General features: G+C 45.9%; 1 protein-coding gene and 1 long non-coding RNA gene across 6 annotated transcripts; one reads left to right on the plus strand and one right to left on the minus strand.

Annotated features, from left to right (window-relative positions):
• Positions 1 to 289: 289 nt before the first annotated feature.
• CYRIA (CYFIP related Rac1 interactor A) lies at positions 290 to 107,939 on the plus strand. Of its 5 annotated transcripts, none has more exons than XM_047853030.1 (14): positions 305 to 362; positions 42,770 to 42,811; positions 44,452 to 44,599; positions 55,472 to 55,568; positions 75,848 to 75,927; positions 91,720 to 91,841; positions 93,093 to 93,198; positions 95,035 to 95,171; positions 95,855 to 95,932; positions 96,114 to 96,230; positions 96,322 to 96,401; positions 97,853 to 97,979; positions 102,276 to 102,346; positions 104,622 to 107,939. In XM_047853030.1, exons 5-14 carry the CDS (start codon positions 75,858 to 75,860, stop codon positions 104,683 to 104,685), a joined length of 972 nt encoding a protein of 323 aa, XP_047708986.1. In that variant the 5' UTR covers positions 305 to 362; positions 42,770 to 42,811; positions 44,452 to 44,599; positions 55,472 to 55,568; positions 75,848 to 75,857; the 3' UTR covers positions 104,686 to 107,939. The 5 variants fall into 5 exon arrangements, with proteins under 5 accessions (XP_047708987.1, XP_047708986.1, XP_047708984.1 ...); XM_047853028.1 differs by having other exon boundaries at positions 310 to 362; positions 44,449 to 44,599; XM_047853031.1 differs by lacking the exon at positions 42,770 to 42,811 and having other exon boundaries at positions 290 to 362; positions 44,449 to 44,599.
• Positions 107,940 to 118,501: 10,562 nt separating this feature from the next.
• LOC125161561 (uncharacterized) lies at positions 118,502 to 135,611 on the minus strand. The gene is made up of 6 exons (XR_007150670.1): positions 135,444 to 135,611; positions 134,883 to 134,938; positions 126,930 to 127,162; positions 125,970 to 126,370; positions 123,077 to 123,304; positions 118,502 to 122,202 (listed from the first exon to the last, which is right to left on the minus strand). It is a non-coding gene; the product is annotated as an uncharacterized LOC125161561 (long non-coding RNA).
• Positions 135,612 to 144,179: the final 8,568 nt, after the last annotated feature.

The following is a 144,179-nucleotide window of genomic DNA, read 5'->3' on the forward strand; positions in this document are numbered from 1 at the left end:
ACGGAGGAATTCAGTGTGTGGAAGCAATAAGGGCTGGTCCGGGCTTCCTCCTGCGGGGCAAAGCCAAACGGCCAAGGCCGAAAGAAGGGCAGGGGCTACCTTGTGTGGAAATGGCCGGCACCGGCCCCAGGACGTGGAAGGGGTGGCCGCGCTAGCGTGGGGCGAGGCGGGTGCCGGCGGGGGTGGGGAGCCCCGGGGGCCGGGGCGGGGCGGGGCGGCCGCGGCGGGCCGGGCTGGGGGCGGGCCGGGGCGGGGCTCCGGGGCCGTCTCGCAGGCTGCGGCGGCCGCGGGAGAGGCGTCCACAGCGGCGGCGGCTGGGGCAGCGGCGGACGCGCGGCCAAGCAGGGCGGCGGCGAGCCCGGGTGAGCGCGGCGGGGACGCGGCGGGGATCACGGGTGGGGGTCGGCGGGGAAGGGGGTTCGGGAGGCGCCGGGAGAACCCTGCCATCCTTCCCCGGCCCCCGATGCCCCTGCAGCCTTCAGGGGAGGGAGGGAGGGAGGGAGAGCCGAGAACCCAGTCCTTCAGCCCTTCTCCTGCGATCGCCGTCCAAATGTCCGTCTGTGCGCCCGTTGCCCTGCTCTCCGGGACTGCCTCCTGCTTGTGTTCTAGATCACCCCCCTCACCCCTCAACCGCTCAATCCCCGGCCCCCAGCCAGGTATCATCAGCTCCAGAGCCATTCTTCCAGGAGACCCCATCCTTCTGCTTCCCTCTTCCCACCACCAGAGGCCCGGGATCCCCATCTTTCTCTACAGCCTGAGAGGCAAGGATGACCGCTTCCCCAGTGCCTGCATACCTGGACCTTTCTGCTGCCACCTGCCCCAGATGTTCTTAGCCAGCCAGCACACTGCTGTGCCTAGGACCCAGGCCTCCTCTCTAGATCACTTCCTTCTCCTCAGAATCCCAGGCTGGCAAGAGGGACTTTACAGATCCTGAGCTTTGAGAACAATTTGACCCACTTCCCAAAAGGCTGGTCCCAGGCCAGCCATGCTGTTCGGTGGAGACACCTGTCTTGCCTGCCAGCTGAAGGACCAAGAAGCCTCTGTCAAAATGGGCCAGTGGGTTCCTAGGTCCTTCTCCAAGCTGTTCTGACTTGCTGGCCAGTGTCCCCAGAGACCAGAACCAAGACCTTTGTCATTTAAGACCTCTAGAGGTATTTGCTGACCCCACCCCCAGATCCTCCAAATTCCCCCAGCCGCTGACAGGCCACTGCTCCGGGCTTGGCCTCTTCACCCATGTGCTGGCTTCCCTGCTTGCTCCCCAAGGACTTGGGGCAGAGTAATGGGGCAAGTGTTTGGGGCCTTAGTAGCCCCCACAGCTCTGTGGGCCTCCTGCCTTACTCTGTTGGAAACTTTTCCTCCGGTCTTTCCCCATCACCGTCCCTCTGGATAGGGCCTGTGCCATCTGCATATCATTGAGTCCCCAGGGCACAGCAAGCTGGGCTGGGACTGTGAAGGGCTGGGACCCCGTGCTGCACGAGGGCCAGCAGGAGGAGGGTGGCAGCCAGCCAGGTCAGGCCGGGCATCTGGGCCTGGGGGCTCAGGCTTTAGGGTGGGTCCTTGGCTTTCCCTTGAGCTCCGAATGGGGTCCCAGGCTGGCTTTGCTGTGAAGAGAGGAGGCAGAACAGGGGCTGTTTTCCCTGCGTGCTTCTGACTGTCTTGTGTTGCTATGGTGACAGTTTTGCCTCTCTTCCTCCTTCTGACTCTTCTGGGAGCTGGTTTTTATTGGTCTGTTGTCCTGTCTTTTATGGCTCTAATTTCTCCTTTCTACTTGGTCTGAAATAAACAGTCATAAACATGGGCACTGGGCCCAGGCTGGGGGCTGGCAGAACTTCACCTCCTTCTGGCCCTGGGCTCCGGTGAGGGGAGAGAGGTGAGGACCCACCCATCCACACCCCCTCCCATCTGCATCTCTGGGAAGCGGGCAGCACACAGGGGGTGGCAGACTGCCTCGGTGCTAATACTGGACTCCGTGTATGGTAAGGGGCTCACTGCTGCTGTTCACGACAGCCCCGTGCCGTAGGGGCTGTCCCCACTTTGCAGATGACGAAACTGAGCTCCAGTGACTATTGCCCTCAGGTCACACTGGTTTTAGCACTCAGGGATGGAGCTGGCATCGTGAAGCCCATCTCCCTGCCTTCCCACCCTGTGGGCTTCCTGGTCCTGCTCCCCAACTGCCAACTCCCCGGGGCAGCAGAGCAACCCAACCCCCACGTTCTAGAGGTGCTGCGGACTCCCACAGAGGCGAGCTGCCAGGGAGCTCCCTGTCAGGTCCTTTGGTGCACCCTTGACCCCAACTGTTGGAGACCCAAGTTGAGAGGCGAGAGAAGCCACTTGTGACTTCCTGTTTTTGACTCAGACCAAGAAGCATTCAGTTTGCTTTTGCTCTCAGGGCCTAGCTGCAACTGGGTAAGTCAGGGGCACGGAGAGCCAAGTAAACCCACGCTCCCCACCCCAGCCAGCCCTGGGTGAGGAGTTCAGAGTTCTCCAGGGCCATAGGGTCACCGACTGCCAGTTGTCGGTGACACTCTCCAGAGAAGCTGCCCTGTCTCTTCCTCTCTTCCCTTTTATTTTCCCTTCCTTTCTCACCCTCTCCCCTTTCTCCCTTCACTTTGCCTATGCTCCAGGCTTATTAATAATACTCTGAAGAAGCAAATGGTAACATGAGAAGACTAGGGAATCAGCAGCCTCATTGTCGAATGTTGGCCCTGGGGGCGTCCGTCACTCCTATGGGCCTCAGTTTCAAGTCTTTAAAATGGGGTTTACGCGTCTATCCATGTTAGCTTGCTCTTGAAGGATGGCGTGGAGTAGCCTATAGGGGGTGCTTTGAACAGTCGATAGCTTGAAGCACCTGAATGTCCTCATCCCGTTGGGAAATCTCAGTGTTGGAGACCCCGAACTACTGCCCAGAGATTAGAACTGATCTAGAAAGAATTAAGCCGTGAAATGTCAGGGTTAGAGGCATTCCTTAAAGCCATCTTGTCTGCCCTTGACGTTGCATTCACTTAGTTCACCTACTTGACATTCACTGAGCATCTACTCGGCACCAAACATAATTGTGGGAACTGGGGATTTCAAAAAACATGCGCATTATTCCTTTTTTCAAAGAATGTAGTCAGACATGGAAAGAGATCCTTAGGATACAGTCAGAGAGGTGGTGTGACAAAGTCACGGTGATGCAGGGCCCGGAGATGACAATTTGACTAGGTCACGGTTAAGGCTGAATCGGGCATCGTGTGCTTGGCTCCTATTTCATCCTGGTTAAAATCCTTTCTCAGAGGCTGCGTGAATTCCCTCACAGGGCAGCGTGGTGATTGGAAAGAAGTGGATTTTGGAGTCAGCTATGACTCCAAACTCTGTAGCTGTAGGATCCTGGACTAGATAACCACACCGAGCCTCAGTTCTTGTATCTGTAAAATGGCAATAACGCTACTTGCCTTCTGAGATGTAAACGATCTTAATGTCTTTATGGGGTCTGGCATGGTGCCCACCTCGTAGTGCATTTGCCAGTATTTAGTCTGATTGATTAGGAAAGAGTTCTCCGGTACTAGGCCTCTGGGTCCTCTTAGCAGAGGTGGGGAGCTCTTTGGACTAATTCTGGCCTTTGGAGATCCACTCATTATCTGGGAAGGTTGCAAATTGCCCATGCTCGGGACCCTCAACTGCTGGTTAAGCGTTGAGTTATCTCTCACCAGAGAAATGATCCTTTACCACACGGGGACTCTATGCAAATCCCCAACACTTTTGTTTTCTCAAGGGGGAACCTATTTGAAATGGCAAAGAACACTCTGAGTTTCAAGGATAAGCTACTATCTGTGAGAGTACTTTGATTTGATGAAGTCCCACGTGTTGATTTTTTCTTTGTTGCCTTTGATTTTGGTGTCAAATCCAAAAATTCATTGCCACGACCAGTGTCAGAGAGCTTATGGCCTGTATTTTCTAGTTTTATGGATTCAGGTTTTACTTTCAAGGTTTTAATCCATTTTGCACTTATATGTGTGTATGGTGTAAGAAAGGGGTCCAGTTTTCCCAGCACCTTTTATTGAAAAGACCATTTTTCCCTCTTGTGTTTCTTGGCTGCTTTGTCAAAGGATACTTGCAAATGAATGCTTCGTGCTTTTTATTCTGGGCATGTGTAGCTTCCTTTTGTTTTTTTTTTTTGTTTTTTTTTTTTTTAAGTTACCACATACACATTTTCTCAAATCCTCCCCAGAATTCTGTGACATTAGTATTATCGGCCCCTTTTCACAGTTAAGGAAACCGGGAGGGGCAAGGTAACAACACAGAGCCCATCAGCCGGAATTTAAAACTGGGTCCTGCTTGCTCGCTGTTTGTGCGTTGGTATACAGTCTTGTCATTTCGTTGGCTGGTGTGTCAGTGACCTAAAGTAATTGTGTTTGGAGAACAAGGGCAGATTTTAACAGGGAGGACCTGGTCAGTAACTTAGACTCATAGTAAATATTTAGAGACTTTATTAGAGTTTTGCTCTCAGCGTAGCATTAATGGAGCTCTCTGCAGCTGGCCGAGGCTTCATTCTGGGAGGTGATGAATGGAAGAGGAATCTGACATGTCCAAGTTAAGAGGAAGCGTTTGATGATGCTGAAAGGAGCGTCCTCTGCACACGAATGGATTACCGGTTTGTCACTGAAATAAATGGGACTGATTTTATAACTGTCATTAGAACCCACCTCTAGGAATAGGAAAGTATTGAGAAGCAATTGTGGAATTACTCACCGCTAGCCTTTCTCAGGAATTCAGAAGCCCGATTTCCCTGGTCTGAGAACCCGTTGTCCCAGCGAATCAGGTGTGAAAATGGTGCCGTGTTCCCCAGCAATGTGTTTACCTGGTCCAGCTTAGCGCTGCGGACAGATGTGCTCTTATTGGCAATTATCTCAGGGCCAGAGTCTGGTGTCTGCTTATTTAATGACTTCACTCTCCAATAAAAATTCTGTATGGTGTAGATAATTAGATCTCTAAAATGAAACCGGGGAAATGGTGTGCCCCCAAAGCATTTAATTGCAGTTTTATGATGGATCAAGCGTAAAGATGAGATCACTCATTCACTTATTTAACAGATACGTACAGGGCAGGCCCTTGCCCTCTGCTGCCAGAGATGGCACGTAGTGATCAGTGTGGCATCATCCCTGCCCGCAGCTGGCTCTCACTCCGTGGGGAAGCAGAGCAGGAGACACATTGCTAAACGCAGCTTGGCATTCGTGTGCCGGAGAAAGAGGGAAATATAATTGTTTTGACTCTTGCTGCAAGGCGGTCCATTTCTGTCCACATGGTATTGTTTGCGGAGCATCTGAAATACACCTGACATGTTGCAGGTTGAGAGGCTTGGGATAGGGAAGCACGTGGCGTAGACAGCTGATGACCCGGGCGTGGCTCTCAGCTCTGCTCCTCGATGCCCTGGTCGGTTTCTCTCTTGGTGACACGGGAAGGTTGGATTTGATGACTTAAAAGGACCCTTCCACATCTAGCTTAATGATCATAATAAGCCCCTGGGCTCCTTTTCCTGAGTGATGGGGAAGGAAGCAAGGCTGGCAGCCTTAGTCAGCAAGGCTGCCGAGGCAGAGCTGGTGTGTTTTCAAATAATCCTCTCAAGGAGCAAAGAAACCTTGCTCTCCCTCACAGAAAGGGAACCACGTTCTGATCGAGCATCAGGGAAATAAGTCAAAGCCAGTGATGACAGGGAGAGACAAAAGGGTTGCAAATACTCAGCAGAGGTGGGGAGCAGAGTCACCAGCTTCCTCCCACATTCCAGGGTCTCTGCTGACATGGGTATGGAGGGCTTGGCTTCACAGATGCCTTGGTTACTGCAATTGTCTTAAGTTAATGTTTTTCAAAAAATAATTTGGTTCGATGATTCTCAGGCCTTAGAACAAATGAAAATGCACAATCATTTTAGGATGGTGAGGAACAGAGGGAAACACACAACTTCGTCAACGCTCCATCAAGTTCTGTCCTTCCCACTGACCAAACATAGGCCCTTCCAGGGGCAACCATGGGGCTGGGTCCCAGTAGCCTAGAATAAGGTGGCAGCATGTTGTGGCCAAGGGGCGAACTAACAGGGAGTCAGAGAAGACCCGGGGTCTTCCACCCACACTGCCCATTCCCTAGCAGCCTAAATTCTCATCTTCTGAGTCTTGTGGTCCCTTCGGTAACACGTGGGCCGTGGCAGCTTCTGAACCATGTAAATATTGTCAGCAGGAATCATGAGCACTTATTGTCACTTCTAGTCATCTTTTGATGAGCTTTGGAAACAGATAGCCCCATTCTGGGTGGAGAAATTGAAATGGAGAGGTGCTAAGGAACTTGCAGAATGCCATTTCATTAGGAAGGTTGTGGGCTGGCACCTAAAGCCACATCTGTGTGCCTGCAAAGCCTGGGCTCTCTCCACCACCCGTAGGAGAAATGAGAACCGTGCATATGTGAGGAGTGTGGAATTAAAAAGATGTGTCTTGGGGAAAATCCTCATCTCAAAGAGCTAGATGGGCCTCCCTCCACACCTTGAAATTGGCAAAAAAAAAAAAAAAAAAAAGAAGAAGAAAGGAAAGAAAATATAGCTGTGTTTTCAGTGCTTCCCTGTGACCGGCATCTCGGCATTGGACTGACATCCTTGGAGGGTGTCCTTTGCTTAGCCCACTTCATCAGAGAATGCCATCCAGCAGTAATGAGCTGAGCCTCTGGTGTGTGCAGCATATGGCCTTGCTGAGCTGTGGAGCCCACCCAATTGAGGCAGGTTGTGTATAACTTATTTTTCAGACTTCTCCCTGAGACAGCTGGAGGTCATGGGAGCACAAGAAAACCGTGGACTGAGCTTGCAGAATGACAGATTCACATGTCGTCAAAACAAGAATGACACCTTTGGTCTACTTCCTCTATTTTACAAACACTGAGGTCAAGAGAAAGACATAGATAAATAGATAGATAGATAAGGAACCCATATCAGAGACTTTTCCAAGGCTGGGACCAGAATTCAGCCTTGTGAAAGCTACAAGCAGACTATAACTCTCTGAGATGTCTAGGGGTGAAATGTACACATGGAAGTTCTGTGTGAATATCCCTGGGGCTACAGGGCAAGTGTGCACCTGGAAACAAACAAACCTGGGTTGAAATCCTGGCTCTTCCTCTAGGCAGATTCCTTAGACTTGCTAAATTTTGTAATTTACGAACTGAAGTTAATGATATTTGTGTCTCAGGAATACTGGAAAGAAGAAATTAATTAGCCAGGTGTCAGCCTCCTTTTTTTGCCTGGTCTTTGAAGAAAATTTGAAAAATTTTTCGCTCCTGCTTTTAGGCTCCTCTTTATTTGTTGTGTGAGGTAGAAAGTGACACGGGGCTTCTCTTTTCTCTGATGGACACATTGCTGAATTGCCCCTGGACAAAGCCCCCAGATCCACTCCTCTGAGCTTATATTTCTAGCTGTGAGTCTTCCTATTATACTTGAATCGAACCTGGCTGTATTGTTTGCTGGAACATTACAAGTGTTGCACTTAATCTATAATCTGTCTTCCCACCCTTAGTCTTTTCCTTATCTTGTAAGTGTGCATAGGTGTGTTTTCTTTCTGAAGTGTTGAGGTTTCAAATCTGGGCCCTTGGGTACCTTCAGATGTAATGAATAAGGTTGCAAGATTGACATTCCCTTATTTGCAAGTCCAAAATCCAAAATGCTCTGAAAAGTTAAAGTGTTGTTTTTCATAACTCATTTGAAGTCAAAAGGTGGCCTGATTGTACATGAGACTCTTCATGGGTTTCATTTATACCACTCTAGGTGAATAAGTTTTTCATCAGAAGGATGAGTGTCCGGGAGCCTGCCAGGGTATACATGACATAGTACATGCACTGTATTATTGTTCTAAAATCTGAAAGGTTCTGAATTTAGAAGTACATCTAAGGAAAGAATATCAAAGAAGGGTTTGTGGACCTCTTATTCATAAACCCAAAAGAACACGTAGCTTCCCTGAAGAGAGAGAGAGAGAGAGAGAGAGAACGAGCGAGGGACGGGGAGGGACAGAGGACAGAGGATGAGAGAGAATCCCAAGCAGGCTCTTCACTGTCCCTGCAGAGCCCGATGTGGGGCTCCATCTCGTGAACCATGAGATCATGACCCGAAGCGAAATCAAGTTGGACACTTAACTGACTGAGCCACCCAGGCGCCCCTCAAGTGTCCTGCCTTTGATACTAGATGCTTTGGTGACACGGCTCATCTGGTGCTCATCAAAAGCCTTAATGCGTATTTTGTATGTGACATGTATTATATACTGTATTCCTATATAATACAGGAAGGAATACAGAAAGGAAAATGTTAAGAAAAATCATAAGGAAGAGAAAATAGATTTACGCTACTGTCCTGCATTTATTGAAAAAATCTGTGGGTCAGTGGACCATGTTTTTCAAGGGTCAACTGTAATAGGAAATAAATGACCATTCTTGGCACAAACACAAAACAACAGCAGCAGCAATAACAACAAAAATTTTGAAGAATAGGTTCCAGCGTTTCAATGGGACGAAGTAAGTTTTTAAAAAAATTCCGTAGGACTAAAAATAAACTGGGAATTTTTGGACTAGTGTGGCTTCTAGGCAAGTTTCATCATTGGCCGTTGGAGGAAGGTAGAAGGGAGTTTTTAAATCTTACTCATCATTTTAGCCATATGAGAGGGAACCGGGGCCTGGCCAGGGAGCATGGGGAAGTGAAAGCGGTAACCAGAGCGTGAGAAGGTCTCGCTTCTTATCTTGGGTCTGCTTTTGACTTGTTGAGTCAGCTTGGGCATGTTGCTTCCCTTCTCTGGGCACCAGGAACTCTGTTTCTAAGTAAATTAAGTCTTTCTTCCCCCGCTGTGAGTGGCTAGGGTGGAGGTGGGGGCCCTCATCAGAGTGAAAAGTGCTGAGCGGCTTGCTGGCTGTGTTCTTGAAGCTTCAGTCCTCCGTAGGGCCTCCGTGCAGGCCGGGGAATGGCAAGAGGCTTCCCTGCCCCGTGCGTCGGTTTCCTCCGGCTGTTCCTTTACTTCTCACAACTCTGATCCTCCGGTTCGGGGGTGGGGGGCTGGTTTGTGTGGGATCCACCTGCACTGATGCCCAGGGAGGGCTCACTCAATGCTTGAGCATGCACGGCAGGTGACCGATGCCCTGCTGGAGGTGGCCGTCCCAGCAGCTGCTCTCGTGACTGGGGTTGTAGTGAAGGTCATTGCTAGGCATTCTTGAAGCGGTGTCGGGAAGGAGAGTGAAAATTCCCTGTTGTAGAGCATGGAACCAGGGGAGGTCTACCCAGGGAACTGAAATACTGTGCACCTTTGTGGGCTAAATATGGATTATAGAATATGGAGGTACAGGGCTTTGGGGACCAACCTTATTCTCTCTCTCCTTCTCTATTTCTTTGCCCTTTAAGTTTACAGTTGATGTATCATGCCTCTGGCTTTTGCCAGGTTGAAAGTTTCGCATGTCCTCCTGGATCTCACGACGTATAAGAAATCGGTCGCTCTGCTCCTATCTGAGCACCCACCCTGATCATCCAGGGGATTCTCACTTGGCAGTATTTCATGATAGGAACCAGGGGCCTGACTGAAGACGGGGGGTTTCCACAACGGAGAAGTGACCTTGAGTTTTAGGATCCTGAGGCCCTTCAGTTTGCAGACTGTGGGAGCCACTGGGGAGTGGTGAACATGGTCAACACCGGGGCACCCTGGTCCTGAAGTTCCCCAGGGTGCTTCCTGGGGTTGGCTGGTCCTCGTAAATTCGAGAGGCCTGGACTCCTGTGTGTGTGTGTGTGTGTGTGTGTGTGTGTGTGTGTGTGCATGTGCAAGATGGGGAGTCCCTTCAACTTCAGGGAGGTGTTACCAAGGCCAGAGCCTTGCCAGGTGCTCTCTGAGCAAGGCTCCCCCTCAACTTGAACCCTGGTTTTTGTGTAGCTCACTAAGGAACTGACCGCTGAGGGGCTCCCACGGGGCTAGGGGGCCTTTTGTGTTTCAAGGACCGGGGACCACCACTGAGATAGGCAATTCTGAGGTTCCCTGGCAGGAAGCAACCAGATCACATTTTTTTTAGGGAGAAATGTCTAACTCTTTTGCTTTGGAAACACAGGACCCTGTCAAATCTTACTCTGGACATATTTGAAAACACTCAAATCATTTGAGCATACTACTTAAAAAATAAAAATAAATGGAAGAAGAGCCTAATATAGGTTTGAAAAAAAATTAAGGACTAGGAAAATATTCAGTTTTATTTACTCACTGGTTGGGGGGACGTAGGAAAAGGTTATGAAAGAGAAAGAGAAGAGAAGGAGAAAGAGAAACCCCGAAGAGACACTGTGGCAGCTGCCTCTGCCCAGGAAACATGGTTTTCTGGTCCCCTCGTTGAAGGAAAGCAGCGTCGGGAGCCTGGAGGTGAGGGCAGAGAAAGAGCTAGGAGCTAGGAAGGGAGCTAGGAATCCTTGCTCAGTTTTGCTTCCTACGCTTCCAAGGAGCAGGGAGACCTAGCGGGATGTGGAGGGAGCACTGCCTGGGGAGTCTCTGGGGAACTGAGTTTCCCCCTGGATTACAGTCCCTCTTTAAAGAGTGAGTTTCACTGGATGAAGTGTAAAGCGAATCCTGGGTCTGGGTCGATGAGGGAAGCCTGGCTCTGGATTCCCGGGCTCAAGGCTGCCTCTGGGAGGGAGAGGGAGAGGGCTGTGTAAGCCCGTGCCCGACGAATGGAGTGCTATGTGCACGTCTCTTATTTTTTCCTCCTTTGAAACACTGTGTCAAGACTCCACCCCCTGGTTCCCTTTTACGCTGTTCACTGGGTAACCTGCTAGTAAGGTTGTGGCTTGTATAAATTTATCTCTTCAGCCTCAACCTCAGGAAATACTTTGAGTAGCTCATATAAACAAAAATAGCTATGGTATGTTTGATATTTCATGGGCTATGCAACATGAATTATTTTTTCTGCCTAGTGATTTACAGGTTACCCAGGACCGACATGGCCCCTCATTGTTCAAAGTACACTCAAATTTTCATTTATATTAGTAGAAATTAATTATGCTTTTCAGCATGCATTTTGCACCTATTAATTCTATTTTGTTCATCTGTTTATATACATTTTTCACCTTATAGACAACCTTGCAAAGTAGATATATTTATTTCTCTCTCTCTCTCTTTTTACGTTTATGTGTTTATTTGGGGAGGGGGGCAGAGAGAGAGAGAGAGAGAGGGAGAGAGAGAATCCTAGGCAAAGCAGGCTCTGTGCTGTTTCCATGGGGCTTGAACTCATAAACTTCAGAGATCGTGACCTGAACCAAAATCAAGAGTCAGACGCTTAACCAACTGAGCCACAGAGGTGCCCCTATTTCTCTTTTGAAAATAAAGACAATCAAGTCAAGAGAGGGTTTTTTTTTCCTTTAACGTTTATTCATTTTTGAGAGACAGAGAGACAGAGCACAAGTGGGAGGGGGCAGAGAGAGAGGGAGACACAGGATCTGAAGCAGGCGCTAGACTCTCAGCACAGAGCCTGAAGCGGGGCTCAAACCCATAAACCATAAACCGTGAGGTCATGACCTGAGCTGAAGCTGGACTTTTAACCAACTGAGCCACCCAGGCGCCCCAACAAAAGAGTTTTAAAAACTCGCTTTAAGACACAGGATTGAAAATGGGGCACCAGGATTTTGGCTCAAATCTGCCTGGCTCTCAAAGTCCTACACTTTTCCCACACCACATAGTTTTCACACTGCTTCCAGGCCACAATCTTATTTTTTTAAGAAAATACAATTTTTTCCCCTGCCATGACTCTACTTAAGCCCCAGAAAATACACTCATTTGGAGTTCTTTGCCTTTTTCCAGAAAGGAGTCCCATGGCTCTCCCTACTTTAATGTAAACTGCATGCAAATACTGTATTTCCATACAGAAAACTTTTACCGTGCACTTTCAAAGTGGCAGACACTGTTCTAGAAACTTTTACATGTCGCTTAGTGGGAGAAGATGTGGGCTTCATTTTATGGCGGAACGAAGGCTCAGAGAGATGCAATTATTTGCATAAAGGCAAGTAGCATATGAAAAGTGATTTGCTTTTTGAATTAACAATTTAGAATATAGTTCTATGGCGTGCTGGGGGCTTTGCTTTTGGCCTAGGACCAAAGTACCCCTTGTTGAACCACAGGATCAAGTTCAGCCGACCCACCTAGCTCTCACCCTCATTGTGCCTGGCTTCTTCAGTCTCTGTCTGCTGTGGTTAGAACTTGATCTGGTGGTTGTGGAGAAAGGCATGGTTCCTCTTGTCTCTTCCCATGTTGCATTAGCCTGTGCCATCCTCAGCTCATTTTAGTTAGTCTGAACTGTTTTAGTTTCATTGCTCATCATAGACTTGCCAATATAATGCATTAGCTTCATGTTACAGAGGAGAAAGTGGTAATATGATTTACCCAAGATCACGCGTGGGCTAGGCATTCTCTTTTCTTAATGCTTTGTATTAACCTAAAAGGTCCTTTAAGATTTAGTACCCTGGATACATCCCCCAACTCCCCACCAAGTCCATCCATCCATCATCCATCATCCATCCATCATCCATCATCCATCCATCTATCCATCATCCATCCATCCATCATCCACCCATCCATCCATCCATCATCTGTCCATCTATCCATCCATCATCAATCCATCCATCCATCATCCATCCATCCATCATCCATCATCCATCCACCCATCCATCTATCCATCCATCTATCCATCATCCATCCATCCATTATCCATCCATCCATCCATCATCCATCATCCATCCACCCATCCATCTATCCATCCATCCATCATCCATACACCTATCCATCATCCATCCATCCATTATCCATCCATCCATCCATCATCCATCCATCCATCCATCAATCCATCCATCATCCATCCATCCATCCATCATCCATACATCTATCCATCATCCATCCATCCATCATCCACCCATCCATGCATCCATCATCCGTCCATCATCCATCCATCCATCCATCCATCCATCCACTTATTCAATGAACAATTATTGGGCACTCACAGGGAGTTGGTGACCTCTCCTCTGTGTCAATTTCTGGAGATTCACAGTGAAGCAGTCAAAATTTGCCCCATGAAGCTTTATTCTATTGGGGAAAGGTGGGCCATAAGCATGTCAACAAGTAAAATGATTATGTTAGATGTCATATATTCCATGAAGAGAAACGGAGTAGAGATGGTATACAGAGTGAGGAGAGAGTGGGGGAATTTAGGGGAAGAGTTGCTGCTTGGACTTGGGGGGGGGGTCAGGGAAATCCTCACGAAGGGTGAGATAAGGGAGGGTCTGTAGGAAGTGAGAGAATGAACCACGTAGCTTTCTAGAGAAAGCATGCTCCAGGAAGAGAGTGAGCAGGGTAGTCGTGCCCAGCCCGTTGAAGGAGCCACAAGAAGACCGGGGTCTATAGCAGAGTGACAGGCGGGTAGTGGCCGGAAGAAAGGTTGGGGAGACAGCCTGGAGCTGGCCTGTGATTTCAGTGCTCGCCTGGTGTTCCCTCTGACCGCGAGCCTTCACGGTATTTTTATGAACACCTTTTCCCCTGACCTGTCCCCACACTGGCCTGTGCACCCTGGAGGGAAGGCCGCTTATCCACAGTTTTCACGTCCCGAGCCCTCAGCACAGGCCCAGGGGAGAGGAAGAGGGCAGCGTTTATAACACTGCTCCTTTTCTTCTTTTTTTAAGGCCAAGTGTTCTAATTAAAGATTATTTGTGATCCTTTTGATTAAAAAAAAAAAAAAGGCTATTTTGAAGGAATGCCGCTTCTAAACTCCAATTAGGCAGTTCCTTTTTGGACAGCCATCAAACGGATGGGCTTGCTAGGGAGACAGTAAGGTGCCAGGAAAAAGCTGGAAGTGAAAGTTGCAGGGAGGAGGGGGTTCACTGGAGTCAGGAGGAAGAGGGCCTCACCAGAAATCCCCAGGGATTAGCAGGATGGCCCAGTTCCCTGCTAGGGACTGATGTTTACAAAAAGTGACCACCGGCTAGAACAGGAGCCTTGAGAAACCCTCAAAGCGTGTCAGTAGACCTGCCAGGACTTTCCACTCACCACTTTGCTCTCTTAGAGGATTGCTGGGGCGGGGACCGGGCAAGCCTCAACTCTGGAGACCTTTCTGGAGAGAAAAGAGCATTTTCCCCGGTAGGGAGTTTCCCCTCACAGAGTGGAACACCGGTCTCTGAGAGGCTTGGGCTGCTTCTGAGGTGGGGAAAGAGCGTGTGAGGTGCATATGGGCTAAGGGAAGAGGGCCAGGCAGAAGCACGGGGCCTCCAGTGACTGCCAGCATGAGGGGCTGCCCACGGCTGTCTGCTCCTGCCTTCAGAAACTGCTCCCGGTTGCAACCCTGCATCTTCAGGGCAAAGGAGACTTACAGCGACTTGGCCCAATCATAGCACGTGGTAAAAGTGGCCCAGTAGGGTCAGAGTAAGGGGGTCTGGGGCAGTGGGATTGAAACCGGACGTCCTAAACTCCGTGGGTAGCCATTGGGGGATGTCAACAAGGCAGTGATGAAATTGGGTTTTCAACCACATGTATGTGTGTGCCAGCGTGTGTATGCCATTGACATAGCTGTGAGCTGCAGAGCGTTCATCAATGAGAGTTGGGAAGGACAGTAATTCCTTCGTAGCCGGCCTGTCAGGTGGCAGGTTTGCTTAAAAACAAGAAAAGTTGGAGGAAGACTAGTTTGTCTTGCAATTGTTCGACAATGTTTTTTTGTTTGGTTTGGTTTTGGTTTTGGTTTGTTTTTGTTTTGTTTTGTTTTTGTTTTTGTTTTGAGAATGGACTGTGGACAAACACTGTGCTGGGTGCTTGTGTACATAGATCAGCCTGGCCCTCATAGAGCCTGCATTCTACGGGGACTTCTAGAAGAGCTTTATTCAGGGCGTTTGAGATGAGATCACTTGAATGTCCTGGCTTCAGATGCATGTTGCAAATGTTTAAAAGTGGGGAATGGGGCCCCCGGGTGGCCCAGCTGGTTGAGCGTTTGCATTTGGCTCAGGTCACAATCTCACAGTTCGTGGGTTCGAGCCCCACATCGGGCTTGCCTCTGTCAGCGTGGAGCCCACTTCATTCGGATCCTCTGTCCTCCTCTCTCTCTTCCCCTCCCCTGCTTGTTCTCTCTCTCTCTCTCTCTCTCTCTCTCTAAAATAAACATTTTTTAAAAACTTAAAAAAAATAAAAGTAGGGGAATAAAAATTCACAGTACGTGACATTGGAAGAATGGGGACTTAGTTCTGTACACACCAATGACCTGTTTAAAACAAGTCACAACCTTGCCAGGCTCTCGTCGGTGGAGTTGACCTTCTGTCCTGGTAATGCTCCCTCTTGGGGTTATTATGAACATAACACACTTTGAAAAGAAGTTAAAAAGCTCTCTACAAATTTCAAAGTGTTACTGACATGCCTGGTAAGCGACCTCCATTAGCAAGGTGGTACCCGGTGAGAGGTTTGGATGAAATCTAAAGTTTGCTCACAACTCAATCGTTAGAAGCTTTGCTTCTCTTGGTATGTCTCCGGCTGCCCGTGTGGGCTTTCTCCCGGCGTCCGGAATGGCTTTTCCTGACATTATATCAGCGTCTGGTTTCTGCAACTCAACGCAAAACTTTTTTTTTAAAAAACAGGCACACGTATATGTGCACCTAAATGCTATGGGGCTGGTTGGATTTTTGGTGCATATTACACTAAAGAAAAAAAAGGCCAGAATGTCGCTCAGGATATGAAAAGCCTTGGGTGCTGTATGAAAATAGCATCTGTGGGCAGAGAGCGGGGAGGGACGTGTCAGAAGTCAGCCTCGCTTGGGTCAAGGGTAGGAAACCAACAGTGTGAATGAAAAGCGACATGCAGGGTGCCAACCCTCTCAGACCCCCAAATATAGCTGTTGGAAACTGAGCTTTCTGGTGAAGAGATTAGCTGTTAAAGAATACTTTCCATATATGTCAGTACGCCGGGATGGCGCGTGTAAAGCTGGCCCGAAATGTGTCTAAATCAATAATTAGGGTGACTCACTCACTCCCGTTGAAAGGAGCTTTTTTAAAAAGTGAAAATAAGAGGGAAAGGAGAGAATAAAGCGAAGACAAAGAACAATAGGTTTGGGTTTAAAACAATAGGAACAAGAAAATTGAATTAGTCACTCCAAACAGATCCTGTGAGCCTCTGTCCTGAGTTACTACCTCCCTGACCAGGTGTTAAGGTCAGGGTGTGTTTCTGGCCCGATTTCCTGGTGAAATGACACACTGTTCCCAGTGCTGGCTTCACGCACGTGATGGGCATCCTGGGGCTGCGAGGCCACTCTGGAAGCTCATGAAGCCTTGCCATGGCCGGAGAAGAATAGCTATTGTCCCCGAAAAGTTTCTGTGGTGCCCCTCAGCCATGGAGCAGAAGAGCTGAGGCTAGCCCCCGCTCAGTTCAAGCAGATGAGAGCTCCGCCCTCGGGTTCCATATTTCTCGCACTGCCTGTCTCTTGCTCTTTGGCTAGATCATCCCCGATGCCAGGAAATGGCCCGGAGACCAGGGAAACCTGCGTGGTTTGTTGGTCTTTTAATCAACGTGTAGTTTGTGAAAGAGATTTTTACCCTAATGATGTGTCAGCCTTGTTTTTAATCACACTGGGCTAGAATAATGCCTCTGGCTTTGTGTCCATTATTTTCCTCTCTCGGCTCTTTGATTCTCCCCCATCACTTAACCACGCTTAGGTCTTGGGGCCCTCATCCACAAAATGGGCATAATTCCTTTTGCTGTCCTCAACCTAATACTGGTGAATGTGACATGATTTTATATGCCATAATGTGGTGTATCAGCCAGGTTTGTGGCGGTAAGAAACAGTCCTAAAATTTCAGTGGTTGGTAGCAACAAGCGTCTCTCTTGTGCCACACGTCAGGGGCTGCAGGCTGGTTCCTGGCATTGCTCGACATTTCTCTGTCTGCCACCTGGACCGACAGGGCAGGCACTCCTGGGGATGCGTCATGGTCATCACAGGGAAGACAGTGAGCAAAAGGTGGCAGAAGCTTGACATGCTTCTTGAAGCTTCTGCTTTATTCCGCTTACATTCCCTTTGCTAAACAGGGTGAGTGGCCAAGTTCTCTGTCAACTGTGCCTCCCTCCCGTGGGAGGGGACTAGTACACGCAAGTCACACGGCAACCAGAAAGGCAATATAATCTTTTTACAGTTGAGAAAATCATGCCGCCTAACCCATGCCTCGTAAACCTATTAAACAACATGGGAATGTCAGATTCTTAGGAAAATAGGATTGAGCTTCTATTTCCTGTTGATATTTTAGTGAGCTGAAATACCACGACCTAGCCAACATTCAGTTGCACCAGGAGATAGCAGCTCCAGGGTGGAAGAAATTTTGTATCGTTTACCCCCATGTGCTCGGGGTAAAACCTCACACCTTGCCCAGAAAATAATAGGTAACCAGTACAGACCGGGTGTTCTGGATAACTGCGTGAGGTCACAGCTGCTCTCATTCTCTGGGAACTCAAAAGCCAAATATAATTAAAGTTTCCACAGTCTGTTTAAGATGAGAAAATCTGGCAAAGCACGGATTGTAACTGTGCACTAGATAAACAGGTTTATCAGTGTATTTCTTAAATGCAAGCATAATCACATCTCTGAACCCTTTTACTCCTTTAGGTTGGAACTCATGCCGTTACATCGGAGAACTCTCGGGCACACGTAACTCAGGGTCCCCAGCACTGTTGACCTACTGTCCTTGTCAGGGACAGTAATAATAGTGCTGTTGACCACTGTGGTGTCTTTGGGGCTTTCCAAAGCACATGTGATTATTCCTATCTTTTATTGTTGTCCTTACCCTATCTTGCTGGTAGTCTCCTAAATATAGAGAAGAAAATGAAGACCCCGAGATGTGAGGGCAGGGCAAGAGGCTGTGCAGAGGGCACGGACCACTTGCTTTATTCACCAGCTATGTGAGCTTGGGCTGGTTACTCAACCTCTCTGTGTCTTATTGTTCACATCTGCAAAGTAAGGATAATAATAGCATCTTCCTCCTGGGGTGCTGGGCGGAGCTAATGGGGTGATATATGTGAAGGGTTTGCTTGTCAATAGTGAGTACAGGACATTCATGATCCATTTTAATGAGTAGCTCTGTCCAGTCTCGGCCCCAAAGGGAGAGCAAAAGCAGAAACGAGGTCTTGGATTGAGGCTGGGATGTGGGACCCCATGGACAGAGGGACTGAGATGGGCGGTGAGGAAGGGAGGGTCTTGCCTCAGATGTGGCCACGCTCCTGTCTTGAACAATCTCATGATACGGTGCAGAGACTGGAAAACTCTTCAGGTCTGGGGCCTTCACCACTGTTGTACCTGAGCCTGGGCAGTCAGGGAGACCCTCTAGGCTTCCTGTTTGGGCAGGACTTCTGGTCAGTTCGGGCTGTGGGCCTCAAATTGCTGTGAAGGTGACTCGGGCCAAGAGCTTTCCGAAACAATGTTCATTTGAGGCACAAGGAACATCCACAGGGACACTGTTCATCTTTGTCTCGGGTCTGGGTCAAGCAGTGCCTGCTTGTCGGTGGAAGGCGTGGGGCCTCTAGGTGTGAAATGCAGCTGGAGAAACGCTCAGAGCCCGTTTCAGGTGAGGGGGCTCCATATAAATGCAGGCGGGTGCTCCTTATCCCATTGCCCCACACAGTAGGAGCCACATCCCACACACAGGAGATTGCAAACCGTCATCATCTTTCCCCCTAAGACCTTGAGTAGACAATGTTCTTGAAATTTATTTATTTTTGATAGAGAGCGAGAGAGAGAGAGCACAAGTGGGGGAGGGACAGAGAGAGAAGGAGACAAAGAATCCGAAGCGGGCTCCAGGCTCCGAGCTGTCAGCACAGAGCCAGACACGGGCTCGAACTCACAAACCGTGAGATCATGACCCCAGCCGAAGTCGGCCGCTTAACCGACTGAGCCACCCAGGCACCCCTTGAGTAGACAATGTTCTAAGAGGCCAGCGTGAACTGTATTACGAAACTTGAAAAAAATGCAGTGTCATCCTGCTTTTTATTCTGTAATTGAGATCCACCTGTCTCTAACATGTTGAATTTAAACGATTTCATCCTGAGGGTCCAGAAATTTCAGAATCCGTTTCAATATGTAACCCTTTGGTCACCAGGATTCACAGGTATTAGCCAGAGAAAACAGCTCGTTTAGAAGGCTGTGTTTTAGGAGTAACGGGAAAATAGAGGCCTTAGTTACAATGCGATCATGTTTCCCTTCCGTGAGCATGAGTCGGGTAGGACATTTCTGCATGCAGCTCCGATGTGTGTCGTGCAAGGGTCACGGCCCTCATTTTCAGGTTGGTTCCCCCCTACGCTGTCTCCCTTACTCTTCACAGCAGCTGTGGAAATTATACCTTATTATTTATGCCCGTTTTATGGAAGAGGGAACTGAAGTCCAGGGTCTCGGGTGAGCAGTTGGGCTCCGGTTACAATAGCTGATGAATGGAGGGGCCACGACTTCCGGCCGGATCCCGGAAGCCTATCTGATCTGGAGTGTGTGCCCTCGGCCCCGCGGGGGGTAGCCGTCGGCTGCGTGAGGATCACCTCGAGCTTTCTGCGGGCACTTCGGCCCTGGCTGCTTGGGCCAAAGTGAGCGAGGATTTGTGTTTATAAAAACCTTTACGGTGTGGCTTAAATCGTGTATGTGAGGGTGGTTTTGGCCATTAGGAGAGGCGGTCACTTGTGCAGAGGGCCTTCTCTGCAATGCTGCGGTGGTGGGGGAGGGAGAAGAACTCGGGGTGGTCGAGCCTGGGCTCCCTGGTGGGTGAGCTCTTCCCATGAGCACCCTGTCCTCAGCCTCTCCCCGAGACTGGATGTTTTCTCTTTGTACTTCTGCTCTCGTGCATTGGCAACAGGACCGTGCTGACCGAGCCAGGTTCGTTCATTCATTTATTCCCTAATTCTGTCGGAAAATATTTACCGAGCACCTATTATCTCCCTGCCGCTGAAGACAATGAAACCCCAAGTTTTGTCTATTACGCACGCACACACCCACACCCCGACACATGCGCACTATGGTAGGCTGTGGTGAGCGCTAAGGGAAGAAATGGAGCTGGGTGGTCGGTGGGTGGTCGGGGGGGAGTGGGGGGAGAGTGAACGAGGTTGCCTTCTATATGGGTGATTCGGAGAAGGCGGTCTGATGAGCCGGCTCCCGAAAGGAGGGGGAGATGAGCCTTGTCAGCATTTGCAGGGAGAGGTGGACTGGACCAGGCAGAAGGAAAAGACAGTGAGAGGACATTTTACCGATTCAGAGACAGGAGGAGAAGGCGGGCAGGATGTGGGGGGACTAAATGAAGCAGGAGTGGTCGAAGGGGGAGGTGGAAGTCGAGCAGGACCTGTAGGGCCTTGTGGAATGGGTTTGTAACCGGGAGAACGGAAACCAACATTTACTGAGCACCCATTGTGCACTCAGCTCTGAGCCGGGTCTAATTTTATTAAAAAGATTATTGTAATAACTCTGCAAGAGAAGCTGGAACAGCTGAGAAAGCTGAGGTGCTGGTCTGCAGTCAGGTCGCTCATAAGTCCTTTGGATTTCAAAATTTATTTAAAAAATAAATTAAAAATATATTTTTTAAATGTTTTGTTCATTTTGGAGAGACAGCATGAGCAGGAGAAGGGCAGAGAGAGAGGGGGACAGAGGACTCGAAGCGGGCTCTGAGCTGTCAGCAGCGAGCCGGATGCAAGGCTCAAACTCACAAACCATGAGAGATCCTGAGCTGAGCTGAAGTCTGACGCTCAACCCACTGAGCCACCCAGGCGCCCCCGGCTCGCTTCAAAGTTAGACATCTCTTAATTAAAATTGACCCTTAAACAAAGTGGGAGTTAGAAGCCCCCACCCCGAGGAGTTTGTGTCCCTGTATAACGTTAGACTCCCCCAAAACTTAACTACAGATAGCTTACCATTGACTGGAAGCCCTACCAATAACACAAGCAGTCAACGCATATTTTGTATGTTATGCTTTATATATCATATTCTTCCAACAGGGTGAGCTAGAGAAAAGAAGATGCTATTGAGAAAATACACTTACAGTACGGTGCTGTAACAAAATCCACATAATCCACAAAATCCACAAAATCCACTGGGTTTGCCCAGTTCAGACCCATGTTGTTCCATTGACTGTATTTAAGCGTTTCTGCTTCATATCAACCCTGATGATACAGGAAGGCTCAATTTCTCCTCTCTAACTTGCATGAACTAACTTAATGGCTGTAATGCATCTTTTGGAAGGGAGATTATATCAGATGTGGTTTCATAGCTTGAGCAAATTCACACCTCCCCTGTCACCTGGTATGGATTAGTGCGTTTCCAGAGAACAGGCCCAACAGAAGGTACACATGCATACCCAAGAAGTCCAGGGTCTGCACTGGGCAAGCTGGAAACCCCGCAGAGCTGATGGTGTGGTTCTAGTCCAAGTACAAAGACCTGAGAACCAGGAGAGATGATGGAGCTTCTGGAAAGCAGGAGACCCATGTGCTAGCTCAAAGACCGTTGGAGAATACAAGTTCTGTCTTACCCTGCCCTGTGTTCTATTCAGGCCTTTAAGGGATTGGATGAGGCCCACCCACATTTGCTTTGCTCAGCTGACCGATTCAAATGTTCGTCTCATGCAGAGATGTCCTCAAAGATATACTCAGAATAACGCTTAACCAGGTATTTGGGCACCCCATGTCCCGCCAAGTTGACACATGGTACCAGCCATCACAGAGGCCATTTTGATAAATATAAATACAAATAAAGAAACTTGAAAGCTGCAGTGAGGAGGCTTCAGTAGTGGATGTGCCTTCTTTGGTCTTGCAGGGAGGCCTGGCCTCACTTGCCAGGGCCGGGCCCCCCTTGCAAGGATCAGTTTCTCTCGATTCCTAAGACTGCTTTTAGCCACTTCCGGGGTCCTGCATTTTCGGGAAAATATTCAAGCTCTGCTTGCTAGGTTGATCAGACAGTCAAGATTCTCTGAGATCATCTGGAATAAGGATTTTCTAAAATGGTCCATGTCATGGTCACACGGAACATGGTACCATTTGTAGAGCACACAGAGGAAATGGATGAAGCTGCTTGTGGCCACAGGAGAGTGGCCTGGGGTGGGGGGCGCTGGCCACCTGGAGCTCACCAGCTGTCTCCCATGGCTGTAGGCATACTTTAGCCCATCTTTGCCACATGGTGGAGAAAAGTCTGATTTAGACCAAGCCCGTCTATTTTACAGATGGGGATACTGATGCCCAGAGAGGGGAAAAGCCAGAGTTAGCTGGCTACTCCTTGAGACCTCCCTACACACTGCTGCTTGCACTGCATGGCTCCAAACTTCTGAACTGTTCCTAATCATTTGTCACAAATTGTCAGAGACAAAGGACTTGTGTATGTGTGTGCACATGTGTATACACACATGACCTCTTCCCGACTAGGTTATAAACGACCTAGGGACAAGGTCTTTGTCATGTTCTCTTTCTTCTCCTATCCCCTCCAAATTAGCAAGCATAATGGCTTGGACTTTTCTGTGTCTTAAAGTATAAATGAATAATCATCCATAACCTTTAAAGTAAACCGTGGCATGCGGCTACATCAAGTGTCCGTTCTTCCAGGAAGCGTTCTCTGATGTCCCTGGCTGTAAACAACATCTGCTTTGTTTGACCTTCCAGAGCATTCTTTCTGTGACATCTTAGAGCTCTAACTAGTCTCTACCTTATATTGGAGTCAGAGGTGAATGGATTCCATCTTCCTTTCCAATCATACAGACACTTTGAGAGGAGAGGATTCATGTAACAGCGTGGCATTCGATTCAGAGTCAGCATATTTTGAGGAGGGCCTATTACCTATCAGACACTGCACAGAGTCTCATCACAGGTGCTCATTTCGACTTCGGCAAGCCTGTGGGGTGGACGCGGCAATTTTTTATGCTTCATTGTATGAGACAAGGAAACTGACGCTTAAAGAGCAGACGTGCCCATTCAAGACGGTTTTAGTTGAGGTCAAAACCTCCGACCCAAGTCCCACACCCTTTGCACCGGCCCAGGATACACCCTTCAGACCTTAGCTTTTTGTCAAATAAATATACAAGCCAAGAAGAAGTGAGCTAATGAACTTGGAGGCTGATAGATGCCGGACATAAGTCGTGTGATTTTTGCTACTGGTCATAAAGGTGCCCTCGTGCTGGCGACAAATGAAAAGAATGTTTGTTCTCATGGATGTGTTCTCCTTATTTCCCCGTGTCCCTGGGGAACGTCTGCAAGTTCTATTGAAATGTGACTTTCGGATGCAAGAATGCCTTGCCCCCCTGATTTCTACCACAGTGAAAACTGGAATTTATACCATTTCATTTTGATGTTAATTCATTTCCTTGATAAGTCCTGCATCTATGAGAGAAATCCAATCGGCTGCTGGTCTCTGGGAGGCCTGGTGGCTGCAGCTTGCGTGTGTGTGTGTGTGCACGTGTGTGTGCAGGTGGCAGGGCAGTGAACGTCCTGCTTTGGGTTTCTGCTCTACTTTCTTATTTTCCATAGAACTAATCGCCCCCTTCCATGGTAAAGACTCCCCACAAGTAGAAGAGAGCATGTGCAGCAAAGTGGGATCCATCTTATGTGTGATTATCTAAGTGTGGCCTCCAAGGAACTTGCTTCTCCAGCCCAATTCATTCCTGACTCTAATCAGACCCCAAAGCCCCTAATCATGCTTCTGAGTTTGGAAATGGCAAGTCTCTTCACAAACGTCTGCTTGGGGAAGAAAACATGCTTATAGGAAGCTTTTCACAGAGAGCAGTGGTTAAGCCACAGCACCCGCTTGACAGATGCCTCTCGAATAGCGTGATAAGCTACATCTCACTGGGGGATGTGGCAGGCAGCTCCCATAGAAGAAATGGTCATCCGAGGTCAAATCAGTGAGATCAACCTTCAAAGGGTCTTGCAAATCCTCACCACAGCCTGTGAAGATGTCCTTTCTCTAGATGCAAACACTGAGACCTCTGTGACTCACCCCGTCCACTATAGCGGCTGGTCCTAGCGCAGGGCCTTTCCGGTTCCCATCATCACCGCTCTGTGGAGCAGGTGCACAGGCAGCCAAGTCCAGTGTTCCACTTTGCCCTGTGCCCGCTCGCTACCCTGGGTCAGATCACAGCAGTGGAGCAGAGAGCGCTGAGGTGCTGGCACACAGACTCAGCAAGAGGGATGTATGACAGTGCCCTTCACCACTTCCCGTCCTGCAGGCAGGTGAACTTGACTTTTAGGCATCACGTCCGTCAAATGTCTACTGGGAGCTGGCCACGGTGTTAGGCGCTGGGGGCAAGTGAGGGCTAATGCATTTTCTGCCTTGAGGCCAAGTCCAGTGGAGAGTTGTTTCTCAGAATATATTCTTATATTGTGGAACTGGTCCGGGCAGGAGACATTCAGAAGGCATTTATTCATGTCTTCGTTAATCGAACAAATACGTTGAAAACACTATTCCTGGTGGGCACTGAGGGAATGACAGGGAGCAAGACTGACGTGGGCCTGGTCCTGAAAACATATTTATAGGACATCGAATTGTGAGCAAATACAGAAGAGCCAAGGACACTATCTTTGTCATATCTTGGGGGGGGGGGATATATGAAAAATGTATAATCTAAGTAAAATTGCAGAGGGATGTGTATGCACAATTATTTACCAACTTCGGTGTGTTTCATTTCAGTTTGACTATATATATATATTTAAGTTTATTTGTTTATTTTGAGAGAGAGAGAGAGAGAGAGAGCAGAATGAGAGGAAAAGAGAGAGAATCCCAAGCAGGCCCTGCACCATTAACGCAGAGCCTAATACGGGTTCAGACTTACAAACTGTGAGATCATGACCTGAGCTGGAATCAAAAGTCAGATGCTTAACCAACTGAGCCACCCAGGTGCCCCAACTGTATATATATTTTACAAAAAAGCATAATTATCCATTGAAGTCCCTTGAGCCTTTCCTTGGCTGGCCTGGACTATTCAGGTCTGCTCCTTCTGTGGTTTTGTATCATTCAGGCAGGCTTTAGGGACACTGCTGCATCTTAAAACATTGAAGAAAGTTGTATCTGTCGGCCCTTGCTGCTTGCATTTCCCCACCTACAGATGACTTTCTCTGTGGCTAAGTGCTGTTTATTTTTTAAGCTACAGTTCAGAGACCATCGGCTAAAGTCATTCATTCAAGCACTGGACAAACATTTGTTGAATGGCTACTTTGTGCCAGGCGTAGTTCTAAACTCTGAGGATATGCTACATCCGTGAGGGAAAAGGTAGCTAAGTGGGGCGCCTGGGTGGCTCAATAGGTTGGGCATCCGTCTTCAGCTCAGGTCGTGATCTCGCGGTCTGTGAGTTGGAGCCCCATGTTGGGCTCTGTGCTGACAGCTCAGAACCGGGAGCCTGCTTTGGATTCCGTGTCTCCCTCTCTCTGCCCCTCCCCTGCTCATGCCTCTGTCCCTGTCTCTGTCTGTCTCTCTCAAAAGTAAATAAACATTAAAATATTTTTAAGAAAAGGTAGATAATAAAGTAATAATCATAATAAATCAGGGAAAGGTAATCAAGTGGTATTTATTACCTTCTAGTACATTAGAAGGTCAAAAAAGTGATGGGAAAAAAGGAGCAGAGTAAAGGGAATACATTCTGATCTATGCCAGATAGATTTTAAAGGTAAGGCCAGAAGGATTTTCGGAAGGATTGCATGTGGGGCATGAAATAAGAGAGGAGGCTAGAATGACTCAATATTTTGTCCTCAGAGACTGGACTGATGGAATTGTCATTAGCTGAGATGGGAAAGACTGGGAGAGGGGGCGGCATTGGGGGAGGAGACAGGGAGTTCAGTTTGGGGCCTCGAGAAGTTCGAGGTTGGTGTCCAAGTGTAGATTTTGAGTAGGCTGTGGTTATTGCAAGTAAGGGAGAGGTCAGGCTGGAAATACGGATTTGAGGTTTATCAAAATACAGCTGACATTTAAAGCCATGATGCTGGGGAAGGTCACCGAAGGTGTGAATCCTGATAGAGAAGAGAGAGACTGAAGACCTGAGTCCCAAAGAATGCCATCATAAAGAGTTTTCGAAGAAAGACAGGGACTGAGCCAAAGAGACTAAGGAGGAGCGGCATTAGCAAGGAGGGGCAATAAGAGACTGCGATCTAGGGGTCACTAGGGGTCAAGGAAACAAGACTTTCCGGAACGGACGATGACTCGGTGGTGTCACAGTTAGTTGATGATGGGCTAGTAAACATGAAGGCTGCGAACTGACCATTGGATTTAGCATCCTGGAGGTCATGGGCCTGGTCCACTCGACCCCGCCCACCCAGCGTGCCTCCTCTGCATGCCGTGTGCTCCTTTAATGATGCTGTACGTGGCCCCCATGTGATCTGTTCAAAGCCGTGTTCCCACAAAGTAGCTTACGACGGCAATCTTGGAGCCATCCTCGCTAATTTACTTAGGTGATATTGGTGAACACCAATCATGCATCAGGACGCATCTAGATAGAACAGATGTGTTAAAGTCACCTGGGCCCTCCTCTGCCCTCAGATATCTTACAGTCTGGGGAGAAAAACAAGGTGTCTGGGTCCTGTTACAGCAAAAGGGAGTGATTGAGGTATGATAAAATTATGGAAGTTGAGAGGACAGAGAAATTTTCCCTGGGGGGGGTCAAGGTTGAGTTCACAGCGGAAGTGGCCTTTGAATGTGGTCTCGAAGGATGAGCGGGATTTGGAAATAAGGTAAAGTGAAGAGGAAAACTCTATCGGACACAGGGAATTAGAGGAGAAGGGTGTGCAGGGAGGCAGCGGGAGTGGGGGCACGGAGCTGCAGGGCAGGGTGTGGGAAGGAGAGAGAGAAGTGGGAGATGAGGGCTAGCATTCTGGCCAGGACCTGTGAAGAGAGTCTTAGAAATTAGAGGCTAGGCTGTATCTCTTTGTCAGTGGGGAAATCATTAAAGGCTTTTGAGCCATGGAATGACGCAATAGCCATGCTGCTTCAGGAAGAGTCATCTGGCTGCGTGTGCAAAACTGTCCAGGAGAAAGATAAGAAGGATCTAAATTAGGGCACTGGCGGTGGGAGGTGGGGGTAGGGGTGCTGTGAGCCTTAGCAGAGGAAGAACCCGCAGGACATAGCACTGAAGAGTGCAGGGTGCACGGCATGTAGCTGCGGCTCTGGGCCTTCCCTAAAAACCACGTGGGCCTTTGGGGGAGCGTGGGTGGCTCCGTCGGTTAAGCCTCCGACTCCTGACTTCGTCTCAGGTCATGATCTCATGGTTTGTGAGTTCAAGTCCCACGGAGACAACGCATAGCCTGCTTGGGATTCTCCCTTCCCCTCTCTCTGCCCCTCCCCTGCTCTCTAGGTCTCTCTCAAAATAAATAAATAAACTTAGAAAGAAAATACACATGAGCCTTCTGAAGGGCAGTGGCCTAGGCAGTCCCTGGTCGCTTGTGCTTGTCACCTCCACCCCCATCCTCGTCTGAACCGTGAGTGCTTGAGCTTCACCTCATTAATGGCATGGAGCTTGGAACTCTGTGATTAACGCCGGTCCTGCGGTCCTGCCCTGCGTTTAAGAAACAAAGGAACTCTGCATTCCAGGACTCTGGAATGGGAGGAGAAGAATGGATTGGGAGGAGGTGATTTTGGAGCTGAGACATGAGTGCTGGCAAGCGCCCATCCAGGCCACCTCCGGCCTTCGGTCTCTGATCTTCTGCCGCGTCTGGTCTGATCAGTGGCACACGGCGTTTCCCACATTGTCGGGCAAAGCAGTTCTCAGAGCCCAGAGAGGGCAATACACGGTGTCACCCCGACCTGCAGTGTCGTAGGAAATGCCAAGTGACCCAGATGGGGCCCAGGCAGCCTGCCTGCTCATTTTCCCTACTACCGGAGGACAGAAAGTCTCCCGCTGTTCTGCGATTCTCCCAGCATCAGCTCGAGTGGGCTCAGACGGGGCAGGTAATGGCACCCGGGGGGATCATCGCTGATTTGGGGGAGGTTGGAACCCCAGGCTGTGGGGGAAGGGGCTGGCCCGCAGCCAGCCCCAGCATCCCGATTCATGTGGCAGCGTAGGGGGAAGAGCCTTTGTGGCAAGCCTGGCTTCCTCCTGAATCTGCCCATAAAAGGATAAAAGTGCTGCTATCTGGTCGGCATTGGGTAGGATTGCTGATGATAAATTTTTTAAAAGTGTGGATTTTTTCCCCCTTTCTGCAAGCGGTGGGGAGAGAGAGAAAGAGAGAGGGAGAGGGAGAGAGAGAGAGAGAGAAAGCGAGCTTTCACACAGTTTCCAGCCTGTATGTGCTAACAGATGGATTCAGACTCATCTTTTATCTAGTGTTACAGAATGTTACAGATGATATGCTGCTTCTTCAATTTACAAGAGGAAAAAAAAAATTAAAGCTTTAAAGGGAAGCCCTTATGGTAGAAAAGAATGGTCCAAAATATTGTCTGGCTTTACTCAAAAGGCAAAGTATAGCAGAACCATTTAAAAGTGATTTTCTTCCTCCCCCTCCCTGACTTCTCCAAAATATATGATCTCGGTGTCAGAAGTAGGCCAAGCTTTAAGGCTATCATGAATTATATATCAAGAGACATCATTACCCAGGAGTCTTGAACAAATGCCCCATGGTTTAAATTTTACAGACGTTTTTTTTTTCCCCCCCTCGGTGGTAGCAATTTCTGTCTCTGCCTTCTTCCTGAGACGGAAAAGGAAAGTATTTTACGAAATGCATGAGGAGACGTTATGCTAATAAAGGTAATTGTGCAATGATTGGAAACTGCTCTGTTTCCCCTTGGAAGGAAGCTTTTGTCCCCCCAACACCGATCCCGCACTCCAGGTGCTTAAGCGGGCAGCTTGCTCTGGCTTTGTCCTGCCTGATTTCGGCAGGACTCAGACACCCACAGAGCCAGGGCTGCGTGAGCGAGGACGTGAACTGGGCATTTCTGCATCCGCCCTTTATGACAAAGACCTTGCCGACGTCTGCCTATCTGATATGCTTTACCCATCTGTGTATCTTCTAATATTCAAGGAGGGCTTTATGAACATAACTCTATCTGAAATTGGAGACAGTAACTGGGTAAATAGGAAAGGCGGGTGCTTGGTGTTTGCTCTCTCGCCTCTTTACAGCCCTTAAAGGGAGGAGAACGTTAGCCCGGAATATAGTCACCGAGAACACGATGCACCCCCAGGCACAGTACTGGCTGAGGTGTCCAGATAAGAACTCCTGTGGCTGCAGAAATGGTCTTCTCTGCCCTGGAGCCCATAATCTCCCTCCCAATCCATTCTTCTGGGTGGACATTTTACCGTGCTGAGCTCTCCTGTAGTGAGAGAAGCCAGGTACAATTGTTTACACAGGCTTCTCGTTTTTTAATCTTTAATAATCCTTTTATTAACTATCTCCCTTTGTCCTTATTATGCTTTGGGGTATGGTGGGCATACCATGTTTTTAGCATCTTGGAAGGTGAAATAATCGAAAGCTAGAGTGGAGATGTAATTGAGTAGAGTCCGTGTCACTGGAGCCATGAAATATACATGCATCTCAACACACATGTATATGATATAAAATACAAACCCGATGGTTATTACTCTGCCTCTGCCGAATAATAAAAAGTGAACCCTGTCATCGGCTCCCATTTGGAGGGTAGATTCCTTTATGAGGCTTCACGGGCCCTCTGTCCTCCAGCTCAGCCCCTGCCTCAAGTTTCCGTCCGGGCTTCCTTCCCGCTGCACTACGTCGTGTTCTTACATCCCAACCATACGTAACCACATGACGTTCCTTACTTCACAAGCTCCATCATCTCTGTCCATATGTATTGCCTCATCGTGAACGTGTGCCGAAGCACCCTCCCCACTGTCCTTCTCACGCTCCTCATTTCCGTGACTAAGACCTGCATGGATCCAGGCTCCGTTCAGGCCCTTCTATGAAGCCTTAATTTATCCCCCAGATTCCCACCGTGTGGGTTAGGCACCCATTACTGGCACTCCCATATCAGCCCACGCTCCCCGTTGTGGCAGTTGCCATACTGTATTTTTAAATTTTTTTAAATGTTTATTTATTTTTAAGCGAGGGAGAGAGAGAGAGCGTGCCAATCGGGGCAGAGAGAGAGGGAGACAGAGAATCCCAAGCAGACTTTGAACTGTCAGCGCAAAGCCCGATGCGAGGCTCAAACTCACAAACCATGAGAGACCATGACCTGACCCCAAATCGAGAGTCGGACGCTTAACCGACTGAGCCCAGGTGCCCCTGCCACACTATATTCTTAATTGTTCTTTCATGTATTTATCTTTTCTGGTAGCTCGGGAGCTCCTGGAAAATGTGAGTGAGGCACCACACTTTTGTTCTCAGAAGCTTCACCCCCAGAGTGGAAGAGATACGGGAAGGCCCCAGTAGGCTGCAGGGCGGGCCTTGGTGGGATCCTTCCTCCCTATTACGGTCCCTCTGGATGAACCCTAAACAGGGAGTCAGCCTCCCAGGCAGGGTTTGGTGACTGTCCTGTGTACCATTCAGGTGTGTGGCTGCTTTCAGACCCCAAGATGAGGTCACCACTGCTGCCTCATTTATTACCTCCACCGACCCAGGCCTTTGGTGCTATGCCCAGCTAACACACTTTACAAGGTTGGTCTCCAGCATTTCTGGTGTCTGACTTAGCACTGAGTCAACAAAGTCACTAGGGTAGAAGCAGGCCGTTAGGATACAAGGAACACAGGGTTCAGGCAGACCTGCATGAGAATCCCATTTCTGCCACTAACGGGTGATCCGCGTGATCTCAGGAAGTTGACCTAAATGCTCTGAGCCTTTGTGTCTGTCTCAGTAAAATGAGGGAGAGATGTTGTTTGAGGCTATCTTTTAATAACCAAGATTGTTTTGTAAAGTACTTGGTACCTAAAGGATATTCATCAAATTGAGCATCAGTAATATGAAAAAAGTCCGGCTTCCAATCCAATAAATAAGATTATTAAAAATATAGCAAAATGGAGGGTGCCTGGGTGGCTCAGAGCTTGAGCATCTGACTCTGGTTTCAGCTCAGGTCATAATCCTAGGGTTGTGGGATCGAGTCCTGCATCGGGCTCTGTGCTAAGCATGGATCCTCCTTAAGATTCTCTCTCTGCCTCTCTCTCTCTCTCTCGTCTCTGTCTCTCTCCCCCTCTTCCCCACTTGCACAAATGCTCTCTCTCTCTCTCTCAAAAAAAAAAAAAATACATATATCAAAATGATTTTACCATTACGGAAGAAGTAAGTCGTCATATTTTTGCTTTAGATATTACGACTTTAAATTAAAAAAAAAGGAGATAATTTGTTCAAGGCACAAACATCAGAATAAAAAAAAAAAATCACTAGCTCTTTGGCCTTTGGTGCATTTCCTTATTTCTCTTAGCCTGGGTTCCCTTATCTCCATTATGGGCATAATGAGACCCATGGTGCCAGGGTGTGGATGTGAGAAATGAATGAGAGGCGAGGAGTGGAAAAGGCCATGCTCAGCCAAGGGCAGAGTTGGTTCTCAGTAAGTGGTTTTGAAATTTCTTTCCCTGAAGCTGCTCTACTCCCATCCTATGAATTCTGCCTGGATTGTAACCAGCTTGTTCCTGAGCTCCAAGTAGCCTTGGAGTCTAGCATAGAGACCTGAACAAAAGCGTTTTCTGGGCGCTCGAAAAGCTGCATTTGACTGAGAGTCAGTAAGAAACTCAACAGCAGGCCTGGGGCAGCCACCCCCCTGGGCCACCAGCTCCTCGTGCAGGGGGTGCAGGGGGTGCAGGGGGAGGGCAGACAGTTGCCCAGGTGGCTTCCAGCTCTGGCATTCTGGGAGTCTAATTTATGGTTGAGTGAGTTGTCATTCACGGACCAGGAAGGGCCAAATTACCCTCATTATTCTGCTCACAGCTCTGGTGCCTGAGAAGCCACTGGGTCCTGCCACATCTAGAATTATCTCCGAACCCTTGGGCTTTTAATTAAAGGGCTTTGTGAGTCAGATGGTTTATGGTCAGATTCAGATCTTCAGGGAGACACGGAGGGAGGTCCTCTGTCCTGTCATCTACTCCTTGAGAAATCCGCCGTCTCTCCCAGTGCGGGGACAGCAAGTTGGGAGTCTTGAGGGGGACTTCCAAGAGAGGCTGTGGCTAATCCTTACCCCACAGCCCCGCTGACTCCAGGCCCCAGAGGCCTTTGGACCGTTGACACCACACATCATCGCTTTTTTCCCTGTGAGTGTCTGAGCTGTGCCCGCCTGCTCTGATTCGCTTTTGGCTCCCCACGGTTGCCGCAACGCCTGGATTATTTCTTACCCAACACGGTTTCCGCTTCGGGCGGCTTGTGCTAAATGCATTTTCAGTCCCATGTGGTACAAGGGATAAAAGGATTGTCTTAAAAAAGTGGTTTCTGAATGTGTCGAAAGCAAGGCTGCCTGCTGTGTGTTTTTAACAATGGCTTCCCCGGAGGAGGGTTGAAAACCTCACCTTTCAAGATGTTTCAACTCCTATTAGAAAGTGGCTTAAATAAAGTTGCTCTTCTGACCACTGCTGCTCTGATCGCCAGACTGGTGATGATTTGTCTAACCTGAGTCTCCAGGGCTGGCACTCGACACCATTTCCCTCCCAGAGGAGATGAAATTGTGCTGGTCACTTTCTTCCTTCTGGTGTCCACCTTGGGAGGGGTGTGTTTCTGAGAGCACTGGAGGGTGGGCTTTCTCGAGAGAGCACCCCATGGTTTCAGACCCATTTCTTCTTCCTACAAGCCATTAATGGGCACGTACGTTGTGTCCAGCAGTGTGTCCTCTTCCTGTCTTCTCTCCCTGTCTCCTACATCTCAATGCTCTGCACCCATCCGCCATCTAAGGTTCCTGTGATCTGACCCAAGTCCCCTTAATTTTTCTCCTGGATGCTGTTGTGTTTATGGAACTTGAATGGGCCACTGTGTTTGCATATCTTTAGTTTGGGTTTTTCAACCTGGGCGCCCCTGACAGTTTGGGCAAAGGAGACAGTTTGGTGTGGGAGGCTCTCAGGTTCTCTGGAGCATCCCTGGCCTCTACCCTGGATGCCAGTGGCACCCCACACACTCCAGCTGTGACAGCCACAAATGTCTACCGACATCGCCAAATACGTCCTCAGACTTTTGCATTTACCGAAACACCCTGTGTCTGTTGTCTTAGTTGATATAGTTACGCATAAGGATTTTTGCTCCCCTTTTATGACTAAAGGAATTGAGGGTCAGGAACGGAAGAAACTTGCCCATCCAACAGTAGGTCAGGGAAAGAGCCGAAGTTAACAATCTAAATCTCCCGTCTTCCCAACCCAGTGTCTTTCTTACGGATCCATTTAATGGTGTGCCTGCAAGTGTTTAGTAACTGATTCTCTGGGAAAAACAAAAACAGAACAAACCTGATTAGGAGAGGTTGCCAATCTCATGGCGCAAGTACTCCCACCGTGGCTGGTTCCTTCTCAAAAGGCGTCATTGAACGTGAAGTTGGGAAGAGACACGTGTGATTGGTTCTGGTCAGCAGGTGCCGGCTGGCTCCAGGACACCACTGGGCCCACGTGTACTTCTGTTTCGGTAGCCTCGCTCTCTTCCGGACCTTGTTCTTCCACTCCTCTTCCTCTTCCCCCATAAACAGATATACTGGAGGGTGCCACGGGGAGGCATTCATCTGGTGAGGGCATTGATCGCCTCTTTGGATAAGTACACGGCAGTTAGAGTGGAATTTTCTCCCTCTTATGTTAAATCAGCATTTTGTTTCCCAGTCGTTCCACCTGAGGAGTTGCAGGAGTAGGACGCTCTGATCTGAGAGCAGAGACCTTACGGAGGTCGGCAATAGGGTCTTCTGGACACAGTCCGCTCCTGAGCAGGAACTAAGTGCTGTGGGTCAACATCAGACATAGTGAGTGATCACAAGGTGGTGACGGCTACAGGGCTATTGGAGATACCATTCTGGAGAGTAAGGAGTAGGATCTTGGCTAGCGTTTTAATCCAGGTGTGAACTTTGACATCCGTAAGGCTCAGTTTCCACACCTGTGAAAGGAGAGCCAGCTTATGTCTGAGCTTCAGGCGTGTACTCACCTACTCGGTTACTTGAAGGATTGGCTGGTCGCCATAATTAGTATCAGCTCCTCAGGCTTAAGGACTCAGCTGGTCTTGGCTTTTTCATCTTGGCCATGGTTCAGTGCCAAATGCTTTTCTCTGGTCCAGCCTTAGACCTGAACTTGAGCTGGGACCGTGGGAAGAACCGTTAGCTGGTTATCAGAAGACCTGGGTTCTCGTCCCAACTTTGGTACTGCCCCGTTACATAACCCTGGGAAGTACTTCATGGTGACAGGAATGTGGGTATCCCCATGGGAGGGGTGGGAGCATGATGTGGCATTTGGATTTTATCCTGAAGGCGGTGGAAAGTGCTTGAAGAGAAGACACATCATCAAGTGTGTGCTTTAGAAAGTTCTTTCTGCAGAGCACAGGGCCAGAGTCCAGGCAGGATGAAACCAGTTAGGGAGTGGTTCAGCCAAGTCAAAAAGTGATGAGGCGTCCCATGCGCACTAGCTGAGTGGCACAGACAGAAAATGCTGTGAGAGTTCGGAGATGGGAGAGGTCAGAAGAGTGTCCGAGAAGACTTCACGGAGGAGGCGAGGCCGCTGCTGACTTGGAAGGATGGAGGCGTATGGAGGTGTAAGTCTAGGCTGCAGAACTGGGCAAAAACCCGCAACACTGCAGTAAATCACATTGGGCTTAAACTGAGAATTTCTGTAAAGGGTGGTTATGTAAATGGCCCTTTGATGGAGCGACTTGGACCCTAGGATTAAGAAAGTGGCTTCTGTTAGAAGGTGGTGGTCCTCACAGGGAACACACATTTTCATGTAGTCAGTTTCTGCGCAGCTCTTATCCTGGGCCTTTTCCTGTCTGCAGCTGCCACTTGCTTTATTCCCTTGGTGAGGTGTGGGGTGCCTGGGGCCCTGAATAGCCGGTGCACACGCTCACCCCCTGCAGCCCCCTGCTGTTGAGGAAGCACAGTGCCTCTGACTCTTGAGGATGAATACAGCACTGAATGCTGATGTGTGGCTTCTGACTTGCCTCACAGCAGGGGGCCCAGGAAGGGAGCAGCTGTGCTATTGTCTGAGCGTGTCCCCAGTATTTGTCTGCCTAGGCCAGGGTGACCGTTGTCCCTCGCGATAAGCCGTCTCGCAGCTGCCGCAGGTACGATCTCAATCATTCCTCCCCCTGTTGGCTCTGACTGTCTCCCCTTACTGAGAATGAAGGAAATGCCCCATTTTCTCGCATGCCAGTTTCGTGAACGTGTGTCCGTCCCTGTCCACAAGGCGAAGGATGGCCAGTCTCACAGCGTCCCAGTTAAATGCGCTCTGGGTTTCCCCGTGACATGTTAGGAAAATGGATTTGGCTGGGAAATGATACGAGCTAGATAGCATCACCTCTGAGGCTCACGTGAGTTAACAGGCTCAGAAGGGGAAACGACTCACCCAGCGTTGCACCATCGGGAGCTGGTAGGGTGAGGACAGAAAGCAGACACCCTCTGGACTTCAGCGTACCCCTGTTGGATTTAGAGTCCCCATTAGTACGGCAATTTTAGCAGAGGTCGGCCTTGTAAGAAAGTTGCGTTCTCAAACGGCAGTATGTGTCCTAGGTTAGGTTTTTTACGGAAATGCTCCCTTGATGGGCTGTTGTAGACATCAGGAGTCCCAAGTCCCAAGCACCTCTTCATTATACAGAAGGCAGCGAGTGGCTTGCCCGATGTCTTAGAGATTCAGGGTCAAAGCAGAGACTGCCTCCCAGGACACCAGCTTCTCTACCCACAGTGCTTTGCCTCCCTCCGGCCTCACGGCAATGGTGCTCTCGCTAGAAAACACCCAGCATAAGCCACCTGAAAAGTGCCTTTTGTTGTTGTAGGCCAGGGGCTGGTGGGGAGTTCACAGCTGGCATTGGCCGTGTGACATTCTTGTGTCTTGGGGAGGACGAGTGCCGCGGATGTTGGCACAGTATGCTGGAGCCCGCCGCAGTCGTCAGGAATTTGGACGGCCAATGACTCCAGCCAGATTGGCTTTCGGATCGTGCTCAGTGCAGTCTGGCCGTGGCACCATTTCTTAGTTTCCTACTCCTGGGCAGCCCGGGCGTTGAACTTCCATAGCAATCGTTTACTCTCCTAGTCCAGGTCAGCTTTGCCCCCTCATTCAGGAGCGGTCGTATTTGCTAAAGCTGACGTAGGGGCCGAGTACCGCACTGGTCACGTTTAACGTTGGGTAGCCCTAACAGCCCTGAGATGGACAGACAGGGGGGCCAAGATGCAAAGAAGTTACGGCTCACAGCTGTTGGACTCAAGACCCCAGGCTCTTTCCGTGGCCCCATCTCCCTGCTGACACAACAATATCTGACGTGCTGATTCACTGCTGGCATCACGGGAAGCGCCAATGTAGGTAAAGCCCATTACAGCCTGATGCCAGCCTCTTTTCCTACTGTCTCTGCTACCTCCTTCCTTCTTCCCCAGCCACTCTGAGCCATCCACGGACTTCAAGGAAGCCACAATTTACAGATTCGACCATCAGCCTTTGGCATTTGTGCAGGACGCTGGGCTGGTTGCAGTAGGTGTGACTACCCTGTAAAGATAAGAAAGACGTGCCCCCCCTCTTAGGGGCTCCCCATCCCGTGGCAGAAAGAAAACGTGAACACAAGTAGCTTTCATACTTCAGAAGAGAAAGCTCATTTGATCTTCAAAGTGGCCCAGAGAGGCTGCTGGTGTACGTTGCTGAAAGATCTGTGTTTAATAGACTTTCTACCTCAAGATCAGACCAAGTTAAGGTCACACAGCCCAGCCAAGGCCAGGTTGGGAGCAGACCGGGTTTTCCTTGCGCCCCTATGTAGCATTCCTGCCGCATCAAGGCATCCTCCCGCCTTGCGTCACCAGGGTTGGTTAAGGACAGCCTCTGTAGTCTGGACTGTTTGTGTCTGTCTTACTGCTGCCTGCCTGATGGAGACAAGTCAGCTGTCAGCTGCTGACGCCTCAAACCTGTTAAGTTGTGCCCCTTTTCTTCTGGAAAGGTGACATTCCTATAGGTGCAGCCTGGAAAGGGAGGAGAAAACATGAAGATGCCCCTGTTGTCTAGGACACTCAGGGGTGTCAGGGAGAGGGGCCTGGTCACATTCAGTTTTTTTTTTTAAGTTTATTTATTGTGAGGGGGGCGGAGGGGCAGAGAGAGGGAGAGAGAGAATCCCAAGCAGGCTGCACACTGTGTGCGCAGAGCCCGACATGGGGCTCGATCCCGTGAACCCTGAGATCATGATCTGAGCTGAGATCAAGAGTCAGATGCTTAACCGACTGAGCCACCCAGGCGCCGCTGGTCGCATTCAGTTTCAAAAGTGTCTCCTGCCCCCCCACCCCCACCCCCACTCCAGAGGAGGACCTCTGGTTGGCGTGACCAACCCTGTGAAATACCTTCTCGGAGAGCAGCAATCCATGGTGGCAGTTGTGTTCAGAGAGTGAGATTTGAACTTCTGGAAAGACTGGGCAGAGTTTTCCGACAGGTTCCGGCCAGTGAAGGTGGTCTCCTTCTGCCATCCTCGTGGGGGAGTGACCTTTTCGCTGTCTGGGTGTGACCAAGAGGACAGATGGGGAAGCCACGACCCTGGGAAATGGAACAGGTGTGAGCTCGGGAGTAGAGACCTGGGCTCTTGTCCAGGTTCTGTTACCGCCTGCCACTGGCAATGGCCCTCGCGCACAGTGTCAGATCTGGCAGCTGTGGACGTTAGAGATTGAACTTGGGTTCAGAGGTGTGTTCCACCCCCCTGTCCACCATCAACCTTGGCTGCTCACTTGGCCTCTCTCGGAGCTGCTGTCCCAGTCCTTACGTGCATGATGAGGTTAAGGGGGGGCACAGCCGTGTGCAGTAAGATTGATACGAGGGCCACGTGATGTGCAGCACATCACCCGGCACATAGTGCACAGTGCAAAAGAGTGACTTGCGTTTATCCCACCACCATCACCCACTGGTTGACCTCTGATGGTCGGTCTAGGGTTGCCCGAATCCTGGCACCCTGGACAGTCACCATCTGGCCTCTGGGCTGCTCTCGGGTTGGGTTCCCAGCATAAGAAGCTACATGCCAAGACGGAAGAAACCAGAATCAGTTGGGAGAGCTGCGTCTAGTCATGGCTTTTCTGCCTACCAGCAGGGTGGCATTGGGTAAGTCCATCCCGTTCTCTAGAACTCAGGGACCCCCTGAATCACATGAATAATCATATTAAGAGTAGTAATGATAATACCAATAGCAGTAGTGGGTTTATTGGTGGCCCCCCAAAAAGTCCATGCCCTCACCCCTACCACCTATAAATATGACCTAATTTATTTTTTTTTAATTTTTTTTCAATGTTTATTTATTTTTGGGACAGAGAGAGACAGAGCATGAACAGGGGAGGGGCAGAGAGAGAGGGACACACAGAATCGGAAACAGGTTCGAGGCTCTGAGCCATCAGCCCAGAGCCTGACGCGGGGCTCGAACTCCCAGACCGCGAGATCGTGACCTGGCTGAAGTCGGACGCTTAACCGACTGCGCCACCCAGGCGCCCCAAATATGACCTAATTTAGAAAGAAGGGTCTTGGGGCGCCTGGGTGGCTCAGTTGGTTAGGCGACAAACTTCGGCTCAGGTCGTGATCTGGCGGTGTGCCAGTTCAAGCCCCGTGCTCTGTGCTGACAGCTCAGAGCCTGGAGCCTGCTTTGGATTCTGTGTCTCCCTCTCTCTCTGCCCCTCCCCACTCATGCTCTGTCTCTCTCTGTCTCTGTCTCTGTCTCTCTCTCAAAAATAAAGAACCATTAAAAAAATTTTTTTTTATAACGGAAAGAAGGGTCTCACCTATTTATCAAATCTCATCACTCGCAGAAGCTCCTTCCAAAGCAGATGGCAGGCGTTGCCCTTTGTGTTCCAGCGGGATGAGGCCAGTGCCTCCCCGAGCCTCTTCGGGCATCGCTAAGCCTCTTCAGGCCAGCAAGCTTCTCTAGAGCTGTCAGAAGTCGCTGGCCTACCGGTGCTGTGATGTTCCTTGATTAAACGAATGCCACAACATCTCTTCAGAGAACCAACTGAGGCTCATTGCCCTTCATTAACATTTCACTTTACCTGTGTTGATGTATGAGTCTGATTCAAGACTGATTTCCTGGTTTCAAAACAATGGCAGATTCTTTTTCCTCTTGGCCTGGTTCTTAAGCAGGCAGAGTCTTGGGGGAAGGAATAAAATAGAAGCAGGCTATGAGTGCTGCGTCCTTCTCCCCTCCACCAGACCGGACTCCCCACCCCCCAGATCCCAGCTCTGCCCTCTCCAGGCCGGGTCCATGCTTGCTGACCCTGAGGAAGCGGGTCTTGTGGCTGTCGGTGCACTTGATTTCTCCTGTGGGGCTGGACAGCTGCTCACATGCCAGTCGCCTGTCCGGCTGCCGTAGGCTGCCGCAAAGAGCCACTGAGCCCTCACGTTTGGGGGACTGGCTGGTTATCTGAATAGCTTCACGTTCAGGTTCTGGATGTGAGGGCACAAGGAACCCAGCAGTCCTTTTAAAAGATACTGCTGAAACTAGTCCCTCCTTGCTTCTTGAATCATAGCACGACGGCTTCCTAATCAAGTTACGTCAGCCTGTTTTATATGTAAGGTCCACGAGCCCAGTAGACTTAGAAGGCCTTCTGCTGAGCAAAGGAGAGTGAATGGTCACAGAGGGGCATTTGCATGGCTTGGAAAGCAGGGGGTCATCCAGGAGCATCCAACACAACTAAGCGTAAGAATAACCAGCCCCATGGGGCTGTGGATTATATTAGGGTTGGCCATATGTCTTGTGTGCCTGGGACAATTCCGCTTTATGCCTGTCGTCCCCTGGGCATTATTAATATGCCCCCTTTCGCTCTTAGAAGTATCCAGGTTTGGCTGATAAATCGCATGGTCACCCTAATCGTGTGTCACTTTGTATGTGCACGTAGTATAGTTGCAGAGTAGATAATGTGTTTAGGCAAAAGCCTATACCTGTGTGCTTCAACCTCTCAGAAGTTGGCTGTAGGGGTAGCATTGTTCGACAGCTGTGGCTAAGTCCCATCACCGTCTCATAGCACGTGCTGCTGAGAGGTGAGATCGTGGGCCAAAATGTCAAGTAGATAGAAGCTTAGATCCTTCTTCGTAGCTTACTAGTTTTTTGACCTTGAGGAAATTACTTAGCTTATCTCGACTGTAAATTGGGAATAATCATACAGACCTCAGCAGTTGGTGCTGTTATGAAATCACCCATGTCAAGCATCTCGCTTATTTCTTGACACGTGATAAGCTGCCAACAAATGGCATTGCCGCTATTATTTTTATTATGATGATGATGATTTTATGATTTTATGACTAGTATTATTTTGGCCTTAGTCTTTCCATCTGTGACATGGTAAAGAATGATCCCTGTCCTGCCCTGCTCCCCAGGTCGTTGTGAGGCTGAAAGCAGGTAGTATCCTCAACACCTAGGGTTGCTGGGAGCGTGTGCACCGTTTAAGGTGAGGACTTTCGGCAGAGTCTCGCTTGCCCACCTGCCCAATGGATCCGTCCCTTTGGGTGACATGGAAAATAGGTTCCCAAGACATCATCCCTCTACCCGCCCTGAGGACTCTCCCGTCGCTGGCCCTCCTCGGCCCAGCCTACTTCCTCCTCCCATGAGCAGTACTGTGTAAACACCAAGGCCAGAATGTCATTTACTGGTGCCAGCTGACTCGGGGGCTGCCACCCGAGTGTGGGAAGGGTCCAGATTTCTGGCTGGGCCGGCGAGGCGCCTCTCAATGTTCCCTGGCTGGGGAGTTTCTTCCGTTCCTCTGCCTTTTGAATGTAAGTGTCATCTGTTCCCGGTGTCCTTGCTTTATTCCCCGTCTCTTTCCACTAAATTGCCTTCCTGTAAGCCTCCCTTTTCTTTCCTTGTTTTTTTTTCTTTTTTGTTTTTTTTTCCTTTTTCTTTTGACGTGACTGCCCTATGAGGGAGGATCACGGTAGTGGTTGAAAGCGGAAATTCCATCCGGATTGCCTGAATGGAAATCTTGGCTCTACCTACCGCTCAAAAGCTGAGTCCCTTGGATGACCACGTCAGTGTCCTTATCTATGAAAAAGGGGCAAGAATAATGCCTACCTAGTGTGGTTGCTGGGAGGTTTCAGGAGTTACCAGAGGTACCGTGCTTAACAACGCCTGATGTACGTACAGTAGGTACTTGCAGAAGGGGAACGATTTTCATTATCTAAAAACCTGCCCGTTCATATTTCTTCATGTTGGCTGATGCTCTTGGTAGGAAGGAGGCTGCAGCAAGGTCTGTTGACTCCGAGTCTAGGCTGGGACTCTGATGGACCATGCTCGCACCGGGGGCTTTAGAGTGAGTCCTTACCTGCTCAGACTGGATGGTGGGAACAGGTCCTCCATGCTTGGTCTTCTCCCTGTCCATCTGCCTTTTGGTTGTCCCTGCCCTGTCCTTCTAATTCCAGAGACATTCTAAAGTGGAAGACATGCAGCTGTTGTAAGCTCTGAGTCCCTCCACTGAATGGGGCAGGGGCACATGATACAGTGACAATGTGACAGGTCACTGGACTGGAGGGCAAGAGATCCCTGTTGTAGTCCTGCTTCTGCTGTATGACCCTGGATAAGCCATTTCATGTCTCTGGATTGCAGCTTCTCCCTTTTCAAAATGGCGGTCATTATCCCCTCTGCTCTGTACCTCTCTGAAAATGACCAAACATGAGATTTTGAGAAGTGTTCTCCTGGCTGCCACGTGCTACAGAAGCGAGGACTCCCACTGGTCTCGGATGGAGCAGAGGGTTTGTGGCAACAGCTGTGGCCACAGTCCATGCTGCTGACAAGAGGAGCAAATCGGTGTTGGTGTTTGCTGTGTGAGGCTGTGCTCGTGGGGACCTGAGATGGGAGTTGTCAGTGTCCTTCCCTGCTTGACCTCTGTTCTCTCTGATGGACATCTGGCCCATGGGTGACTCAGTCAGGAAACTACCAGCCATCGCTTCAAAAAGCTTGGACTCCTCTCAAGGATATGCTTACTTTGTGTTGTCCTGTGTTTGTTTGGATGGTGGGGGGAATCATTTACAGAATCAAGGGCAGATCCTGGGGGAATAATTTACAGAATCAAGGGCAGATCCTCAGAGTGAGCCCCTCCTCCCTGGTAGGGCCTCTGTGACCAAATCAATAAGATGGAAGGAGTTGGGGCATGCTGAGGGCTGGATTAGGATCACAAGTTACCCAAATGCTGGTCCATGGACAGAGCCAGGTTGGTGACATCAAAACTCTCCAGAAGCTTTGGCTGCTACGCCAGGCCAGAATTGTACTTTTTGTTAGCTTCTCCAGTGCACAGTGAGTTTGGGAACTGCTAGAGTGGGTGGGACTGGACTTGCCTGTCAGGAAGCTCCGCATTCCCTGCCCCCTCCTTGTCCCCATCAAAAGACTGGAAAGAGTTAATAGTATTAGCTTTGATGTATGATTAGGTTATGATTAGGGTTATTTGTGTTCTTGTGCAACTTAACCAGGTGACTGTATCCTTAAAGATGCACGTTGGGTGTTGGGGTACTCTTGTGAGCATCTGTAAATGAGTAGAGAGGTCAACATGGGTGGGAGAACATTCCGGAAGTACCTGAGAGTCATAGTCTGCGAGAGGCTCAGCATTCTACTGGCCTGACCCTCTTAGTTTTCTGGTGGAAGAAAGTGGGATTCTTGCTGGGCCCCAGTGGGAGAATGAAGTCTCTATCATATACACTGAAAACGTATTATAATTCTGAGGGTGTTTGACAAAGAAAGTGGTGGGGAGGGATGGCTCCTCCAATACTGAATCACTTCAACACCTTCCCTCTTGTTTCCAGGTCCTTTCGTGGCACATCTGGCCTCTCAGCCACAGCCAAGAGGTGAGAGACACGGTCTTACCCCAGGATCCTTCTTCAGAAATTCACATTCTTCATCGTCTACACCCAAGCACATAGAAAACAGCCCCTGTGTCAGGGCACCCTTTTCCTCAGGCTGTGCTCTGTGGTGGGAATTGACGAACACAACCCCAAATCCAGAGGAAACAAACCTCCTTCCTCCTCTACCTCCGTGACCTGCTTTCCCAAAATGCAGGGCCATCCCCACATGAAATCACTTTCTCATCAGGCCAAGGACTTTTCAAAGTTGCTGTGTTTTCCCTATCGTTTCCTTCCTTCCTCCTCCCCCCCCCTTCACTTCCTGTTTTTTTCTTCCTCTTTCTCCACCCCCCTAGCCCGGCTCTCCAGCCTTGTCCCTTGTTGTCTGAGAACAGGAACAAAGCACCAAGCGTAGATAATCATGATTTCCTGATGGGCCCTCTCAGTGCCAGGGCCCAGGCGCAGCTTCTCTGGGACACAGGAGCCTCTGCTGGGAGCACAGCAGGAAGCAGGGCCTTGGAGCCTCCCGGCTGAAAGAGAATCTAACAAGAATAATCTTTCATGTCCTTACAACAATTTATAGTTTCCAAAGAACTTTCTCCCGCATTCAAGCTAAAACACTGGAAAAATAAGGAAGACAAGTCCTAGTGTTTTGGCCTAATAACTGAAGTCTACAGTAGATGGGCAAAACATAGATGTGGGAGTTAGACATGCATTTATTTCTGGTTCTGTGCCTTTTTCCCATTATGACTCTACGGATCATCGTAGTTCTCTGAAGCTCGGTTCTCTCACCTCTTGAGAAAATGGACTTCAGGGTACCTTGTGGGGAATTTTTGAGGACAAATCAGGAAAATGTACTGTAAGATTCACTTGGTATGTCTGGTAGATATTATTTACTTAATAAACGTGAGATCGCTTGTTGGGTTTTGGTTTTCTGCAAACAGGAGGGGCGGTTCAAATCCAAAGTAGCCAGAAAAGCCACATAATAAATGACACCCATGGGAGGAGGGACTGTATCTGTTACTGTGTTTTCCTGAAACATGGAGAGAGAGAGAAAGACAGAGAGACAGAGAGACCTACTGACTGGGCACAAATCACTGAAAAACAAAGCCCACCCACTACCGTGATCCTGACGCTTCTGTTCCATAACAATATTTTTCTAATGGGAAACAGAACAATCCCAACCACATGCCTGAGGTAGACTGTTTCACTAATTTAGCTCCCAGGGGCAAAACTACAAAAACAGCGATCTGGAAAAAGTCCCACCTCCCTTTTTTAATATCTGTTTAAAAAATTAAATAAAAAAACAAAACAAAAAAAAAAAAACCCCTTCCCATTCAGGGTCAATGGAGAAGTCAGCCGGACCATGAAGCTGCTCTTTAAAAAAAATTCTGAGAGAGTTAGAGACATGTTCTAATCTGAATTCTCCAAGTTGCTGAATCCTTGAATGACACTGTTTTCTCTGAGCCTCAGTTTCCCCAGCTACAAAATGAAAGTGTTAGAGAAGGCTATTGCATTGATTTCTTCCAGCCCTGGTAATCTGTGATTCTGGTATTCTCTCTGGTCTCCTTAAAAAATGTCTTATTTCTAGAGGAGAACAGGAAATGGCCTCTCAAAATAACATGACTCGCCTTCCCTCTTAGCAGATTATCACTCACGTAAGGACAGAGAAGCCACGGGACTCCAGCGGGCACGGCCCTGACTTGGGAGCCAGACTTGCCGCGGCCATCTTGTTCAGTGGGTTTGTCCCATCAGCCTGGATCGGTGAGCCTGAATCACAAGACACAGTGCTGGGTAAGAAACAAGTGACTTTGGCTATGGCAGACAGCACAACGGTAACTTTCCTGTTTAGGGGAAAGGATGCATGCTATCTGTGCTTATAGAATACTGGAAAGTATTAAGGGTGGTCATTTCACCAGATTTGTCATCTTTGATTAGAAGTCATGCCTCCTGACACCATATACACATAAAAGGAAAAAAAAAAAAAAAAACACCCCAAGGTTATAGTTTTGAAATGGTTAAAGGGAGGGTGCCTGGGAGTCTCAATCAGTGGAGTGTCCGACTCTGGATTTCGGCTCGGGTCATGACCTCACAGTCTGTGGGATCGAGTCTTGCGTCGGGCTCTGTGCTAACAGTGCGGATCCTGCTTGGGATTCCCTTGCTGCTTCCCTCTTTGCTTCTCCCCTGCTTGTGTGCTCTCTCTCTGTCTCTCAAAAGAAAGAAATAAACATACATGCATACATACATACATACAAAAAGTGGTTAAAGGTCCCTGGGTTCTACCAGTACATTCTGAGTGGGAGCTGTAGCTGTCCTGAGCTGTGAGTGTTTAGGCATGAGGTAGAGTAGCTTAGAACTGCATACAGGAGAGAGCAGGTGAGAACTGTACCTCCAGGTGACTTGTCCTTGCAGAATTCATTTCCTCCGAAGGACAATCTGGGTTCCTGTCTTGCCCATTCTTGCCGTGCAGACTCAGGTGAGCAGGAAGGTCCTTAAGTAGCAAACCCAGGATGGAATTCGGGTCTCGTGCCAGAGGTCTGGTTTGCCTCGCACTGGCTGTAACATTTTTTGAGACATTTTTAGTTTGCGAAGTTCTCATCCAGGAGCAGTGCCACGCACCAGCTGCAGGTTGCCAGGCACATGGGTTCTTTGTTGTTACTGCTTTCCTCCTCTGTCACCTCCTCCTGATCCATTATGGATCTGCAAGGACTGGGCCACATCTGCTTGAACTTCTTCGTTGAACTCAGACGTGACATGAACCGACACCCCTCCCAGATGACTCAGGTTCTACTGAGGGCTCAGCAGCCTGGGTTCTGGTATTCTAACACATCTGCATAAGCTGGCCCAGGACGCCCACCAGGACAAGACCAGGAGTCACGAAGGAGATGCCAATACACTGAGAAGGCCATGCACCTGTTAATCTTTCTCCACTTGCTGGTGTTACCTTCTGCTGCCCTCTGTCCAAAAGCTCTTCTTCTTCATCTAGATGTCTTGAGTTCCCTTAAAACTAAAAGCAGAAACATTTCGTACAGCTGAGTGTAGCACAGAAAGCAAGACCAGGTGATCTCTAAGGTGTTTTCCGGTTTCATCCTAGACTTGTTGCTTACACCAAATTCTCATTCTTTGAGGGAATAGGATTGTCTTGCGCTCCCTTCCTTTTTCTTCCTCTTATGGTTTCTTTCCCTAGAGTGGCCGCCAGGCTACAGCATAATTTAGAGGAAGGAGGAGAGCTTTTAGAATTAGACAGACCCGATTTCAAATCTCGGTTCTGCTTCTTTAGTTGAGTGATTTTGCTGAGATCATTTCAAATTCCTGAGGTTCTGTTTCCCCATTGGTAAGATGGGGACAATATGCCCTATGTTGTCCACTTGTCCACTTGTGGTCAAGATCAAAGGATATAGTTGAAATGCATTAACATAGTTTCTTCCTCAACAAATGTTAGCTCCTTTTCCTCCCCAGTCTTATCTAGAGCTACTTAAGTGTAGCTTTGATCCCCCATTGGGTTCTTTTGTAACCTTGTGCCTTGTGTGTGCGTTAGCTCCGAAGAAGGTGCCATCTTGGTGTTAGGCCCACAGCACCAATTGTGGGATCATCAACAAATAAACATGTGTACATTGTATCAGGCAGTGTTCAGTGTTATGGAAAAAAAGTAAAACAGGAAAACCTAAATAAATAAAGCAAGCCAGAGAGATGGGATGTGGGGAGAGCAGGACTGCTGTTCTATACAGGGTCCAGGGAAGCCTCCCTGGCTAGGTGTTGCTGGAGTAGGATGTAGACAGAGGGAGGGAGTGAGGCTGGAAGGAGCAGAGGCTCTGAGGCGGGAATGTGCTTAAGGAACTGCAAGCAGCCAGTAGGATTGGAGCAGAAGGAGCAGGGGACAGAGGAAGGGGGTGAGGGCAGAGAGAAGCAGTCAGATCATGTAGGGCCTCATTAGCCACTGTAAGGATGTGGGCTTCTGTGTTCTGGCTGGCCTTTCCAGAGATTCTCCTACTTTTCCTCCCTCTTCCCTAGAACATCTCTAAAGGCCCCATCTCCGAAGCCTCCCTGAGTAGAGAAAGGGACGGATGCTCTTGCCCAGTAGAGTAAGAGCCATCCGTTCAAAAACCTGTATTGGTAACAAGACTCTGGAGATGAGTGAGACGCAGACCTGTTCTAGTGCCCATGGTCCAATGCTAGTTCAAGCTGCTTGAGAAAGTTGCATTGGTAAATGAGGTCGAAATGAGTCGTTGTTCTGATTTGGTCATTGTGGAGCCAGTTTGCTAGAGTGGCCATTTTCCACGGGCACCTCGCACAGGTCACTTCTACCGGTTCTCTTGAAATGCATTCACATAGTGTATTACCAAGTCTTGCCTTCAGGGTAGAGACAGGATGAATTCACTCAGCAAACATCTGAGTGCTTATTCTGTGTCAGTGCTAGTGTAGACACTGGGTACAGATGACGACTAGGTTTACACCCTGCTCTCGAGGGGTTTATGCTTTTAGTGGGACAGCTGCTAGTGACCAACCAACACAACTGATCTGTGGCTGTGAGGGAGCCCAAGGGGACGCTCCTGATGCAGACAGAGGGGCAGGACGGGGCAGCTTCTTGGGCATGTCGTCTCCACTCAGTCCTAGAGGTGAGGAGCAGTGAATGGCAAGGAGGGTGGGGAACATCAGGGAGGGGTGTTGGGAGTTTCCAGGCAGAGGAAGGACATAAGCAGGGGATGCCCGGTGCCTGTCACCATGCCTGACAGTCACTGGAGTGTGAGGTGAGGCAAGTCTGAGAGGCCCCTTCAGAGGGGGGAGATGGAAGGCTAACCAGGAGCCTTGAATGCCCAGCCAAGGGTGTTGAGTGCACTTGAGGACAGCCTAGAGCCGGAAGAGTTTTTTAAGCCCAGATTGATGGCCTGAGGAGATTGGAGTTAGATGAAACTAAGGGTCTAATTTTATTGACCCTGAATTTGTTCTGATTGATCATAAAATGCTTCATTTTTGAAGTGCTTATTTTATACCTACTCCTGGTAACATTATAAGATCGTAGCTTCCTCAGATGTGAAATAGGTTCATGCAGATGGGCTGAATGAGATGGTCTTCTGGAGCTGATGAATTCATGGCCCTTCCTGCCGCCCGGTGCCCTAGTGGATGTTGAACGTTGGTGGTTTCGTGTGGGGTCTTGGCACTCAAATTGCTGGAAAGCGGTGAGAACATGAGCCTTGTTTCTGACTGGAGGGAGTAGCTGGCAAAAACCCAAGCTTTTCTAGTAGAAATGGTGGAATTTAGGTCTTGATACCTTTTTTTTCTAGTCAGAAAACAAACGGGTAATATCTATCTCTTAATCCTCTCCTAGTTGAATAGGACAGTAAGAATGTTCTTTAGAAAGTACATATTCACTGGCCAGACAATACCTGAGTCCCAATACCTGAGAATGTATGAGGACTGGAAACCATCAAGACAAATTAAGCCTGCTCATCCGTCCAAGGAGATCATGTTAGTGACGATGACAAAGGAGCCACAGACTCAGATAGTGGGTAGGAGGCCCTTGCCTGCACAAAGTACAGAAAGGGAGCATGTCCTCTGCCCTGGGAAGTCAGGAAAGGTTTCCAAGAGGGGCCAAATGAGCTGGGTATTGAAGGGTAAGTAGGAGTTGGGAGCTGGGCGAGAGACACCCCTAGTACAGAATGGCACTCTATAAATAAGGGCCAGTGTTCAAACATCTGTGGCGGCGGTGGAGAGGAAGTAGCCAGGGTGATCATCGTGCACAGATAATGCCTCAACTCTGCATTTTAGAATCCATTAGTAGCCTCCTCCTTAGCCTCCCACCTTGTTCCCAACAGTGACTAAAAATAATCAGGTTGACTAATTTGAGTCGATCTCTTCTCTGACCCCATGGAGGTGTTAGTGAGTGGAATCGGATGAGAGGGACCAAGAAAAGAAGTGGAAAGAGGAGGAGGGAATCCATCGCCATCATCCAGAAACACTGATGGAACAGTATAGCTTGCACCAGGGCTCTCTGGTAGCAAAACTCAACTTTACAGACAGCCAGGTCCGCTTCTTCCCGGTGAAAACTGCAAGGGGGTGTTTAGAACTGTGCTCCTCTCCCTTCCTCTTAGAAAAAAAGTTATGTGGGGCGCCTGGGAGGCTCAGTCGGTTAAGCGTCCGGCTTTAGCCCAGGTCATGATCTCACAGCTTGTGGGTTCGAGCCCCACGTCGGGCTCTGTGCGGACAGCTCAGAGCCTGGCGCCTGCTTCGGATTCTGTGTCTCCCTCTCTCTCTGCCCCTCCCCAGCTCATGCTCGCACTCTGCCTCTGTCAAAAATTAATGAACTTAAAAAAAATGAAAAGAAAAAAGTTATATGTATATGTTTGTGTGTCTGTATATACCCAGATACGTGTATGTGTGTGTATATACATACATACGTGCACAGACACGCACACGTATGTGGTATGTAGAATCTATTCTAGCCTAACGCACCCTGGTGCCGACGCCCTCCAGCCACTCGTGCCGGCTGAAAGACGAACGGATGGGTTAGAATTGGCCTCTCTGACCTGCACCACTTCCTTGGGCGTGTTGGGTGTGTTGAGGTCTGTGCTCCCGGCACCAGAGGTCCACAAGCACACCAGGATGCCTGTTACAGAAGAGGAAACTGCAGCTCAGAGACATGAAGCCACTTGCCCAAGGCCCCCCGCTCCTAGGTGGTCAGGACTCAGACTCACTTGTGACTGTCTCCCCTTCCTCTCTGCATGCCGTGCTATCCTTCTGATAAACCAATGAGGAGCAGTTAAGGATCATCCCTGAACGTGGCCCTCACCTAGAGCTCTGAAATGCAGCACTGGACAGAGCAGCGACATCCTGTCTTGGAGTCCTCTCCGGATCTTCCGATGCCAGCAGACTCTCCACAGCTTGCCCCACGGGTGTCTGTTTACATGCTTCCAGGGACGGGGAGCTCACTACTTGATAACGACAGTGGGTTCTGCTTGTGGGCACTTGGAGATCCTTCCCTCCTTGAAGAGCTGTCTCTGAACTTAACCTTGTCCCATTCTGGTAGGCTTACTTCCAATTGCTGTTGTTGTTGTCTTTAAGGAATCTCTGCACCCAATGTGGGGCTCAAACCCATGACCCTGAGATCAAGAGCAGCGGGTTCCACTGACTGAGCCAGCCAGGCTCACCCTCATTTCTAGTAGGCTTAAACATCTCAATAGCAAGCAGCTTGAGGGATGAGTGCTTTGCTCTGATTGGAGTCTCCAGTAGATATAGTCCCATGACGTACCCTCCTCTCCATTTCCCCTCTTGGAGAACCAGGAGAATCAGTCAGGGCTTCCTTGACTCTTCTCTTGGGGGGTCTGTTTGTTCTACCTGACGGGCTAGGCAGAGGAGACGACATGGCACTTGGGTTTCTTCTCTTCTCCCTCTCAGGAAAAACCTCACCGTGAGCTTCTTCTCACCCTCTTTGCTCCAGAAGCCTGGCTGTACCAGGGCGAGTAAGCATTTCTCTTGGATGCCTTTAACTGACATAAGGTGAAGTTTGAAAAGAAGGAGCAGAGATGAGAAAGAAAAGGAAGGAAGGACAGGATGGCTGTGGTGTCGGGATTAACTTGGGTTCTGGCCCGAGCTGTGGCACGGACTCACCATTTGACCTTGGACACCCCCTTCCCCTCTCTACCGTCACTACGTGGGAGTCGGGCCTGACTGTCCAGGGCTTTCCCTTTCCGAACATGACCCCAGAGAGAGTCATGACTGCTGAACCCGCATGTTGTCCAGCAGGACCCTGATGTGGGGTTCGCTTTTGCACCACCAGAACCAGGAAGCACCTCTGGAAGGTGAGAAACTGGAAACCCACCCCCCCCCCCCCCCCCCCCCCCGCATTTTCATGGCAGGAAGGGCCTCCATCAGCCCTGGAGCACAGAACGGCTGATCTGGTTCTCAGACTAAAAGGGCTCAGCCTGCACCCTGCCCCCATCCTGATGCTGTGAGCCCTGGTGCCCTTGCTCTGCCCCTTTCTTCCAGTTTTCCAGCTTCTTGAAGCTCTGTCTGTGCTTCTTCTCTGTGCCGGAAGATAGGAGAATCAGCTTAGGGTGCTTGGCTTAGCCCTGATGGCGAGCCCGCCTTTCTCTGGGGCTTGGAAGCTGCCAGCCTAGTGGTCCCAGGATGAGGGGACTTCATCTGACCTGCACAGCAGAGTTAGGCCCAGGCTGCAAATGGGCAGACGCGTTCTGCGGAGAGAATTGTTGCTGAGGAAATCGGGCTCCGAACGTGTCTCCTCCAAAGACCTCACTTCCCAACAGGCCACCTTGCTCTCCTGACCGTGCTGCCAGCCTAGGAAGAAGGGGAACATGGCCATCTGATAGAATTATTCAGTTGCCATTACATGGGACAAAAGGGGCCTGGCAATGTGATGACATTTGCAAAGGCGTGTGTCCCTACTTTCAGGGAATGACACGTGACAGTGTGCATCAGAGGGGACTTTAGGTGGGGTTGGTTCAGTGGTGGTCATCATGAAACACTGTGCCTCATGATGGTTAGGAGGACAGACTGGACCCAGCCCACCTGGGTCACAGTCCTCCTCTCCCGCTCGCTAGCTGGTGGGTTCAGACAGTTAGCACATCCCTCCTCCAACAGTTCCCTCATCTGTAAAGTGAGAGTCGATCGCACCTTCCTCATAAGTAAGGCCGCTTTGCTCATTAAATGAGCCAGCATGTGCACCTGCTCCCGGTGGTGCTGGGCACATAGTAAGGACTCAATTAGCGTTAGCTCTCCTTATTTTGATCTAAAGCCTCAGTTGAATATTTTACTTGAAAGTAAGTTTTTGGGGGGCACCCGGGTGGCTCAAGTCGGTTAAGTGTCCGACCCTTGGTTTCAGCTCAGGTCATGATTTCATGGTTTGTGAGTTTGAGCCCCGTGTCGGGCTCTGCGGTGACAGAGCCTGCTTGGGATTCTCTTTGTCTCCCTCTCTCTCTGCTCTCTCCCCCACCTCAAATAAATTTAAAAAATATATTGCAAAAAGTACATTTTCGGGATGCTCTGTGGGTTCGAGCATTTTAAAGGTATTTAGTAAGCATCTTCGGTGTGCAGAACTGGTCCTAGAAGATGGGGTTTCCAAGCCGAAGTCAGCAATGGTGATAAACAGACCAACATCAGATGTGTGACACCTCCTGTACCATTAGAACAACTGAAGCATTTTAGGAGACCAGAGGCAGCAGGGCAGCTCACTGACCCGGGAGGCTTCTCAGAGGCAGAGGTGGCTCAGAGTAGGGGTGGTGCCCAGGAGGGTTGGAGACAGGAGACTGGGAGCAGATGACAGGTTGTGAGAAGGAGGCAGAGATCTGCAAGGGTGGTGGAGGGGTGGGGGTGCCGTTCTGAACGGGAGGTGGGAGAATGGCTAAGGAGAGAGAGATTGCTTGACAGTGGTCACGGGGGTTGGTGTGGGCGAGCCTGTGGGCAACGGGTGGAGATCCGTCCACCTTGTCCAGCTCCCTGTCGGGGGAGGGACAGGGCCCCCCATGTGCTGGTGGAGGCCCCGCCCTGCAGGCAGGATGGGAGCAGACCTCTCTGCCCCCGACGCTGAGAGAGCACAGGCCCCTCTGTGTGCGCGAAGAGCCCTGGCCGGGCCTCCTCTCCTTGAAGGGCCCCACAAAGCCTCGCTTGTTCTCCCCTGACATCAGACCTCGCCCTCAGGACTTCTCTGTTCTTCTGGGGCAAGATCTCACACAGTGATAATAGCGTGAAAGGGAAGGGAGGGAGCAAGTGAAGACTGGCTCCGGCGTTGCCATGCCAACCTGCTCCCCAGCCGGGGCAGGAAGATGGCGCCCCCGCCACGTGCGCCTGTGTCCCTTCCCGGTCATGCCCGGGACCGTGTTGAGTTGCTGAGTGCCTGGTCCGGGCCCGGGAGGAGCTGCTGGTGTCAGTTCTAAGAGAGGCTGGCTGCTTGGTCAGTAATACACAAAATAGTAGAGGGTCAAATTAAGTATTGCTACACACAGTGGGTTGATTGTTTTCTGGGGTTTTTTTCCTCTTAAGGAAGCAAGTGTTGCATTTAAACACCTGGGTTTTCTATTTTAACAAAGATGTGTATATAGTTTTGCCTTCCACATTTCATAAAAGCTTACTGATCAGAGGGATCTATCTGTGTGATCATCTGGTCTAGCTTCTGGCTGATCCTTTTTTCAGGTGAGTAAACTGAGACTGGGTGAGTGAGGAGCAGGAGGCATTTTGAACAGGGAGAAGCGTAAAGGCTTTGTAGCCATCTAGTCCTGGGCTCCGGGAGCGGGATACCGTGTGTAAAGCACTTAGCGCAAGACCTGGGTCCACCGTGGGGCTCCGTAAATGCTATCCCTGATTATTTTCTGAACTTTCATGCGTGCCAAGTGGGGTCAATAAATGAAACGCTCATAAAACAAAATGCATGTTGAATCAGTACAGGGGAGCCTCCTGATCTCCTTCGTCCTAAAACAACTGCTTCCTTTGGAGATGCAGAATAAAAAGGGGACTTCAAATCCTTAGTCTAGCGCAGCGCTTCTCAAATGTACGGCCAAGGGCACAGGCTCGGCCGCCGTGAAGGTGAGTTGCTGTCTCCACAGTCTCTCCGGTGTTGGTTCCCACACGCCGCTGGGCCCAGGTGACTTGAGGTTGTTTCATATAGCGCGGGCTTTCCTGCTGGTGCGAACAGCAGAGTAGCCTCGGACCTCGTGTTTGAGTAAAAATTTGCAATCTTCAAGTGGGATTAAGACGCAGCCTAAACAGTACTTGATCCGTCTGTGAGGCTGCGAGCTCCGCAGCAGATGGAGAGCAGTGCTTTCAAATTTAGTCATTGGTGGCCACGGACACCAGCCTGGGAACCCCAGCTGCAGGGTGAAGTTTAAATCGGGATAGCGTATGGTTGAGTCATCAAGAGCTGGGCTGGGCTTTCAAATAAACTTGGAGATAAACTCGGTGACTTTGTTTGTTTGCTTTAATTGTGGTCTTGGTGCATCCATCCAAACAGGGAAGCCCCACGGTGACTTTGCTGCCTTCTCTGTGTATTGTGAGTTTCCTGCAGGAGCATGTCTGAAAGCAGCGTCACATGTCCGGAAGCCCATCTGTGTAGAAACAGCCTATCTGTCTATAAGCACAGGGGTGGGGGCATGGCCACGAATGGAGGATCCCCTCCTATCTTAATGTACACTTCCAGAGTGTTTTCCAGGTGTGCCAACGTGAGCCAGAGAAACTCATTTTGATAAGCTTGGGATAGAATGTCAGCCTTTTTTTTTTTTTCTTTCTTTCTTTCTTTTTTTTTTTTTTTTCCTATTTTTTTCTTTCACTTTACACTCCCAACTGGAGTCAAGGTGATTCAGCCACAAGCCGTGTTTCCCTTGGTGGAAAACGTGACGTAAGAAATTAGCGAAAGCAGCTGGGGAGGATGACTCCTTAGCCAAATGGTTGAATCTATTAATCTTTTCTCCCCACCCCAGTTGCCTTGGCCCATTGCTGGCTGACTCTTTAAGACCAGTCAGTGCCTTTGAAATGACCTTGAACGGGAATTAAGGGAGTTACTGAGTTAAGTACGCATTGGGTACTACAGCTGTGAATTTGAACGTTCTACTACTAAGAGGAATAACGTTTAGAAAATATCCAGGTCATTGCAATCAATCCCTCTGCTTTGTCCTTTTTACAAACTTCTGCTTTTGTGCTAAGGCCCTACCCTGACCTGGTCTGGCATTTTTAATGTGAGATGATAATGCCCCTTAGTGGAGAAGACACATAACTGCAAGCTTTTGCATTTGCCCAAAGAAAAACTGTTTTAGCGAACGACCTCACTTTCATAATTCTTAAAACTGAACAGGGTACCTATTTTTGAGGGTCATCGGGAGAATCACATGAGATCATGCGTGGGCAGCACTTAAAATAGCATTGAGCACAGGACTGACAGTGGCTGCGACCGTGGTTGTCTGACAAGGAGAATGTGGGTAAGCAGGGAATGAGTGAAGTCATCTTCGAGGCCCCAGGATTTTAGGTCAAGGTCCTCCGTGACAGCGGTGATATGTCAGCATGTCCTCACCTGGGACAGGACGTGCTCACAGCTGGCCCACCAGCCTGGAGGCAGCGAAGCCCACTTCTGCAAGCGCACCCAGGTTTCAGCACGGGAATTCAAAGAGACATCTGCAAATGCGAATCCACAGCCCGGAGACATGTCATTTTGTCATGCCTGTCCCTGACCTTGAGCTTCTCCCAGCTCAGCCTCCAAATCTGATTGGCAGGGCCAAAGGCAGGGACAGTCACAGGCTTCTCTTTGTGCGAGTGAGTCGCTGACCATCTCCTCCAAGCGGGTGAAGCAGACTCTTCTCAAAGCCCCTTGCTGCCTGTCTTCAGCTCATTTGTGCCTCGCTGAGGGTGTAGATTGCTTTCAGATGGCTCGAGTTTCCTTCCTTTTAATTTTCAACTATAACATGAGACCCCTGTCTGCTGCTTCATATGCCAGAAACCAGTTATAGCTTCATTAAACTCGGTGGAAAGGGGAAACACATTCCCTTCCTTCCTTCCTTCCTTCCTTCCTTCCTCCCTGTCTGTCACATTTTTTCCCCTCTTCTGCCTGCCCATTCTTCGTTCCCTCTTTCTCTAAGCAAATGGCTGGGACTCAGACACGAGATCCTTGGATACAGATTTTGGTATTCACGCTGTCACTTCTGCACTCATTTTTTTTTTCCCTTTTATTAGCAAACCCGTATTCCCTGAGTGGCCTGCTGTGGATTCAAGCATAAAGTCCTAGCTCCCGTCCTGGAGGTGCTCACCTTCTAGGAAGAGAGGCAGACAGGTAAGCAGGAGTGACTGGAACGTGGAAGGGTGGCATGTGAGGACTCCTGGGGCTCTGGTGAGAGGTGGACAGCAGGGGACACCGCTCCCACCCCAGGACTGGGACAGGCATCCAGGCAAGCCCCAGGCCAGCCGAGGATATCAGTCTACCTGGCAGAGAACTACGTTTAACGCAGGTGTAAAAGCGCATAGGAATACCAGTCCCGCCCCTTCATCGTAACCGGAAGACTGGGATCTGCCGAAGGATCTCCAAGTGAGCCTGTGACAGCTGTCACTCCCAAGGCCCCTCATCTCCACCCACCCGCCAAGAGTGCGTGATCTGGCCTTACCTTCCATCCAGCTCCCGAGCCTCACCGGTTGCCGGATGTTCACTGACAAGTTTCTCCCTCCCGAGTCCACAGCCTCCTTCTGCCTGAAACCTTAACAGCTTATTCCAGCCCAGATGAGTTACCGCTTCTCTTGCGCCCCTTTTCCGGAACGCTTTCGCTTTACCCCAATCGCAGTCCTCACTAGAACCTTCCATCCTTTACAGTGGGCTTTGAACATGGCTTCTTGCCCTCACTGGGTTGTCCTCTTATCTCAGACCACTGCAGGGATCGAGTCTTACTGAGCACTAGTCCCTAAAAAGAGCAGATGTTCATGTATTTATTCCTTAAACCATTCACCAACTTTCTCTACTCTGTTAAGGACTGTGCTGGGTATTGAGGATGGAGCGATAATTAAGACCTGCCCTCAAGCAGCTCAACAGACATGTATAAGTATTTTAGTTTTGGAAGAAATATATACACAGGATTTACAGGATGTGTGTATGTAGATAGATAGATATTCTATCGAGTTGTCTATGTACAGAAAATCTCGAGGCAGCTGGGTGGCTCAGTCAGTTAGACATCCAACTTCGGCTCAGGTCATGATCTCACAGTTTGTGAGTTCAAGCCCCATGTCAGGCTCTGTGCTGACAGCTCAGAGCCTGGAGCCTGCTTTGGATTCTGTGTCTCCTTCTCTCTCTGCCCCTCCCATGCTCATGCTCTGTCTCTCTCTGTCTCTCAATAATAAATAAGTGTTTTAGAAAACTAAAAAAAAAACCTATCTATATCTATATCCATATCTATAAATCTATATATATCTATATCTATATCTATATCTATATCTATATCATCTATGTCTATATCTACTAGGGTCATTGGAAGGAAGAGGTCATTTAATTTGGGAGCAAGTGTTAGGGTGGGGTGAGGACGAGGTATTTGATTTCATTGCCAGTGGGGGATCAGCTAAATTATATTGACTGTAAGTTGGTAGAGAGCCCAGCAGAGCCAGTGGAAATTTGCCAACTGAACAAAATCTTTGGGTATAGTGGTACTTTCTAGAAGTTTTGAAAAATGCTTATTATTCCAACAAAATGCTGCCATTTCCTGGGCAATGTAACTAGACTCCCAAAGCCTTGGGATCTGTATTAACATCATTGTTTTGTCATCTCATGGGATTTGTTTTTTTCAAATTTGAAATTTGAAAGCCAAAAAGTACACCTTTGGTGTTTGCAAATTATCGCCAACCTAATGCCTTAATGTTACAGTTGTACTATTATTATAACTGCAATGAGACCTGATTGAGGCTTCTAGGGCTGGGACCTGACAGGTCCTCAACTGCTTCTTGAATTCCCAAGGAAAAAGGGTCTGCATTAGAGAATGTCATATTAGTCCTTTGAATACACATGGATTAAACTAGGCTATCCAAGCACTGCCCAGTAGAGGTACTTGGGGGAAACTTTGTTGAGTGTATGAAAATTATTTATAGTTTGCATGCCTTTGCATTTCACAACATTTACTGCCTCGAACATACACAAGGGCTTGAGAACAGTTTCTCTGTAGTAGTATAGGCATTCTACCAGATACCAGAATTACTGCTTTTTCACAGACTAACTCCGTAGCACTCCCTGATGGCAGCAGTGGGCCAATTTTGATATAGCGGGGGACATTGGAAAGTGCTGGGGTTCTGTCGTCACTCTCCTTGCCATGTAACTTGCAATCCACACGGCTTCAAGAAACAAGACCGGGGCGGCATGTGGAAGGTGCTGTTAGTGTGAAATGGTGTTGCTGGGAGGAAAGGTGCATCCCCCTTCTAATTAGCTTAGCTCATGATTGGGCATTAGGTTGCCTGGGTACGTATTTGGAAATTGTTGCATATCCTCTCTGTATAACCCTAGGAGGTTGGAACATGGAGCAGCTCCAGATCCCTGAGCCAGGCCTGGTGGGCAACAGATGATAAGGACGAGGCTCAGAGCAGGAAAATGACCTTCCCCAAGGTCCCGTAGCACATAAGTGGCTAAAATGAGATTAGGGCACAGAGCCCATGACTCTCTGTTCACTTGGTGGCATTACAGAGGCATCACAGTCAGTGGTATCGCCTGTGTACTTCAAGCCTTGAGTTACACAATAGCCATTTGATCCATCCAAGCTGCCAGGCTGCATTTCTGCCCAGGAATGTCCCCGCTCCCACTTTCTGGTTGCAAAGTTCGTATATAATCAGTCCTCAGTGATTCTTCTGACCTTCTCTCCTTCCCCTCCCCTCCAAGATGCACTTTCTATTTTATGGTTTCATACCGTCCCTCCTTAGGACCATGCTCACTGACCATGCATTTCCCCATCCCCTGCAATGACTAATGCTCCCTCATTCTTATCCAAAAGACAGTGTCTGACCCAAATACCAGATGACCTGAGAGCCTCTCCTCCCATGGGATATGGAAGAAAAATCTTAGGTTTTGTTGACAGAGAAGCTCCATGGGGTCATGGGAGTTTTGTTTACAATGAATGACTTAATCCATTCCACATGTATGTATGTGTGGCAGTCCCACTGTGTGTGAGGCAGTAGTCTAGGAGTTGAAGATACACAAGTCAATGGTAATAGAGATTTGAAAGAAAAATAAAGACAGTGACTGGGCATGGGGTGGGGTGAGGTGAGGTGGGAAGAAATACTATTTTGGGCCAGTTGGTTAGGTTGAGCTCCACTGAAAAGTAAACCTTGAACAGAGGCCCAAAGGCAAACCATGTAGATATATGGGAGGGGGAGGGAAAGCATTCTGGGCAGAAGGACTAGGAAGTGCAAAGGTCCTGTGACAGAAAGATATGTCATACATTCAAAAAAGAAAAGGTAAGGAGGCAGAGGTAGCTGAATCACAGTGATTGCAGGGGATGAACCACTTTGGGGTACCATCACATAGGATGCCTTGTTGACTGTGATAAGGATCTAGTACCCTACTATAAGTAAAACAGGGCCCCACTGAAACAATTTAAGTAGAGGAGTGACATAATGCAACTTTTTAAACATCAGCAAAGCTGCCAGAAAGGCAGTTGACTGGGTGGTTGGGAATGGATGAGAGCAGCGCTGGGAAATCTGTGTAAGGGGTGAGTATGATACTCCGGGCAGGAGTTGATGGCTGGTGGCTTGGTCTAGGGTGCTGGTGAGGGATGGTGTGAGAAGCAATTGAATTGAGATCATCTTAAAAGTACTGCTGGTGGGATTTGTTAGCTTGGTTATGGGGTATGAGAGAAAGAGAAAAGTCAAGGATAACACCAGCTTTTGGGGACTGAGCTGCTGGAAACATGGGATTGTCATTGGCTGAGATCCGGAAGACTGGAGCAGGGCAGTTTTTGAGGGGAGAAAGCAACACTTTAATTTGGGGTGAGTTAAGTTTCAGCTATTTATGAGAAGTCACGTAGTCAATCGGATACATGAGTCAGGGGTTCAGACGAGGAGGTCAGGCAACAGTTGTGAATTTGGAAGTCATTGGCATGCATCTCTAAGATAATATTTAAAGCCTTCACAGATATCAATAGTTGTGTCGGAAAGAGGAGCTCTTGGTCATGAACTGAGACAATAAAAATAACAAGGGTAATAGTGATGATGGCAACTACCACTTACTTATGCATCTGACTGCTTACCTATGTTGTCTCATTGTTTCTAAAAGCCACCTTTGGAGAGGTTGAAGTAATCTCTGTTTTACTCATATTGAAACTCAGACTCAGGGAGGTTAAGTAAATGTTGTTAAATACATTGATTAGGTCCGTGTGGCTGTTGCTATGCTGGACATCAGGAAGCAGATCACAGCTCAGTTTAAGAAGTTCAAGGGCGTGGTCCTTCTGTCGTCTTTGAAGAACACATTTCGGCCGAGAATTTCTGCCAGTTCGCCCCCCGCCTTCAAGTTACGTGTGTCCTGAAGATGGGGCACTTCAGGTGCCGGATGAAATAAAGCCTGAGGGGACACACGGTGCCGCCCGCACCAACACGACACACAATGTAAAGTAAGGGGGGGGACAATTTGAAAAAGCATTAGAGATGAGACGTGAGAAGACAGGGTCACACTTCCCCTCTAAACGCCGGCTACAGTTTAAGCAAAGACATTACCAGCAGGTGCTTGTTGATTTCCTTTCCTGGTTTCGCGTCAGAGGACAGCGCCCATCCTCCTTGGAGGCAGGTGTTCGTGCCACACTGGCCGTCTGCAGGCACTCTGCCCTGCTGTCATCTCCATTAGGTCTCGTCACAGGCAAATGAGTGCTGTGGACCCCATCTGGGAGAGTAAGGTCTGAGGGGTGACGTGACTTGTCCAAGGTCTGCGGCTAGTGCGGGATACTGTTGAGATGTGAACTAGGCTCTCCGGATCCCCAAGCTCATGCCTGTTGCACCGCACTGCTCCAGAAAGGACAGGAGAGAAGAGGCTGGGATCCTGACAGCACCTCGGGTGCCGGATCATCCCAGGATCCCCGGCATGCAGTCCTGGGGATGGCCAGCAGAGGGGACCACGCACCCGGGTTTCTGCAGCCGGCTGCCTGAAGCCATGTTGAATGAGCAAATGTCTGCAGCAGACTATGAGATCTAAATGTCTCCTTGGCAGGAAATCCTCGAGGAGCACTGCGGGGTTGTGCAAACAGCCTTACAATGTCCGCTTGTGTGTGTGCGCTCGGCTTGGCCTGTGTCGCCCACAATGCTCTGTTTTTTTTGGATAATGGGGCTCTGTGGACCCATACGCCTTGTCATGCAAAGGGAGGGACCTGTGTTTGTCATAAATGGGCTCTTGTATGATTAATAGCCGTGCGAATGAGCTTGCAGCAGCCGTTCAGCACCCGGCTTCACCTCTTCACGGAGACGGTGGTCTGAGTAGGCTTTCTTCCCTTGCCCCAAAGCAGCAGTGCAGTATTTATTGCTGAAAGGGAAATGACTTGTTTGCACTGTGGCTGCAGTTTTTGCCATGCGAGACAGGAGGTGCAGAAACTAGTATTTGTTGTCAGGGGCTGATTGCATGCCAGATACTACACCAGCTACGTAATCTGCATATCTTATTTACTCAATAGCAACATTGTAAAGGAAGTATTATGATTTGCATTTTACAGATGAGGAAAACTCAGATTCAGAAGAGTAGAATGACTTGCCCAAGGTGTCCAGAGCTCATGCTATTCCCATTAAATGACTCCCTTTCTTCTTCAGTGTGGTCTGTTGGTCCACACACTTGAAGGTGCCTTTCCTCATCCCGTTGGGCTGCTCATTCACTGGAATTGGTGATTTTAAAACAGATGAGGAGTTGCCATTCCTGGGCTTTGGTGTGTTTCTAGTACCTCCTGGAATTATATGCAAAAAAAAAAATATGTGAGTCTGTGGATGTGTGCATTTTTCTGAAAAGGCTGATTTTCATCAGACTCTCAAAGTCATCTGTGACCATAAAACAACAGAGTTAAGCACCCCAAAATACTTCTATTTTGGGAAATGCTTATTTTCTCTGACCTCTTCCTGTTACCATGACTATTTTCTCTGCTCAGTTTATTCACAACTGATATCTTACTGTTGCTATGCGGTGACTACTCATCTAACGCTTCCGATCCATTTTGGCAGACATCAGTGAAGAGGGCCGTGTGCTGGACCCATGTTTGGTGCTCAGTGGGGAGGAGTCGGGGGGGATAAAGTGAAATGGGTGACATTCTGAAAACGAAGAAGACAGCCCTTGAAAAGAATTCACAGCAAAGGTGGTTCATTCAGCTTGGAAATCCAGATAGGAGGTTTCTGGGAGAAAATGCTATTTGATTTGGGTACTAAAAGACAGACAGAACATCTGGAGGCAGAGGAGAGGGGAAGGGCATTCCAGGCAAAGGGAATAGCACAAGCAAAACAACAACAACAACAACAACAACCCAGAAGGAAGAAGGGGGCCAGAGCTGTTGGTACTGTCCAGATTCTGGTGTGACCAAAGCACCGAGTGTTCAAAGTTGCTGAAACTTGAAAGAGAGCTTTGGGTCAGATTTTATGGCCCTGAATACCATGTAAAAAAATTGTCCTCCTCTTAATTTGACAGCCAGCTTGGAAACGTTTATGCTAAACCACGCCTTCCTTCTACCCAGCTAACCCCTGGGAAGAGCCAGGTCTCCCAGTGCTCCGCAAACCCACCCCACCGCCCCTTCCCTGTCCAGCCTGTGTTGATGGTCCTCATCACGTGCTTGGGGTTCAAGCCAGCGATTTTATTTGAGAACGTTAGTTTGATCTGCCATGAAGAATACGTTGAAATCCAGCTGGTTGCTCACTTCAGAAACTGGAAACAAAAGCAGAACCACTCCCGCCTCCGACATTTCAAGGGAGCTTTGCAGCCCCTGCGATGTCCTCAATGCTTGAGATGAAATGGAGCGTGCCAACCTCCCTGGGCTTCAAATTCTTCAGGTTTTTAGTATGTGAAATGTTTTTTGTTGGTCTTTTTGGTACTTACATAATTTTTGACATCCCACATCCCCCCCGCCCCCACAGATAAATTTGACCTGGGGCGTAAAACCCCTAATGCTTTGGCCTGTCAATTCCAAACGTCACCTTTGGTACACAGGTGGACCCCAGTTTAGGAAAACTCAGCATCTGAAAATCTAGACCTACGAATCAAGTCAACCCACGGCCCTGGGGTGGGTGGGATTCTTCAGGGGCCTTCACTTCCCAGAAGAATTCCTTTCAATAACACCTCCCTGTGCCTCAACACGCTAGGTCATATTTCACCTACCACCCGACAGTGAACTATGGAGGCAAAGAAACTTCAAGCACAAATGTGGGATACAGCTGCCCATGGAATGAAAACCAGGCAGAGACAAGGGGAAAGCTTTTTTTTTTTTCTCTTAGTGTTATATTGTAAGATAACAGAAATGGAAGAGATTTAATTCAGCAGCATTGATTCTGCACATGGCATTTCCTATAACATGCTCAGAGACTGGTACATGATCTCAGGTGCTTGGAGTATCTGGGGTTGCATTCGAGGGGGTGAGAGAGGTGGAGATAGTGACTATCGGCCATACCGAAGCAAAGAGAAGGCATGCATGGAGAGGGGTGGATCTCGGAGATGGGAGAGTTAAGTGGATAGAGTTTGGTGAGAGAATGGATCTGTGGAGTATAGTAGATGGGGAAGTCTCAGATGACACTCAGGTTTCTGGCTCATATAATTAGTTGAATGATGATGCCTTTTATTGAACAAAGGAGGGGGGAGGATATTTGGGAAAGATATTAACCCCTCCCTCCGAATCGCTATGCTTTCAGGAAATCCATTTAGATTTGTGGGCGTGGAGTTGAGGAGGGAGGTCCAGTTTGGGGCCGGAGGTTGAGAAGTCTTCAGCATATGGGCAAAAGTTGGGAGTCGGGAGGGTCCCACCTGAGAGGAGGGAAAAAGGTGTGAAGAAAGACAACTGGAGGCCAACACTTAAAGGTTACATGGAGGAACTGGAAACTTGAGAAGGAATATTCAGGGAGAAGAGAGAGGAACAGAGACCCTCCAGGATCTTCTCTGCAGCTCCTCCCTCTGACGAAGGGGTTGCCAGGCGCCTGTCGACCCACTTACCTAAGAAGGAATTCTGGGAAAATGGAGATTGGTAATCCAAGAGAACTCCCAGTGTTTAATCTAAAACACTGATGGTCAGAACCGCCCAAATTTGGGGTAACTTCTTGGTGTTTTGGTGTTTCCTTTTGGTTTCTAGGCTGAACTGAAGCCAACCCAGAGAAGGGGAATAAATAACTTGCCCAGGGAAAGGCATTTCCAAGACTAGAGCTCAGTCCCTAAGCTGCTGGCTCTGCAGGGAGTCACTTTCCCTTTGAAATTAGGCAGAACTGGCCTGGGTGGGCTGAGACTGTCAGCCCTCCTTGGAGCTAAGGGACAGGCTGACCAACCAGTTTGCTCATAACCGTGTTCTTGATTTCACAAGTGAAAGGGAACAAATTCACTAATGATTTCCCAGTGGTGGGCCGGTCCAGCGCAAAGCCCCAGCTTGATTGTTTCCATATTCGCTACCATTTGAAACTGGGGGGCATGCTGACTGGCATCCCTAAAAAAGAATTGGATTTTGCCCTCATTTCTCGGAGGCTTTTTGCTGCTATAATATTGATGTTTACGGGGAAATCAGCTATGATGAGGTAATAGTCTATTTTAGAAAACTGAACTCAGATATCGAAAGGGCTATTTTAAACCTGCACTTAATCGTTCGGTTCCATAATGGTCTTCTTGGCTTTTTTTTTTTTTTTTTTTGAGAATTCCCACGGATTGCCTTACAACTGGACTCTAGCAGTTTGAATTCCCTGGGGAACGCCAAGCCCTTTTGAGGGACACCATGGTATTAATGATCGATGAGAATATTCAAGGCATTTTCCCATTTGAGTGCCATTACTTGTAGTGTTAAAACGTTTTGAAAACACATTTTAGCCATTAACTCATTTTTATTGTCAGATGAAAGTGCTTTAATAGACTCACTCTACTTCAGTTTTCCTCCTTCGGCTCGGAATGAAATCATCTGTTGGATTCTTGGCAACCCATTCGGCAACACAACAGAGAACCTTATGACTTCATTACAGAAGCGGCAGATGGGGGAGCGCCTTGTAGCCCAGCCCAGCGATCTAAAATCGCTAACCTGGCTTAGCAGATTTCAGCTCCCGGAATTTATAAGCTGAGCCAACATCATTCCATCGGGGCATTTTTCCCTCCAGCAAAACAGGTGCTTATTTCGTTTAGGCAGCGTACCTTGATTTTAGTTGAGAAGTTATTTTTTTAAGCCCCCTCTTTTGTATCTGATACATTACAGGCTGATGGTTAACCGGTTTTGCTTATAATTCAAAGCCGTCAAGTTGTGGGAAAGCAGTACGTACAGGAGAGGGCTCTGTGGCTACCAGAGAAAGGGTGTGTGAGCTGTATGAATAGCAGACTCTCAGAGCTGCACTCTCCTCCTGGGACATCTCCCGGGATGCCGCTGGTGGTTCACGGAAGGCAAGCCAAAGGGGTTGTTTGCTTTGCAGGGCGGTGTGGGGAGTCCGCAGGCCTCTGGTGTCACTGGCAGCGACTGCCATCCTGATTGTTGTCATGATTTCTGCAGCTCTGAACCTTGTTGATCAGGCTGGAAGGTACATTGTCTTAATAGCCCTCCTAAAGACGGACAGTCCCCGGAAACATTCCCAAAGCCAGAACTGGCCTGCTTTTCTCAGTTCTGCTTAGAGAAATCTCAGGGCACTTACTGCAGTTAGGAAGTTAGACTCCTGGGAAAACTGGTAAGACTTATGGCAAGGCTGGTAGCAGGTTCCAGCCGGAGGCACTGGCCTGAGGGCAGAGAGCAGGTTCCCCTTGGAGCTCTGCTTCCTAGCCTGAGCAAGTAACTGACCAGGTTAGCAGCTCCTAGATTTTTGAATTTCGTCAACCAGTAAAATTTAGAAAGCTTTACCTTTCTGCGTGGCCCAAGACGTAGACTTTCGTTTTTCTTATTTTGCCCTTGACTCATTGATGCCTTGGAACCACTGGGCAGAGCAGTTTTAAGGATTTCTTATTTTTTCAGGGCCACCCGTGGGCCAGGCCCTGTGCTAAGTGCTGGGGACACAGTAAGGTGTAAACATGGCCCTGCCCCAGAAGACCTTGCATCAAGAGAGATAAGGGAACAGGCGTGAATCACAGTCCAGGCTGGAGGACACTGTGATATGGTCATCACAGCATGTTAGGTGAGCAGAGAGAGGCAGAGCTCACTCAAGTGGGTGGGTTTTCCTTTACCTGAGGTGAGGCCAAAGAGTCGGGAGAAGTCAGGGGACTCCTGAAGGCTCTGGTTTCCAAACTCGTACTTGAAAGGGAATTCCAGGGAGGCCCTTGCCAAGGACCAGTGCTTAGCGGTCAGACGGAATTGGATGCCAGACCCCGCTCTGCTCCTTGTGGTCTTGAGCAAGTCTCTAAGTCTTTAAGATTATTCCTTTATCTCTAAAAATTGAGATAATAACAATTCCTCCCTCATGTGTGGCTGTAAAATTTAAGATATGGTGATACATGAGAAGCTGTCATCACTATGGCCTGCAAAGCATTAAGAAATGCTGGTTGCCATTGTAATTGTAAACAGAAGGAGGAACATGTGCAAGGGCCCTGAGGCACTAGAAAGTGGGGCTCCTTTAGAGAAGGGCAGGGTGTCAGTGGAGTCAAGGGTCCTGGGATGGGGAGGAAGATAGGGGCCAGGGGCCAGGTGTCTCTGTGCCCGGGGCATGTTACCTGGGTGCGCTATTCCCTGTAGGCACTGCGGGGCAGTGGAAGCATATTAAGCAAGGAAGTAACATAACCAGATTTGTGTTTAGAAAGAGGGCTCTGCCAGTCGTATGGAGATGAATGGAAGGGTAACAAGACTGGCGTCGGGAAGATCGGTTTGGGAGCTGTTTCTGGATGCAGGTAGGTTCTGCTCTGCTGAGGGTCTGAAGTAAGACAACCAAGGTAGAGACAGAAAGATGTGCACAGTTTTATGAAGCGTCTGGTGGTGTCCTTGTTAGGTAGCTGATTAGCATGTTCTGGTGAGACCTGATGAGCATGGAACAGAAACCCTCCAGTGGCAACAATACACTGAGCTGTACTTTTTATGTCTTAAAGAATGGAATTAGGGGTGACTGGGTGGCTCAGTCAGTTAGGCTTCCGACTTCAGCTCAGGTCATGATCTTGCAGTTTGTGAGTTCGAGCCCCGCATCAGGCTCTGTGCTGACAGCTTGGATCCTGGAGCCTGCTTCGGATTCTGTGTCTCCCTCTCTCTCTCTCTCTCTGCCCCTCAGTGGCTCACGCTCTCTGTCTCCGTCTCTCTCTCTCTCAAAAACAAACATTAAAAAAATTAAAACAAAAAAAAAAGAAGAATGGATTTGATGTCCCATTTACTCTTTGGGTAGATAGAGTGTGAGACTGAGAGGCAGGACATCTCCATTCTGGACCCTTCTTTGGCCCAAATGTATTGTGTGTCTTTTGTGTGTAACAAAAAAGTGCTTTTTTGTTAAGTAAGAGCTTTAAAAAGATGATCCCGGTTCTAATGTAGAATGTATTGTTGAAGACATTTGGGATTATGGATCAGGAAGTCCAGAATCCAACTGGAAGACATTGGGAAAGATACTTTGTATACCTGACCCGTGAGTTCTGATCTGTAAAACGGGTCCAATAATACCTTTTCTACATTTAACACATGCTCTTGGTGAGGATGAATGTGGCCAGACGCATCTTTGACAAAGATGTTATATAAATATGTCATTGTTGTGTTCATGATTGGTCTGTGGATTACATGCTATGTTGCAGAAAAATATTAGGATCGACTAGAACTTCTTATTCCCCCAAATACTGACTTATAAAGAATCAAAGTCTTTGATTTATTAATATCTTTGTACCAGGGATGCTAAGTATTGTAGATTCTTGAAGGTATTGGCTCACTTAAAATGCTAACAGAACCTATCCCTTCTGATAGAGGTATTGGGTATTTATCATCTTAGACCCTGAAGAAAAACATTAGAAAATAAAACTGTGTAGGACTACTGTTTGATCTATTTTTTTTCTCATCTTCTATTCTTTATTGATCAAGGTGGTCTTGGCTTAGGAATTCTCTTTTCAGATAGTCATAGCTACTAAAGAAATCTCCCAAGTGCCTATTCATGAAGATTGGTATTGAAGTTCTGCTGTATGCAGGGAACAGTCAGCATTCACACTAATGCTTGCACCCTGTGCTCGAGTCCTTTGTTATGTCTTATAATAAACAAATTAATTTCCTCACAAACTACGGCCACGTTTTTTAAAAGCAAGCTCAGATTGGTTTTATTTGGCTTTACACTCTGGGAATACAGCTAATACTATTATTCAATATTTTTTCTTCCAAATAAAAACAGAGTTCCAAATTAAAAAAAAAAAAAATACACGTGTGTGTGTGTGTGTGTGTGTGTGTGTGTGTGTGTGTTAGCAGAGAACTGTTTATCCAGACGGTCATTGTTTTCCACTGAGCAGGCTTAGAGCTAAGTCCCGTGGAAGTGGTTTTGTGCTCAGAGCCAAGAAAGTAGTCGTAGAAAACACCATGTGCACATCCCAAATTGTCACCCTTGGGAGATGAGAGCCTCCCTTGGCAGGAACGTGAGGGCCATCTCTACAGGCACTGTTAACACACCTAGAGTGACGGGAGAAACACCCTCCTCCTTCGAGACTATTTGGGGAAAAAAGTATGAAAGCACCCACTTCAAAATTATACACCAGTAACAGAACCTTGAGGAATCAGACTTCTGTACTGGGAAGACTTGCTGAGTCACCATCCAGCTTGTGACTTTTGTTCTCCTCTCCTCTCTAAACCCCCTTCCCCCCACCCTCCCCCACACACCCCCAGCTGGAGAGCTTCTCTGGGCCAGTCCAGATCCCAAGGGTCGCCCTTGGGGCAGCTCACTTCTTTTGTGCCAGCTTCTCAGGGAGACTCCACCCCCTGCGGTGTTCAGTTCCCTCCCTGTCTACACCAGTGAGCGGTGCTAGTGTGGAACAGGCCACTTTGGAATGGAAGGGAACAGAAGCAGTAGACCCTCTTCCAAAAAAAGAAAGTGCACGTGTACAATAACAGCCCATCCCGTGTGCACTTTCCACAGATCGTGGCCTCCCAGGGTCCCCAGACGGAGACCTCCTGGGGGTCTGAAGTTCCAGGTCTTCTGCTATGGGGAAAAGAGCATAGACTTCAGGGTCCCAGACTCTCTCTTTGATTCTCCTGTAGTCCTCAGGAAGATGCTTTAACCGCTCGAGCCTCTTTTTCTTCCAATAAACGTACAGATAATGACAGCCAGCCGAAGGGTTGCTGGGAGGTTTGAGTGAACTAAAGTGTGCGAAAGCTCAAACATAGTGCCAGGCACACAGTGGGCACTCAACGAAACGTGGATTTCTTGGGGGCGTCTAGGTGGCTCAGTCTGTTAAGTGTCCGACTTCAGCTCCGGTCATGATCTTGCAGTTTGTGAGTTGGAGCCCCAAGTCAGGCTCTGTGCTGACAGCTCAGAGCCTGGAGCCTCTTCAGATTCTGTGACTTCCTCTTCCTCTGCCCCCTCCCTTCCTCGCACTCTGTCACACGTGCTCTCTCTCTCTCTCTTTCAAAAATAAACATTAAAATTTTTTTTTTAAACTGTGGATGTTCTTGTCCCTCCTAGGTATAATAATGTAATAAAAAGCTATAGTGTCTCTGATTGGTTCTTAAGATGTACCAAGTACATACTGTTACTTTTACATTCAGTTAACATTTCTGAGCACCTACCACTTATCAGAAATTTGTTATATGCTTCCTGGGTAGATCACATTCTTAAGTCGGTTACGGTCTCCCTGCCCAATAGAATGGGCATCCCCTGAGTACTGAGGCCATGCCTTCCATTATTGCGTACCTCACCCCCACGTGTCCTGTGTATTGAGGGCGTTTAACAAGTCATTGACCGTTTCCCTCAGGTCATTATTAAAGGTGGCTTTTTTTATTTTAAAAAACAAAGGGGGAAAATGAAACTTCCCACTGAACTGCTGTCAGAGTCCTTTGTCTTGGAATAGGAGTTCGCCTTTTCCTTCTTTTTCGATAGGTCACTATCATAGAATCAGTGTTGAGGAAGGCTAACACTGGAGGGAACCAAGCCGCCTGGGACTGAGTGGGCAGTAATCCTAACGTCCTCTCCTTTAAACTGCTGGCAAATCTGCATGTCACCCCTTTGTCCTTCGGCATTCCATTTCTTGTCCGTGGAGGTGTTTCGTAAGCCACTTTGGTGTGTCGTTAGGTGTTCGTGTTTTCCTTAAACTTCCAGCTATATTTATGAAATGGGACACAGTCATAGACATAACCATTTGGCTAACATTTGCAATTTTCAAGGATTTTTCTAGCATTTACTAAAAGAGTGACCTACTTATTCCTACTTTCAAAAGCGTTTGTGTATGCTTGGAATTTTTGTGATGGAAATAGGTAATGATCTATAGAGTTATCGGAAGACCCCAGCCTCGAATTATTACAGACTTACATAAATATTGGTTTTCTGAGAATTTTTGGGTTTTTAATAAGTGTTTATATATTTTTAATCAGTTTCTATATTTAATCTGAATACTCCTAAATTTTCTACTTCTAGAAAATATATCTTCCTCCTATGTATATTTTGAAGATGAAATAAGAAGAATCTATCTAAAATACAATGTTCGGCATGTAGAAAGGTATCTTAAAGTGCTAGCTTTTAATGCCTTTCCATCTTGGTCTGGTGATAGTGAAAGCTTTTTGCATGAAGAAACATGGATTGGGGCACCTGGGTGGCTCAGTCGGTTAAGTCTCTGACTCTGGATTTCAGCTCAGGTCATGATCTCACAGTTTGTGAGTTTGAGCCTCACAGAGACAGCAACGTGGAGCCTGCTTGGGATTCTTTCTCTCCCTCTCTGGGATTCTCTCTCTCCCTGTCTCTCTGTCCCTCTCTCACTCAGGCTCTCTTTCTCTCTCAAAATAAATAAATAAACTTAAGAAAGAAAGAAAGAAACGATTAATCTTCCAAGACCCAAACATGAAGGATGAAGAAAAATGCACCTTATTTGAGTCCAGGGACATTGCATTTCTTTGATTCTCTGCATATCTTAAGCCATAACGTGAGTTGTAATGCTGAATAATGGAAACTAATATTTTCATGGCATTTTACAGTTATATGCAATGTTTTCACACCCATTTTATTTAGTCCTTGCAAGAACGTTGCACAGAAGATATTATTATAGGACTGTCGTGCAGATGAGGACCCCAGGTCTCACAGCCAAAATGACTTGCTCCGGAAAAATGGGAGAATTGGATGGTTCTTCATGTTTGTGCAGCTTTTTCAACTTTTTCTGTGTCATCTCCTTCATCTCCTCCTTACACTATATATCTTTTGAGAGCATCCGTTGGCCATGTTGTTCTTTTGACTTACTCTGCTTCAGATTCTCAATACTATGTCTTACTCTTTGTCAGTAAATCTCAGCTTGCAATGCCATGGGAAAACAGGTCCAGCCAATAGCTAAGGCCAACATGCCAAGGACCCAGTGAAGCAGATACCCACACATCTTTGCTTTGGTAGGGAAGGGACAGTCCTAGAAAATCCAGCCATGGAAGAAGACTCATGTCTCTAAGAGTAAAAGGCCATCCAGAGTGGTAACTGATGGAAAGAGAACCACCTTCCGATAGTATTCTCCAAAAGCAGGAGACATCCCAAGTAAAAGAGTCAGAGAGCGTATTTGCAGGACCCACCCCTTCATAAGTACTTATCCAACTGGTATGTCCTTTTCCTTTCTCTTCATCTGATAGCCAAGACCTTGGACTCTTCCCTTGCTGCCCCCCTGCCAGACTCTCCTTGCAGAAATGAATTCAGATCTCACAACACTCAGGTGCACACTGTGGCTATAGCAAGTCCCAGGAGGACTTGACTTTAAGATGATCTTTGAAGATGTTAAAGGAGTTGTGTGTGTGTGTGTGTGTGTGTGTGTGTGTGTGTGTGTGTGTTTAAAGTAAGTCTAAACCTCACAATACAGACAACATTCTATTTTCAGTAATAAAAACGCTCTAGACCTTATTGCTTCATCTCTTTTATGCCTGGAATCCCTCGTACCATCCTCCTTTGTGACTTCAGTTTCTATTATTTTAGTACTTTAGCATCTATGTTTTTTGATATACAGCTCTCCTTCAAACTGGGTTCTCCTCCCCCTCTTATATTACTGGGGAGACCTTTCCTATCCCTTGAACTTACATAAACAGCATAGAAACCACCAAGAATCATCATCAGAATCATCATTCTTGTTTTAAGGGACTCGGGTTATGGCTCTCCTACAAGACCCAGAGCACCTGCTGGGTTTCTCTCTTCTCTCTGGCATATGTCCCCACGCTGTAGGGGAGAATGACAAGTAGCTGGCATCCCTTGGACAGACCCAGCAGCAGGACACATTAGAACTGTAGCCATGGAGTTAACCAAATACAACGTGGAAACCAGAGTTCGCGCTTTCTCATCAGCCCCGTACTGCCCACCAAGCTTCCCTGCCTGCCACCCATTTGGCCGCAAAACCTCTTCTGTACCCACGGGAGCCCTGAGACTTGGCTTCTCCCCAGACATGACTTCCTCTGTCTACTCTTAGCCATAGGAAACTTCTCTTTGTCTCAACTGTCTCTTAGCTATGATCAATTTTTCCTTTTTTCTTTTTAATAAAAAAAAAAATAGAAGTAGAACAAGAAGCTCTACTTCTTTAGCATAACCCATTTGTTTTTATTTTCTGGACACCAAATCTTGAAAGAGAACATTTTTCTCCTTTGCTTTGGCCGGCCCGCAGAAGCTCAGGTCCAAATTGAACACTTGTCTCCAGTAAACATGAAGACTTTATGGCCCAGATGACCTATAATTCACATACTACTTGCTCTTTATCTTCCTGTTCCACTTTTATTTCTTTCTTCTCCCCACTTGTGCTATGTAAGTATTTGCATTTTCTAATAGTGTGTAATAACTTATCTTATGTTCTTTTATGGAACAAGATGAAATATTAAAAATAATCATCGTATTAATGAAACCATCTCATTAGTAACGTGCTGCATAGCAATGGATTTTGTATGCATGGAGGAGCTCTTTGCAAAGAGCAGTCACTGCCGTGAAGGTCATGGCTGGGGCTGTGGTGCAAGCCCCATGGGTGAGGATCCCTTCCAAGTGGATCCTGGGGTCTCTTCTCAGTGACTGTCTGTGTGATGTTAACTCACTTTGTAGACCTTAAGCCAGCATACACTTCTGTGGGATCTTGTTGACCTTGAAGAGGAATAGAAATCCTCAGATCGTTCTGTGCTTATTCAAAGAGTGTGTATTGAATTGCAGCTTTCATAGGACTGCACTTGACCCCTAATACTACATAATGTTCCACAGTCATTGTTGTAGACATTTCCTGTTTGGGGTATGAAACATCTAGAATATTGGGAGTTCCTTAATTGACCCCAGTTGATGTTAGAATCATGTTCCAAAATGTTTGACTACATGAGCCAACCAGCTTAAATAACATCTTTTATCCTTTTGAACATCTAGAATTCTGTAGCCAAGTGATATTTGATTGTATCTCCACGTGTATTCCTTTCAGGCTGTTGCTAATTTCAAAGGATTGACATATTTCCCACCCAGGTAGTCTGACAGTAGAATCATGCGCAAGACAGAGTTTTAGGAGGCAGCTAAATCCATTCAGGTCTCTTGCGACACGTTAATAGCACAAAACCAGGAAAATCAAGAATATTTAACTTCCATTAGGGCATTTTATGTGGAAGCTGGGACTGCTATTAAACTGTGGAATCATCTTACTACCAGAAGTGTCTCCAGGTCTGAAGTAGAACTGTTCATTAAGCTGGAAACAGATTCTTTCCAAGAGACCCCAGGAGGGTTTGTGAATGTTGCTCAGCAGTAGGGATGGACTATACCAGTTCTGAGCTTCTGAATTTGGCAGGATCTACCTCATACAGGGCTTTTGCTCAAAGGTATCTTAAAAAGAAATGTGCATGGGAGGAAGAGAAAAATGACAGGAAGAATAAGGAAGATTCTTTTTGGAAGAGCAAAGCATGGTGTTTGCTTCCCAGTGTGTGCATACACGTGTGTGTATGTGTGTGCACCCACGTGTATGTGCATGCCCAGATATTCATATACCACGAGATGGGAAGTCTAAGAAGTATCTTGTCCAAACTTCTGCCCAACACATAATTCATTTTTGCAATATTTTTGCAGGCTGGTAGAACACATTTCTACTTAAACACCACCAGTTACAGGAACTTCACTATTTCACAAGGCAAAGCCCTCCATGCTCAGACAACTCTAATGTTTTGTTTTTCATGACTCTGAATGAAGATCTTCTTCAATTATTTCTTCAGTGTCCCAGCTCTCTTCTCTAGAGCTGCATGCAACCTATTAATCCACCTTCCATAGGATAATCCTAAATAAGTATTTGAAGGCTGTTGTACTCATCATAATGATTATGGTGGTATCATCATCATCATTATTAACACTGGTAGTACATAACATTTCTTGAGCACTTCCTGTACGTGATGTGCTAAGCATTTTATATTTCATCTCATTAATCCTCAAGACTCAGTGAAATAGATAACATTTCACTTATTTTATTTTATTTTGAGAGAGAGACAGAGAGAGAGAGAGAGAGAGAGAGAATGAGTGGGGGAGGGACAGAGAGAGAGGGAGAGAGAGAATCCCAAGAAGGCTCCATACTCAATGGTGAGCCCTATGTGGGGTCTCATGACTCTGAGATCATGACCTGAGCCGAGATCAAGAGTTGGAGGCTTAACCAACTGAGCCACCTAAGTGCCCTGAAATCGATAAATTTCAAAAACTCGTTTTACGGATGAGAAAACTGAGGTTTGGAGAAAAGTAAGGCAGCTTGCCCTGGTAACAGAACTAGGATGGAAATCAGGCTTCCCCAGTCCCTTTTCTAGCTCCACATTAGTGACCTATACTGTGGATGATGTGTGCAGGTGTTTTTTCATGGGAGGATAATGGGGACTAGACTACCACCTTCTGCATCCAAGGGAACTTCTGGCTGCATACTGTCTCACACAAAGCATTCTCCTCTCATCACATCTTTCTTACAGTGGTGTATTTTTAGGAATTCCTGTGTCAGCATAAACACTGTTGGAAGCCCTGTGCAGACAAAACTGCAGCCTTGCGGTTTTCTTTTACTGGTCCAATGATTTTTCAAGTTGATCCTTTATAAACTGAGGTGTCTGAGTCGTGAGTTAGAGAAATGCCTTCCAAAGAGCACAGCATCCAGCATCAAACTGTGGCTCCGTGAGTAGGTGCCGAATGATTGAATGGACCAGTGGCCTCCTGAAGAAAATAGTTTAATGTCTAGAGCTGAGAGAAGTAGAAATTTTGTGTTCTACCTCAATAATAACTATTTCCCTATTCTTTCTTTTTTTAAGTTGGGATTGCAAATATGTATCAAATTCGTATTTCTCTGCTGGTTTGATTCACCCATGCAATTATGCTATAATTTCATTGAAAATAACTTTTTGGATTAATATGAATACCTTTTCATGTTTACACTTCATGAAGTACCCAATCTTGTTACCACTGAAATGTCAAATCATGAGAGCTTCTGACTTTCCAGGTAGTTGCACCTCTGGGAAATCTGGCCTCCTCCACAGGCCATGAGGGGTCTCCGGAGCTGTAAATCTGTGTTTTCTAAACTCTTTTCTCCAGAAATTTTAAGAAACTGACCTTTCTGGAAAGATATTTTAATAATGCTCTTGTTGTGCTTGTCCATTAACATGGTATGTTCTCACATCAGTGGAAAGGAAACAAAGCAATGCTGAAGTATTAACTGTAAAGATTCAAGGACTTGGTGAAGGGCAAAGGGAAACCCATAAATACACCTAAGCCCTCCCTCCTATAACTAAAGTACCTGATTCTTTTTTTTTTTTTAATTTTTTTTTTGAGACAGAGAGAGACAGAGCATGAACGGGGGAGGGGCAGAGAGAGAGGGAGACACAGAATCGGAAGCAGGCTCCAGGCTCTGAGCCATCAGCCCAGAGCCCGACGCGGGGCTCGAACTCACGGACCGCGAGATCGTGACCTGGGTGAAGTCGGACGCTCAACCCACTGAGCCACCCAGGCGCCCCAAGTACCTGATTCTTAGAATAGAGTGTTCTTTGGTTAATTGTCATTATTATGAATGAGACCCAAGATACAAGTGTATTCTTCAGAGACAGCTTGTGACGTTCTTCTCACTGTCATACTTTATATGTTTTACACTGGATATCCCTAACTTCTGGAGAGCCAGGACCTCACAGATGTTTATCCTACCCTGATTGAGGAAGGAGTTGCTAAGTTACTAGTCATCTGGTATGGAGATATTTTATATCAGATGCAGCTATTGGAAGTCCAGAGTGATGTACACAAATTAGTAAAATATGTCCAACCCTTTAAGAAGTCTATTTTTTTTCTTAAAAAAAAAAAGTCTATTTTTCATCCTTTTAATGGTATTTGGTTTTGTATTGCCTCTCCTAGGTTTGCTGGGATGGGAAACCTGCTCAAAGTCCTTACCAGAGAAATTGAAAACTATCCACATTTTTTCCTGGATTTTGAAAGTAAGTTCCAAAAATCAAATGATAATGACGGGAACCTTTTACTTTCTTAATAGCTTGTTGATAGAGAAGTTATAACATAAAGATTTTATATGATACTTAAATCCAAATGTTACCGTTCGTTCTTTCTGAGTCTTCAAAGATCATTTTATTTCTTTCTTTTCCTGTTATTTTTTTAAGAAACCTAATAGGAAAAATTTTTAATGTATGTAGGGTTTTCTTGGATTTTACAACCAGTCAGCTTTCATCAGCTAGCATCAGTCATCATCATGTATTTTTCTTAATAATTTTTATGAAATTCTATGTCATATTCTAAAGAAAAATAGTATGTATACTAATTTATGTAGGTTAATATAACAAATATCACTAGACACAAAAAAATTTATAGAACTAGAAAATAGGCTTACAGATTATTTTTGAGTCATCTCTGTTTTTTATGTTATTTGATTGCACAAAACTATTACAAAATTTTGAGATACCCCCCTTTAATTTGAAGGTTATGTTTCTTTTATGAAAAAAATTTTTTTTCTAAAGTAAAGTGGCTTGTGCATTATGACTGAATAAACATGGAGGCTATTATTCTTATCTTGTTTATTTTCTTGGTTGAATATATTTTCAAATGAGTGACACATTCTTGTTTTATCAACTAAGCTTATGGTTCCACCTTCACTCCTGTATTCCCCCTTTTCTAAATTACAATTCTACAATAGCAAGAACATTAAATGTTCCTTTTCCCAGTATTCACTGTTTGTGGCAAACTTTAATCTGCTTTAAACTTTAAGTTTTCGAGTATCTACTTAGATCAAAAAATAAGTCAGAATTTCATGGCATATATATTAAACTTGCTAACAGAGATTTTCTAAGTAAATGTTAGAAGACCCTTTCAAGATACAGTAAAGCAAAAGATGACTGCTCCCTAGATATGCCTTTTCCTAATCTTTCGTGAGTCTAAAATAGCTACTTGGAAAGGAAAGGAAAAGTACTCCCAAAACTCATGGGTCCTAAAAAAAGTGTTGAATCTAGATTATATTCCATGAAGATATCTCACTTCTGATTTAACTCATTTTGCTGGTATCATTGCTTGGATGGTTTGGTTGCTTTTGATTGGGTTGGGCTAGGTTCGGTTGGACTGGTTGAGTTGGGTTGAGTTGGGTTGGCTTGTGCTTGGCTAGGTTTGGTGAGGTGGCATAGGTGGCCAGCGGTGTAGGTGGGAACTCAACAATAGAGTGATTTGACACATTGAAAGGAATGGGCTTTTTTACTGGTGTAACTTTCGCAACTCCCATATACGTATCTTTGTTGTTGTTACTATTGTTGTTAAAATGAAAATTTGTTGGTCACTTTAAAGAATTTTACAAGATAAATCACCTCTTATCCTACCCCCTCCATTACTACTTGCGTGTTTAGTTGATTCCTTCCACTTCTTGTCGCATGTTTAGTTGATTCCTTCCACTTCTTGTCGCATGCATTTTATTTACACTGTTGCAACTAGCATGTACGAAGTCCAAAACAGACGTGGAGGTAAAATACCCCATTCACTCAAAACTTGGCGGGGGGGCATATGAACACCTAAGGTAGTCAAATGTCTGCACTTTTTTTTTGAAGCTCTAAATTCTACACACATCTGCACATGCTGCTTATGATTGCCTACCAGGTTCAGTGGCCCCCATTTGTCTATTTACCTGTTTTTGGATTCTTGGCTTTCTGTGCTTTTCTAAAGAGTAGTATTGAGTTCCTTGTCAAGTCTAATTTTAAAAGCCTTCCAAGTGATAAAATAAAAATCTTCAGGGATTTAAAGCACTGGTTTTCAAAGGGTGTTCTCCGGAGTACCAGAGTTCTGAGGTTATTCCTCAGGGGATCCCCAGCCCCTGGCTATAGCAGAGGGGCTGCTCTCCTTCTTTCTTATGACCCAGTACTCTGGTCTGCTCAGTCTTGTAGTTTGAATAGTTCCTTAGCCTTTTCTTATTTTTAAAAAGGTCATGGTGGCTAAAACAAAAACAAAAACATTTAAACATCCTGAATTTTGATAGTGGCTTATGGTACTGAAACTCAATTTGTAGATAGGTTAAGCATTTCTTCCACAAGGAACATGTAGAATAGGTTCTCATGCCTTGTGGCTCATTAGGACTAGAGCAATAGTATTTAAGGAAAATATAAAACTATCAATTTATAGAAAATACATAAACTATTTATTTCCTCATCAATCCCAAGGAGAAGGTTAACATTATTTCACTGAGACTCTAAAAAGATAAATAACTGGACAGAAGTCAATAGTGAAGATGACTTCACTATGAAGATGGGAACGTGAACACAGGTTTCTGGCTTTTATCCTCCTTAAGTGCTTATCACAAGCAACCTCCATTTCTGACTAGGGAAGGACATCTTATTTCTCTGCGAACCAAGACATCTCATGGAAAAAATACTTTTTTCTTAATCCTGAAAACCCTATTTCCTAGCAGTGATTTTCAAAACAGAATGATGATGGACCAGAAGGGTAGGAAAGGTCAGCTGTGGTCATGATTTTTCTTTAAGTCTGTAGATTTCAGCTCAACTCAGTAGTGGTATGTGGAATATGGGTACAAGCATCCATGTAAGGCAGACAATGTCAGAGAGACAGAGCTAAACAAGGACAGTCATTGCCTAATGGAGTCTGAGGCTACTTTGCAGATAATATCAGCCCATAGTTCAAGACAAGATAAAATAAGGGGCTTAAGGGCACACCACACCCTGGGAGTAAAGAAGGAGAAAAAGAATGCATCTGGTTTCAGGAAACGGAAGACTACGGAAGGAACTGGAGAAGTCTTCCAGCAAAAGGTGGCCTTTGGAATGGGTTTTAAAGAATGAGTGATTTTTCTGTAGGCATACAGGGGCAAGAGTTTTCCAACAGTGGAAATAGGGATAGGAATGGAAAGGGCATGTTTGAAGAACAAGAAGCCCAATTTAGAGAGAATAGCACGTGCTTGCTGAAAGGAAATGCGGGCAGAAAGGGAAGGCTGGCTTGGGCTAGACCACAGCGGTTGCAGAAGCTCAGGGCTAACAGTCCGTAATCGGGTCTGTAATTGGGTTTGTCCTCAAAACGCATAGCTGAGGGGAGCTGGGTTGCTCAGTCGGTTGAGCGTCTGACTTCATCTCAGGTCATGATCTCACAGCTCCTGATTTTGAGCCCTGCATCGGGCTCTGTGCTGATGGCTCGGAGCCTGGAGCCCACTTCAGATTCTGTGTCTCCCTCTATCTCTGCCCCTCCCCTGCTCATACTCCGTCTCTCTCCTTCAAAATAAATACACATTAAAACAAGATTAAAAAACAAGACCAAAAAAGAATAGCTGAACTCCCTGAGGGAAAACTAGAAAGCAGACAAGAGCACGGCAGGCAGGAATGTTAGGTGTGCTCATGCTTCAAGGGAGGTTGATTAAGTTGGAGGACTTTTCCTGGAAAAGAGGAAAAAGAGATTACACTATTAAGGAAGGAGAACATCTCACTAAGCCGAGACTAAACTAGGCCTGGACCCTACCGCTCAGGTTTGCAACCCAGCACTTAGCCCCATGGAACACTGATCGCCAAACAAAGCCTCAGTAACAGATGCTGGCCCTGTGAAGGAACGGAATAGAACACGTTAGATTGAGGCAGTCAGGAGATCACAGACATAAAGAAGGAGGGAACGTAAGTGGATTCGCATGTTGCAGAGTAGTCAGGATGGAAAAGGCTTGGAAAGGGAATGGCAAGTTGGGCAGTGACTACCCCACTACTAGTGGCCCCTGGAAAAACAGATTCAAGAGTTATTCCTCTGAGTATAGAGGCTGGATTGCAAAGAGTTAAGGAGAAAGAAGGGGAGGGAGGAAGGAAGGCCAAACAGCATGTAGCAACAGCTTAAATGAATTTGGCACCTCTACTTTGAGTGTTGAATATCCTTTTTGAAGTCAGTGATGGAATATAATTGAACTGGGTCAAATAGATATAATTAAGCTGGGTCAAAATATAATACAAAATTAGACACATCTGTCCCAAGGTTTTCTAGTTGTGTAGATTTAATTTAAATTCTTGTCTGACCTTTGCAGTGAGTTCTATACCCTTTGCTCACATTTCTACACAACCACTTAACATCTTTTTTATTGTTTTATTTTTCAACCCACTACTTTTTTTTCCCCTTTTCCGTCTCCACTGTCATATTTCCATTTCTTCTTTGAAGGCTGGGAGACAGAGGGGGAGTAAAATGCAACCTAATCTTGCATGAGTGATGGTTTGGGAGACACTGTACAGAAGACGTATGCCTGAAGGTCTGTTGATGATTGTTCAATTGAATCCACTCGTTAATGGCACCCAAAGTGGGCAGCAGACATTAGCCTTTCAGTGAAATCGTTCCAGTGATTCCCGGACTGAAATGATCATTAGAAACATCTGGTAGATATGGTTTTTACATAGTTGTCTGCAAGTCTCCCAAAATTCTGATTCAGTGGCCTAGTTCCAGGGATCTGCTTTTGCCCACATCTCCCAGGTGGTTCTGATGATTAACCAGTTTGGGAACCACATTTAACTAATGCATCCAAATGAGGCATTAACTCACCCTAGGGTTTGGGACAGGGGATGTAACCAAGCAACCTTTCCAAGATCCAGAGCTGAGGTCTCCAGAACTGGTCACAGAAAACTCCTTTTAGTTCTCCTTGCCCTGTTTTTCCCTTGCCACATAGGCAGTAGAGAGTTAGCCGTTAATCACACCTATGACTCTAGAATGGCACACTTCTTCAGTCCTTCATACAGTATCTGCCTTGGAGTGGAAGGTCTCTAAGACAGGTCAAAGTTCAAGTAGACTAAAATCTATGCAAGGTCACCTTGCTTCAAAGACACTCTGTTTCAGTAAACAACTTGATCTATCAAAATATTCCATGGGGATTGAGTCGGTGTTTCTCCAAAGATAAACAAATGACAGATAAGCACAGGAAAAAAAACATTCACTAGCCAAGAGGGAAACGCAAATCAAAACCACGAGATAGCACTTCACCAGAGAGAGAGTAGAAAGTGTTGATGAGTGGCGCGCCTGGGTGGCTCAGTTGGTTGAGCTTCTGACTCTAGATTTCAGCTCAGGTCACGATTTCACAATTTCATGAATTAGAGCCCAGCATTGGGCTGTGAAGTTTGTTTGAGATTCTCCCTCTCTGTCTGCACCTTCCCCACTTGCACTCTCTCTGTCTCTCTCAAAATAAATAAAAGTGTTGGTGAGGCTGTGAAAAAATTGGAACCCTCATACACTGCTGGTGTGAATGGAAAATGGTACAGATGGCTTGGAAAACAGTTTAGCATTTCCTCAAACACTAAACATAACGTTACCCTATCACCCAATGATTCCACTCCTAGGTATATACCCAAGAGAAATGTACCCACACAGAAATTTGTACATAAATATTCATACTAACATTATTTATAATAGCCAAAAAGTGGAAACAACCCAAGTACTCATCAAATCATGAATGGGCGAATAAAGTGTGATGTGTCCATTCACTTAAATATTCTTAAGCAATAAAAAGTAAAGTACTGATAGATGGATATATTGAAATAATTATGCTCAGTTAAAAAAAACAGTTACAAAAGAGCACATATTGTATAATTCCATTTATGTGGGATGTCTAGATTAGGCAAATCTACAGAGATAAAAAGTTCATTAGTGGTTGTCTGGACCTGGGGGTGTTGGGAAGAAATGGGGAATTGCTAATGGGTTCAAAGTTTCTTGAGGAATAAAGAAAATGTTTTAAAATTAATGATGTCGGTGGTCGTACAACAATGGCAATATACTAAACATCACTGAAATGTATACTTGGAATGAGTAAATTGTATCGCGATAAAGCTGTTACAATAATAATAATAATAATAAGCATCTTCTGGAAAATCTGATTTCTTGCTTCTGGTTAATTCTGAAGCCATTCCATCTGCTCAGAATAGATAACTTCTCTTCTTTGCCTGACTGTTCCACTTTTTAACATTTATTTTTATTGAGGCATAATTTATATGCACTGAAATGCACAAGTCTTAAGTGTATATTTCAGGCAATTTTGACAAATACCACACTCTGTCAAGACAGGATGTTTCACTCCAGAGAGTTCCAGTATGCCTCTTCTCTGACAATCCCCTGCCGCTGACAAACACCCAGAAACAACTACCGGTCAGATCTGATTTCTATCTCGAAGATTAATTTACCTAATCTATAAGGTCTTGGACTTCATATAAATGGAATTATACAATCTATGCTTTTTGGTATCTTCTTCTCCTTCAACATAATATTTTTGCTATCCAACCATGTTATTACGTGATGCTAATTTGTTCCCCCATTTTGCTAAATACTCTTGTTGTAGGAGAGTCTGTGTGTTCATTCCCTGTTGATGAACACCTAGACTGCTTCCAGATTTGGGCTACTATGACTAAACATGCTGTGAACGTTCTTGTAGAATCTTCGTGGGCATCATTTCTCTTGTATTAGCATACCTAAGAGTAGATTTGCCGGGTCAGTTCTATGCAACTTTTCAAGACAGTGTCAGATAGTTTTCCGAGTGGGATGTACTCATTTCCTTTCTTGCCAGCAGCTTAGTCTTCAGACGTTCCACACCTTCCCCAACACTTAGTATCCTCAACCTTTTCCTTTCAGCTAGGCTAGTGGTTGTGGGATGTTTTCTCGCTTGTGGTTCTAATTTGCATTGCCATGGTAACTGATAATGTTGAACTTTTTTCACATGCTTATGGAATATTTGCCTAGCGTTTTTAGACCATATTGACCACTTAGGTCTTCTTCCCATTTTTAATGAGTTTCTTTTTCTTTGTATCAATAAACTGTGGGATTTCCTTACATCTGGATACCTGTCATCTGGGAGTTAATAGCTTGCAAATGTTTTCACTCATTCAGGGCCTCGTTTCTTTATTTTCTTGACTTTGTGTGAACAGAAGTTTTAAATTTTGATGAAGTGTGATTGAAGATTGTTTTCTTTTGTATGAAGGACACGCTATATCCTTTTTAAGAAATCATGGCCTACCCGACGGGCCTAAAGATATTCTACTGCTTCCTTCTGGAAGTTCTAGAAACTTAAGCTTTAAATTAGGCCAGTCACCAGTCTTGAACTAATTTGTGTGTATTTTGTGAGAGAGGTTTATTTTTTTTCGTGTGTTATCAGCTTTTTCTAGCACAAGTAGATTGCTTGAATGCCCTTATCAGAAATCAGTTAACTGTAATGTTTGGGCCTTCTCTTCTCTCTTATTGCTTTACTGATCTTTTTCACTAATTAATACCCAAATATAACAAATAATAAGTCTCAAAGTCAAGAAGAGTAAGTCCTTCAGGTTTGTTGTTCTTTTTCAAGATTGCCTTGACTACTCTAGCTCCTTTACTGTTCTAAATAAATTTAAATTAAGTTTTCAATTCTTACAAAATAATCTTGCTGAGATACTGATTATAATGATATTATTTTTTTTAATGTTTATTTACGTTTGAGAGAGAGAGAGAGAGAGAGACAGAGACAGAGCATGAGCAGAGGAGGGGCAGAGAGAGAGAGGGAGACACAGAATCCAAAGCAGGCTCCAGGCTCTGAGCTGTCAGCACAGAGCTGGACACGGGGCTCGAACTCATGAACCAAGAGATAATGACCCGAGCCATGTGGGATGCTTGGTCAGCGTGGGACGCTTAACCGACTGAGCTACCCAGGTGCCCCTGACTATTATGGTATTAAATCCCATAGATCAATTTGAGGTGAATTGACATCTAGATGATATTGATTCTCTTCCCTAGGAGTATGGTATATCTTTCCATTTGTTTAGATATTCTTTAATTTCACTCAGCAGTATTTTATAGTTACTAGAGCTCTTGCATATCTTTTGTTAAGTGTATCTTCAAGCATTTTATATTTTGACCGTAACGGCTTTTTTATGCTTATGGTGTGTATGGCGTATGTTTCCCCATCTGATCTGTGCCTTCACCTTCACAGTGTGCTTCTTGTCAACAACAAAAGCTAGTTGGCTCTAGCTGTCCATCCATGCTGATAATATCTACCTTTTCATTGGGGCCAGCAGCCCATTTACATTTAATTAATGTTTGTACTTGAGCCTGTCTTGATGTTGATTTCTATTTGTTGTATTTGCTCTTTGTTTTTCTCGGAATCTTTTCAAACATGATTGATTAAATAGAATAATTTCAGTACTCTCATTTATCTTTTCTGTTGGCTTTTTAGTTCTGCCTCTTAGGGCTTATTGTAGAGATTATAATATACATCTTTAAGTTACTGCAATCTGTCTTCAAAATGTCTTCTTCATTTCATAAAGAATTCAATAATCTTGTCACAGCATATCCGATCACCCTCCCTCCACCCTTGTGCCTTTTATGTTTTGCTTCGACATCTGCTATGCACTCCCCATTTGCCATGTGTGGTGGTGGTGTTTTTCCTTATATTTTAAACTCTCAATAGTCTGTGTGTGTGTGTGTGTGTGTGTGTGTGTGCGCGCGCGCGCGCGTGCACATATGTGTGTGCACGCTTGCGTGTGTGCGTAATTTAAATAGATCTTTTGTATTTACTGACATATTTACTTGTTCTGGCGCCCTCCAATTCCTTCTTACACAACTAGGTGTCTTTGCTTTCATTTCACTTCAGCATGAAGAACTTCCCTGCAGAGAAGATTTGGATGGTATCTTATGTTTCTATCACTGCATATCCGGTGTCCAGCAGAGAGCTGGGCCTGAAGTCTAAGCTTAGGAACTTTGATTTTTTTTTTATTGATGCTAATTCAGTAATTATATGCGGAGCATCTCCTGCGTCAGGAGGAACAAGAGGAGTGGGGATGAGATCTTAGGAGGCAGAGAGGCATGGAGGGATGACATAGGGCATATAAATATAGGAACATTGGGAGAACATGCCCGCTTCTTCAAAAACTATTATAATTTTGGGGCGCCTGGGTGGCTCAGTCGGTTATGCGTCCGACTTCAGCTCAGGTCACGATCTCGTGGTCTGTGAGTTCGAGCCCCGCGTCGGGCTCTGGGCTGATGGCTCAGAGCCTGGAGCCTGTTTCCGATTCTGTGTCTCCCTCTCTCTCTGCCCCTCCCCCGTTCATGCTCTGTCTCTCTCTGTCCCAAAAATAAATAAACGTTAAAAAAAAATTATAATTTTCCCGAGGAAAAGAAGATGCAGACGCACTGGATAGACAGTAATAGTACAGGTCGTACAGAAACCTACCTGGAAGAATGGAGAGCAGGTGACGGGCCAGCCAAAAGAGAAAATACAGGAAGTCTAGGGCTGAGCTGAAGAAATGTTTCTTGGCAGGCGGTAACCAAGAAATGATTTTCTTAGAAGACAAACCCACCTTTAAGAGCATACCGAGAACAATAACAGTGGTCATGGGGTGGGGGGTGGGGGTGGGAGTAGTTGGGAAGGCAATTCTAAAGCCTCCGAACCATTATACTCTCAGAAAGGCTCTGAATATTTTGCTCTATTGGGACTATGGTCTCCTACTTTTCAAAACGAGGAGGGATGTCAGATTAGCTGCTCATCTGTGACAATTTTGCTGATGCAGGCCACCCCCTGCCACTACTGAGGTCTTGTTTCACATCTCCGTCTCTGGTACCCTCACTTCTGCTAAGGCTGTTCAGAAGAGGCTAGATAATTTGGGGAGAGGAAAGGGGGGAAGATAGGAGATGTTCCTGGTCACTTTAAAAGCGAAGCAAACAAACAAAAACCAACAGAGCAGACCTGGAAAGCAATTTATTTATGCCAACATAGAAATCCGGTCATTAAATTCATGAAATCTCTAGCACTTTTGCTTTTTAAATGCTTTATATCTTTGTCAACATCCTCTGCGGGTCTACAGGTCATAATCCCAACAAGACCAGTTAGAGAGGGGACAGGGCTCTTGTCAATGTCCTTCCTTTTACCAAGAAGTAACCTGAGAACCAGAAAGATGAACTGATTGGCCCTGAGGTCTCATATGCAGTGAGTGGCGAAAGTGACAGTAGGAACTAAGGCTCAAAAATCTCTGTCCTCTGAGTTCCCTCCTCCTGTGACATCACAGGGGTCCCACTGCATGGAGCTGAAGTAGATGAGCCTTCAAGCTTCAACCCTTCCTGCTTTATACAGGACCTCATCGGAAATTCCATAGGAGAGGGCTCTGGGCTCTGGTGCAGGATGACTAATGTTCCTCTACAAATAAATATGTCAGCCCAGTTACACACATTTTCCAATGGATCTTTGCAATTTTATGGGGTTTCTGTAAGCAGTTAGCATTCTGCTGTAAATCATTGCTGTTTTATATCCCCAAGTGTTAATCATAGATAATTAGCTGTGTATCTTCGTTTATCCTGAAGGGGCGAGGGGCAGAGAAGTAAGGACGTGGTGGAAAAGAAGAGCTATGGATTTAATCTATGGTTTGGGCAAATCTTTGTGCTGTACCTTTCTTCACTGTTTATACAACAGCTGGCGAGGTGCAGAGATAGCAATATATCCTATTGATGAAAGGCCAGAGCTTCCTTCAAAGCCAAAGACATCTCCAAATAAATTGTGTCTTCTACTCACATTATCTTCAGTTGATTTGTTTGATTCTCTGTCAGATTTTCCATACAGTCCTGAATAGGTTGTTAAGAGAAGGTATGTGTGTTCCCGATGCTTGTGAAGACAGAGTGTGTTGTTGGCTGATTTACAAAGATAAGAACACTTTGATTTGACAGCCTGGTTTGTGCCCTGGGGTATGTTCACCAAAGATGTTCCTTCCTGACAAGCATAGCACTCAGCCACCTTCCTCTCCATCCACACGGTGGAATGTTAGGCATTCTACTCTCAGTAAACATCACAGTCCTCCATGGCAAAGCCTCCACCTGACCCCAGTGACACCAGAATCCTGGCTGTTGATATCCATAATTACTAGCAAATTGAGCCCGAGGAGGATAAATAGATCCCCTGCAAACAAAATGAATACTGCTTCACTGTCTTCATTGATAGAGGGTATTTTTCCATTAAAAATTCTAGGCACTTGGAATTCAGTGATTTCTTGACAATGTATTCAAGGTCACAGTGCACATGATACATTTTCATACCTTCCACAATAGCAAGTCCAGAACAGGGGTTTAAATCATTCCCTGGGGAATGGCCTGGATAGGCTTGTTCCAGGGCCCCTCAAAGTATTGGTTTCTGAAATTGCCAGTGTAAATCACAGTTTTTTTTTTTAACAGCTTTATTGTTAGACTAGAGCAGCCCAGCCTGCTGTAACTATTCTTCTCAATGGCAATGAAATAATTGACAATGATTAGAATTTTAGAATGTGATTCTCGGAAGAAACATCACCGAGAGATTCACCGGCTACCACTGACAATAAGGACTCATTTCCATCAATAATGTTATTGGTGGGCATATGCACGTGTGTGTACCTTTGACAAAAGGTCAATCTTTGTGTTAAAAATAGAAAAAACCCATAATTCAGAGTTCCTGTTCACTCAGCAAGTGCTTTAGGAGGTGGCTGATAGGTTGAATATCAGCAGACCTTTTCAATCACCAATTTTGCAAGATGTTTCTCTTTGACATCTGAAGACACCATACATTTTTAAAACATGGGTACCAACTGAATCTGAATATGGAGACCCCAAAGCCTCTTAAAGGGATATTCTGGAAAATAAGTGATAACAGCCTTAAACTTGGGATGGTCAACTTCAGTGCGGTTTTTCACTCAACAAATATCCTAATAGTGTATTAACCACACTGAAGAGACATTGAGGCTGTAGCTAAATGATGGATGATTTAAAAACACAAGTGTTAATGAAAGTACGAACAGCCAATTTGATTGTAGGTAGATGGATATAGAGAGAGACAGAGATAGAGATAGAGGTATAGAGATAGAGATATATATAGATATAGATATAGATATAGAGAGAGATATATATATATATAGATATAGATATATATGGTATATATGGGTATAGATGATATGGGTATAGATATAGATGATACAGATATAGATAGATATAGATGATATAGGTATAGATAGATAAACAATAACAGTGAGAGAGAGGTAACAGTATAGAAGCCATTTGGGAAGAAGAGACAGAGGAGAGGATCCAGAAGTAACACGATCTTCACTTCTTTTACTGCTTCCCAACACTCACATTCTCTACCGCCTGGTCAACGTCCTCATTTATTTATTGAGTCATGACATACGCACTGAGTGTCTCCAATGGGTAGGACATATGGAGGCACCGAGAATAAGAATATAGACTCTGTCTCCAAAGATGTCCAAATACAAAGACAAGCAGAAAAATCGTCATAAGACATAGTGTGAGTGACAAATCATTCATTCAGTTCTTTGAATCAGCAAATCTTTCTTGAGCAGACATTATGTACCAGGCATTGCCCTAGGTCCTGGAGGTTTAACGAAACAAATAAGGCCAGAGTCCCGCAGCCTAATGGATCAGATTCTCGTTCATTAGTCCTGGCTGTCTAATCACTTAGCTGGGGGATCAAAGTAGAGCGAATCATGAAGTTCCATAGGTATATGAGCCGAGGCCGAATGTCACTTAGGGTTACACCGTCCTCTTTCTATTTGAAAAAGCAAAATAGACAGATTAGAGCTTCTCCCAGTCTGTACTCTCCACCCTGGAAGTTGACCCCACTTGTGATTTGAGTCCCCAGAAGGTAGGGACCATGCTGCCAGCATCAAGGGCCTCATTGTTAGCTGAAAGAGGGGACTTCGGTTCCATGACAGGGGAAGGAGAAAAAAAAAAGGGCATCCGATAAGACTAACAAATTATGGAAGAAAATGAGCCGACACATTTCTAAGTCAGGATGAAGAAGGACTGATGGATTGGCTTTCTCCCATCCCACCCCACCCCTGCTAAATGGGGCCATATGAGAAACGTGTTTTATGAAGACACCAGGACATCTGCCAAAAGAAACATCTCCCCAGAGAGAGAGGCTGTGACCGGGGGTCCTGTTTCATAGGTCACTGTGGTGCCGGGAGAGGGTTACTGTATGATGGAACCTGCTTCACTGAAGCCCCAAATCTGCCGCCTCTGAGAGAGAGGCGACACCGCCCCAAGTTGTTCGTCCAGCTCTTTATGGTCACATCAGGGTCAGTGTTGAGTTGGATCAGCAAGAGTCCCTTCACTTGGGAGCGAGAGTGAAGCTTGCCCGTCTGCAGCCAGGACCCCTTTGGGGCTGCGCTATTAGAAACAGTCTTTTTGAAGCGCCTAAGAAAGGCTTCTGTTTTCAAAAACTGACTGAAAATTTTCTCCTTTTGTGTTAATCACCAGAAGAATGGGTTTTTGTGTTTGTCCGGCTGTCTTCTTCCAGCCACTTCCCTTTAATTCGGTTTTGTCTAAAACTTACCAAGGGGTGATTTGCTGAGATGGAGTCACCGTGACAGCCAAGTTCAGAAGGCTTCCTTTTCTGGTCTCCAAGTGCCTTCTTTACACACTGCTTTCTAATTACATTCGAAGAGACTCACCCCTCAGAATCTTGGTCACAGCCTATTTTTCTTTTCTTCCTCTTCAAATATCTCTCTCTCTTTCTAGGAAATTGCCTTTTTTGGCTGATGATTTTTCAGTTTATTCATCCAAAGGAGGAGAGGGTTGGAGGGAATGAGCTTTTGTTTTTCCTTGTTTTCTGGGACCTCTGTGCTGCATTTTTGTCACATGGTTCTCTCCCCTGACTTTCTTCTTACTCAGATATTGCCCTGGAATTCTGTTCACTGAAATGCTGTCTTCAGTGACAGGCTTCCTAGCTCATGAGGTTTTAATGGTTTCTATTTAGGACATCCTTTGAGAAAAGTTTGGGAAAGCAGGAAAGGATAGCCTACAAAGTGATTAATAACATGCATATCATCGCACCAAAGAATTTTATGGAAACAGTGGAAAGGCAGAAAAGGATAAAGGAATAACACGTTTCCTCTTGCCCCTCTGCCTCCCAGGCTAGGATCTGTACCATAACCTGCCAGATCCCTGTCATGTTCTTCAGGTCGCACTCCCCTTGGCCTTCCGGCCAGCCAGCTCAAGCCCATCCTTTATATTGAGTGATTGTCTCTCCTCCCACACCACACTTGTCTTTTCCTTCTCTGAACCCTGGTGCACGTGCACTTCAGTCCTTACCCCTTCTCTCATTGAAATCCATCTCTTTCCTAAAAGGCAGAGTTTGCAAAATATCCGAATAGTCTATAGGGACCTGGGATTTTTCTTTCTAAAGAGAACTCTCATACTCTGATGAGTTTCACCCTTCATTTCCCAGGTAACTCTACCAATCTCTTAGGTCTTAGCAAGACATGGTAAGGAAAATGATCTAAAAATGGGCATCTTTTCTCAAAGCTCTGGCCTCAGATTAGTGTAGGTCCAGCAGGTGGCGGCCGAAGCAGAAGCAGCCGCATCCGGCCCAACCCTTCCTCTGATACTCAGCCCTCCTGTAAGCCCCGCCGGCATGGTCAGCACCTTACTTCAATGTCACCTAGCTCAGGAATTCTGTCTCTTATACTCCCAGAGTAACACCTGTGAATTATTACCTTTCTCAGGATCAGCCCTTGGTGTTCCCACCAAGACTTGTCAAAACTGGGATTTGATCTGGGGAATGTTATAACAAACATAACTCTAACTTACCCTTTCATGAGTGGGGTCTCCTGAAAGAATTCACTACCTTAGGACTGGGATTTTTGAAAACAAATTTTTTAAAAAAAAAAATTTTTTTTTCAATGTTTATTTATTTTTGGGACAGAGAGAGACAGAGCATGAACGGGGGAGGGGCAGAGAGAGAGGGAGACACAGACTTGGAAGCAGGCTCCAGGCTCTGAGCCATCAGCCCAGAGCCCGACGCGGGGCTCAAACTCACGGACCGTGAGATGGTGACCTGGCTGAAGTCGGAGGCTTAACCGACTGCGCCACCCAGGCGCCCCTGAAAACAAATTTTTAAGAGGTGACATCTATCCCCCTTCGATTAGCAATGCCTTTGCTTGGAGTGGAGGCTACTTTCCTCACTAGCCCAGGCAAGCAACCTATTTTATAGGTATTGTGAGATTCACCACCAAAATCCACCCACCAACTCCCGCAAAATACTCAAAGGGACAAGAACATATATGACCTACAGGAATGCAATCAAGTGGGAATTTAGAGCTAAGGGAAATGCTTCTGTGGTTATTAGAATATGCTCTTCATTTATGTAAGCCTGAATGTGTCACTTATTCTTGTGAGTAGCATTTACAGTCAAGACCAAAGATGAACAGTACAGGTCTCTTTAAAAAAAAAACTCCTGTACTTCTTGAGTTCATGTTCAATGGGAAGTCTCAATGCTTTCTCTGTGTCATTGTGTTCCAGAAAGATACATCTCCCTCATGGCTCTGAAGGATTATCTAATATTTTAAGCTTATTTTTTATGTGGAAATGTAAGGAGGATTGCTTTTCCCGTCTGTACTCAGATTCACAAGCTTTTAGTCAGAACAGAAATATTCAGGAGCTTCTCCTATTAAATGTGGACCCCAAAAAACAAGATTTATTTCTTCTGTCACCCAGTTAACTGCTTGGCACATGATAATCGGTGTGCAAAAAGCATGTTCTACACAAACAAATACAGTACCCGCAGTGATTCCAACATGCTTGGTTTGACGTGCACAGAGAGACCGATGACTGTTTCGAACTAAGTAACATACAGAAATCGTGTTAGTTTCCTTTCCTAGCAGCTTATTATGTCAACGAGTAAAGACCAAACCTGTAGGAATCAAATAGGACTGTCTATCAGGTAGACTGAATGCTAATCTTCTTCCCAAGCTGTCTGTAAACACAAGCCCTCTGTGTCTTTTGGTTTCCCTTCTGCTCAGATGCCCAGCCCACGGAAGGAGAGAGGGAAATATGGAACCAGATCAGCGCCGTCCTCCAGGATTCTGAGAGCATCCTCGCAGACCTGCAAGCTTACAAGGGCGCGGGGCCAGAGATCCGAGATGTATGCCAATGATAACACTGAGCTGACAGCACCCTCGGAGGAGAAGGGAAACCCACACACGCACACACACCCAGCAAGATTAAGTAATAGCCCTAGTATTTCCTAGTGTACTAGGAAGAACAAGGAGGGTAATGTGTTTTTTAAAAAAGTATGAATGGCCTCTTTTATTCTAGTACATTAATCTGAACACACGGTGCGGTAGACCGTGTAAAATATTAGCCATTCTTTTCTCCGTCATACATTTGTTATCACAGGACTGACGTTTAAACAAGGATAGATCGGTATATTACTTCATTTAAGGGAAACGTCCATACAAAGCCTATGGACAACAGTTGAAGCATAAGTCGTGAGGTCTGGGTTTGCACAGACTTCCAGCATTTTGTAAGAGTTTTGGTAGGTTCCACAGTATCAGAAACAACAGCCATGAGCTGCCTTGCTTTAAGTAGCCTGTAGGTCTATCATCTTGCAATGACTTGAGATTAAAAAAATAAATAAATACCTGAAAAACAACAACCAAAACAAAATTGCCAACATGGCTTTTAAGGCTGCATAATGCCTTAAAGGCAAGAAACTTGATACTCCTTTTATGTGAAATAATTAGCTTTGTGGCAGCATCAACACGTACACAAATGTGCACACATGCTCACTTAACACACACACTTTACGGCCACTGCCGCCATCCTTCTGGAAAAAACACCACTAACGCTCTAGTCCTTAAGCTGCTGCAACCCAGACAAAACAGCATTTCTAAGAAAGTGACAGCTTCTCAAAGGTGGTTATTCTACGTTGTGGTCCCCATTAATTTAGGTAATTTAGGTAACATCACAGAACGGAAGGAACGGAATATGTATCGTAGAGAAAGAAAGACATCTTCAGGACCTGCACTTCCTAATAAGCACTGGCTTGACTTTAGTAGAATCAAAACGTGATGGAGGAAGGTTGAATTGCTTCCAATCAGATTTGCATGTTTTTTGTTTTTTTTTTTTTTGCATTTAAAGTAAGAGAAACAAGTAAGATGATATAGGATCTGATTGTAGGGTCATTTGCATTATGGTCAAGTGCTAAAATCTCATTCTAACTGAGCATCTTGGAGGACAGTCCCATGAACCGATGTCAATTTAAGAGCACACTAGCAAAATAGATCAGGACTTGTGTTTTTCTTCAACTACCATACTTTCTCAGTCTTGAGGCATTTTGATGTGGAAGCTATTGCTTCTTTTTTAAACAGACAATTCTATCGCGTTTTTGTAGGCGATTCAAAATCCCAACGACATCCAGCTTCAAGAAAAAGCTTGGAATGCAGTGTGTCCTCTGGTTGTGAGGCTAAAGAGATTTTATGAATTTTCCATAAGGCTAGGTGAGTATGTACGTGTAGTTTTTATCCTGTGTGTGACGGAGTTATGTTATGTTACAGAGTTTGAGAAAGAAGCAGGAAGAGCTAGCTCAGTGACCTGAGAGATGTCCCACATCCATCGGCAATGTCTTAGGAGAGGCCACTCATGGACAACAACACGTGTGGTTTTCATTCCCTTAAATTCATCTCAGAGTTCCTTCCTCTGAGGTTCTTGGCACATTGGGGGTGTCTCTGCTCCTGGGTGTCCCTCTAGTCTTGTTCTCAGCTAAGTCTCACTCGTAACACTTTTGTTGTGGTCTGACCACATTTCTAAATGACAGGGGAGTTGAAACAAACAGATCACCGGCTCATCCAAAAAAGAACTTGATTGGTTAGAGTCATGTGATAAATTTAATATAGTAAAACACAGGAAAAACAAACAACATTCTGCTCTTTAGCCTTAAAAGCAACCTGTACAGGTTCAGAATGGCTTTGCAGAAGCAAGAGTAAAGTCAAGTCTGGTTGACAGGAAGCTTGATGTGTCCACCTATGTGATATAACCACTCCCCCCAGGATACAGCTCTCTGAGGTTCCGTCAGTTAATGTAATATATCTAGAAAGAAGAAAGGGGTAGTCATGTTCTACTTTCCTTTTTCTGTAAGTGAATGCCATGTTTTAGGAGTTAAACAGAGAAATAAAAAAATTGGGGGAGAATAATAGCCATGGTGTCAAGAGAACTTGAAGCTAAGACCCAAAGGAAGTGGTTGAATGAGCTAAAACAGTTTTGTAAGAACAGAGAGCCTCTGAAGACTCTCAGATAGCTTCTTCTCTGTTTCTTTTTCTGTTTCTTCAAAGTGTGTATCTAGACCCCATGAACTGAAATCTTAATGAGCCAGATTTTTAACAGAAGGAAAAAGATACCACCAAGGTAGAACTGGCTGACTCAGAAGGCCAGGCATTCCCGTAAACGGAAACGGCAAGAGATGTCCTTGTGAAGAGGCTGTAAAAGACCATTAAAAACCGTAGATCAGGTGCCCGCAAACTTTACTGTAAAGAGCGGATGGTAAATCTTTTAGGCTCCTGGGCCCTCCTATCTTTGTTGCACCTGCTCGACTCTGCCATTGTAGGACATTAGTAGTCATGGTCCACACATTAAGGAACAGAAACAAAGTGTGACTGTGTTTTAATAAAACTTTATTTGCAAAAGTTGACGGCGGGCCAGATTTGGCCTGTGTGCCATAGTTGGGTTCCAACCCTTGCTGTCAAGGATTGGTTAAACGACTTGGCATTGTTAGATATACGTTGAAGGAAAAACTGGAGGGAATGTTTGGAAATGGACAAGAGGATTTAATGAGACTGTTTCGGGGACAATAATGGAGGTCGGTATCACAATGGGTTTGCAGGAAAGCTCCCCTGGATCAGGTTGGAGTATAGGGGCAGAGACGAGCTGGAAAGGGACCCAAAGTCTTTCCCTGCAGTGCAGGTTATCTAGCCATGTTTTCTGGGCCACCTCATCTCCTCCCCTGTCCTGAAAGGCTCTCTCCTACACATGATCCAAAAACACGTATCTGTGGTTTCTGAACAGTGGCAGGAGTTAGCACTGTGCACACTGGAGAGTTCAGCCGAGCTGTGAGAGACTCGGATGAATCTGTGTGGCCCTGGGGGTCACAGGGGAGGCAGTCTGCTCAGGCATGATGGGCTCCCTCTTCTTATCCACACACATCACCCTGCACACAGTTATGGCAAAAGGCATGGAGAAGAAAGGTTATCTCTGAGAATGTCTGCAGGACCTAAGAACTATGCTTTTTGAAGAATCTCCCTGGGCCACCTCAAATGTGTATTACTCACTTTGACTTTCAGAAAAAGCTCTTCAGAGTTTATTAGAATCTCTGACCTGTCCGCCCTACACACCGACCCAACACCTGGAGAGGGAGCAGGCCCTGGCGAAGGAGTTTGCGGAAATTCTTCATTTTACCCTTCGATTTGATGAGCTCAAGGTTAGACCGCACACGCTCAGACAATTTAACAAACTTGTCCTGAGTACCTACCGTGTACAGGCACTCTGCTAATGCCGTGGGGTGGGGAATCAGTGAGTAAGAGGTGTCTCCTTCCCTACAGAGACACGTAAGCTGAGAATTTGCCTTCCTTACAGTAAAAGTGATGTAGGTCGGTGGTTTGTAAACAGAAATTCAAAATCTGCCAAATTCAATAAGAGGAATCCTTTTCAAGTGGAGAAGGACTCCATCTTGATGGAGAACAAGGATTCTTTCCCTGAAATCTAGCTTGTAGCCATACGATAAAATAATAAGGCTCTGAGGATTTTAAAAAATTGTCTTAAATGTATAGTTTTTTTGTGAGAGACAGTGTGTGAGCAGGGGAGGGACAGAGAGGGAGACACAGAATCCGAAGCACGCTCCAGGCTCCGAGCTGTCAGCACAGAGCCTGATGCGGGGCTCGAACCCACGAGCTGGGCGATCGTGACCTGAGCTGAAGTTGGTCGCCCAACTGACTGAGCCACCCAGGCACCCCTCTGAGTATTTATTTTTAACCAGAAGTTGCTTTGACTGTTACAACCAAGAGACGTCCTATTATGTTTATATAGTCTGGTGTCTGGGCTCCTAATGCGCATCCCCCATCTGATGTGGAGAGATGACCTTCTTTCCTCTCTTCTGAATTTCAGATGAGGAACCCAGCCATTCAGAATGACTTCAGCTACTACAGAAGGACGATAAGTCGCAACCGCATCAACAACATGCATGTGAGCCCCTGGGTCCCCTGGTCTGTGTGTGCCCATTCCCCATGTCTTCCTCTGATTTCTGCATCAGGCAGGGCACAGGGAGAAGCCAGCCCTCTTCTGTGATTCCCTTTCCAGCAGACATCGTGTCGGGATCTTTGGCCATCTGTTTATCAGTTGCATATTCTCTTCTTACTTTCATCAGCTAGACATTGAGAATGAAGTCAATAATGAGATGGCCAATCGAATGTCCCTCTTCTACGCAGAAGCCACGCCAATGCTGAAAACCCTCAGCAACGCCACCATGCACTTTGTCTCCGAAGTGAGTGAAACTACACGCCGAGGTCCTTTTTTTCTGAATTACACGTAAAAGCTACTAGCAGGACTAACCTCCTTCTGTGTCTCCCTCTTAGAACAAAACCCTGCCAATAGAGAACACCACAGACTGCCTCAGTACGATGACAAGTGTTTGTAAAGTCATGCTGGAAACACCGTAAGTTCCATCGGTGGTGGATTCATGGTCAGGGTTCACCTAGAGAGGGCCTGTTAATATGTTGGCGATTATGATGGTGACGACGATGGTGACATTTGGGTCAACACGTTAACGTGGACACGTATATGATCTGAATCCATTTCACAAAGAACACTGGATGCTAAGTGTAAGTCGCCCCAATTTGTGGTTGAAGAAGCTGAGGTCCAAATTGGTTCACTGACTTCCCAAAGGCTGCATAGCTTGTTAGATGGCAGGACTGTGACTCAAATCAAAGATGCTGTGGAAGATGTGGAAGGGCCACGTGGAGGGTTGGCCTAAATGACTGGGTATTATTATGAGTATGTGGGAGGAAAGATTTGACAGAAGATTGAGAACAAAGGGTAGAGGTGGTGGGACTGCAGCAAGGGTGATAATGGAGATTTCTGTCCATCTGTCCTTCTCATTCTGTCCCTTCCCTTCCCTCTCTGTCTCTGCCTGTCTGTCTCTCTTAGTTTCTTTGTGCTTAAACTAGTTGCTAGATTTTAGAAATGGCTGAGGTCGTTAATGGTGAGGCAGCACAGTAATGAGGAGATACACACCCACAAGTCAGGGCTCCAGCTCTCTCTTTAGCTACTTCTGTGTGCCGGCAGACAAGCGAAATGGCCTGTGTGGGCCTCGGTTTCCTCCTCTGATGAAGTTCCCATAATGTCATCTGTGCCGTAGAGGGCTTGGGAGGGCCAAAGACATCAAAAGCACCTTATAAAATGTGATGCTCTGTTCAGATGTAAGATGGTGTTAATTTCAAATATTTCACTTATACCAAAGTTGAGACTTGTTCCAAGACAGAAATAGTAATCATCTTCATTGTGGGCCTAATTCATAATGAGAGAGATGTTAAGAAAGCATCTAAAATTATCTCAAATTATCTGAATCATCAGGGACGCTGTCAAGGTAAGTGAACAAAATTCACACTCCACAAGTACTCCCGGCCCAGTGAATGGTACATAATTTATTTTACGCATCTTTGCCAATCCAATTCAATCTGCAGCCTGTGTCTTAACAAAGGAAGTTACTCTGACTGGAGACATGATCGCTGCTCTGTAGCAATGAGCCTGATTCTTTCTCTCCATAATGAAGCTATTATTCTCTATAATCTTGGACAGCCAGAGGGACCTGCTATAAAATATTCAAGATTGATGGGTTGCGGGGAGTGATGTACGTGATGAGCTGGCCCGCTGAAGGGCAGAAGAGAAGAGAATTTACTGCCCTCTAATTTACCTTATTTTCACACTGAATTGCTGATTGGATAGATTCAAGGAGAATGATCATCATGGGTTTCTTTAAGAGCGTATTAACCTGGTTGTTGCAGGTATGGGATTGCTCTCAAGAGATGATTGGAGGAGTCTAAAGTAGCCAGAAATGAACGTGCTCTGGCAAGAAGAAACACAGCTGCCATTTCTTCTCTCTTCCAGGGAGTACAGGAGTAGGTTTACAAGCGAAGAAACGCTGATGTTCTGCATGAGGGTGATGGTGGGAGTAATCATCCTCTATGACCACGTCCATCCCGTGGGAGCTTTCTGCAAGACATCCAAGATCGATGTAAGAATAGTTATGAACTCTGCTTTCTAAGTAAGAGCTCGTGAGTGTTGCACAACAGACCTTGCTTCTCTCTCTCTCTCCTCCGTTCCCCATTGAGAGGGATATCTCCCAAGGGGCAAGCCCCCTCGTGGCAGCCGTCCTCATAGCAAGAAGCCCAATCTTTTTCATGTGCTTACAGCCAGACATCTGATCAAAAAGCACAGCAGAAGCACAGAGACACTAATCCCCTCAGCCGGTAGAGGAGCTGAGCAGATGAATAGTCACTTAGCTGCAAACTTCCCCTTCAACGTATCCGATGTGCCATATGAATATATTTTTATGTTATAGGCATCTTAAAGTTAGCGGCATTGGGAGATACTGGATTGCAAGACAATGGCAAGATATGGCCACATTTCAAACAGTATTCCAACTTCCTGTCCTGCCGCCCCCAACTGGTGGCTTCACCCAAATGCCATGCCTTTTCTTGTCATCGGGGTATACTTGAGCCCTTTGCCCTGCCCCGAGTCCCGTCCCTTCTTTCTGATGTGGGGATTCTTTTAAGACACTCCACGAGTGTCACCTCATCCAGGAGCACATCTCTTGTGTCCTGCATGCTTAGAACCTCCCTTCTCCTCTGGCCCCAGAGCACTTAGCATTCTGGATTTTCTGTCTGCAGCATCAACCCAATAGTGTATCTCATGTGTTAATATAAAGCCTTTTGGGGGCACCTGGGAGGCTCAGTCGGTTAAGCATCCAACTCTTGATTTCAGCTCAGGTCACGATCACATGTTCGTGAGTTTGAACTCCACATCGAGCTCTGTGCTGACAGCACAGAGTCTGCTTGGGATTCTCTCTCCCTCTCTCTCTCTCTTTAATTCCCTCCCCCCACCAAATAAATAAACCAAAAAATACATATAAAGCCTTTTAAGGGCAGAATGGGACCTCTTGGTATTAACTTATTCTGACAATGCTAAGTTTGGGCAGCACACTCTGTTTTTACTCAACTGCACAGAGCAGCATCTCTGATGCTTTAGTGCTGTGCCAACAGAAAGTCTTCATGCCCAGAGGGACCACGAGTCAGAAGGATGTAAGGAAATTTATCAGTTAGAAATGCAACTTGGGTTACTTATTTTGCAGTTCTCGCCTCCTAGCACAGCTAGTCATGGGTCTTCATAGAGTATTATTTTTAGGGCAGTGATTTGTGTTTGCCAAGAAAAAAAGTGTTTAGTATAAAAAATTAGGAAAATCTAGGAAATCAAAATACAGAATGTTAAATGTATCTGTAGTAACCTTACCACAGACAGATGACCATTGTCGATATGGCAACATATCTTCGTCCCTTCTTTTTATACGGATGTTTGTGTAGATGCATGTGTGTACCTAACAAATTAGCACCCTGCTATAAATGCTCTTTTAAAACATTTATTTGCATAACAGTATAGCATGGATTTTTTTTTCATACCAATAAATATTTTTACTGTATTCTTTGTGAGGCTTTAACATTTTTTATACTATGGACTGAGTATAAATAACTCTTAATAACTCCATGAATATCATTTGAATGTGGATGGAGTTTATTACGTGGTAACTCACGGGACATTCTCATTTACCAGTGCCATTTGGTAACTTGTCACAGAGTCAAAAAATAAAAATATACTAGGTACAATTATGTCTTGTAACCCTAACCTTTAAATAGCTTGTCCTTGCTTGTCATTTACTGAGTCTGGTGAGGTCGTAAATATGATATAATGTTAAATCTAACCACACATAGTCTTCATGAAATGTATTTGTTCTTCGATCTCACTAAGAAAGCTTTGTTCCTACTGAAGTCTGCATGTTTCTCCGAGAAAGTTTCAGATTTACCTAACGCAACATGTGTTCAACATGGGCCATTTTCTTTGATGACATAAAGGAGCTCCTTCAGATGCCAGTCTGCTGCTAAGCCAGCAGCTACATGCACTGGGTTTATAAATCCTTAGGATATCATCAACTGTGAAAAGACAAGCCTTTATTTGTGAAACCCTGAGATGCATATTGTTATATGCACTCACGAAGAAAATGCTCTGGAAACCCAGACGAGGGAGAAGCTGATTCCGCTTAGAGGAGAGACAGAGGGTGATGTTTGAGGTGGATCTTGGGAAAGGGGTAGAATTTTCCCAAGTAGAAAGAGGGAAGGAAGAGTACTTCTGGAGGAATGAATCATCAGAGAAAAGTCACCGAGGCCCAGAGGGGTTGGGTCATTGAGAGAACAGATGCTACCCTTGGGTTCCAGGAAGCCAGGCTGAAGTGAGGTGGTGTTTTCTGCTGATTTCCTTCGACTTCTGTAATAATCTGATAAGGAATCACTCCTTAACCCCGGTCTCCAGCCCAAAGCTCACCAAGAATTCCAGACCCAACCTCCTCTGGACACCTGAAACATGGCTGGCACCAAATCAAAGACAATCCTTTCCCTTACAAACCTGCTTTTCTCCTGGGTTCCTGCCTCAGGTGTTTCATCATCTTCTGACCCGACATCTAAGCTGGAAACCAGCAATTGTCCCTTGGAGCCTGGAATTATTTTCCTCCTCTTCTTTGCTCCCATATCTTATCAGTCACCGGGTCCCGTGGACTGGACGGACCTCGGATCCATACTCCTGCCTCCCCATGATTCTCCATGTCACTGCTGCTCTCACGCTCGACAACCTCAGGGGCCCTCACTGACCCTTCCATCCTTAGACTTGCATCCTTCTGATCCCTTCCTATATTGATGACATTGCTAGATTGTTTAACACCTGCCAGGGGTGTTTTCTGCAGGCAAAGGCCTGCCAACTCCTTAACATGCTATTAAACTCTCACTGGATCTGGGCCCGACTACATCCCTGGTTGGGTCGTATTCACACCCAAGGCTTTATAATCAGGCTGAGACAGAACTAGAAATTCCCAAAGAGCAGCTACTGCTCTTCTCCCCTTTTCAAGTCATCATTGCTCTTCAGGCATGTTTTACAAGAACACTTTTCACACTGCTGATGAGCTATTTCTCTCCCTTCTTCCACTAGACCATGAACTCCACTGGGAGAAGGACCAAATCTGTGCATCCCTGAACTTGATTCCATCCTTGCAAGTGACACATACCTGGCATGTTTGTAGCCTACCCCCTCCCTGCACCCGTGACAGACATCTCTGATTGCCCATGGCATTTCTTTCCTGATGAGCCTGTATGTGACTCCCAAATGATTCTCAACCCTGTGCTTCTGGCTACCTCCATCAAGCTATCAGGGTCCATTAGGCCATAAGATAAAGCTTCCTACATACCAGAAGCATACCCACAGAAAATATTTATAAGAAACCATTATAAAAGAGCTCCTTAGTCTCCCCAACTTCTGAGTTGTGAACTTCTGAGTTGAAGATGAGTGATTGTATTTTTTGCAGGGAGATACTTCCTCTGTCAAAAAAAATTTCAGGCTATGCATAATGGAATGTGATCTCTATATATGTATCTTTCTTACACTTCCCAAATTTTGAATAAATTATATTCCAAGGGCACACAAAAAGACCAAAAACTTGTGTAGGTCCACGCAGGTACTAAATAACGCAAGAATGGAGGAACCCCAAGGAGCCTGCCTCCAAGCACGCACATTCTTAACCTGTGAGCTTCACGAGTCCTCCCCTGATCTAGTGAGGGAGACAGATTGATCTGGGTGCTTCAGTCTCCAAGGCTCCCTGATAAATGCCAGCCTACTATTAGGAACACAAAGAGGTGGTGGTTACTTCTACCTGGTGAAGGTCGTGAGGTGAGATGAGTCCTCCTGGTGTTGGTCTTTAGCTGTGTCCGTTCAAAAAAAGAGAAAAAGAAAGCAAAGAAAAAAAGTTAAGTGTTTGCCAGTCCATCAGCTAAAGGAGGAAAAGCACCCTGGAAAGTGGGATGGCAGAAAAATCATCAGGTTTGTCCTTGAGGCAGTCAGTCTGCACCGAGCAACCACTGAGAGGAATGCCCTGCATGTGGCTCTGGAGTGCGAGCCAGGATCGCGGCCTCGATGCCAAGATCACGGCCTCGATGCCAGGATCACGGCCTCAATGCCAGGGTCACAGCCTCAATGCCACACACGTGAAACGTTCAATGGCAGTAGAGTGTGAGAAGTGATACACAACCTCTAGAAGTGCCCAGAGGCGACCTCTCGCTAACGTGAGGGATTAGGAAGGTCTGCTGGTCGTTTCTGTGTGTGATTTCTCCAGGCAGAAGTAATGTGATCTGATCATGCACACGTGGTTGTTTGAACAGATACTATCATGGACGCAATTGCTGTAGTATTAACAAAATGCGGTGCTTTCTCCTCCTAGATGAAAGGCTGCATAAAGGTTTTGAAGGAACAGGCCCCGGACAGTGTGGAGGGGCTGCTGAATGCCCTCAGGTGAGCCTCAACCCTGCGCCCCTTCCGAGAGACTGCGAATCTAGATGCTGTTAGGGACCTGGCACTGGAGCACCAGGCAGAACCTCGTGCATGTCTTCACACGTTTAATCTTTCCAACAACCAGCTGAAGTCAGCATCGTTTTTATCATAGCCTTTCTACAGAGGGAAGAAACTGAGATGTAGGGAAATCAGATAACTTGCCAAAAGTCACCCGGCCGAGCACCAAGCTAGAACCTAACCCTGGGTCTGTGTGACCCCACGGGTCATGGGCCTAACTGTGGGCCGCCGCGCTGCTTTATGGTAAGTGGGGACTCACCGGAAGAAGCTTCCCGAGTCTCACTCTCCCCTTCACCTGGCTGCACATGAGAACTGTGGTGGACTTTTGCAAACACTGAGGCAGAATTTCCAACCCAGACCGAATGAATTCGAGTCTTTGGGGTGGGGACTTGGGCATCCGCTCTGTGTTTGTTCTAAAAGCTCCCTAGGAGTCTTGCATACACAGCTGTGAATGAAAACCCTGCTCTACCTTATCTTAATACCCAGTTTTTGGCAGCGGTGGCCCCTTTCAGCTTCTCCCTGCCAACCACTAATGCCCAAGCAGTCTCTCTCCCAAGGATACGTGTGCTTAATACACTCTAGAGAAGGGATGCTTATTTTTTAGCTATGACACATCTACAGGAATCTCTGGAATCACACTACTGTGTAAATCATTCCTGTGCCGGATTGCAATCTGGAAGGTTTATGGTCCTTGCTGCCTTATTCATCTTTGATTTTCCCAAGTTCCACTCAGTGTTGTGCATGCAGTAAATGTTCAATAAGTATAAGTGGAATGGATCAATAATCTTCTACCTACATACAACACTTACGTCTTATTCTCCACTCCCGAGCACGTTCATCATCACAACTCAGAGGGAAGGTGATCTATTATCCCCATTTAATAAATGAAGAAACAGCCACACGTGAAATGAATGAAACTGAGGTTGATGCTATTTTGTGGAGTTGCTAGGTCATCATTCTTCAGAGCAGATGCAACATTAACACGGGAGCCTTCCAGATTCTGTGCGTGAACCAAGCGTTTCTCCACTGGTGCCCACTTCACAGCAGGAGGGCTTCCCATACACAGTGAGACTCTCACGTCTGATTTTTAAAAAAAAATTTTTAATGTTTATATTTATTTTTGAGACACAGAGAGACAGAGCATGAGTGGGGGAGGGGCGGAGAGAGAGGGAGACACAGAATGAGAAGCAGGCTCCAGGCTCTGAGCCGTCAGCACAGAGCCCGACGTGGAGCTGGAACCCACGAACCGCGAGATCATGACCCGAGCCGAAGTCAGACACTCGACTGTCTGAGCCACCCAGGCGCCTCTGATGTTTTCTTATTTTTTTTTTTTTTAGCTTTCCAGCTTCATTGAATCAAGCAAGGTTTTGTGAAAAGCAGGGCAGTCGCCTCTGAGTGTTGGCGTTTGTGGCTTCTGTAGATAGTGCAGTGAAAGAAAGGAGCACAGGCTTTTGGGGCAGACTCATTTGGGTCCAAATCAGAAACCACGCATGGTTCACAAATCGTTGTCAGATCTGGGGTCTGAAATGGGTCATTTAAACCTCTCTGAATCTCAGTTTTCTCGTCTGTAAAGTGGAAGCAGTAACCTCTCCTGCAAAGTTAGTGAGTGAAATGAAAACTGACATGAAATGTCTAGGACGTGGTCAAGGTTCGATTACAATTTAATTCCCTTTTCTTCCCTTTTCATAAACCATTCCTATACCAGCTTAATGTGAGGGTGCAGATGTGCTGCCTGGTTTTGTTTGTTGACCTGCGTTTGGGCCCTCTTGTGGTGGCAGTGAGCATAGGAGTCCCCAGGAAAGTAGAAAACCATCGACGTTGAAGTTTTGGGTAATGTTGCTAGCCGATCCATATGCTGAAATTTGTAACTCAGCAGGGTTAGCCTAGATGGTTGAGATCCTGCACTCATTGACGTGACGTCTACCTCCCCGGAAAATGGAATAGCTTATATCTCCCCCGTGTAATTCTTTGATTAGACAAAAGTCTCCTTGTTGAATAAACCACAATACAAAGTTCCTTTGGAAAGAAGAATCAAATATTAAGTCTGTCTGAGAATACTCTGGGCATTGAAGTGTGGTTAGTTGTCTAAGGCACAAGCCCCGGGTTGATTTATAAATATCAGTTGTGTCTCTCAAGGTCAAGATGGGCTGAGAGTCATCCCTGGCACTCTGGCAGGTGCTGTTTACACACTGACCCCCAGTGTTTTCTCTCCATCCAGGTTCACTACAAAGCACTTGAATGATGAATCGACTTCCAAACAGATTCGAGCAATGCTTCAGTAGAGCTCTGCTCAAAGAAGAGGATCTATGTACTGACCTCAGAAGATGTATATGTTTACATAATTTAATACAGATCGATGTTAATACTTGTGTATTTACATAACCGTTTCCTCCTTGTCACTGAAATACACGGACCTTAATTTGTATCCTGACTGACTCGACCCAGCAGAGCATAAATTGACTTGAGAGCCTTACCTTTGATGTCTAAAACAAAATCCCCTTCTCCAAAGTCAAAATTTGGAGATTTCGATCTTTACTACTGGAGTCCTTTAACTACACCTGTAACAATCTGAAATTCCTAATAGTTTGTGGTAGTGTTTTAAATCTAGATGTGTAATCTCTCTGGGAAGTATACTTATAGAAACATGAAGTATTTGATTTCCTGTGTCAGCTTGGCTACAAGAAACACAACTGTTATCCTGACAGAGGGAGAGAGGAATCCAAGAAAAGAAAAATGCATGTGAAGACACAGATTCAAGTGTTTCGAATTCAGCACGCCCCCTCTCTCTCCTCAGACTGCAGACCACATGTGCAGCTTTTTTGTTTGCACGTATTTATTCTGGATTTATATTCCTCTAACGTTCCCTTTTGATTCTTCAAGAGGAAAATCACCTGTGCTTGAATCAGTTTGTGAGAGAGAAGTGAGAATAGACAGATGTGCTGTCATAGCTGAGCTGTGAAAATGGTTGTCTGGGAAGTGGGGGACGGGTTGGGAGGAAGGACACACAGGCAACAGGACAGTCATCTCTCCGCTTCAACCCTTTGGCTGTGAAACTGTAGTAATTTTGATGACATTCCAGTTGTCTGTGGGGTGCTGGGTACACAGTCCCTCCTAAAATGGGCCCTGTCCTCTGGGGACCATCCATACGGCAACAGAGGCCTAGGGTACTTCATTGATTACCAGGAAACTGGGGAATTCAGAGAGGGGAATCCCTGCATTTTCCAGTTCCCTAATATTTAAAAGGCAGCTCCTCCCTGACCACACTGCTGGCTGGTTGGAATGTTTAAACCTTTGGTCTGAGTACCTGGGTTGAGTCCTAGCCTTACTGATCCATGGTGTGAGCTTTGAAAATACACTTAAGCTCTGTGTCTCACTTTCCTCATCTATGAAATGGGCAGTTAAAACAATCTCCAAGAGCCCTACAAGGCAATGAGCCAATAAAATGGCTGACTCTTACATGCTTCCTTAGTAAAAAAAGGCCAGGAAGCATCACCCCATCTTGTCTTGATGATTGAATATATTTGAATATATGGCAAGGCCTAGAGTCATCCTTTCTGCAGATCAGAGCTTGGAATGGAATCTTAGAAATCTCTCGTCTCAACCTCCGGTACAGAAATGAGACAAGGCTGAAGTCAAAGAGGATCAACTCCATGTAGGACTAGAACCCAGGATACCTCACTCCTGAATCTTCCCCTGTTCACCATGTGGCCTATGCATACATACTTTAAGATGAGACTGGACACTTTTAAATCAGCCTTAAGTCTGGTTTATATTATTATTTGCCTATTTCTGATAGAAGGAAAGAGTTGCCCAGTGATTGATAATCCCAGAAATTGGGCCTGGGTACATCAGGGTTTCATTCACCATGTTCCAAGGAATAACTTGTAGACACAATTGACTTCCAGACTTTAGTGTCCAGATGGCATTCTCTTGAGTCTTCCAAAAAAAAAAAAAAAGGGAAACATACTTTTTTTAAATTTTATTTTATTTTTAACAATAACAACAAACCCAGTCAAGTGGCAGAAAAGATTCTCTGGTTTATATCTACATGTCAGTCAACAGAGAGAGAAAAGACCTTTTTCATTGGAGCTTTTCAAGCTGAACAAGTACAGCTGCCTAGATGGGGGGGTTCTCTCATCAGAACAGAAATGCACTTAGATGGCCTTCACGACCTTTTCAAGCCTAGGGATTTTAATACCTTAGAGGAAGCCAGAAAATGGGGTAACAATGGATGAACAAATTCATTGATTATTCAGCTTAAGAAATCTTCTATTTGGCAGCCACGTGTTATCTTTGGGCAACAACTGTCAAGAATTATAGAGGCGCTCAATGTTTATCATCATGGAGTCCATTTTTTTTCCTTTATCGGGTGAGGAGCTTAAGTCTTGGAGAGAGGAAAGGACTTGCAGAGTAAATAGTTGAGCATATTTATAATTTTTAATTAGACTTTTTATCAAGTGGGACCAAACATATGGGAGGGGCTGCTGGCCTGCCCCAGTTTAGCCAGGCTGCCTTGTTTCAAAGCTAAGATTCACCCGTACATGGATTCTCAAAAGTCCAGGGCCTGAACTATTGCCTATGATTATCAGGAGGACAAGTTAATTGAATGTCTGTGATCACTAAGAGGTGATGGATCTCTGGTCCACTCCAGAGCTACTGTGGGAGACAAATTCTTTTAACAGACTGTCCTCCAGGCATTAGGAGTCCTTAAACAATCATGATTTTTTTTGTGTGCTGCATGCACATGTGTTCAAGATCCATGGGGTGGTTTAGGGGAAAGTGCTAGCCACAGTATCCATGTCAATGTTAATTCTATTTCATATTTGATGTTTCATAGTTTTCAAGTAAACAGTGTTTGCCATTACTCAGATATTTATTTTTGGGCAGGCAACAGGTGAAAATTACATTTCTCAGATGCACTGCTGCTTTGGCATCATAACTATGTTCGCAGAAATTTTTCATCCATCACTAACAACAACTAATAGAAAGCAAGTGGCAGTGAGTGTTTTGAATTGTGGTAGCCCATTAGGGCTACAGTACTGATTAACAACCAGAAAGAAAGTCTTGGATACTATCTTTTAACTGTTAGTTAATATCATGCTTCATCATTTGCTTCTACTCATCATCATTATATCAAGACATTAATGGTAAACTGAGGTTTTTATACATCATCACATTTAGGTTAAAAAAAAATCATGCTTCCTCAAAAGAAAAAAGAAGCCTACCCAATCTTGGAATCCAACTGTGCAGCAGAATTCAGAGAATTCTTATTCAATCTTGTACCCAAACAGCAACAAACTTTTTAAAAAAATATTAACGATAAAGAGTGGAATTTTATCCTAAAGAGACAAAAATTTTGGAACCCAATTTCCCCATTACATCTATCAAGGCTGTTGCATACACAAAGCTGTTTTAAAATTGTCATATGTTGTTTGCTAAAGTCATTGTGATTTTTTTTTGCCTGCTTTGCCTCTTTTTGTACAGAAGTTTTGAGTGTGAAATGAAAATTAAAGTTTGGTACATATATTTAAAAATATACCTCTATTTTTATGATGTTCAAGTTTGAGTGGGTAATAAGCACATGATCATAGATATTTGCTGAACATCTATACTTGCTAAATACCTGCTTTGGGTACCAGCAAATCACACCATCTGCCTTTCGCCTTCATCATATACAACATAAAATACTTACAATGTTCTGCTCTTGGTACCAGCTGTATTTATTCATTTTAGCAAAGATCATTCATTATAAAAAAGACATAGAATAAACAAACATGATTGATATCTAGAGATGCATGAGACCTATTTGTTCAAGGATGCTAAGAATTCCTAATAAATACCCATGTATTCTATTTTTTTAGTGCAGTAACACTTTATGGATTCAGCAAAGTCAGCCATTAACTTATTCTATATAAGTACAATTTTCAGGCAACTTAAGCCCTAATGCAATTCTTTTAAAAATTGAATATGGAAATTTTTAGGACATCCCTGCACCTTTGAAGCTTTTCACCTGAGACCTAATTGTGTGTGCTATCAATAGGTCAGAAAAAGACTTTCCATGGTGCCTTATACAGAAGAAAAAGGCACAATAATTAGGATGATTTGGAGCTCTCAAAGGGAAATGAGTAGAAATGGGAAATTTTCTGTAAATAGAAACATTGACAGATTATAAATGGACAAAAGCCAGAAGGAGAAAGAAGGAAAGGAACCAAAGGTGAGAGAGAGACCCTAATTAAATGAGTGTTGAGAGTCAAGAGAAATGAAAAAATGAGTGTGTGTGATTGTCCAGAGGAATATAGCTAGTGAGGAATACCCTTCATGATAGTCAAAAAGTTGGTTGTTAATTGGTGTTCTCTTGGAAGAATGGAGATGAAGAGTTTAGCTGGCCACATTCATGACACCTGGTGACGTGTGAGTACAGTGCAATCTGTATTCACACTAACTTCTTGCTTTGGGGTAACATTGAGTAGATAGATTTTACAGGCAGACATTGCTGTTGGAAATGGCTATACTATATGCAGTTATCACAATTTAAGTGATTAAGTAATGCTAAATAATATTGATCAATTTACTTAAAGTATTCATGTTCATTAAGTACATTGTTCATTCCAATGCCAAAATCTTGGTGTAGTGGTAAAACAAACAAAAACTTGCTGATTACAACCACACACTCCTCTTATAAATAGAGGTCTTGAGTCTTCTCTTTAGCTCAAAGTCAAACTCCAAAGAAGGGAGTTTTTCTGCCCTGGTCACATCAGGTTCCAAGTTCTATCAAAGTACTTTTTGAAATCATGGTATGAAGGATTCTATATAAGACTCAGAATTTTGTTTAGACTCATGTAGGCTGGAAGATCTTGTAAACTCACTTAAGAATGTCTTTTCCCTACGAATTCTTCCAGTTTGCCCTACAAGTTGCATATTCCTAGATTCTTCCTTTTCTCTGCCTGCACTTACTGTTCATTTTTAAATTGTCCTTGTTGGCACCATGACAGCTTTGTTTCAAACCAGGGGCTACATTTTATTACCCATTCCTACCCTTCCTAAGAGCTAGAGTCTTCACTCTTGTGACTTGAGGACCAGGAGTTTTAAAAGGTTCCTTACACATTGAAGAAGCATGTCACTAGGAAATATCAATAGTACTTGAAGGAAATTATAGAATTATTTTCTTCCAAATGTCAGTATATATGGTTTTTCTTCCTTTTGTGTAAGAGAAATAATGCCATCACTGTGGGGAGAGATACAAAGAAAGGTGATAGTGTTATACATGAATGTGGGTTGAGAAGATAAAAGTAGAGGGAGCTCTAGGTTGAACCAGTTGAGTATTCACTACCTTCATGTGCCATGGGCATTTCCACACCTGTGATATTGTACCCCCTTTTCTTCACTGCCTATCTAAAATTTACCTGTACATCAAGGCCTGTGTTTTACTCCTCCTCTTCCAGAAGCTTTCCCCAACTACTGCAATCCATGCTAATTCTGTCTTGATCTTTAATGAATTTGATTTATTTGATGCTAAATATAGGCCACTGAACACTACTTTATATATTTGTTTTTTATACTAGATGCTAAGTGCCTAAAGGAGGAGAATGTGTCCCTTATAGGGTCAAGTTCAACATAGGCAGGCAGCCAACAGAAGCTGTCTGTAAAGGGAAAACTTCAGGATTCTGACACCTGAATGTGCTGAAATGAAACCCTGAGAATTTCTGTAGCTCACAGCCATCCACACTAACAAATTACTTGCTCCATTGGCTGGTCAATTTTATTCCTGGAGAAAATATTTACCTACCTGCCAGGATATTTTTAATGTCTGTGGACATATAGCTTGCAGCTTGCAGCTGATATGCCAGGAGTCCAACTGAGAAATCAAGCTCTTGTCTCAATCAAAAGTCAGAGTCAGTTAGTCCTGCTCAGGGCAGGCATGCTATCAGATGAAGTCTAGCTTGCTCTGAGACAAGGCTGATACTCCATCAGAGAACTAAGCTTGAGGCAAAGGCAAAAGGGCAACAGCAGTAGTTTCCAATAACTAGACAAATCAGTTCAGCACCTTGGATAGCAATCTAGGAATGTCCAACAGTCAGTCCATAGCCATTTATCCTGGAACCTGTAAGTCCTATTACTTGGTTCATCTTTGTCTCTAGAACCCTGGTTATAAAAGATAATATGTTCATTAAAAAAATTACATTGCTAGGTAGCTGGAAAATCATTTTTATTTGTCCTTGGACTTCTGAATATCACATAAGATGGGCAGAAAATAGTTCTGGAAATGGCCAGGTATCATCTTGAGTTTTCATATTTATAGTGTTTTTAGATTCAAGCCAAACTCATAGGAATGACCTTCCTTATTCCTTACCCTAATTCCTTCAGCTCATCGTTAAGTCCTAACAATTATCCTTTCTAAAGAGCTCTCAAAATCAATTTCTCCCCAGTTCATTTTTCTTTATTTCCTCCAACTTTCATCATCTTTTCCCTAGAAGATCATCCAGCCTTTACTTTCCCTCTAAACCATTCTCTAAACAGCCAACGTTCCTCTTTCCGTGACATATATCTGACCATGTTTATATAATACTATTACCTTTAGCACGTGTTCTAAAATATGTTCTCAGAGATGTTAATTGATGTTGCATCAAAAAAAGTTTTCAATTTTCAAGTACTTATGAAACAAGGTTAAACGCATTTTACTTACCTATTTTTTAGTACCAGATTTTTTTATTCATTGTAAATCTCCACAGGAGGGTACAGCATATTCTGCATAGGAATCAGCTTGTTGATTTCTACACACACAAAATAACTTGTTGGGATTTCATGGAGATTTCTTTGAATCTACACATCAATTTGGAAGAATGGACATATTAAAATAGGGAGTTTTCTGATCTGTGAATATAGTAAATTTCCCCATAAGGTCTTCTTTGATTTCATAAGATGTTTAACATAAACTGTGAATAAAGATAGCTTTACTTTTTCTTTCTCAACATGAATCCTTTTTGTATATTCTCCTTGCCCTATAACACTAATTAACCTTTAGCACAATGTTGAATAAAAGCTGTGAGAATGGATATTCCTCTCTAGTTCCTGATCCTAAGAGGAAACACCTAATCTTTCAACATTAAGAGTGCTGTTAGTTGTAGGTTATATGTACATGCCCTTAGTCAGATTGAGAATCTCTTTTAATTGCTGAAAAACTTTATTAAGAATACATATTGGACATGGGGCTCCTGGGTGGCTTGGTTGGTTAAGCGTCAGACTTCAGCTCAGGTCATGATCTCACGGTCCGTGAGTTCGAGCCCCACGTCAGGCTCTGTGCTGACTGCTCAGAGCCTGGAGCCTGTTTCAGATTCTGTGTCTCCCTCTCTCTCTGCCCGTCCCCTGTTCATTCTCTGTCTCTCTCTGTCTCAAAAATAAATAAACATTAAAAAAAATTTTAAAAAAAGAATACATATTGGACAAAGACACTAATTCAAAGGGATACATGCACCCCTATGTTTATAGCAGCATCATTTACAATATCCAAATTATGGAAACAGCCCAGGTATCTACTTATTGATGAATGAATAAAGGTGTGGTGTATATATATATATATATATATATATATATATATACAATGAAATAATATTCAGTCATAAAAAAAGAATTAAATCTTACCATTTGAAATGACATGGATGGAATGGAACTAGAGAGTGTTATGCTAAGCAAAATAAGTCAGTCGAGAAAGACAAATATCATATGGTTTCTCTCATATGTGGAATTCAAGAAATAAGGCAAGCAAGCAAAGGAGAGAGACAAACCAGGAAACACACTCTTAACTAGAATGAACAAATTGATGGTTACCAGAGGGGTGGGGGTGGGGGGCGGGATGGGTGAAATAGAAGGTAAGGATAAACGAATGCACTTGTCATGACGAGCACTGGGTGATGTGTGCAACTGTTCAATCACTATATTGTACACCTGAAACTTATATAACACTATACGTTAACTATACTGAAATTTAAAAAGATAGATATATAATGTATAAATAAAATGAAATAAAACACACACACACACACACACACACACACAAATTCACCACACTAGTTTCTCAAAAATATAGCATATACAATGTACAACATTTAGTAAATTTAGTTGATGTGCAGAGAATCAAGGAAAATTTGTCAGTACAATAGAAACATATCCATAAATGGCAAAGATGGTAAAATTAGCACACAAAAACTTTTTAAAAGCTACTAATAATATGTTTAAGGGGTTAAAAAAAGAGTACTGTTGAATTTTGGAAAATGCTTTCTCTGAATCTATTGAGAAAAATCACATCTTTGCTTTTCTTTTTAGTCTATTAATATGGTGAATTATATTGATTGGTTTTTGAATGTTAAACCAACTTTGCATCGCTGAGGTAAACTCCATTTATTCATGATTTTTTGTCCTTTTACACATCTTTATTTTTGATTTTTTAAAAACTTGTTGAGGGGTGCCTGGTTGGCTTAGTGGGTTAAGTGTTCAACTTAGGCTCAGGTCATGATCTCACAGTTTGTGAGTTGGAGCCCTGCATCAGGCTCTGTGCTGACAGCTCAGAGCCTGGAGCCTCCTTTGGATTCTGTGTCTCCCTCTCTCTCTGCCCCTCACCTGCTTGCTCTCTCTCTCTCTCTCTCTCTCTCCCAAAAATAAATGAAACATTAACAAAATTTGAAAAAAAACTTGTTCAAAATTTGTGCGTCTATGGTCATAGGGGATATTGGCTTTTAGTTTACTTTTCTTGTAATGATTTTGCCTGACTTTAATATCAGAATAATTCTGTCCTCATAAAATGTGTCAGGAAGTCTTCCATCCTCTGCAATTTTGGGAGGAATTTGGACAGAATTCACCCTTCCTTAAACTCCTTGACCTACTTAATTCCTTCCCAGTCTTCTTATATTAGCTTAAGGATCACTTTCTTTTCAGAGCCCTATCTAAATCCTTAGGTTTTTGCATCTTTCCTAGGTATATGTAGATAATCCACTATATTTACTCTTCCATAGCATGTATTATGTTTATACTTGCTTTATTACCACTAATTTTTGGCCAGAGGTAAGCTTCATGAAGTCAGAGTTTTTCTCCAGCTTGCTCACAATTCTATCACCATCGCCTAATAATACTGTGTAGCTCATGGTGGACTTGAACAACTTCCTTGTTAAGTACATTAATTTTTGAAACATGCCCTATTAAGGATCTAGTAAGAAGATTGTATTTTTTTCCTGTGAGATAAAATGGTGTCAGGAATAATATTGACAAATTTCTTAATATTGTACCATCCTTACATCCTGGGCTAAACTCTACATAGTCAAACTGTATCCTTTTTTAGAGTGTAGTATCGTCTATAGCTGTCTTCTCTTCGGTTTAGTTTTATTTAGCATTTTTCTCAATATTAATAGTGATACTGGTCTGTTATGCGTGGGTATGTGTACAAATAGGCAGGTACACAATCCTTACATAGAGTTTCTTCTAGGATCTTTAAAAAGATCAGAGAGATTTATTTTTTGCTATGAATTCTAGAACTGAAAAAAAAAAAAAAAGGAAAGACTTACGTGTTGTTTGACGACCTGAAACAAATTACTTAAGAAACTATTTCAACCGACATTTTTAGGGAGGCATTCGCACTCAGTATTACTGATTTCTTCCATATGTGTGAGCCTTGTTCACGTACTATGTACATTTCTTTTGATTTTTAGTTCACGTTTTTGTAGAAAGTGATATGTTTTGTCTGTATTTGAAAACATTTTGCAAAAATTTTTATTAATTATACATTGTTTCACTGTTTTCTCTTTATCTGTAGTTACAGACACTTCCGTGGAAGTAATATTTTTGAGTTTGTGTTTCTTCCTTCTTTTCCTCGATTAGACAAATGCATGCTTTATCTGTTTGTACGTGTGTCCGCATACATGTACATGTGTGTGCTGTATGACCTAGCTGCCGAGTAGCAGCACGTGGCCTAAGAGAAGGAGGAAGAGCTCTAAATTCGGACAGCAGCCTGGGTTTTCAGTCAGCTCTCATGACCTAGTAAATGCGTGATCTTGGGCAATTTGGTGTCTCAGTTTTGCCATCTGTGAAATGACGTTAATTACTAAAAATAACAAAGGGCTTTGTATATGGCAACCGATCATTAATTTTTAGTTACAACTACTTCATTATTTCGTACTCTCTTGGTTAAACTTTCTTATTTTCATTTATTAACTTTTTAATTGATTTTTTAAATAACATCGTGTGGAATATTTAGTGCTTTTTTCTTAGTGTATGGAAAAACTCAGGAAATGCATTTTCCTGTGGCAACACCTTTAGCTGCATCTCATTACCATTTTTACTATGCTGTTTTATACTCTGGGTATAATTTTTAATACATTTAAGTGTTATTTAAGAGTGATCTTAAATATCCAAGCAATTGAGGATTTTGTTGGGTTTCATGCTCTAATTTTGTCATTGACATTGGTATTGTTGTATCATGACCAGAATGTATGATCTATACTACCACTACCGGGGCCCCTGGGTGACCCAGTTGGTCAAGCGTCTGACTTTGGCTCAAATCATGATCTCGTGGTCTATGAGTTCAAGCCCCGCATCGGGCTCTGTGCTGACAACTCAGAGCCTGGAGCTTGCTTCAGATTCTGTGTCTCCGTCTCTCTCTGCCCCCCCCCCCACCCACACTTTCTCTCTCTCAAAAATAAACATAAATTTTTTTTAAAAATTAAAAAAATTATACTACCACTACCATTTTGGAATTCATCAAGTTTTTCTTTATAGCCTAATCTTGGTTTGAATTCCCCCCCAAAACAGAGCTCGATCCCATCACTTAGGCACAGCTAGTTTACTGAGGAGATGAAACCAGACAGGAGGAGCAAGCAAAGAGGGAGAAGGAGACAGGGAAAGAGGAGCACCTGACAATTGATCCCTTGTTCAACAGGTTACTTTATGTGAACAACTGAGGCACAGTCCTCTCAAAACCCTCTACAGAACTGTGGGGGAAACTCCTCAGTTGCCTCTCACTGAAGGGCTGGATGCTGGAGCATTCACCCACAGTTCCCCCCTACCCCTCAATTAGTTGAGCTTTATCCCTGGGCTGCACTTGTGCACGGGTTGAGCAAGCTTCCTTGACATCAGAGAAAGCAGGAAACAAAAACATGGGGAGAGGGAGAGTTCAGCCCCTGAGCAGACCATTGACAATGAGCAGCAGAACTGTTCGCCCAGAGCTGCCTCTGACATCACGGGTAGGCCCGTGGGGTCAGGTGTGGGGACCCATATTGTCTAGTGCTCATAAAATGATCTCTATTTGCAAAGTGCACCAACGATAAGGTTACATTTTTAAGCCTCTTTGAGGTGTGATTTCCAGTCTTGGCTTCTATATTTGTATAAAGAAGAAGCCCAATACTTCACAAAGCAGACAATACTATTTAGGGACATATAAGAGTACTACTGTTCCAAAAGAAATAGAGATACAGCTCTACATCGTCCTCTTAATCAACCAATGGTAAACCATTGCTCATATTTATTTGAGGAATATTTTCTTTATGTCCAACTGGAACTTGAAGAGTAAATAACTCTAGTACTCGTGAAGAATAGATAAAAGATGCATTCTAGATTCATTAGCATGAATAATTTCCTGAAGATGCATTTTTATTACTTTCACAAAATAGTAACACAGACCTTATGGAGTGCCTTCTTATTAGATAAAAATAACAGCTCTGTAAGAAATTATATTTTTAATATTCTATGAAAGGAGAGGAAATCTTGATTGCCTCTCCTTAATTAGGAGACTTGTCCTTTTTTCTTTGGTTTCAATATAAGATGTTATTGCACTTTATAATCCTTCTGAAAAATCATTCCCAAAAGATTTTGGATGGTCCCATAATCTGATAAAGTCAGCATAAAATTAATTGTGGCGACTAAAAAACATACACTTACAAAAACAGAAAGAACAGCTAAAAATATTTAGGACAGATGATGGATTAACACGGCTACTGGTAATTGGGGATCTTATGTAACGTAAGATGTTACAGATGGTAAGAATTACGGATATGAAAGGTCTCACTCTGACAGATTTTACCAGTGTTTTTAATAAATGTCCCATTCTAGCCTTAGAGTGAGTTGGGTTGTTTGAGAAGCAGCCATGCACGGCATGTTGACTTGAACTACCTGTCATTAACTCATTTTGTGCCCTCAAGAGAGCTAGATTGGACCTATAGAACTGTAGTTGCCCATGCACGATTTTTTCAGAGAGTGTTCAAGTTAGCATCTCTGAATTCCTAAGGTGATAAGGGAAGAGCATTGGCCCAGGGGTAAAGGGAGGAAATTCTAAATGAAAACATTTTTCATCTCTTCTCTGAACTCCTTTTTCATTCCATTTTTCAGTTATCCAATGACTTATACTGAGTGTAAGACCATGTGCTACTTGCTAAGAACATAATTATGAAAGTCATCCTGGTGATGGTGGCTGAGCTGAGCTCTGAGGACCAGAGGGAGACAGACATAGGGGCAGGAAGAAGAGGGTGACTACATCAGACAGAAGTGACAGCATGTGGCAGGAGAGCATGGCACCATCAAGGACTTCATATAACTGGTGCACATGGGTTTTTTCCCTGGGGGTATAAAAGATGGGAGACCAGTAGAAGGTGAGGCTGGACAAGAAGGCAAAAATGTATGAGGGTGATAGGAAGAGGGGGAAAGATTTTAAACTGAGAAGCGACATGGCTGAATTTATGCCTTCCAGAGATTATTTTGATGGCTCTATGGGAAGATGATTTGGAAAACATGGACTGAAGGGAGGGAACTGGAGAGGGAACCGACAATTAGTAGTGAGGATACAAGTAAGTATAAATGCTTATAAATACCACTTACCAGGAGGAAGCACGAGAAGGTAGATGATGTGAACATCTAATTATGAGTGTTATCTCTCTAGAGGCTGTGGTGCATAAACTGAGGCTGGAAACATAGGTAATATTTGAATACGAGTGTTTGCACAGCTAATATGTACAAAGGTTTAAAGGTCACAGTGTTCCCCGGAAGCCAAGATCAGTGACAAATCACCTGTTGTCAATGGGAAGGGATGGTTTGGGTCATACCACTGCTCTCCAGGCCACCAGTGCTACATGGCTCCCATCACACCTCTCCCGGGGTTCTCCACAACGTGCTGGTTTGGGGCAGCTGTTTTGGCCCTAAGAAACTTCAAAGCTGAATCTCGGGACTTGGGGACTCCACAGCCTAGGCACTGATATGTCACAGAGTAAAGGAAATGATAGCTTCAGGAGGAGGTAACAATACATGAATGAAGCATCGGGGAATGGAGACTTCAATCAATCTCTGATCTTTCAAAGACTAGATCTAGGATAGCTTAGGAGGTATGTGCAACTATCACCTCAAAGTACAGATTTGCATAGAGGCGACAAGGGAATCCTTTAGCAAGCGGGTCTGGAGACACTGGCTGGTTAACACAGCACACATCCCAGTGCCAGAATATTGTCTCCTGTTGGGTTCCCGAGCTTGGCCTGCTTTTCCTGCAGAAGCCAACGTTGATACATTCCTCTCAACAGGTCCTGGTCTGGGACTTTGATCGGTTAATGAAGTTTTTAAACTCACTTCGCGATCTCCAAAGGCGGATTGCCACGCAGTAGTGGGAGAGACAGACATCCGATCGTCCTCATTCTTTCACCCCTGGCTCAACCTAATACCGTCATCGGCATCTACACTGAGCAGTTCATCCGAAGATGTCAGATAGTGTCTATAAAGCCACCATTGCTGCTATATCCTTCTGGAAGAGGTATTTGATCCTTAGTCCAATGTGAGTACTTCTGGCACCAGCTGTTTCTTCCTCTAAATGCCCTGTGCGTGCTGGAGCAGATGATTATCCACGCATGCAGAAATGTTTACTGAGTCCCATCCATTTTGTCCTGGATCCTTCCAGCTCTGATGTTTGATAACATGCATGTTATATTAGACTATAGTGAGGGCACTGAATGAACAAGTTCAAAAAACAAAGACAGAATTTTACTTTTCTAACCATTTTTATTTTCAGGGTTTCATTTGTAAACTACAGGGCATACCATATTTGTTTAACTTCATCTATCTGAATGACACTTACTTCATTAAATTAAGAAATTTTAATTAACTGATGAAGATTTCATTGTCTACTCTTTTTATGTTCATATTAGGGTAGGTCATTTTGATGACAACTTTTATAGCTATAATTAAATATTTCTCATAGATTTAGTTAAATTTGCAAATAATAAGGCATATTTCATCTTTATTTTATTATTCATGACATATCCAATTTAGCCTTGTGGCAGTCACCCAGCTTTCTGTGTCTTCTCTTATTTCTTTTCACAAGTCTCTTCCTTAGTTAAGAAAAAAGCGTAAGGTACTGATATATAAGGGTTGTAATATCCATGCAATTCAGAAATAGACCCACGAACAGAGGAAGTGTTTCCTTCTCTGCTATGATAGGTGGAGTAAGCCAACCCCAGGTGACCAGCACACATATTTATCTCATAGCTTAATCAGCATAAATCCGGACAGTGACAGCTTGGCACGTGTTCTCTGGGTTCTATGTCATTCAGAAACGCCCTTTTGTGACACTCCTAGAAGAGAGTCATTCTGCTGATATCTGCACACCCCAGGGCTGGGGAGCTTATACCTCTAAAGAAATACTGGTCAATTAACCATTTAACATTGATTTTGAATATATTCTTTATATTCAGCTAAAGTATAGGATTGTAGTTCTTTTAATGGCGCTTTTGGTTAACCAACTACTACAAATGCTCAGAAGCCTAAAGTGAAGCAACGTTATGAACATCAGAGTCTGGAAGACAGGACAAGTAGAGCCCATTGATTTTTCTTTCCACGCTGATGTGGATAGTCTCTTCTCAGAGAAACTGGTACCTCTGTTCCTGTCTTACTGGTTTCTAGACCTTCAAATAGGACACTTTGTATGGACTTAACTTTAAAAAACATAAAGACAAGAATCCTAAATTCTCAAAGCTTGAGGGACGGCCTAGTGCAAGTTTCTCATCGTTTAAGCAGGAAGGCAAATTCACCAAGGGGAAGCCACTTGCCCAAGGACTGAGCCATATTTTTTTTTTACCAAAATCCCAGTCGCAATACTATTGCATCTTATCAAAGTGCTATTACTGTGGTTATGAGCCATTTGGATCTGGAAAGGAAGCACTGCAGCCCCAGACACAGGCCAAAGATGCTGAGGTCATAGGTCATACTTACACATGGGAGTCAGTCTGTTGTTGGGACCTTGAGTTTCCCTAAGCATCTGTGGGACATTTGTCAGACTCCACAGATCTGAAGACCCTGCTCTGTGGCCATGCTTTCACTCTTGATCTAAAAGCCTGCCTCTCTCTTTCAGCTACCCCACTCCATTGTCATGACCGCCCCACACCTAGGCATCCCTCCACCTCCAACAAGAGCCCTTCCCTTCCAACGAATGGTTTCTGACTCCTCCAGCCCACCCTTCTGAACACCACAGTTGTGGCTATTTATGCTGCTTGTTTTCCCACTGTTCCCAGGTGGCTGCCTTCCTAAGAGATTGTTTCTGACTCACTTTTCACATGGATCTATATGGTTTTCTCCCCAGCAAAGTTGGTCTTTTGGAGGGTAGAGAGGAGGCTTGAAATCCTCTGCATTTACTCACTCTACAAACTGCACCTCTCCAGCACGTTCATAGTTCCCAAGGAAGCTAGGAGAGCCACCGCTAGATGTAGGAGTTAGCACATGATCTGGAATATTTAGTAATATCAAATGAATTTGGCCCACTCTATTGTTATATTCTACCTTCTTTGGTCTAACATCTATCAAATCAGCTTCCACTCATGTGCCCTGCTTTCTACTTATATATTAGCAGAAATTTAAATCCTTTTTGGTTTAAACTATTTCCACCTGGGCTTTGGTAGGTATTTTTATTGCTGGAGCCGGTACAGATGTGACCTTGGCTATGGATCCAGGGGCAACAGACGTGGTTGTGGTAGATTTTGAAGAAAATAATCAGCCTCTATTAAGGCATGGGACAGGAATAACCGACCCCAGGTAAAGTTATGAGAAGGTTTTCGGGTAAAGGAAGGCTAGTCTCCAAGAAGTCAATTTCAGTGGCAAATGGACTCGGAGCAACTTGGAGGTATCATCTGCATCCAACCAGTTGTTCTCATGCCAGACTTTCATATCTTCGTAATCCCCAATAAATGTCCTGACTTTCACGTGATAAACTTGACAAGACTTTGAACGCAACTGCCATTTTAATTCAGCAACCTGCCCAATACATTTTTTTTGTTGATTTTCCTAATAGTAGCCCTGTGGTTATAAGAAAAAACAGCATATTTTAGGGTCTTTCTGATCCTTAACATAGGACTTGAGTTGATAGTTAAAGGACTAGAGTTTGTCATTTTTTGTTCTGAAATTGCTCGCTTGTACTCAGAAGAGTCCTCCCACACCACAGCTCGCGTGGTTATCATTACTACCAAATGGTCATGTGCAGGAGCCACTTGGGCTCCCAAGGCATATCTTCAGTTGGCACCTCACCACATTCAACCACAGGTGACAGCTTGACTAACCAGCAGGCCACTGCATGTCATGGACCACTAGCTTCTCATTTCCCATTAGGAAACAAAAACAAAAAACCCAGCATTACATTCAAGTTTAAAGACACAACCAAACCAATCCTTAAATCTCATCTTTGTGGGTCTATCTCCTGAGACTACTTGCCACAACAGTTCTCCATCAGCCAGGGCACAATCAGGAGACAGAATGCATACAGTTATTTGAACAGAGAAAATGTAACATAAATAATGACTAACTAGAACAATAGCGACAGTTCATCTATAAAGGAGTGATGAGTCACCTAAGAATTCCCTAAGGTTGATGGAGGGCATCCCAATAAACTGGGAAGACAGAGGGCTTTCTCCAAGGATGGGGCTCTCCTCATTGGAGGTGTAGGTTGTACTCTGTGGACAGCAGAGAAGCTCAGTGGCTTGTCCCAGATCAAAGCTGATGCCCAGACACCAGGACGAGGGTGGTGGACAGGGAACTGCAGCTGAAATACCCCTCCAAGGTATAAGGAGGCTGAGACTGATGGGCAGGGGCCCACAGCTGGAATTGGTAAGAAAGAAGGGGTCCTCCGTCGTGCTTGCGGGCCAAAGATGGGAGGCAAGAAACCACAGGCATGACTGACAAACTGGAAACCTACTGTGATGCAGGCAAAGCTGGGAGCTGGCCGCTGGAGAGCCTGTGAGCCCTTAGAGGTGGCACTGAAAGTCAGAGGGAAATTGTCCATAGGGTGGCCACCACAACTTGATAGGGGGAGCCCCACTAGATGTCCCTAAATGTGACTCTGGCAGCAGAATGGTAGGAGGAGGAAGCAGCCCACCAGAGTGAAGTCCCTTCTTCTTGACCTGTCCCTTCTGCGCCCTCTACTGGAAAAGCTAAACATTGCATGAGCTGACAAAGGGAAAATATTTCCAGGGTCCTTCATCATCACAGAGCAAGCAGTAAAAGGTGAATTTGGAGCTAACAGGCAATAAATTGATATTTGGCACAATAGCATCAATTAGTATGACAATAGTTAACATTTTATATGGTCTTTACATTTTGTCAAGTCACCTTTATGTTTATAACCTTATTTCACCCCTCCCATTATTAACTTCATTCAAAGGATGAAGAAATTTTGGTTCAAAGATGTTGACCGATCCGGAGCCCCCACAGCTAACAAACAGTAGAGTTGGAGTTCAAATGAGATTTTTGGATGCCACATGAATTCTTCCTACCAAACCCACGGCCTTCCATTGGGGGAGCTGGAAAGAGGGGAGAATTCATTGACTATTTCAATAAACCAATTTTGACTGAACATCCACTATATGCCAGGCACTGAATCAGGTAATCGGTACACGGAGTAGATTAAAGAGACATGGTCTATGCCCCCTTGGAGCTTACAGTCTAGAGCGGGGTAAGCTAACTTTATCTTAAAAGATAAATACAAATAATAATATTTTAGGCTTTGCAGGGCAAAGAAGCAAAATCAGGGATATTATATTGGTGCTTCTATAGCCATTTACAATGTAAAAATCATTTCTACTCAGGCTGTACAGGCTGCAATAAATAGTTTATTACAGTGATAGTTTGTTGAGCTCCGGTCTCGATAAAGAGATAGGTAAAAAACTAAATGAGTGCAGTGTCAGAAAGGCACAAAGGAAAAGGAATGGTTCTATGAGAGAGAAAAACAAGGAGATGTAGGGAGAGATTAAGACAGAGGATCAGGGAGGTTGTATCTGAGGAAGGACACTGGGACCTCGGCCTGAAGGGTGAGTTGTTAGCTGGGCAGAGTGGAGGGCAGAGCATTCTGGGCCAAGGCAACAGCCCCCGGGGGAAGGGAGAGCTTGGTGCATCCAAGAAGTCAGAACAAAATACACACACACACACACACACACGCACACACACACACACACAGCAGTGGAGCTGGAACACAGACAGCAAACAGGACAGGAACATGGACATGATAGAGGAAGTTAGGGCATCAGACCTTCAGGCACTTATGAAGAGGGGAGCCAGGAGGCAGTCATGCCTGGGAACAATCGGAAGTCAGAGGGAAGGAGGAAGAGGGAGGAGAGCAGACGCAAAGGCAGAGCGCGATTCAGCAACCACAGGGACCTCACAACCTCACAGCCTTACCCAGGAAATGCTGTTACGCGTGTCAGCCTTCAGGGCAGGCCCACCTCTGGAGCCCCCAGCACTCGCCAGCACACATTCCTTCCGGGTCTGCACTTTGCCGCGTTCGCGGAGAGTCCAAATCACCTTTCCATTCCATCATTTCATCTGTTGCTCCAGGCCTGACAACAAGGGCAGGAAAGCAGCCTGGCCTTCTCCCCAGTTGGAGATGGAAGCTGGACAGTTCGGGCCCTGGCAAAGGACACAGGAGAAAGGGTCAAGACTCAGAAGACCCGGGCTTCTGTCCCGGCTGAGCATGGACTTCACATTTCACCCTTGAATCGGGGTTCTGATTTAAGTGGTCACAGAGACCCGCTCACGTCAAGGTCAAGAGCACAGACTCTCGTATCAGATGCTCCAGGTTCAAATCAAGCATCTACCGTCCTCCAACGACCTGACTGTGGTCGTGTCACTGAACTTATCTGAGCCTCACGCAGCTCTCTTATCTTCAGGATTGGGACCATCCTGGAATCTACCTGGTAGGATTGCTGTGAGTAGCCAGTGGGTGTGTGAAGGGTTGGGACAGCACACAGGACAGAAAAAGCACTCAGGAAGTAATTGCTCTATTGGCTGTTTCTCCATTGGATCTTTCCATCACTGTCTGACATAGGCAGGGCACAGTCATCACCCCATTTCATAGACAATGGACTTGAGACACAAGAAAGTTGAGTCTCTTGCCCAGGGTCTTGTGGTAGAGCTGGTCCTCAATCTCACATGTGCTGAGCTCCAGAGCTCAGTGTAGTTACCTTGGGCGAGTCATTGCAGCCTTGTGGGCCTCAGTTTACCCAATAGTAAGATAACAGGGGTAGACGGAGGTCAACCACCTCTAGGTTTTCTTCCTGATCTGACCATTCACATATGTACAATCCAACCTGGGGATTTTGCCGATTTGGAAAAAGCAGGTTCTGCCTGTGCACTCTTCCCAGTGTTCCCCCCAGGGGTGCTCGGGCAGGGTCGTTCCTGGCCTTCTAAGCTCCAGGGCTTTCCCAGGCCCCCCGTCAGCCGCCAGCCCCCTGCTCCGTGCTCCACAAGCTCCCTTGTCACATAAAATTCTCCTTCTGACACTGTTTCCCTTTAGAAAGAAAGTAAATCATAACTTTTCACTTAAGCGTTTCTGCTTCTAGTCAGACCTGCTTTAGCCTGAAGTTGAAAAACAGTATATTTGGTTGGATCACATTTCAATTCAGTCTAATAGATATTTGCTTAAGGGGGAAAAAGGTTGAAGAAAAAAGGGAAATGTCAAAACGGAATAATAAAATGGTCTATAAACAGAAGCAGGTTTTCTGCGATATGTTACCCCGATAAACCCGATAATGGTTCCCAAATGCACTGTCCTGGTTTGATGCCAGCCTGGGCGGCGGGGGGTTCTGGGTTATTTTTAATTTTACTGTAGCCAAACCACGACCTCATCCCGAAGGAATTCTCTCCCACCAAAGAGCTGTATCGAGTTATTTGTCGGCTGAAATTCATTTGAATGTGGACTCATCGGAAACATGTGTGGCCACAGAAGCAGCCAAGAGGGAAATCTGGGGAAAAATAGGATTTCCAAGGAAACCCTTCCCTTTGTTTTAATGAAACAAGCTGGTCCTTGCAGGGCCTAGGGGCTTTGGTAGTGTCGGCCCCGAGCCTGCTGCATTCCGTGACCTGACCGCTCCGTGCCCTCGGCCGCCAGAGCAGACCCCCACCGTACGGTAAACGCAGCCCTCACCCATCACCCTCACCCACTTCGCTTCAGAGTGTGGGAGTTTTGGCCAATGCCCACACAACTTAAAGACAGAGCATAATAATGGCCATGAATGATGTTAAGGATACCCCCCCTTTGGCAAACACGTGCTATGGGCATTGTGCTAAGACCGTAGTTTCTCATCCTCACAACAAAAATATGAGGAATGATTGGTCCCCATTTCATTGGCAGAAAGACTGGGGCTTGGAGAGTTTGACTCCCTAATAGCACCTGGTTATTTAGTGGCTTAATCAAATTTCAAGTCCAAGCCTGTTGTATCTCAAGCATTGGTCTAGCCACAATGCTTCTCTGAGAGATTTGGAGATGAAAAGTGACTTCAGACTGGGAGATCAGGCAAAGCTTCATGTAGGAGGTGGCATTTGAGTAAGCAGGAAGCATGGGTAGCATTTAAATAGGGGGAGATACGTGTCAGACATAATATAAGTCAGGGAGAAGGGGCGCCATCAGGAAAATGGAATGGAATCCCAGAAGGAGAAAAAAAACTGGCTGGGCGACTCCCAAAGGAAAACGGTGGGAAACCGGATGGGAAATGTCTCGTGAGTCAGCATCTTGGGAAGCACCTGGTTTTCAGATGATTGACAGGCTTGACCTGAAAGGAGATGGAAAGCCATTGACAGGTTTTCAAAAGTAAACCTGTCAATGATCTGTCATCTGGGAAGGGGTGGCCCGGGAAACTCGGGAGGGAGGTCATGCAAGACAGCCAATGGGGTAGAGCTCATGAGATGGGAAAGGAGGAGCAGAAGAATAATCTAGAAGATTTAGGATGTTATATGGGGTGTGGGAGGGTGGGAAGGAGGAAACAATCTAGGATGAATCCCATGTCTCTGGTAAGAGTGATGGGGGCAGGGGGTGGGGGGGTGAATGGGATCATTCACAGAAATAGGTGTGAGTTTTGGGTAAAATGAGAGAATCTTGCTTTGGAATACGTTCAGTTTAAATTACGTTGTTTGTCTCCCCGGCTCCCACATGAAAGGACACAATCACGTTCCCCTCTGTTTCTCCCAGGCTCCTCGCACAAGCCTCAGCATGTAGAATGTACTCAGGGAAAACCACTGAACTGACAGATTGGTACAATCACCCCACGTTCCCCACAGCCTAACAGATTTCACCCACCAGCAGAGCTGGGTTTTGGTCACACTCGGGATCCCGATTATACATGCAGGAGAAGTAGCACGTCCGCAGCCCACACAAGTTTCTAAATCCAGAAAGAACCAGAGGAGTGGCTATCTGAGATTGTTACATGGTCACTTCTGGGGTGGGAAGAGATGTGCCATTAACTCAGGACCCTGCCTTTTACCACGCCCAATATAGAGATGGACCCATCTGCCAACAAGCCATCATGGCCAAGATCTCAAAGAACCAGGACGAAAAGCCTCCTCAGAGTAGACGGGAGATACAATCAGTGGCTTTGGTTTTCAATCAAGCTCTTTCCTGTGCAAAGCAACATTGTAGGAAATTGATTATTCTATTGCCTTCTCAGAAATGGAGACTCTGATGTTGAAGAGAATGGTTTCCTGTAAGACAAAAGAACAAAGGTTCAAGGGTCTGGGAGGATCATAATTTTTTCTAGTGTCTTCTAAACGATCGTGATAAATAGTGCGTGTATCACAGAAGGCTTATAAAACAGAGGATAATGCACTCCATGATGTCCCAGTTGGACAGAGGCTTCTCAGTCCATGTGATTGTCCTGCCTGTGCCCACAGACAGCTGGGGTATATGTTGTTCCTGTGATTTGGCTCCTCCTTTCCAAACTAGGACCATTTTTACCCAGACAACCCTATGCGAGAACAAGGGCTTACAGGGACAAATCTGTTTTGGAAAGGTGTCTGTCCTTAGGAGTCTTAATTTCTCAGAAGGGATTCTCTGGGGCTGGGGGTGGGGTGGTTGTCTGTTTTGAGAAGACATAATTAGGAGCCACTCAACATGGCGTTTTCAAACATTAACCAGGCATAACAAAGCAGTACAATAAATCTCGAGATACCCATCACTCAACTTCAACAGGCACCAACATTTTCCCATTCTTGCTTCATCTGTAACTGCCACCCACTTTTATTTTGTATGTTTCTGCCCAACCTGTGATTTGATCATGCCAAGGAGCGTGTTACGAAGAATCACAGCAGAATCACAGGCGCTCGGCCGCTGCCGGAGTAGGAGAGCTTGACAGAAAACGCCGTGTTTATCTTCACCCTCCAGGGCTTGCGCAGGACTTAGTGTGTAGTTGGCGCTCCAAGAGTGGCCTGGTGACGTCTTCCTAGATGTGTGATTTTGGAAACACCCTTTGATCTCTCCAGCCCCAGATTTCTCATCTGCAAAGGAGGAACAAGAAAAATCTGCCGACAGAGTGATGATGAGCATGAAATCGGGCGAGGTAGGCTGAGCCCACAGTCAACTCAGTAGGGCTTCCCCTTCTGCCTACCTAGTCCCTCCTCAGTTACGGGATCCCCAACCTTCCTAAGTCATGGGAATTAAGATGGGTAGGTGGAAAGGAAAAGGAAAAGAAAGGTAGGGTAAAGGTAAATGAGGAATAAGGAAAAAGGACGCAAGAGAAAGGAAAAACATAAAGCCATGTGGAATGAATAGGAGGGGAGCAAGAAGGGAGAGGGAGCCCTCCCAAGCATCCTGACACCAGCCTCATGACATAGCCACTTATGGCAGAATTGTGCATGTCAGGAAATGTCTCCTGTGTCCCCAGCTGAAAACAAAAGGCAAAGGGCTGGGCACTATTTGCCTCCGGGCAACGTCCATTTTCTCCATCATCCCCCACCCCAGCCATCCAGGGTCCTTATGTCCGCTCCTCATGGTCCCTTCAGGACTTGCTCCCTGTAGAGTGTCTGGAGAAGGCACCACACTGGAGTGTGAAAGTCAGTGAGCTCTGAAGTGTCCAGGGAGGAGGGCGTGTATTCCCTTCCATCTGGTCTGTAGGAGTCCCGGACTCAGACGATGAGAACACGGGGGGATAGGAACTGTGGCAGAGCTTAGTCAGGCGAGGGGTGGCCGTGGACAGTTAAAAGTGGCTCACGTACTCGCAGTCAGAGAAGACTTCTCCAGGAGGGTGGAGCAAGCGTCTGTGTCTTAAGTGAGTAAATGTTGACGCAGTAAAGAGAGGAGGAGGAGCTACTTTCAAAAGAGGTAAAACTCCTATATTTGGTTGGTCCACAGTTTAACCTATACTTTCAAACATGGGGAAGAATTTTTATTACATTACATTACATGCTCACACCCCCCATTTACAGATAAAGATGGCAGTGCCCCTACACCACGGACCTCATATTCTTTTCCTCACTGTCCACTCTAGCCTTGGGCAACCCAAGGATGTCTCCCCCACTCTACAGATTAAACAACTGAGCTCTGCGAGGTTCTCTCATTGCCTTGACAGGCTGCAGCTTCCAAAGTTCCAATTCACTGGTTGTCTATGAACCCCGCCCCCCACCCCCTTAATCAGCCCCTTGATTCAGATCTGGAACCTTCATGTGGCACTTTTTGCCTTGGAGAAAATCAACTGTGACCTTGGCACCCATTCCTGGCCTGCCAGTTCGTCCACGGTGGGAATCATTCCTCTCTAGATCCCCCGCCACCGGCACAGGGTCCAGCAAAGGGTTGGTGTAAACAAATGTTTGTTGAATTTAAAGTCACTGAACCTGAACTTAAGGATACAGAATGAAACAGCGGCAGTCACCAGATGGTCTGCGTTTTGCTGGCAAATACTCACATGTGAAGAACACCCAACTATGTGGTCTGGCTTTTGCATATTCCATCCAGATGTTTGGCTTCAGGTAGAAGCAGACTAGGAAATCCTTAATGAACAGACTAGTGTTTCTTAACATGTTGAACCTCCAGACCGCTCCATTGTCTCCTATGCTGGGGCTGCTGGGAATTCAGCATTCTTAAATGGGCTGGGCAGCCAAGAACCCTGGATTAGGATGCAAGAAATGAGCAAAGAGGAGAGAGAAGAGCAGGGAAGCCTCACAGCCCATGCACAGGAGTGCCTGTTGTGTGGGAGGAGGGTGAGAAGCCTGGTGGCCAGAGTAGGGGAATGTGAAGACAGAAGCCAGAAAGCTAAGTAGGAGTGAGTCGGGCAGAGGAAGATCTGGCAGTTTTATAGGCCATAGTAAGGATCTGGGTTTCCACTTTGAGTGAAATGGTGAGTCACTGTTGAGTTTTGAACGAGGAGTGACTTATTATAAATTGCATTTTAAAAAGGACACACTGACTTCTTTGTTGAGACCAGCCTGGGAGGCGAGCAAGAGAAAAGAAGGACACTAAGAGGATTTAGGAAGTGGAACAGGATGGGAATGGTGGGAGGGCTGAGGTATGATAGGATCCCTTCAGCTTCCCAATTGTCTGTCCTTTGACTCCAGGCAAGGGCCCATTCAACAAATGCTGCCATATTCCTGGAACTGCATGTTCATTCAACAAATTCAATGAATGAAGGAAGGAAGGAAGGAAGGAATCAATGAACAGATGCACCAGATCTGGGGGATCTAGATGCTGGTTCTGAAAGACACACCCGCAGGCATCTCACTTTGACCTTAACTTGCCATTTTGAGGGATATAGAAGCTGAAAGAACAGAAACTGTGAGTTATGCTCCTAGCTGTGGTGTGGGACAAGAAGACCTGTTTTTGAAAGAGGGGGGGGGGGGGGAGGAGGAGGAGGAGGATTGGAGGGGGTGGGGGAGAGGAGAAGAAGAAAATAGAGAGCTGGTAGATTTCGTATGTTGGTGCTTTTTCCAGTTCACAGAAAGGGAATCAGCAGAGGGGATAAAGTGGGGATTCTGATCCCCTGGATGGAATTATAAGCGAGGCCAATACCTGTAAGGAATTCGGATGGCAGTGTGGGATCGGGAAGTCTGGCTGCCTAGCACCGAAACCACTAGAGGGAGGCTCTGATGTGGTCACACTCCATCTGGAGGAACTGGGAAAGCATGGGGTTCTCACAGGTAGGGGGATTAGGGGCGAATCTCAGGAAAGCCCACCCAGGTTAGCTCAGCTTCTCCTGGGCTCCTCAGTCTGTCCCCTCTGCCTCCCTCCCTCTGATGCATTGCAAAGCAGTCTCCCTCCTCCCTCACTCAGCCACTGCCTTCGTGGGGATAGGCACTTTATCCATTACAGACCACAGAGGGGCTCCATCCACATGGTCTGCTTTGAACCTCACAGCACCCTAGTGAGACCGGAGCTAGAGTCTGCATTTTACAAAAGACACAGAGGCCCAGAGTTTGGAAGTGATACAGACGGGACCGGGCAGTGAGTTAAAGAAATATAACCTGCCTGTCACATCCGAGCCTCCTCTTTTCAAAAGTATCTAGACCTCCCAGCATGGCCAGCAGACTCATCTTGAGCAGGGGTAATCAGGGGACTTGAGTGGTTGGGTGTGAGAGCAATGTAATGAAAAGATCCAAGTGCAGAACCCCTCACCCATTGGGGTACCAGTGTCCTAGAGTTATTCCTTGCCACAGCAGCCCTGTAGAAAGCAGGTGGTGGGTTTTTTTCTCCTGCTTCCTTTTCTGAAGAACACGAGCTAGATCCATTTTAACAAGCCATTTTGATGACCACGGGACTTCTGGAACGACGGCTCCTAACCTTGGCTACACAATGAGAATCACTTGGGCAACTTGGAAAAAGAAAAAAAAAGATGCCTGACTTCTCTGAGCCTCAGTAAAGTGATGATCACAATGCCGTTCTCTCCGTGTTCTGGGGATCGCTAAAACGTTAATTCGCATGCAAAATTTGTATGTATACGGACTTGGCATATAGTTTTACAACCAGCAAGAGGTATCCATTATTACACTATTAATTCGAACATGCTCATATCCTTCACTTTGCACAGAGGTAATTAAATGGTAAGAAGGACGGTGATCACGATAATTAGGATAAAAATTACAAGAGCAACCACTTATTAAGGACCAGTGTGCTGGGCATTGTATAAATATAACCCTTCATATTTACCCCATCCTTCACAATTATCGAAGCAGCTTTATCTTCATCACAAAACAAAACAAACGAAACAAAGTTCCTAGAGTACATATTAAAATACAAAGAAGATGAAGTATGTATTATAAATGAAGAATCAAGAAGCTCTAATGATTTATCCAGGAGCTTGGAGAAAGCAAATGTTGATTTTAGTGAGATTAAGTATATTCGATCTCACTCTAGGTTCTATCATTCAAAGTAGTCTTGTAAAAAATGCGTTGTGATATATTTCCATCCCCTTTATATCAGCATTTTAAACACTGAAGGTCATTTGAATTTTTTTTAAATAAAGTTCACCTATTCTTGCTTTAATTCCATCTTTTCAATTTTTTAGAATAAGATTTGGTGTTGAAGACACTGTTGGAGCTCTGTGTGTCTGTCTTTTGGGTCTTCCCCCTATGCTCCAGGAAGTTCCATTATTGACTCCAGACTCCGGTAAATCCCCAGAGCCCAGGCGTTTCACATGACTGTGGTAGGGAGAGACAAAGAGCCTGCTTCCCAGGCCCGGTTCTGTTTACACTTCCTTGATCAGGGATAATGATTTGTTTACAGGAGACATTCTGTCTTCATTAAACTCATTTCTGGACAATCAATAGAGGGACTAAGATGACAGGGCACATGTGTATTTGAAGTTCACACATCCTGCCTTGCTCAAGAGGGACCAAGGCTCAGCCAAGACTTTCTGATACTGACACTTAGGATCAAGACATCAAATGTTCTACTTGAATTAAGGAAAGATGACCCTTCCCCAGAGGAACATGAACATCAGCTCAGTAAGTGGTTTTGCTAATTATTCTTTGATTCCTCATACCCCAGAGTGGGACGGGCCCTGCCCAGGGTATTGTGTATACAGTGCAGTCGACCTTCCATCCCCATTAAAAAATCATATTAGAAGATGTTTAATAAACAAGCTAGCAACAGTTACGCAATGAACTTAGGGGCTTATCGTTGCTAGTGCAACGTCCAGAAGGGTCCACCAACCTTGATTGGCTGCTATGCTTATAAACGTCAAGGTTCACGCTTCAAGCTGAGATTCCGATCAGAACAAAAGAACTGATTACTTGTCTTTCCTTTTAAAAAGTGGAATATTTTTGATTAGCTAACTATAACGTTTTTAAAAGCCTCTTATTTATGCAGATACCTTGCAGGGCAAAGTGAAAAAAATAAGTTACAATGTCGCTCAGTTATGAATAATCACTGGTTTCCATTCACTTCTTTCCTCCACTCTGCTTTCCTTCTTCAAGTCCAAGTGCAGTTCTGCCTTTTAATTTGCCTTCGATCTCTTTATTGTCTCCCTTGTGCATAGGCTCAATCCCTGTTCTGATGCAAGTGTGCACAATAACATGTTTTGTGACTGGTAGATGAGCTAGCTCTTAGCAAGCATCCTGGAGCTGCCTTCAGCCCCACCAGGGCAGAGTCTCCAGGGAAATCACAGTCTAGAAGGCCCCACAAAGATCGGCAGCAGCTACTGCAGCCGTGGGCGGTCATTTTTGGCTGAGCAATCATCCTAAGTGTGGACCAAAGGGGTTATTCCACAGGGAAACTCTAATATGCCTCTTTGGAACTGGAAATTAATGAAGGCCTGGTCCATGTACTGGCAGCCAGGACTAAGAGACCTCTGTTCCCAGTGAAAATCGGACAGGAACAATGCCAACCCGAGTTTCATACCTAGAGGAAGGCACCTTGAGTGTTCGATCCAAATCCCAGGCCTAAATATAGACACTAAAATTGCATCGGACGATGCAGCTAGCATCAGGGAGCAAAGGCCAAGAAGCAGAGACATTTATTAGCTTCTGGAAACTGGAGATGGCACTCTGGTTTGAAGAATCATGGCTAAGATCACATGAGTGGTAAGATAAACGGTCAGGATTTAATTTAAGTTTTTCTGACACCTGAGTCCACTTCCCCTTGCTTTAATCTGTGGTCAAAAGGCAAGGGGGTATTGGGTGGGAGGCAAGCTGGGTTCTTGCTGAGCCAGTGCTCAGAGGTCTCAACTTCTTTGAAGTCGTACTAAAATGTCACCGTTTCCTCCACAGAAAGAGTCGAAAAGCAGCCTCCGTCTGTAAGGTGGACAACCTTCTTAGCACTTCACTCCTGGCCAGGAGAGGCAACTGGAATAAACACCTCCCTGTTAACAAGATCTAGATCCTAGTTCTGGCTCCACCGTCAAGCAAGTGATCCTGAGCAAGACACCTCAACCATCTGGACCCCAGCCCCTTGTTTACAAATTAGCAACATTAGTCTGTACCCCAGATAGAAAGGAGTGATAAGGTTTTTCCTGGCCTTGTGCAACAAAGCTAATGTCTTCTGATATATGATAACATGTCTTGGTTAGGAGAGTTGATGACAAGGAAAGCAGGAGGGGCAAGGAACCTTCTGGAAAGGAGCTGGGTCTTAACTCCTCTTTTGAGATGTTCTGCTATTGGGTCTTCTCTGGAAGAATGAGAGCGCACCTATGCAGCCCACTGGCAGGAAGGCAGAAGGGTCTGGCTGGGCCAGGCTCAAAGCTAGGTGCCTTATGATGGAAAGGTGAGATCTTGGCTGAGGATGGATGGAAGTCCCTGCAGACCCAGCTTTGGTGGCCCAGGAGATGATGGCATTTCTTTACAAGGGCTGAGTATGTGAGTAGAAACTCCATGAGCTATAACCTTGGGAGTGTGGGGGCCAGAGCAGGACAGAGGCCAATAACGGCACCATAGAAGCAGTGGCCAGGGACTCATCAGCGTGTCTAGAACCAGTTTCCACCGCAGTGAACTCTGAACCTACCATACTCGAGCTGTCTCTTCCTCTCGCATGTGTTAGCAGGACCTATCCGTTCAGTCTGACTAAGCCCTAAAGATCCTTCATAGGCTGGTAGACAACTGGAGATGGGGTAGGGGTTGGCCTTCGAAGGGGTTGAAAACCTTCCTGCTAAGCTGGGCAAGTGGGGCTTGGACATTGACCAGGAAAATTAGAAAGACTTGACCATGCCCATTCCCAAGCTGGCAAGCTAGTTCCTATCAGCCACGTGGGTGGCGGGGTTAGTGCAACGTGCCTGTCGGGGGGGGGGGGGGGGGGGGGGCGGGGCGGAGGAATCTGCCAGTGCACCACCCAGGTCTGGCAAATCCTCAGGCTGTGTCAGTGGCAGGAAGCCGCTGGAGTGACAACAGATGCCAGGGAGGGGTTCAAGTGCTATCACTTCAACAGTGCTTCCAGAAAATTCTCTCTTAACTGGCATGGTGCTGGGGTGGGAGTGGGGGGTGTGGGGCAGAGAATGAGGGAAATAGTCTGGAGATCCCGGTCCCAGGGAACAAGAGTCACTCTCAGGCCGTGGCTCCATGAAAGGACGGATGGCGGTACCTGCATCAGTTAGGCCCTTGGGTGATAAGACGGAAACTCACTGCTTCCCTGACGTGATGGCGATCCTACGCGGAGCTGACGAGAGTCGGGGGAGCCTACACAAATGACAGGCCCAGCAGTTCCCAGGGTGGCTTGGGCTATGTTGCACGTCACCGCCCACCTGCCCTCTCAGGACAGAGGACAAAGATGCTTTCTGAAGTCGTGCACCTGCTCTTGGCAATCGCAGGCTTATTGTCAGGTTACCTTTGAGAATAAGGTAAGAATGCCCCAGGAGCTCAGGAACAGCCGGGCTGTGGCCTCAGGGAGATGGCCTGGGCTCCAGACAGCTCTGGGAAGAAGGTTACCGCACAGATCGCTCGGTGGCAGGGCTTCCTCCGTCTCTGCTTCGGTGCCTCCTTTTGCTACAACCTTCACCCATCCCCCGCCCTCCCCCGCCCCGTGTATCCCTTCTCGGCCTCGCTCCTCTGCTTGCTCATCCATGTGTCAATCCTCCCGCTATTTAGAGCCAGCCTTCGTGTTCCTCTTGGTCTTCTCTCTTCCAGACCAGACCCTCCCACGCCCTCCTTCCTGACGCAGAGTGTCCTCAGGGTTCCACCCTCCAGCGGGGGCCTCAGGGGAGCCTGTGCTTTCAGCCCTTCTGAGAATCCTCGGAGGGGCGCCCCCCCTCCCGGGAGACGGGACCTGAGCGGGCAGCAGGCAATGACCTCAGTCTTGGCTCACCTCTGACAGCAGCTCTGAGAAAACGTCTGTAGCTCTTTGCGCCTCGATTTTCTCAGCTGTAAAATGGAGATAATGACACAGGCTGCAGACCTCCAAGCAGCCTCCGGCTGGACGGCTCTGGAGCCCTGTGTGTGTGGGAATGTAATTCATGTATTTATGGAGCTAGCTTTTTTTTTTTTTTTTCCAGTGAGACTTCCTTCTTGATCCTCACATGACTCACAACATCTGATTTTCCCGTTCGGAGTGCATTTTGACTTAGGAACCTTCCCGTGGCAGGCAGACGCGCCCCTGTGAGCAGGGGCAAAGGAAGGGCTGCGGATGGTCCCTGAGGGTCAACGACACAGTTGAGTCTCAGAGGGGTTAGGTGGCTTGGCCAAGATCACACAGGAGGTAGCCCGTGGAGGACAAGGCACAAGATAAGCTTTCCCGTGGACTTTTATATCCACAGAAACTGCCCGCAGCCAGGCGGTACGACACCACGGGTGTGGGGCACAAAAGCACCTGGCTTGGATTCTAGGTGCTCCCTCACCCTGCCGTGCCCTTTGGGACATGTTACTTAACCTCTCAGAGCCTCGGCGTCTCTCCTTGCGTGCCAGTGGCTGTTGAAATGATCCAACACGATCTGGGAGTACAATGGCATGAGAGTACGTGACAGCTGACGGGGTCGGTAGGAGTGTCCCCTCTACGGGAATGCGGTAAACCAAGGACAGGGCCGGAGAGGCGACTTGCCCAAGCCCTGGAGGTGACCCCCCCCCCCACCCCCCCGCGGGATGCTCAGAGAGCGCTCTTCCCCCTTTCTGGGTGCCACCCCAGCGACCCGGACCACCCCTAGATGGTGCTGGTGCACCAGGCAGCGCCTTGGCGCGCCCCGCCTGCAGCCAGCTCACGGCTGCCGCAGACGGCGGGCCGGGACAAAGGAAGGACTGGCGGGGGCGGCGGCGGGTCGAGCGGGCCGCCCGCGGGGACCCCTGCAAGGCGGACCTCTCGCTTCCCCGAAGGGGGAGCCGCTGGCCTGCGCGCCCGCGTTCGGCGGGAGCGGTTGAGCCCGGGGGTGCGGGAGTCCGAGCCCACCTGCGCCACCACCCACCCCTGCAGGGAAGCAGGTGGGCTGAGCGCTCCGGGGCATCTCTGGGGACCTCCTTCAGGCAAAGCCCCGTCGGTGGTTCCACTTGCCAGGTCAGGTTCCGCTGTCACTCATTCGCAGATCATTGCCCCAGATTCTGGGCTGCAAGGGACACAACCGGTAACTGCTAAGAAGCCATGCCAGCCCCGGGGGCTTTGGCAGGTCACCCCTGTGACCTTCATGCTGCCCACCTGCAAAATGGGTGTGCAGGCGTCGACCCCATCGTGCTCACTTCCACGTTCAGCAGACCTTTCCCTTGCTCCTGCTCGTGCTGGCGGGCAGCTCCCTGCTGCCTGTGACACCGGTCTGCCCTGGATATGCCAAACCCACAGACCTCCAAAGACACGTGTCCTGAGAGAGGACGGTGAGAGGAGGGACTGACTGCAGGTCGGGTAAAGCTTGTGGACATGCCAGAAAACCGTGGGGAGGCTGTGAACATTGTTATTACCGATAAATGAGGGTGAGTACACTTGCTTTCAAAGCCCCGTTCACGACTCCCATTATCTCACTTTGAGTGATAGGGTGGCGATTCCCAGCCTCTCACTCCCTGCCACCTGGTGCCACTAGGCCCATGGGGTGCTCCTTAAATAAACAGCCCCAAGTCTCACTGAGTTTGAACCCCAGCCCTACCCCGTTAATACCTGGTCAGTTCATCTTCCCAAGACTCCATTCCCCATCCGTAAATGTGGAGGTTTTGCTACGCTATGTTGCTGGAGTCTGGGCAGCTTTGTAGGGATGCATATTGTTAGACTACGTGTCGTAGGCAGGCTGAGCGATGCGGCCGACAGATTGGGGGATCTGGAGACGTGAACCTTAATCCTACCTATTTGACTACCTTGTGGGGGGTCTTGGGGAAGCCTCTTCTCCTAAGAATTCAATTTACCCATCCAGGCAAGCTGAAAGAAGGGGCATGAGCCCACCTGGTGACCAGTGCCTCCCCCCCCCCCACCCCCAACTCAGTCTATTTCTCAGAGACCACTTTCTTTCAGTCCAGAAGGAGGCGTACTAATGTGATGACCAAGGGCGTGAACTCTGGAGCTGACTGCCTGGGTTTACATTCCAGCTGTACCACCGTCTAGATGTGCGACCTTGGGCAAGCTACCTGTGCCTCAATTTCCTCATCTGTAAAATGGAGATACTGATGAGGAGGAGGACAGTATACAACCTCGTTAGAGTAGACCAGGCAATGGTAACAAACTCAAACACGCATTGGCTCAACAGAAAAGTTTCTCATTCACAAAATAGGGTAGTTTCAGATGCGCAGGGAATTCTGTCCCAGTCATTCAGAAGCCTCAGTCTGACAGTTGTTCTGCTGTTTGCAACATCTGGTTTCCGAAGACCCCATGAGGAAGAGGAACACGGGAGCCCCATGGCCTGATCTGGAACAGGCACACGTCCCGGCCATTCGCTTTCCATTGGCCAGTGCCGAGCGGTGTGAGACACCTAATCCAGGGAAAACTAGAGATACGGTCCCAGCTGTGCGCCAGGAAGAAGGGAACGGGTCACAGAACCATCCAGCAATCTTGTCGCCATGTATGACCTTCGTTGTAGGGTGTCTTGAGGATGAAGTTAGTTTAATATATGTGAATCCTGAGTGCCAGGCACCTGATCAATACTACATAAATGTTTGCCCTTTTTACTCTTATTCTCATTCTTGTCCTTCAGAGAATTCATTAAAGATACGAACCGGGAAGCCCGCCTAGACTTTCCAGCCAACACTGCAGTGGATTACTTAAGAGGCTTCTGGACGCTCCCCCGTCTTACAGCCCGGCAACCTCAGGCACCTCGTGGCCCCATACGCTTCTCCAATGCCTCTTGTTTCTGTGCTGCCAGGGAAGCTTCCTGGAAAACAGTCCTTCCGGAGGATCTTTACGTCATTCTGACGCATTGAGAAGAGCCTCCGGTAGCGTGGACTCTGTACTTCATTTTTATACTCAAGTACAGACCACGGTGTGTGTGTGCTCCTCTTTCCCTCCCACGCACCAGCTCTCACGTACTACCTCCCTACATCCCTCACCCTGGTACAGGGCAAGAAGATAGGTATTGGGATTGGAGAGCCCCGCAAAGGAAGGCAATCAGATCTGCCAAAAGTTGGTTGTTAAAAATTACTTAACAGGGGCACCTGGGTGGCGCAGTCGGTTAAGCGTCCGACTTCAGCCAGGTCACCATCTTGCGGTCCGTGAGTTCGAGCCCCGCGTCAGGCTCTGGGCTGATGGCTCAGAGCCTGGAGCCTGTTTCCGATTCTGTGTCTCCCTCTCTCTCTGCCCCTCCCCCGTTCATGCTCTGTCTCTCTCTGTCCCAAAAATAAATAAACGTTGAAAAAAAAATTAAAAAAAAATTACTTAACATCCTTGCTCCTCAGGTTACTTATCTATAAAATGAAATCAGATGATACCAATGGCCGCAGGGGGCTAGCGAAAGTGAAAGATAACGGATACGAAACATCAAGCACTGAATAAACAGTGCACACTCTTCATAAATAGTAGTTACTTTGGGTTGATTGACTTTGCGTTGACTTCTTGCGAACTCTGCATTTATGGAGTGCTTAGTGTATACTCAACTAGAGGTAAACAGGTGGGTGTGACTGAACTTCCAGGCATCTAATCTTTTAAACCATCCCCCGGCTTGTTCTGGCATGGAATCTCCCTCCCTGGGCACCCAAGTTTTCAAAGGAGAAAGCTCCCAGCCTGCTCCCTCCTTCCCGGGCTGTACTCCCTGGGTCCTCCTGCGTGCCATGTTTCTACCCTGCTAGAAGTCCTCCGTGTCCAAGACTACCATCATAAAGTTTTATTTGGAGATAAGGAATGCAAGGCTATGTTAGGAAGTCAACAGAAAGCATTGGAAATGAAAAGAATAGAGCACTTTCATATAATATAGTAACATTATGGAATCTTGATATAGTCTCCAAGTCACGTAACTAGAGTATCTACTCTGGGCTCAGTGCTATCTGGGCCCAATGTTACAAATGTTGTGACATTGTGTATGAGTGTCCGTTTTCCAATCAGTCAGGTGATGACTCCAAGAGTCCGTGGTATGCTGATAAATATCTGCCAGTAAGTTCTCTAGGGAAAAAATATATGTATATAAAATATATATGTGTGTATATATACACACACATACACACACAAGTTGCCTATATATGAATATATGCATTCGTACATAAGTTGATTATAAATTTTGCCAATGTAAAATATTATAGTACACAATTTACAAATAATAAGAAAATATATAATGTTCCTTATTGTACATTTCACACAGCCAAGTCGTTCTCACAGAATGCTTTCATTGACGTTTGCCAAATTACTGTATCCGTTACCAACCTATGATAGCTATTGATGAACAACAGTTTAGATATGAATGTTAGTTGATATTTTCATTTTTTTTTATTTTAGAGAGAGAAAGAGAGAGAGAGAGAGAGCACACAGGGGAGGGGCAGAGGAGAGAAAATCTGCACTGAGTTTGGAGCTCGACAAGGGGTTTGATCCCACAATCCTGGGAACATGACCTGAGTCAAAATAGAGCCGGATGCTCGACCATCTGAGCCACCCAAGTGCCCTGATATTTTCATTTTAGTTAACAAGTAAGATGGAAGTGAAAGGGTGGAGATGTGTGTTGGCATCTCGCTTGTTTATCAATGACTTGAACAGCTTCTTTGCTGACTCAGATAAGTTTTTGAAAATGAAAATAATATTCCTCCGTGTTTTTGTGGGCTATTCACAATGGAACAGCTATAGACATGGCACATTTTTTAAGTTTAACTTGCATTATTAACATTTTACCCACCACTCTTTTATGTCTAGGCAATCAACAAATTAATAAATCGAGGCTTGATATGTGACGTTTGCTGATTTCCATGGTATAAATGCTCCCAACCATGACTACTTTAGAGCTACCAAGATAATTTTGCTGAACATGGAATTACAAAGATATGTGACCCCCATTATACAGTATTTTTCATCATACAGATGTGATGGATGTAAGTAAACTCAAGAGCACAGAAAATGGTAAGAGACAGTCCAATAATTAGGAAGTGATGACTTTGAGCATTTATTACTGTTGTTTTCATCATAACTTATTTAATTAAGTTTTATAGTTTAATTTTTAAATAATGGCTATGTTGAACAATCAGCTCGCACGATTTCTGAAAATTTAACAATCAGCTCATAAGCTGGCTTAAGAACACCACTGTCAAGGGCATAATGTATTTGCACTGGAAATTGTATTAAAAAACATACTATTTCTTAATATTGTTCAGGAAAGGGTGAGGAAAGAGATGGGGAAAGCGGGTAGGAGGAAACAGGGTTTATGGAGAAGTTCAGTTTCAACTGAACAGACGCTGTCTTTGCCAACAGAAACCATCAGTGTGGGCACCAAACCCTTTGAAAGTCCTGCCTGAACAGAAGTCCATTCTCTGCCCCAATTTTGCTTTTGCCCAGACCTGTATACTAGCTCCGCCTCCGGCGATAGTCAGGTGTTCAGCTTTCCCATTCAGCCACGTGGAGCACTGGCTGAAAGATCTAGAGTGTGAACTTGAAGAAGTGTGTAGTTCCCCCACATCCATTTCTACCTCATACCCATGTCCTGGCCCTTCATCCCCCATTCCCAGTGCTGAGAGTGGGGGGCCAGCCTGTGTCCTTTATCCATGGGGATCCTGTAGTCTCCCACTTTGCCCTTCTGTCTTCAGATAAAGTGGATAGGGCACTCTGTTCCCCAAACTCCACAGAATTGTGAGTGATGTCACAGGCCCCTGGGAAGAAAGCCTGGTCCAGGCTCCCCATCTGGTTTCCCCTTGAGATTTCCTCACAGTCTTTCTCCCACAACTCCAGCCTTGGGATTCTGTGTCTCACACGTTAGGGCTGAACTGGAAAGCAAGAGAAGAAGCATCGCATGGGGAGAAAAGGAAATGCCAAGGAAGGCCAGCTGAGTCTCCCTCCTATCGACTTCTCGTGGTTGGCCAACCCACTGGAATTCATTTTGTCTGCATGCCACCATCAGCATGGAGACAGAAGGGACTTTGGGGAACACGAGGTCCAATGTTCCTGGCAGGTGAGAAAACCCAGGCCCACTGAAGCAAAGTCAACTGCCCATGGTCCCGTAGGCGGTATGGAACAGCAAGGATTCAGCCACAACCCTTGGAGGCACAGCCCAGAGCACTTCCCAGATGGTTTCCACACCTTCTCACAGAGTTGGAAGCAAGCAAAATTCTTCAGAGTCAACAGCTTACACATCTTGGGATTTTTCTTCTCCTTTGACTCTGTTCCATTCCCGGAGGCTCTGGGTGTGTCTGTTGTAATCTTCTACCATATCTGTCTCCCACCTCCAGCTGCTAGACTCTGAGCCCTTCCATCACATGAGCCACAACCTAGTCATCTCTGCTACGGCAGAAGGAGCCAGGCTCACACTCCGCACACCTGGATTTTAACCCCAGCTCAGCCTAGCTGTGTGGCTTGAGCAAGTTGTTGCCTTCTTTGAGCTCCAATTTCCATAACTGCGAAGCGGGAACGGCAGTACCTATTTACGGGGCCTCCTAACCATTAAACACACGATGTGTATGGGCTTCCTAGTACTAAGTCTGGTTCCTGGCAGACAAAACAGAAGCAACGTATTACGATGCTCGTGTCCTTCTATTTCCATTACATTTTGCACAGCCTGGCAACAAGGGTGCAGTACAAGGACCTGAATGAATGAAATGGTTAAGGAATGAACATGCCTCAAACCTCTATCCCATGCTCCTTCCAAATATGCCTTGTGTTTTTCCCTACTTTGCCATCCCTACTGTGACCATTTTCTTTCGGTTCCCTACAATTTCTCGCCTGAACGACTACAGCCAGCTCCTGCTTAGTGTCCCTGCCTTCAGCCTATCCCTGTTTGGATCTGTCTTATACCCACATCTAGATCAGTCTTTTTACGGCTTAGCTGAAAGTCAGGGTCTGTGTCTCACGCAGCACCTCCACGATTTCTAAACAGGTTCAGTGAACAGCTAACCAATTAAATATGCAAAGTGGATATAGCTTTGTAGATGAAACAGACCATATAGAGAAAGATGATATATACATAATCATCTCCTTCTCCCTTTTTCCTTCTATACCTCCAAATTCTTTCTGTTACCACCTACGTGCCATCTTCAGCATTAGTAAAAGTTTAGCAGGTTTTTGCTAACAATAATAATTATTATATTTCTGGAACTGTGCAGGTATTATCTCATTTAGTTATTATAACAACCCTATAAGGTAGGATAAAAGGACAAATTGTCACATGTGTTCTAGGCATGTAAACACTCTTTGCAAAGGTTCAGTTAAATGCTGGGTAATAGTGGGGCATCTGTATGGCTCAGTCGGCTAAACGTCAGACTCTTGATTTCCGCTCAGGTCAGGATCTCACAGTTCATGAGTTTGAGCCCCATGTCGGGCTCTGAGCTGACAGCGCAGACCCTGCTTGAGATTCCCTGTTTCCTTCTCTCTCTGCTCTGCTTTCTCTCTGTCTCTGTCTCTGTCTCTCTCTCTCAAAAATAAATAAATAAATTTAAATACTGGGTAATAGTGGTAAAGGCATGCTTAGTCTTATTTGGGGCCCTGGAAACATCCACTGAAATATGGAGGGGTGGGGCAGAGATGGTGAGGAAGGTCCCTTTGTAGAGCCCCTCTTTGTGGTTGGGTGACCTTGAGCAAGACTGTTCACACTAGATCTCATTAGCAACTCACAGCTGATAACATTTGCCACCTCTCGCCCATGTGTTGTTTGAATGAACTGCAAGTTCCTGGAGGCTGGAGAGATGGCGATCTTGGTCATTATTTGACCACAGCAATATGCACATGGAGGCCTCCACAATTTTGGCTTTTGCAAATGCAATAGAAATGAAACGGGTATTATTATTCTCATTTTAAAGATGAAATCAATTGAGGCTCAGGTAGTGAAACCCGATAGCCAGGATGAGATCGCAGGTTTTCTGATACCTACTTGTGTTCTCTATTGTTCTTTAAAATTATTTGTCATGGGTCCTTTGGAAAATCTGCTGATGATTTTGGAAATCATTTAGAAAAATATGACACAACTATAAATGCACTTCCATGGCTTCCTAAGGCCTCCTATAGATTTGCCATTCATTTATTTTGGAAACATTTATTGAGCACTTTTCTGTGCCAGCCACTCTTCTAAGCACTAGGAATATAGTGATACGAAGCAGAATTTCAGCCCTTCAAGAACTAACACTCCAAAGGTTGAGGAAGACAGTGAACAGATAAACAAATACATATATAAGGTATTAGCTGATGATACCTACCAGGAAGAAAAAATGAATCAGCATAAGAAAGACAGAGTGTTCCACACAGGTGCTGTTTTGCATTGAGTGTTCAGAAGAGTGTTCTGATGAGGTCACGTTTGAGCAATATTAGAAAACAAAAGAAGAAGAAGAAGAAGAAGAAGAAGAACCAAATTATGTAGGTATTTTGGAAAGAAGAATGTCAGCAAGTACAAAGGCCCTGAGGTGGCAGGGCGCTCGGCTGTGTGGAGGCCAGAGTGGGGGAGTATAAGTATAGGGGACAGTAGCAGGAGATAATACAGGACCTTGAAGCCCTTTATGGAGGCAGTGAATGGCACGGAAGGCCACTGGAGGCATTCTAGACATTGGGGGCCTTTCTCCATACCAATACCACCAAACTATTTGTGACTTGACTATGTAATAGCAACTAGGCTAGATAATTGACCCATTCATGCAACAGTCCATTTGTTTCCTTGTCTTGGCCACAACATCTAGAAGCAAGTACTTCTGCCCAAGGGTCACCAGTCCCCATTATCTGACATACCAGGCAATACATTATCCTACTCACTACTCCAAACTCTATGATCTCATTTCCTCTTGCCGGTCCCACCCCAGGGCCTTTCCTGGAGTGGTCTCCATCAGCTAGAGAACCTTATCTTCTTCTTCACTAATCTTGATATCTTCTTAGTCTATAAGGGCTGGCCCAAGTCCCACCTGTCTTCCCCATATCTTCCAGGCTAACAGGATGCCTCATGTCCCCTCTATCTGCTAAGGACTATAATCCTCCTAATCTGGGTCAATCAGTTGGGTGTGAACATTGTGCTGCCCATATTAGCTGTTTCAGCTTTATCTGTTCCCTCCCTGGAGAGCACGTCTCTGGTTCTTTATTGTACATGTGTACAATGCTGGGCACATG

The sequence above is a fragment of the Prionailurus viverrinus genome, chromosome A3 (genome assembly GCF_022837055.1).
Source record: "Prionailurus viverrinus isolate Anna chromosome A3, UM_Priviv_1.0, whole genome shotgun sequence".
Taxonomy (NCBI): Eukaryota; Metazoa; Chordata; class Mammalia; order Carnivora; family Felidae; genus Prionailurus; species Prionailurus viverrinus.

Coding starts and splice junctions, on each gene's coding strand:
- CYRIA (XM_047853031.1), top strand. CDS start 75,858: ATGGGAAACCTGCTCAAAGTCCTTACCAGAGAAATTGAAAACTATCCA. Junction 91,842..93,092: donor CGGGGCCAGAGATCCGAGAT/GTATGCCAATGA, acceptor GCGTTTTTGTAG/GCGATTCAAAATCCCAACGA. Junction 96,231..96,321: donor CCATGCACTTTGTCTCCGAA/GTGAGTGAAACT, acceptor TCTCCCTCTTAG/AACAAAACCCTGCCAATAGA.